The following is a 121,896-nucleotide window of genomic DNA, read 5'->3' on the forward strand; positions in this document are numbered from 1 at the left end:
GCTCCACTGTAATTGAGACCGAGTTCAGGTTTATTTATTTATTTTTTTTGCCCGTCCCCCGTATCCTGTCGAAGAGATTTTCCCGGCCTGGCGCCCACCCCACCCTCCTTTCCCAAGGAGCCCAGCTAGTCTTGCAAACTGATCACAGGCTCTCCAGAGACCGGAGCCGACGCTCTGCGCTCTCTGTGCCTCTCTGTATCGTTGGCAAATCAGCTGGCAGGCCACAGGTAGTGTTTCCAGAAGATCAGGTAAGGATGTGCCGACTCAGCACAGTTGGGAGATACTCATCAGATAAGACACGTCTTGTTCCCATGTGCAGGTTTTTTGTTGTGGTTTTTTTTTTTTTTTTTCACGTGCAGCTTCATAGCCAACGTCCTTGGTTTCTCATTGGAAGTCGGCTACAAACACAAGCCCTATAAGAATATCGGCATTGGCTTCTTCAAGATTCTATTCTGGATCTTTCTGCTGTTATTGAATTACAAACCCGAAGTGTAGCTTACTCACATTTCCAGTGTTAGCCAAAGTCCTAAGAAAAGCAAGTCGGGGCAGCGCCAAATGAAGAATCTAGAAGAAAACGCTTTTCCAGAACTTGCCTAAGGAGATATCTTATGAACGTGACTTTTTGTGTGCCGTTCCAGGTTAATATGTCCCTGGGAAAAAATCCCTCGTTTCGGTTCTTGTTTTAGGTGACTTTCCTTTTGAGATTACATGTGCACCTCTTGAAGAAATTGTTAACAATTTATTTCAGCTTTTACAATCCTTTCTTGGGGCCCCTGGGTGGCTCAGTCGGTTAACTATCTGACTCTTGATTTCGGCTCAAGTCATGATCTCACAGTTTGTGAGTTTGAGCCCCACCCTGGGCTCTGAGCTGACGGTGTGGAGCCTGCTTGGGATTCTCAGTCTCTCTCTCTCTCTCTCTCTCTCTCTGTCTGCCCGTCCCTTGCTTGCTTTCTCTGTCTCCCAAAATAAATGAACATTAAATATATATATCCTTTCTTGATCAATTGAACAAAACTTAAAGTCATATTACCTAATTTTACTTTAAAACGTCAGATTCCTAACTCAGTTCTTCCCAAAGCAGAGACCAGGCAGCCCCCCTGGGAGGCCACAGAGTACTCACCATCACCCCCTCCCCCAGGAGTTCATTCTACAGACTGGGTAGCCTGCTCAAGACTCAACTAGCTACAAAGGAGATTGCAAACTCACTCCCAGATCCCAAGGACAGACTGCTGCGTTGCTTCTCAGAAACAAAGGGAGCCAGGACTCGGCCAGTTAAAGAAGAAAGTCCTGTCCCCTCGGTCTCTCTTTCTCTCCAAGGCTAAGCAGTCTCTGTTTCTCCCTGTTGTGTCTACTTCATCCTCCTCTCTATGCAAAGGCAATGATTTCATAGCTGCTGAAAATATCGTGAAAAAAGATCAAATTCCAGCGGTGCGTGCGTGACTCAGTCGGTTGAGCCTCTGACTCCGTTTCAGCTCAGGTCACGATCTTGCAGTTGGGGAGTTCAACCCCGCAACGGGCTCTCTGCCGAAGGTGCAGAGCCTGGCCTGGGATTCTCTCTCTTTCCCTCTCTCTGCCCCGCCCCACATCATTCTCCCTCTCAAAATAAGTAAATAAACTTAAAAAAAAAATCATTAAAAAAAAAAAGGTCAAATTCCAGACACAGATGCATCATTCTAGGCCAGGACTTGGTGCTGTTCCCTGAAGCAAAGGCCAGTTCCCTGTTCCCTGAAGCAAAGGCCAGAGTGTACGGGGAGGAAGAGCTTTGGGGGCAGAATAAAAGGCACATGTGCAGAAGTATGAAGGTGGGAAAGACAAGGGCAGGTTCAAGGGTTGGTATGCTGGGGTCAGAGTTTGGCAAGATGGGGTGGAGAGCGAGGGTGGGGAAGAGAAGGCAAAAGAAGGCCGGGTCACATCTGGGAACGTCTGTGTGCCACATTAGGCATTGAGAGCTCACTCTGCGAGTGAATGGGGGGAGGTGTCAGTGAAGGGGGCCCCTGAAGAATCTGGAGTGAGAAAATGACATGCCCAGATTGCATCTTAGGAAGATTACTGAAGAAATTCAGCGCTTCCAAGGACTGGAGGCAGCCAAGGGCTATTGGTCTCCCCCACCCCAAGTTCATTTCAGGTTGTATATTGAATGAAAGCAGCTTCACCAGAGTTCTAGAAGAGGCACAAACACTTAAGAGCAAGCAAGTAGGAAAGCAGTCCTATGACGTGCCCCGTGGGGACCCAGACACCCCTCAGGAAGGAAACAATCCACAAGTTCTGCAGGAGGGCAGGAGGGCAGCCATTAGCGAGGCAACAACAGATTTCGAGACTTCTAGAATTTTTGACCTAAGGAGCCTCTCTGAAGGTGTTAGACTATAGAGTCACCCAGTTCTCACACCCACTCATCCAGGCAAAGCCGGTGAACAGCCCCTTTTATTGGCCGCCTGTCTCGTTCACCTTGTTTACCGGTTAAAAATTATCTTTAATATCTCTTATTCTGATCAATAAATCTTCTGGGCACATTAAATGAGATATTTGAAGTGCCTTCTGGGGATGACCTTCTGATTAGGGTCTTTGTTTTTTTTTCACTTTAATAAATTACGGCTGTGGCCCCTGGTCGGCTCAGTCTGTTAAGTGTCTGTCTCTTGATTGCAGCTCAGGTCATGATCTCACAATCGTAAGATCGAGCCCTGCTTTCGGCTCTGCCCCGGGCATGGGGCCTGCTTTTGGTTTTGGTTCTCTCTCTCTCTCTCTCTCTCAAAAAGAAATTAGTGCAGAATATACAAACACTACATATTAACAGTCCCCACATGGAGAAATGCTACCTAGACACACATTTCAACCATTTTAAAACCATTGCAAACCATTAAGAACTTCACAACGTTGTGCAACCAACAGCACTAGCTATTTTCAGAATTTTTTTCACCTTCCCAAACTGAAACTCTGTCCCCATTAAACTCTAACTCCCCATCCCTTCTTCCCCTAGCCTGTGGCAACCACAATTCGACTTCCTGTCTCAATGAATGTGACTATTTGAGGTACCTCATATAAGTCTGTCTTTTTATGTCTGGCTTATTTCACCCAGCATAATGTCTTCAAGTTTCCTGTAGCAGGTATTATGAGTTTCATTCTTTTTCAGGACTGAATAATATTATAATCAGGGTCTCTTTAAGGCCAATGAAACACTCCTAGAAAGTAGATTAAAGTTAACTTGCACAAGCATACGCAGGTCCTACTGTGTATATCTGTGCTGAAGATATCAGGATAATTAACCAAGGAAGAATAAGAAGGACCCAAGGCCACCTGGGTGGCTCAGTCGGTTGAGTGTCCAACTTCAGCTCAGGTCATGATCTCGAGGTCCGTGAATTCGAGCCCCGCATCGGGCCCTGTGCTGACGGCTCAGAGCCTGGAGCCTGCTTCCGATTCTGTGTCTCCCTCTTTCTCTGTCCTTCCTCTGTTTGAGCTCTGTCTTTCTCTCTCAAAACAGAAAGGAAAGAAGGAAGGAAGGGAGGGAGGGAGGAAGGAAGGCAGGAAGGAAGGAAGGAAGGAAGGAAGGAAGGAAGGAAGGAAGGATCTAAATGATAAGGGTCTACAGCAGTGAAAAATGGATGGATGGAAGGGGCAGTGGCCGGAGAAAGAGTTAAAGTTGAGGAGCCTCAGAAGAAGAGATTTTCCGAGGGGCGTGGTCCCCAGTGCCAAAGTGTAGATGGGCACAAAGACAGAGGCCGACATGTGCTCTCTACTGGTGGTGACCAGTATGAGCAGATAGCAACTTGCCAGAGTGGGGGTGACAGATGCCAGATGGTAGCATGTTGAGGGATGATGGAGGGCAAGGTGAAGATCGGCGCGCTGTGGAGACTATTCTCCCGACAAACTTGATTGTGAAAGAAAGGCGTCACCGAGGGCACTGAGCTCCAGTTGTTTATTTCTACTTTTATGTATTTATTTCTTTTCCAGTGAGGCATTTTATTTGCACACATGTATTCCATCCCTAAGAAAGAATCCCAGCATTTTCCCTCCTTGTGTATTTGCGTCTGGCTTCATGGTCCACGATGCCAGCGGAGGTCGCCAGTACAATGACACCAAACTGGCTGGACGGAGGCAGATTATTCTGCTATTCTGGTTATTTCTTATTTTATTTTGTGTTTTTAGTGTTTATTTATTTATTTTTTTAACGTTTTTTATTTATGTTTGAGACAGAGAGAGACAGAGCATGAATGGGGGAGGGGCAGAGAGACAGGGAGACACAGAATCCGAAGCAGGCCCCAGGCTCTGAGCCATCTGCCCAGAGCCCGACGCGGGGCTCGAACTCACGGACCGTGAGATCATGACCTGAGCTGAAGCCGGACGCTTAACCGACTGAGCCACCCAGGTACCCCATAAGAGACTCTTAAATACAGAGAACAAACTGAGGGTTGCTGGAGGGGTGTTGGGTGGGAGGATGGGCTAAATGGGGGATGGGTATTAAGGAGGACACTTCTTGAGAGGAGTACTGGGTGTTATATGTAAGTGATGAATCACTAAATTCTGCTCCTGAAATCATCAGCACACTATATGTTACTTAATTCAGTTTTAAATTAAAAAAAAAAAAAAAAAACATAAGAGATCTCCTATTTCATTTTGTTCTGACAATAAAAAGAGAGCGCCACCTTTTATTAAAGTTCATAGTGCCCAAAATGGTCTTATTCTTGAGTCTTCGTTTGGTTAAATTAGAGCTGAAATATGATTGAAATCTCACATTTAAAAGCCAGATACATCATAAAGCACTTCTTCCAGTGCAAAGATGGGACCCCTGAGGTTCTAAAACTTTGGCTCCTCAAATTATTAGAAGTTTGGAAATTTCCATATGGATATGACAGACCTGCTCATCTCATCTTCAAGCCAACCTATTGTGTCTTTTGCAAATATTGATTTTTGTTACCGCATCTCTCGTGCTGGGCAGTTCCATTCGCACGGAATAGACTTCTGCTGGGGGGCCCCTGGTGACAGCACCCCTCCCACCTTTTACTTTCCTTGGTTGCTGTTCCAAATGGCTCAGGCACCTCCGGGGAAACTCCTCCAGATCCTAAGACACTTCCGCATTAAAATTCAGTATTTCAATTTACATATATTTGCATCTCCACTCTTAGGTCTGAAAATAGGTATTGTTTTAGCTTCCTCTTCTAAATTCCGGAGCCTCTCACACAGCTCCTGAGTGTCAGGAAAAGGCCATTGTACCTACAGCCCCATTTAAATTGGTTTGAATTGAGCACCTCCTGAGTTTTTATTTGCACGTGGAATTATCACAGTTGATCCTGCCTCTTGCCGTCAGGTCCTCTCTGCAGCCACATTTTTGTTGTGAAACCGCCCTGCTGCTCTGCCTGCCACGCAGTGAGCTCATTTCCTCGTCATACATCTGCCTCTGAGAGCTCCATCCAGATCTTGTCAGAAACAAAACAGTGCAGCAGCCTTGCAGAGCACAGCGGTCACTAAACTGACATGACAGATACCAAGGCCTCGACTCAGGTCTAAAGACCCCTGGCTGTAAGAATCTACCACCTTCTTTTATAAATTCCTGAACATTCTTGGGCTTGCAAATTCCAAGGTAGTTTCTTTGTCCTTGAAACACGAACACGGGGCCTTTTTAAATACCTTAAAACAACAGACGTTTATTATTTCACACAATTTCTGAAGATCAGGAATCCGGAAATGGCTCAGCTGAGGGGTTCTGGCTCAGGGTCTCTGGTAAGGTTGCCTTCAAAGCTGTCAGCAGGGTTGGCGTCATCCGTAGACTCATCTGGAGCTCAAGAATCCACTTCTCAGCCTACTCTCAGGGTGGGTGGGAGGCTCCAGTTCCTAGCTGGCTCTTGGCAGATGGCTTCAGTCCCTCAATACACACACCTCTGCACCAGTCGGCTTACAAGATGGCGGCCTGCTTTTCTCCGTGTACATCCAAGATGGAAGCCAAGGTCTTTTATGGCCTAATCTCCAGAGTCTATGAGGTGCCAGAAGAGCAAGGAAGCCCTGGGGGAGTGTCCCCTGCAGAACCTGTCCTCTATGCTGGGATTCCCTGGGCTGGGCATGCAGAAGGCTGGTAATATAAGACAGGGGGAGCCAGAAGTGGGTGGGTGGGGTAGGATGGGAAGGATGGGTGGGGATAAGGGACTTCAAATCGGAGCAGCAGTTTCCACAGCAAATGTTTGAACCAGAGCACTATATATATAAAGAGGCAGTGACAGGAGACAGACTGGAGGTGGGCAGCTTTAGGAAAGAAAAACTCAAACGAAGGCCAAGGCCAACATGTTTTACCGGCTCCAAACACTTTCGTGAATCCCACCTGTGGCTTGGGTGGGAGAGAAGAGATTCCCATTTAATTATCTATGCAGTTTTGAGTTTGGGGATGAAGATGATGGCCCGAAAGGAAGTTGCATTTGCAACTTGTGCTCATAGAAATTGTGTCGGTGAAGAGAAAATTATTCAATAATAAATGCAATCATTCTTCCACTCCATTGCTAGTTTCTTCCCACCAAGCCCGTCTCATGGACATCAGAGAAACCCTGGAGCCAGAGACAAACAGTGTATTGGTGCCCTGAGCCATTTCTTTTCAGGAATGGAGAAAGCTCAGTGTTCTTCACAGACTGGCAAAAAATACCTATTTTAAACAGTTCAGATCTCTAAAAAATCTTCTTACCCCTTTTCTCAGCCACCAAAATTAGGCACACTGTTATTTTGAGGAGAGGCCGAGATGGATTTTTCCCTCTGCATATCTCCAAAGTGTCTAGAAACCGTTTTATCTGAATACAATGAAATGTGGAAAATGAAAAGCTCATCGCATGTGGACATTTTTGAGGTTAAGTCTCGTTCTGCCACCACTGTCTATGTCTTACTCGGCTCAAAAATCAGCTTCTTAATCCTTTCATTTTTTTAAGTTGTTATTTATTTGAGTAATTTCCACACCCACTGTGGGGCTTGAACTCAGGCCCCTGAGATCAAGACTCACATGCTCTTCTGACTGAGCCAGCCAGGTGCCCCCTTGTAAGTCAGCTGGTGGCCAATAGGTGCTAGCTGAGAGGTTTATCATTTTCAAAGCTTTTTTAAAAAATATGATTATAAATGATTATCAATTTGTTAATCTTGGAGAATGCCTTGCTACATTGACTTGGATGTTGCAAATATTTATAGATAAGCAAATATTTGACATTTGTTATTAAAATGGGCCATGGGGCACCTGGGTGGCTTAGCCGGTTAAGGGTCCAACTTCGGCTCAGGTCATGATTTCACAGCCCCACACTGGGCTTCATGCTGACATGAGGAACCTGCTTGGAATGCTCTCTCTCCCTCTCCCTCTCCCTCTCTGCCCCTCCCTCATTGCACTTTCTGTCTCTTAAAATAAATAAACATAAATAAATTTTAAAAAGGCCAAAGAGGACATGAATTTTTTTTTTTAGTCCAGAAAATATAAACCATGCTCAATTTTGTTGAAGTTAAATTTACTCTGCAAAATTAACGGTTTTAAAAAAACATTTAATGTTTATTTATGTTTTGAGAGAGAGACAGAGCGTGAGCAGGGGAGGGGCAGAGAGAGAAGGAGACAGAGAATCCAAAGCAGTCTCCAGCTTTGAGCTGTCTGCACAGAACCTGACATGGGGCTCAAACTCATGAACTTCGAGATCACGACCTGAGCCAAAGTCGCCAAAGTCGGAAGCTTAACCGACTAAGCCACCCAGGTGTCCCCACTCTGGGAAATTAACATTTTAAAACACCTTAGTGTCCCCTCCCATTCTTTATCTGATTTCTTTTATCTTTCTTTTCTGGTATCTGACGTGATTTTGCTAGCTTCCAATTTGTGTTTTGCTAAACATTAGTGATGAGGGAAGCAGAAAAGGCATCGACCTTTGCAGAAACTCTTCTTAAGTGAAAGATGGTTCCTCTTAGCTGATTTCACTGTGACTGCTCCTCTTGCTACATTTCTTGTTTGATCTGGTTCCTCTGAGGCTCTTGAAAAGCAGGGGAACTTGGAAATGATGTTGGCCAAGATGATTACAGGTGGATCCACTCCTTCTTTACTGGCAAAATGAAACCAAGGAGTTAAAAGGGTGTATTGACACGAAGGGCAGAGTCAGGAAATCTATTGTGTCCCTATTTTACCAAGTCTGATTGTTTCAGAGTTAAAAAGCTTAGAAGCAAAACAAAATACCAACCTCTTAACACTGTTGACATCTGATTTGGTTTAGTTTTCATTTTAAAGGTTATTTCAAGCATGCTGGAAAGTTGAGGAGACTGGAAATTGAATAAAACAGGTATCTAGGATCTTAATTTTAGCCCATCTGAAAATACAGATATCTATATCTATATCTATATCTATATCTATATCTATATCTAGATATAGATTTTTTTTTTAATTAAAACTTCCCCACCCCCACCCCCGCAGTTAAATTCCCATGTAGTTGTAAGAAATAATGCAGAGAGATCCCACATGCCCTTCACCCAGTTTCCCTCATGGTAACATCTTGCAAAACTATGGTACATATCACAGTCAGGATATTGACATTGATACACTCAAGGTACAGAGCATTCTCATCCAAGGATCTGTCTTGTTGTCTTAGCCATACACTCTCCCTCCTCCCCAACCCTTCCTTAACCCTTGACTGCCACTAAACTCTCCTCCCTTTCTATAATTTTGTCATTTTAAATATGTTATATAAGTGGAATCATACAGTATGTAACTTTTGGGGATTGGTGGTTTTCTTTCACTATTCTCTGGAGATTCATCCAGGTTATTGTATATATCAGTAGTTTCTTTTCATTGTTGAGTCAAATGTGTTCAAATCTTTTGGACATTTTCTAATTGGATTGCTTGGAGTTTTTTTTGTTTGTTTTTGTTTTTGTTTTTTTACTGCTGAATTTTGAGAATGTCTTATGTACCTAGATACTAGTCTTTATTGGATCTGTGGTTTGCAAATATTTTTCTCCCAGTCTGTAGCTTGTCTTTTCATTCTTATAACTGGGTCTTATGCAGAGCAGAAGTTTTAAATTTTGATGAACTACAATCTATCCATTTTCCTCTTATGCTGTTTGTATCAAGGCTGAGAACTCTTTGCCTAGCTCTGTATCCTAAGATTGTATCTTATTTTTTATTTTTACTTTTATTTTGAGAGAGAGAGAGCACAAGTGGGGTAGAGGGGCAGAGGGAGAGAGAGAATCCCAATTGGACTCCACGCTCAGCACAGAGCCTGATGTAGGGCTCGATCCCACAACCCTGGGATCATGAACTGATTCAAAATAAGAAGTTGGACACTCAACGAACTTAGCTACCCAGGTGCCCCATCTCTTATTTAAAAATACATACATGTATTTATTTTTATGTTTTATGTTTAAGTCCATGATCCGTTTTGAGTTAATTTTTTTTTAAGGTGTGAGACTTAGGTCAAGGTTAACTTTTTTGCCTATGGATGTCCAAATGTTCCAGCACCATTTATTGAAAAGGCTCTATTCCCTCCATTGAATTACTTTTTTAAATTGTGAAAAATCAGGTGTGCATATTAGTATGGGTTTATTGAAATTGTTATACAATTATTTTACATTTATTTTAAAAGCATTTAGCAAGTCAACTTACAGGAATGCAAAAAAAATGTTAGATCAACATATCTGCCTTTCTTCAATTTATTCTTAGTTAAGATATTTATCAGTTCACACTCTGATTATTTCCATGACTAAAGAAGGCATGTAGGTTTTGGCTGACCAAATATTTTCTATAGTGATTAAATTCTATGCTTTGAAGCAAATATTCAGTATTTCATAACCTAATGGTTTTCTGGCTAGGAATGTGATAAGCAGTATATAATTGCATAGAGATATTTTTATATTTATCTGTAACTCTATCCTGGAATAACCATCTTCTTTGGCATGATTTGAAACAGTACAGTCTTACTATAAGGTATTCCCACTATAAGACAAAATTCATTATGCCATGTGGCCCTATGCTGGACCCCTTCCAGGTGGATTGATTTCCTTGGAAGGTCCAGATTGAATACATGTAATTATAATGATTCCAGATCATAGACTTCCCTTCCCCTAATATCATTAAAAAACTGTGCTAAAAGGAAATAGCTTTTCTCCCATATCCTTGCTTAGCTGACTACTAATGCCCATCAGGAAAGGAAGCTAAGCAGCACCAAGAAAGTCAATTCAATCTAAGAGCTAGAGCAGTGGTTCTAGACCTCAGATGCACATTAGCATCACCTAGGGAGCTTTTTACAACACCAATACCCAAGTTGCACCCTAGACCAATTAAATCAGAATCTCTGAGGTTGGGATGCAGGTATCAGTATTTGTTAAAATTCCTGGGTTATTCCAGTATGCAGCTAAGTTTGAGAACTACTGTTCAATGCTAAGCTCTCTTCTCTTGTCTACTTCTTTTTTGTTGTTTCTAAGTTTATTTATTTTTGAGAGAGCCATGCGAGTGGGGGAGGAGCAGATAGAGGGTGAGAGACAGAGAGAGAGAGGGAATCCCAAGCCAGCTCCACACTGCCAAAGCAGAGCCCTATGCAGGGCTCAAACTCAGGAACCATGAAATCATGACCTGAGCAGAGACCAAGAGTCGGACGCTTAGCTGACTGAGCCACCCAAGCACCTCTCTTGTTTACTTCTTTATGAAACCTATGATTAGTATAATTTATCACTCAATACTGTGAATATAGTATACTGGGTTATCATTGAAACTGATTTAAAAATTATTTTAAAAATGAGATACATTTAAACAATATATATATACATGTATATGTATATATATGTATATATATACTTATATACATATATAAATTTTCACCTTTTGTCCTATCAAAGTTGAGATGACGTTATAAATATAATTTTCTAAGTTATTTTAGATATCTGATAAATAAATGCAAAAATTAGTATCAATAACAGAGTGAAGTCAATATTGTTTACAATTGTCATAATTTTTGCCAAATTTTTCAATGGTCAAAATTGCTAAAAATGTCATAATTTTTATAATTTTACACACCTTGATCTGGGTTAGGCATAACAGTAGTTAAGATATACTTTTTTAAAAGTCATTTTACACTGCTGTAAAACAACATATAAGGTATGTGACTATACTTTCCAGAATATTTCCCACCTAAATTGACAAATTACTATGGATACCTCTGCTATCATATATAGATTTAGAATTATGGTAAAAAATGCATCATTCCCAACCAAACTAATAACTATTATGTAAAGATAATTGTCTTTTTAAAAAAAATCTTTCCATATTCAGATTAAAATAATGATATGAAGCAGAAAAAGCACATAAAGTGAATACAGACTTATTAAATACAGAATGGAATTGCCTTCAGCTCTGATTCAAACTCAAATGCCAGTTGGTTTATTATTCTCTGGATTTCAATGGGATATGCATGCATATATCATGCACATATGCGTAAATGTTTTCATTACAGAGAAAAAACTTAATGCATATTCATTATGGAATATTTAGGAAAGCCATATAAGCAAAAAACATTTTTTTAATAAAAATCATCTATAACTATTGTTAAATGCAATATAATTATAGATGCATCTATACAATTATACAATACAATTATAGATGCATCTCAATATAATTATGCTGGGTAAGAAAAACCAGATGAAGAAACGTATATCTATATATAGCTATGTAGTAGATTATTCCATTTCTATGAATTTCTATAAAATTCTAGAAAATGCAAACTAATTTATAGTGACAGAAAGCCAATCAGTGACTGCCTGAGAAGGCAGGGTGGGACTACAGCGGCTAAAAACAGAAGTTACAAGGGCACGGGGAAAGATTTTTGGGTCAATGATTGTGCCCATTATCTTCACTATGATGATGATTCCAAGGATGTATACATTAATCAAAACTCATCTAATTGTATACTTTATTTTTTTATTTTTTACTTAAAAAATTTTTTTTGTAATCTTTATTTATTTTTGAGAGACAGAGTACGAGTGGGAGAGGAGCAGAGAGATAGGCAGACACAGAATCCGAAACTGGCTCTAGGCTCTGAGCCATTGGCACAAAGCCTGACACGGGGCTCGAACCCATGAACAGTGAGATCATGACCTGAGCCAAAGTCAGATGCTTAACTAACTGAGCCACCCAGGCACGCCTAATTGTACACTTTAAATGTGTGCAGTTCTTTCTACACCAGTTATACCTCTAAAAAAAACTGTCCAAAATTTTTTTCTTTTTTTTTTTTTTAATGTTTATTCATTTTTGAGAGACAGAGAGTTAGCAGGGAAGGGGCAGAGAGAGAGGGAGACACAGAATACCAAGCAGGCTCCAGGCTGTCAGCACAGAGCCTGACATGCGGCTTGAACTCACAAACCATGAGATCATGACCTGAGCCGTAGTTGGACGCCCAACCTACTCAGCCACCCAGGAGCCCCTGTCAAAAAATTTTCTAAGTGACTGTTGGCAACTTTCAATCATGGAATCCGTTCTGTATAGTTTTGCTTGAAATACGAATTTGCAATCACTCTGGATATTCTTTTCACTAACTCATTGTTTTTACTTAGGAAAACATCCTGTAATTTTGCACTCTGAAACAATCAGTGTTACAAATTCTCTCATAGAAAGTAAAATTCAAATAGTTTACTCATAATTTCTTCCAAAGAATTCTGAAGAGCACAACATTCAAAACAACATATCCAAATGATTATTTCATTTTTCAAAGTTTTCATTGACTTAATAGCATAAGCAGCTGCATATTTTGGAATCTGTTTCATGTAATTAATTATGCTCCCAATCAAGTTGTAATGAAGTAACACGTTGGCGGGGGGGGGGGGGGGGGGGGGGGGGGAGGGAAGGAAGGGGAAGTGTATTTAGTTTCATTATTGATTTTCTATCCTTTATTCTGATTTATCACAGTTATCCCTCCTATAGATACTGCATTTATAGGAGTGACAAGAAGTCATTAAAAAAAAGAAAGAAAGAAGAAAGAAAGAAGGAAAGAAAGAAAGAAAGAAAGAAAGAAAGAAAGAAAGAAAAAAGCAGCTGACAGAGTTAAGATGAATCCCCAGGAATACAGAATCTTACCAGGACATCAAATGAGATTTAGATGGAAACTCTGTAAGATGGGATAAAATAGTCAACCTCTTCTGTGTACCTGATTTTAATAATTCTTCAGGTCAACCGTTGGTCTTGTCATTGTTAATCACATGCAAACGACAATTGAAGTATTTTTTGATGTCAAACACAGCAAACATATTGTAGACCTGAGATTAAAAATTCAGGAATTGGCGGGGTGGGGGGGGCGCCTGGGTGACTCAGTCAGTTAAGCATCTGATCTCAGCTCAGGTCTTGATCTCAGGATTGCTAATTCAAGCCTCACGTTTGAGTTCTGCACTGGGCATGAATTAAAAAAAAAAAAATCTATATATATCTCTATATATCTATATATCTATATATATATATATCACAAAGGGGCAGTCACCTGGCTGGCTCTGTTGGTTTTGATCTCAAGTCATAAATTCAAGCCCCTGGTTGGGTGTAGAGTATACTTAAAAAAACAATTCACAAAGGGATTCAAGTGAATAGAGGAACATAAAAATCTCTCAGTACTTTACAATGTATATTTCTAATGTCTTTTATCAGTAAGCAATGTTGACTTTTGAAACCCAAGTGTTCAGCTTTGAAAAGCCCCCAGCATTTTGCGTAGTACTTAACTCAATAAAAGTTTGTTGAATTTACTATGTTAAAATATATTTTTAAATATATTGGATACTTACAGGACCTGTGTAGACTTTGTGAAGGGATTTGATGTTATGAGGATTACAGTTACTTGGTCTGCTCTGGGGAGTAGGAACCTTCTGGATACCTTCAGATACCCTCTCCAATGTGTACCCGCGAAATCTTTCTCCATACTGAGCAAACTGTTCGCTATATCATAGTTCCAGTCATGAGTGGGTGGAGAGCAGCACAACTCTGGAAAATTAGGAGTCAAAGCTATCCTGGCTTATTGGTGACTGCATTTCAATTGCATTCATTTGCTTGTCTGGTTATATTTAGACACATTTTGAACAGAGCATGGCAACTATATCAAATTAGTTCTCTGTGAATAATTGCCTCTATTATATAAGCTTCCACGGTGGCTGGAAAATGTAAATGAAATATATATATATATATATATATATACATAAAAGAAAGGATTAACTCCTCTCCATCCCAGTGCCCTTTTTGTTATTTTGGCATAATCTCAGATTTGGGTCAAGAGCCAATCTCAAATCTTGGTAAATGAAACTGATATACACAAATCTGGCTTTATAGTTAACCCAAAGCGATAGATTTCTTTAAATTTAGAAGAATAGGGGCACCTGGGTGGCTCAGTCGGTTGAGCATCTGACTTAGGCTCAGGTCATGATCTCACGGTTCATGAGTTTGAGCTCCATGTCGGGCTCTGTGCTGACAGCTCAGAGCCTGGAGCCTGCTTTGAAGTGTGTATCTCCCTCCCTCTCTGGCTCCCTTGCACTCGCACTCTGTCTTTCTCTGTCTCAAAAAAAGGTAAACACTAAAAATTTTTTAATTTAGAAGAATGGCATTTGCCTGTATGTATAATGTATGTCTACATGTGGTTGGCCTTTGAACATCATCTTTATATTGAACTTTTTCCATAGCTTCTGTATGAATATTGGATTATTTGTCATGAATAAAATGAAATTGTTAATTCTTATAGTTTTCTAGTTTATAATTTGCAAATGCAAGAGAGGAGAGTAGGAGTTGGGTTCTTTGATGATTTAGATACCTTGATGTAAGCAATTAAGTCAGAAAAAAACTAGGCTTCTTATTTAGCGAATACAGTGAAGTGATAAGAGGTAGTTTCAAGAGTGAAGAATTTCCATGTTCTTTTTTTTTTTAATTTTTTTTAAAGTTTATTTATTTATTTTGAGAGAGACAGAGACAGTGTGGGTAGGGGAGGGGCAGAGAGAGAGGGAGAGAGAGCGACAGAGAGAATCCCAAGCAGGCTCCATGGTACCAGCACAGAGCCCAATATGGGGTTCGAACCCACCAACTGTGAGGTCACGACCAGAGCTGAAACCGAGTCAGACGCTTAACCAACTGAGCCACCCAAGTGCCCCAAGAGTTTCTATGTTCTTTAAAAAAAAATTTTTTTTAACGTTTCTTTATTTCTGAGAGACAGAGAGACAGAGAACGAGTGGGGGAGGGGCAGAGAGAGAGGGAGACAGAATCCGAAGCAGGCTCCAGACTCTGAGCTGTCAGCACAGAACCCTGCATGGGGCTCGAACCCATGAACCATGAGATCATGACCTGAGCCGAAGTCGGACGCTTAACCGACTGAGCCACCCAGGCGCCCCAGAGTTTCCATGTTCTAAGCGAAGTTGCCTGAAGGCTTTGTAGCTAGAGAATGAATCTTTGGGGGTAGAGTTAAGTGTTGGTTTTAAATTGTTATAATATTTGTAATTATTATTGCTTTTTCAAGGAGTTGTATTAACTCAGGTATAAAATGTTTCACGTTTGTGAATTCATTTAAAACATACTTGAAAATGTTTTGGTGTGTGCACCAGACACCCAGCTATGGCTTTAAATTTTATGGGTAAATCTCGTGTGACCTGTCTTTCTGGAGAAGTGAGCGTGAAGCCTACGAGTTCAGCCTGCTGTATGGGCCACGTCTCTTTGTTTTGGAGAAATCTTGAGCTGTTTTTATGAGAGTATCAGCTCTCACAGGGAAATGACTCTACCGTCAGCTGCCCCATGGGGGAGGATGTGTGGGACACCTGCGTCCTGCTGTTTGGAGGAGAGAGGGCTGCTGGCGACAAATCGGGGTAACTGACAGCCTTGGCCCGAGAAGTGGAAAACTGAGAACAGCGGCCTTCCTCGCTGTCACTGACACGAATCCAAGCAATTCTAAAGGAGTCTCCGAAACCCTAGAAAAGAAAACCTTGGCGACTTGATTTAGAAGCTCCAGTGGGAAGCACAGTAATGGGAGAGCAGGAACTCTGTGCTTGGCACCTACTAGGCACTCGATAAATATGTTGAAAAATAAATGAGTGGTGTACCTGACTGGCTCCGTGGGTAGAGCATGTGGTTCTTGATCTCGGGGTTGTAAGTTCGAACCCCAGGTTGGGTGTAGAAATTACTTAAAAACATAAAATCTTAAAAAAAAGAAAGAAAGAAAGAAAGAAAGAAAGAAAGAAAGGAATGCGTCAGCTTTGTAATGTTCTGAATGGCATATCTTCTGTTCTGTTGAATGTTCTTTTATTTTTAATTTTTGAATGTTTATTTTTGAGAGAGACAGAGACAGAGTGTGAGCAGGGGAGGGGCAGAGAGCGAGGGACACAGAGTCCAAAGCAGGCTCCAGGCTCTGAGCTGTCAGCACAGAGTCTGAGGTGGGGCTTGAACTCATGAGCCAGGAGATCACGACCCGAGCCGAAGTCCGATGCTTAACTGGCTGAGCCACCTAGGTGCCCCTAATTGTTGTTTTTTTTTGTTGTTTATTTATTTATTTTTAGGAGAGCGCGAGTGGGGCAGGAGTAGAGAGAGGAGGACAGAGGATCTGAAGAGGGTTCTGAGCTGACAGGCTGACATCAGCGAGCCCATGTGGGGCTTGAGCTCACAAACTGTGAGATCATGACCTGAGCTGAAGTTGGATGCTCAACCAACTGAGCCACCCAGGTACCCCTATTCTACTCAACATTCTAAATAACATATTCAGAAAGTTGGGACATGTCATTGCTAGGAATAATAAATAGCATAACTACTCTTCTTAACTAAAGTCAATGGAGAGTAACTCCCCAGTTCACAAGCAGGGATGGAAAAGTTGGGAAACCAAAGGTGCTCGTGTGAATTGACAAAAGAGCCTGTTATTCTTAATACCTCCTTATCAGGGAGCTGTTTCAGGCAGATTAGGGAATACTAGAATGTGCGTATTTCTTAAAATAAGATTTTACTTAAAAAAAAAAAAAATCAGACTATGAGCGTGTTCGTGGCCTGGAAAATAAACATAAAGCAAGCAGTTGCTAAACTGAGCAGACACTGGCCATGTCTTTCTCAGTATGTGGGTTTGTATACTGTTGGCTTGAAATCTTTGGCCTTGCAATCTTTATCTGAAAATTTAAAAGCTGGGAGATGTGAAAAGCTTTGTTAAGAAGTTCCCAAGAACGGAATAAGTATAATCTCACAGAATGGGACATTTTGATAGTGTTTGTACTACTTAGTGATACATTTTTTTACGCGCTGACGTTAGTCCTTCTCAGATAGGCTTTAACAGCATTTTTAGCCCTTAACATCTTAGGTGAGGCCTAAATGCCACTTTTCACAAGTAACCCTGAGAGGAGAGAACACTTTCTACAGAAGGAGAGTGAAGTGTTGTACATAGGTTTGGTGTGGGAAGAGGCCTCGCTCTTGTGTCTGCCTGAAATGCCGAGCACCTGATTTAATTTCTCTGGGGCCACTTTTCCCCCACTCCATTGGTAAGATGAGAAAAATAGCACCTACCTCCTAGAGTCGTTGCAAGCATTAAATATGATTAGATATGCAAAGTGCTTTGAATGGTGCCTGGCACATAGTGAGTACTGCAATGTTTTCTAAGTGGTAAACATTTAAGTTGAAATGGTTGAAATGCTTAAAAATTCTGAAAACCCCACCCTTTTGCAAATATATTGCTTCTTGCGGGATGTATTCCAGAGAAAGTGGCCTTTAGGTACTTCTTCAACTAAAGATGAAAAATTGAGAAAAATTTTATGCCGGATAATCGTATGCCATCATACTGCATTCCACAGTTAATTAGGCCCAAAATATTCTACTGCTGAACTAACCGCTTACATCAATTCTCCACTAACTTGTACAAAATCTGGGTATAGGATACTCATCTGGTATCTCGTGTCGACAACCCGAGTGTCTTCATTCCTCCAACTATTTGTGAAAACTAAGGCACTTAGTTGCCAGGTAAAACTGGCCCCATCACCTTCATGCTTATGTGCCAAATAATCCAGCTAAAGATTCGATTTCGTTCAAATATGGCTTGGCTGCCTGCTACCTTCATATAACAAGCATTAGATCCAAGAGTATGACGGATAAGAATGCAAGCCACTTAGGCTGATCTTATTTAAAGCCTCTACCTATGGAGAGCTACCAACGGCAAAGGAACAGATCTACGTCGTCATGTCTCCGCATGGCGCGAGGGACAAGTGGCCTGTACCTCCAGCATCACGCCCTCAAAGAGAGGACAGGCTCATTTCCCGTCACCGTCTCCCTTTCCCGAATTCCCCAGGGAAGGAGGGCAGCCCGCGTTGCTGATGGCATCGCCTGACATCACTGGTTCCGGATGATAGGCGAGCGTGGGGCCGCCTGGCCCACCTCATCCGTGGCCTGACTGCATTAACCTCTCGGTTCCCAGCTCGGGCCACGTGAGGTGTCCTAATATGGTCAGACTCCGGAGAAGGCGAGGAGCGCTTGCCTTTCTCCTGCTACCGGGGAGGAGGCAGAACTAACGCTGGGAGGATAACGCTGTCTGCAGGAAAGCTACTAGGGACCGGGGTTCGCTTCTGGGCGAATGGAAAGTGGGCTGCAGCAGCAGCAGCAGCAGCAGCTCTGGTTCTCAATCACTTAATAAACCTCAGCAAACCCAATCGCCCCGGGGGGCTTTCTGCCCTCCCCTCCCCTCCTGCAACCGTGGGTCTTCCTCCCGTCCCCACTGAGCAATGGGAAGCGCCCGGGGGTCGGGGTGGGCTGCCCGCCTGGACCTGGGCTCGAGGCTCGGGCTGCGCCTCGGGTCCTACAGCCTGGGGGGAGATGCTGCTGCAAGGCGTGTCTGGGGCTGTGCTCATGTGATGAAGCGAGGGAAAAACAAGGGGGAGGAGGAGGAGGAGGCAAAGAGGTGGCTTTTTTTTTTTTTTTTTTTTTTTTTTTTCTTTTAAGGAGTTTGCCGCGAGCGCGTCTCGTTCATTCGCAGTCTGGGCGCGTTCGGAGGAGGACGGCGGGAGAGGAAGGCGTTCTTGGGACCTCGCGGGCTCACGGCTTCTCGCTCTTCTCCGCGTCGCTGCGATCTGGGGAAGGTGTAACCGGGCAGCCAGGCGCGGGAGAACCGCAGGAGAGCCATGGGTGCCGGGAGCTCCACGGAGCAGCGGAGCCCGGAGCAGCCGGAGGCGGGGAGCGCGACGCCGGCCGAGCCCGAGCCCAGCGCCGGCGGCCTTGCGGCGGAGGAGGCTCCCGGCGCGCAGGGGGATCCGGCCATCGCCGCCGCCGACCCCGCCACCAAGGTACGGGCGCGCCGGACCACCTGCCCGGGGGTGGGGGGTGGGGGGTGGAGGGTGGTCCCTCTGATTTCCGCCTGCGAGAACTTCCCGGCCCGTCCAGCCCATTTGCAAACTCGGGAGCACGCACCCCTCTTTCTAGCTTTCCGGGGTCTCTTGCGCCGGGGGGTGGGACCAGAGCAGCAGCGAGCGCGACGGGCTTGCATCTTTGTCGTGGGTCCCCGGAGGAGGCGACTGCGCCTTCCGCAGTGATAAAATCCGCCCCCCGCCCCTCGCTAACCGAGCCTTTCTCCGCACTCTTCCGGTGGGAGAGACCCAGCCCGAGACGCACGAGCTGCGTGGGGGAGTCCGGGGGGAGGGGGAAGTGACCTATCGACCGAGGGTCCTGGGCCCCCCGCCCCTCTTTCTCCCGGATGCGGAAAGTCAGCTGTTGTCGGGCCGGGACCCGTGTCGCAGCCGGGTGGACCAGCCACCCGTGGGTTCCCCCGCGCCGCGTATGGTCCTTGGCACCAGCTGTGCCTGGAGCGGCCCGGGTTTGGTACCCAGTCTTGTTGCCGCAGCGCTCGCGCAGACACCGCCTTCCTGATGCAGAGAAAGCCTGGGGTGTAGCTCGCTCCGAGCCAAAGAAAACCTGGGTAGACGCTGCACTTCCAGAACGAATGACAGGTTTCGCAGACAAGGCAGCGTCGTCCTTTTCGCCCAGTTCATTGCCCGTGGACTCAATTGGATAAACAAATACTGGGGGAGAAGTGAGAACTTCTCAAAGGATGCGGTCAGAGGCGTAAGCGAGCATTCATTCCTTGCACTCATGTCTGTGAAGGCAGTGCTGAACCTCCTGGAAATTTTGTATTTTATAGCCTTAAGTCACGAAGGCTGAAATATTTACTCTTGGCGGCTACAGCCGCCAGTACGTTGGCTTGTTGGGGTAGCTGTATTTTGTTTTTATTACATAATCTATTTTCCAGCAAATGCGTTCATTAGCAAGGCGGCACCTAACCTGTCCTGTGATATCTTATGGAAAGACGGTGAATAATCGTATTTAATACTAAAAAAAAAAAAAAAAAAAAAAGAAAAAGGACATACCATGTGTTGTATCTGAGGATATAGGATGTGAGGACCTTTAAGAGTTACCAGGAAGTGTAGATGTTTACAGTGTGAAAAACAACCTCCCGCCCTGAAATCTAGGTAAATTTCTCTCAACTGTGATGTCATCGTTCTGACCTCTTTAGCTGTCCTAGTCTAGTTTGGGCTGAGAGAGTGCTCTCAATTAGATTACCTCTAGCGTTTAACTTGTAACTACTTGTAAAACCCGTGGTCCCTAGAGCTGTAGGTGGTACCAAGTACCAATTGCCTGGAATATCGAATTTTCTAAGAGGTGCCTAAGCTTTAGGCTTAAGTAAGGTACTATCCTATTGAGATCTGACTCACATTTTAATACTCACCGTACATCACCTTTTGATGCCAACTACTGCCAAAATGGCCTCATGAGCAGTATTTAAGAGTCGCATAATGAAAGTAGTTTTAAGGTGTAGCAATTGGGGACGTTTTTCCCCTCGGTTTTTACTGCTTCAGGTTATCTTAACAGTTCATGCTGAAATAGGATACCTAATCTGTTAAATAAATCTGGTAAACTCGAATTTGTTCATTTAAGAACTATTCCTTTGGCTCTCTTTTTGTCCTTCCGTAATCCTATCCACCCTCTTTCCTAGTCACCACCATCTTGAAGCAGCCAAGCCACCTCCTTTAAAAAAAATTACTTAAATAACATCTAGGATATCATTGAACTCTTTGGCATCCTGCCCAGTTATCAATTTGGAGACAAATCAATACACTTACATGTCTCCTTGGAAATGGGTCGTTTTTCATTTCAGCTAGCAAAATTTATTACTCAGGTTTTGAAAACCTGTCTTTTCGAAAGGACTCCCTGATTAAGAATGACTCAGCACGTAGCTCTTGCCTCCCCTCTTTGCCCTGTTAAACCCTAGTTGCTGACCTTCGAGTAATCCTATCTGCCATGCCAGGCTTCTTGCACCAGTGCCCACATTTGTAGGTCTAGTGACTTGACTAAGTGTTCTCCTGGTTGTAAATGCTCCACGGGACAGGGACCGTATGTGTGTTTTTGCTCAAGTGTCCCCCCCCCCCCCCCAACCTCCCATGTGTGACATGCTGCCTGGCGTGTAGGATGTACTGGCTCCCTGGTTTTGATTGGATGCTCCTTTTTCTACAATTTAACCTTGGACCATCTCATCGTGATCTGCCTCTTGTATCAGTGACTAAACCACACGTTGTTCATAGACCAAGTGACTGTTTTGGCAAAAACTCTTTGGGGTCTTTGGTTTCTATTTCTCTAGAAATAAAGTGACTTGTTCGCATTGCAATTTCAAATTGTCTTTAATTGCAAATGCACAAAATATTGTGAATGCAAGGGGCTCAAGGGAGACCACTTGAGGTTGAATTAGTTATGAATTACATCTTGAGCTTTCTTGATTGGGTGTGTGGACATTTGGGGGTTTAGACTAATACAACCCCCCCTTCCCTCTTAGGATGCTGATCACAAAAGCTATTTACAGATTTTTTTTTTTTTTCCATCTCAGTGATGTTTATATGACATGCATGCTGCCTATTTAGCAGTCCAGTTTACTTTCTCTTTTTTTGTGGTTAATTTTATTTTTTTAATTTTTTTTAACATTTATTTATTTTTGAGACAGAGAGAGACAGAGCATGAACGGGGGAGGGTCAGCGAGAGGGAGACACAGAATCTGAAACAGGCTCCAGGCTCTGAGCTGTCAGCACAGAGCCCGATGCGGGGCTTGAACTCACGGACCGCGCAATCATGACCTGAGCTGAAGTTAGACGTTTAACCGACTGAGCCACCCAGGCGCCCCCTTTTGTGGTTAATTTTAGTCATCAGCCATTTACTAAGTACTTCTTAGAAGACATTACACTAATTGAATATCACTCCTATCAGGTCAAATGGAGTGTTAAAACTTGATTACTCAACCCTAACATTTAGGTGCACTGAAGCACAAGTCCTGGGTTTATCTGGTATATTTCAATAAAATGGAATCTTTTCAATCTTTTACAATCTTATATATGTAAATTCTGAGGGGAAATGGCTTGATCAATTATTTATCAGTTTTAATTTTGAGACTTGCCCATTTTGGCCACTGCAGGGGCAGGACTTTCAGACTACCCCAATGCAGTTAGTAAATGAAGCCTCATATTCCTCAATCATCTATTTTTTTTTTTTTTTTAAAGATTTTTTTTTTTAATTTTTTTTTTTAACTTTTATTTATTTTTGAGACAGAGAGACAGAGCATGAACGGGGGAGGGTCAGAGAGAGGGGGACACAGAATCTGAAGCAGGCTCCAGGCTCTGAGCTGTCAGCACAGAGCCCGACGCGGGGCTCGAACTCACGGACCACGAGATCGTGACCTGAGCCGAAGTTGGACGCTTAACCAACTGAGCCACGCAGGCGCCCCTTTAAAGATTTTTTTAAAAGTTTGTTTATTTTGAGAGAGAGCAAGCAGGGGAGGAGTAGAGAGAGGGAGAGAGAAATAATTCTAAGCAGTCTCCGCACTGTCAGTGCAGAGCCTGATGCAGGGCTTGAACTCATGAACTGTGAGATCATGATCTGAGCCGGAGAGATCAAGAGTCGCTTAACCGACGGAGCTACCCAGGAGCCCCAATCATCTGTTTTTATTTTTATTATTTTTTTAATAGGGGAGGGCTTTAAGTGTAAGGATCTGTTCACAATTTTTTTTTTTTTAAGTTTATTTTTGAGAGAGAACGCTTGTGCTTGTGTGTGAATGTGGGAGGGGCAGAGAGAGGGAGAGAGAGAATCCCAGGAGGGCTCTGCACTGTCCATGCAAAGCCCAAGTGGGGTTCGGACTCAAAAAAGGTGAGATCATGACCTATGCTGAAGTCGGGCACTTAACTGACTGAGCCACCCAGGTGCCCCAATCATCTGCTTTTTAAAAGTTTGTCTTCGAAAGAGTATTTTTTTATTCAGGTGTTAATGTAGACATGACATTTACTTAAAGTTTCTGGGAAATCTTGAATTTTTTTTTTTTTTTTTTTTGAGCAGCAGGCAAAAATTTATTAGCGTATAAGATCAGAAAGGAAAAATAGTATGAAAGCTCTCTTTACAGAGAGGGGACGTTCGAAAGTGAATGCCTATAAATCTTGATTTCTTGAGCCAAGTGAAGTTTGGACAATCATAATTCTCTGGATTATCCTTCTTGTATTTCCTGCTCAAGCAATGACTTCAGAGCTGGAAACGGAGCAGTGGTCAGTTGCAACGGTCAGTTGCAACGGTGAGGCCAGTGTCCCTGGCAGGTGGGGAGATGAGACTCTTCACTCCTTCTGGTTATGGTTCCATTTGGTTACAAGAGCTGTGAATCACCAGAACATGAAGATGTACTCAAGTAGAAGAATCCATTGTCTGATTGGTAGATTTAAGGATGTCTTTGCCCTCCGAGCATGAGAGCACACAATTGAGTTGGCCAGCTGCATTTCTTAATTCTTCCCAGCCTGAGGTAGGATGCTTTCTCCCACTTGCCTTCTGTTTACAAAATGGGAACTGAGGACGAAAATGACCTTACTGTGATGATGTCACCAGTTTTAAAATAAAAGGGCCAGAATTTAGAATGACTAGGAGAGAATTAGGTGTTAACAGAGTGGTGGTTTGTGAATACAGGCTACCTGTGTGCCTATGGATTTCTCCCAGATTCCAAGAGGTGCTACTTTTGAGTAGAGCACAGGAGATGTGGGTGTAAGGACGATCGCTTAGGATAGGTAGCCTGTGGGGACCGCCATGCCAACCCTTCAATCCCTACCAGCCTTGTAGGCTAGTGGATGTGTGAGATCAGTGGAGATTTCCACTTGAAATAGTTCCTTCCATGATGAACAGGCCTCAGACGGTGCATGCTTTTGAGTCCACTTTGGGTCAGCTAGCCTCTGCCTCAGATCCCTTTAAAGCGAATAAAGATTATTCTCGTTTGGTATTTTATAGGATAATTGATAAAACAAATACAATGTAATGCTTTATTTATTTTTCAATTTTTTTTAATGCTTTATTTATTTTTGAGAGAGAGAGAGTATGAGATGGGCAGGGGCAGAGAGAGAGGGAGACGGAATCCACAAAGCAGACTCCAGGCTCTGAGCTGTCAGCACAGAGCCTGACATGGGGCTCGAACCTGTGAACCACGAGATCATGACCTGAGCCGAAGTCAGATACTCCACGAACTGAGCCACCCAGGCACCCGTAAAATGTTTTGCTTTAAAAAGGTATTATGAAGTGTTCGCTTCGGTAGCACATCTACTAAAAAGGTATTATGAAATTGTTTCTTTTTCTCCATCAGCTTTAACTCACTGTTCTAGAATACCACTGAAAGGAAAACCAAGCTCATTGGCCTCTGTGATTCTGTATGCGACAGTCTATTCAGGAAGTAAGAAATTCAGATTTATAGCACTGAGAAAAATTTATCAGTGCTTTTATCTCATGAAAAAAACAAAGCTAAAATATCCTTGAACCCAACACTCCATTGTCTTACACCTGAAAAAATTATAATTTAGAATGTTTTATTTTAAAATAATAGGAAATATGAAAAAAGCTGAGTTTGGAAGGGAGAAGCACTATATATTATAAATGTGCAAGCTTATTTAAGAGAAATCTTAAAAATCTATAATATTTATTTGACTTGTCTATTTAGATTTTGGGTTATTTTCTTGCTAATTAGCACTTTTTTAGAGACCCTAAGGGTAGGGTTTTGTATGGTCAGTGTTTTGTTTCCAACTCTAAAAAGGATTAGGGGAAGATGTTAATAATCTGTAATAATTTCAATTATCCATACATTCATATTACTTATGAATAATTGAGTTATTTAAAACTGACTATAATCTGACATTCTTAAATCATAACATCTTCATAAGATCAAAAGTCCTTGTTTATTCTTATTGAAATGATTTTTATTTAAAATCGTTGCATAATAGGATTTATGTTTAATTTTTTTAAGATTTTTTTTTTTTTAAGTCATGTCTACACCCAACGTGGGGCCCGCACTCACAATCCCGAGATCAAGAGTCCCGCGTTCTCCCTGAGCTATCTGGGAGTCCCTAATGTTTATTTTTCTAAAAATGTTAGTGGTTAAGAACTTGGATTTGTAGAGTTTGGTGAAAAGTAAGTCTCTTGTCACCTCCCAGCCACCAAGCATTCACTGTGGATAGTTTGAAACCAAAGTTGATGGTTTCTTGCATGTTCTTTCAGAAACTTTATGCATGTAGAGTATATAAATAAGAACAGGTCCATTATTTTTTAAGTAATCTCTACACAATGTGGGGCTTGAGCGCAAGACCCTGAGATCAAGTCGTCCGTTCTTTTTTTTTTTTTTAACTTTTTAATGTCTTATTTTTCATTAAAAATTTTTTAAATGTTTATTTTTGAGAGAGACAGTGTGAGCAGGGAGGGCCAGAGAGAGAGGGGGACACAGGATCCAAAGCAGTCTCCAGGCTCTGAGCTGTCAGCACAGAGCCCGACATGGGGCTCGAAATCATGGAGTGAGATCATGACCTGAGCCGAAGTTGGACACTTAACTGACTGAGCCATCCAGGCACCCCTCATGTTTATTTTTGAGAGAGAGAGAGAGACTGAGCACGAGTAAGGGAGGGATGGGGGGGGGGGGGGGACACACAGAATCCGAAGCACGCTCCAGGCTCTGAGCTGTCGGCACAGACCCCGACACAGGGCCTGAACCCACAAACCATGAGATCATGACCTGAACCAAAATCAAGAGTCGGATGCTGAACTCATTGGACTGAGCCACCCAGGTGCCCCTTAACCCCCCATCCCCATTCTTATTTATGGCTACATACATTTTCCCTTTATGGGTTGAAATGCAGTAAAAGTTTAACCAGTCCCCTGTGTTTACATTGACATTTTCCTAGTCTTTTGCTCTGTTAAATTGACACAGGGAATATCCTAGCTCTGATATCTTTGTATGTGTGCAAATGTGTGTCTAGGATAGATTTCTGGAGGTGGAATTGCTTGCTCAGAGCATTTATATGCATTTAAAATTTAGATAGCCCTTGCTAAATTTACCTTCCAGGGAGACACTCTGTATCCCCACTCTGAAGATCACGAGTTTTTGGATGATTTGCCTCAGTGCAGGGCAGATTTGCTAATATTTGCTACTCTGCACCCAAGTTGGCACTTGAGTTTCCTCGATGTGTTTTTAATCACGTATATCAGCCATATGCTTTTCCTCTCCATGCCACCCGATCACGAACCAGACTGGTTTCCAGAACATTAAAGGCTATGGTTTATTTTACTGTTAATTTTTAAAGACTCCCCCACCCCACCTCAAAGTTATTCAAAATAAGGAAAAGCAAGTTTAAGAGTAAAAAGTGGGGCGCCTGGGTGGCTCGGTCAGATGAGCGTCCGACTTCGGCTCCGGTCATGATCTCGAGGTCCGTGAGTTTGAGCCCCGCGTCGGGCTCTGTGCTGACAGCTCAGAGCCTGGAGCCTGCTTCAGATTCTGTGTCTCCCGCTCTCTCTCTCTGCCCCTCCCCCCTCAAAAAAACGAATAAACGTTATAAAAAAAAAAAAGTAAAAAAGTGGCCGAAGTACTACTTGTGTTTACTCATTTTTTCCCAAATTCGTAAACAGTCTTAATTTTATTTACTTGGACAGTGATCTACTTCTTTAGCAATCATAAGATTTCTCCCCTGGGAACAATCTAAAGTCATCTAGTTGCCAGAAATTTCTTCATACTTCTGATCCATGAAATGTTGGAACCTGGGACTGGGGGGCGGCAGAATTCCACTCCTGGGAAAACAATAGACTGAAGACCCCCGCCCCGGGTTCTGTTCTCATTCCCATCACAAGCTATAGCCTTCCTCTGTTAACTGCAATAAATGTGATTTCCCAGAAAAAAGATAGGTGCTCAAAGCACAGAAACTACAAGGTCTTTCCCAGACCATGTTAGATTTTTCTTAATACACAGATTCATGAGAGTTTAAAGGTTTTTGTCTTCCAGGCAGCTTGTCTGTGATGTTTTCTAAAAAGCAGGGTGGGTGGGGCGCCTGGGTGGCTCAGTCGGTCCGACTTCAGCTCAGGTCGTGATCTCGCCGCTCGTGAGCTCGAGCCCCGCATCAGGCTCCGAGCCTGGAGCCTAGTTAATATTCTGTTTCCCTCTCTCTCCTCCCCTCCACTGCTCATGCTCTGTGTCTCTCTCAAAAATAAATAAACATTAAAAAAAAAATTTTTTTTTTAAAAGTAGGGTGGAGTATGGACAGCCTTGTGGTTTCATTCTGCCTAACTTTAATTCCGGTTTTAGTAAATGCCAACTTACTAAATGTCAAAGTGTTTGATTTGTAAATGAGACAAGCTAGAATTTAAGAAGGGGAGGATTATTGCCACTTATTGGCTGATCTTCTGTTTGTTATGTGCAGACATTGTGAACCGGGTTGCACAATTCAGTAACCTGGTAGCTTTCACATCCTAGACACATTGAATCAGAATCCTGGGCAACTGGAAGGTCAGGTAATCAGCACCTTAATGCTCACCAGGTATTCTGATTTGCCTGCTGTGGCTGGCATTGCCTTAAGGAAGGAGGTACAGGCTATAGGGGCCCATAGAGGGCCAGGGAGAAGTGGTCCAGGCCAAGATGACAGCAGAGACTGACCGAGGTTAGAGCCCGTGTGGGTGGGAGGGAGCGTTTCAGATGATGTTGGAAGAGCCGGTATTCCGCCCCTCACATTTTCAGGAGAAAATAAAGGGAAATATTCCTCCTACATAATTCCGTCCTTGATTCTACTGCGTTGAGAAGAAGTGTGCTGCCAGCAGAGGCTTTTCTAAATGGAATGTGCTATGCAGGATAAATACATGTTGAATTCCATGCCATTATCCTTTCTGAGCAAGGAGGAGCCTCTTGTCAATGTTCATTTTCATTTCCACCCGGAGCCTCTTAAACCTCTTCCCTCATTTGTCAATTTTAAAACCTCTGCCGTGCCGGGTAAGTGGAAAGGAGCTGAGGGCTGAGTTTATGGTATTCAGCTGGTGCAGAAATCCTTGAAGAAATCTTAAAACCTAACCAAGTCGTGGATGATCAGAATAGGGTTCTGGCCTTGCTCATCATGTGACTACTCAGTCTTGATTCCATAAACATGTCTTTACTCTCTGTTCTACTCCAGGCACGGTGCCAGGACTGGGGATGGAAAGAAAGAACCCCAAGAGCTCAGGACTAAGAAAGTCACAAGCTTTCCTTTCCACACACTTGCTAGAAATGAATTGTTTTATGTCTGGAGGGAGAGATCCAAATTTATTTGCCATACCGGTTACCTCTTGTTTCCAGGACTACTGATTAAATAGTCACTTCTGTTTAAAACTCGAGTTTCCCCACATATGCACAAATCTGTTGCTTACTGATTTCTTTTTTCTTAAAAGGAATTTCCTGCTGTGTTTATTCGTATTATAGTAACTTAAAAGCATTAAGGGAGTGGCTAAAAATGTAATCAGTTACAATAGCTAGCCTGTGGTTTACATTTTACATCTCAAGTGTTACCTGTAGAGGCCGCTTTTAGACAACAAACTTGAGCAGTGGAACCGATCGAGGCACAAGGGCCCACAGGGACCACCAGGCTGAATACAGACAGGCCCACCAGGCCACCCACCTCAAAATATCCATGGGCTCTAACTGACCAGTGGGGCTACTTACAAGCAGGCACAGTTACCAAAAAAGGGAAAATTCCACACATCCCCAAACCTCCTCACCTTCCTGCTTCAAATACAGCCATCACCCACTGCCTTGTTGCAGACCATCTCGCCTTTGCTCTCCTGCCCGCCGCTCCCCTGCAGTGTATTTAATAAACGTCTGACTTCGGCTCAGGCCACGGTCTCGAGGTTTGTGAGTTCCAGCCCCACGTCGGGCTCTGTGCTGACAGCTCAGAGCCTAGAGCCTGCTTCGGATTCTGTGTTTTCCCTCTCTCTCTGCCCCTCCCCACTCACACTCCCTCTTTCTCACTCTCTCTCAAAAAGAAATAAACATTAAAAAAAAATTTTTTTTTAAAAACAAACTCCTATCTCCTTTGTTCTGCCTTGGTGAATCCTTTCACCTTCCCGTGCCACTGGCTTCCACCCATTGGTTGCCCCACATTTGGGGGTCCCCATCGACACACCAGGGACACCACATTACCCTGGTCTGCCATGGCAATGGTGATTTTATACGTACGTAAATATAAAAAAGTCAGTGGGAAGCAGACGTTACCTTCTAAGCTTAATTTTTCTTGGTGTGTAATAACTTGCATTAAAAATAGTCAAGTGTAGGGGTGCCTCGGTGGCTCAGTTGGTTGAGCGTCCAACTTTGGCTCAGGTCACGATCTCCCAGTCTGTGAGTTTGAGCCCCATGTCAGGCTCTGTGCTGACAGCTCGGAGCCTGGAGCCTGCTTTGGGTTCTGTGTCTCCCTCTCTGCCCTCCCTCACTCGCACTCTGTCTCTCTTTCACAAAAACAAACATTAAAAAAAGTAGGTGTTCCATAACCATTTACCAGGTGAGAGGAATTGGTCTAGATGCTTTGAGAAACGGAGAGATGAGAACGCTCAGCTTTATCTGAGTACCTCATAGTCTGAGTGAGGGCAGAGGGTCCCTCTAGGAAACACTCCATAAAAACGGTTCAACTAAATTGGATAGAAAATAGAAGAATTGCCATTACTTGGTACATGTCTTCTCAGTGAGTTGTCCAGAGAGCTGCCGTAGAGAGAAGACGTTTTGGAAAGTGTTGCAGGTGCATGAGGCCATGAGTTGGGAGGCCAGAGGGACCAGCAGATAAAGGAGCTGCATGCTTGTAAGGGACAGATGGAAGGAGCAGGCTGCATAGAGCTTGTTGGGAATGCTGCACGGGCAGCGGAGAGCCAGGGAGGGCCGCTCGTGAAGAACGAACCGAAGATGCGGGTGTCACGTGAATGGGTGGATGGGAGGGTGGGGGGCGGGTGGGGAATGAGGCCAGAAAAGGTGTTGCGGGGAGGTGGTGCCAGATAACATTTGCAGGATCTGGTGATGTAGCAGATACTCAGGACCCAGTGGGGATTGGGTGCAGGGCATGGGTTTGCATGCGGGTGGCCCACAGTACCTGAGCGGTCAAAACTTAGCCTGCAGAGTACCTGGGACAGGCAAGAACGTTCCCCTCACGGTGTAGGTTGCAGTTCATTGTCTATCGCTGTAAATGTCCCGTGCCAAACCACGGTTTATGCTGCAGAGAGGATCTTCCAAAGGGAGAACATCACTTGGTAGTAACAACTTGGGACTTGTGAAAAAGAAGTTTGCAGCAGACTTTATAGGGAATGACAGAGGACTCCCATGAGACCAATACCATTTCTGTAACAGCCATCCCTGTCAGAGCAGAGACCATGGCATCACTGGGTGGTGCAGGTGGGAGGCCTAGGGGAAGGCCAAGTATAAGCAACTTAGGGTCGTGGCTGTGGACAAAGTGGAAACAAGAGTGAATATTAATAGGAAACTAGGTAGAACAGATGCCAGTGGATTGAACAGCTATCGGACCCACTGCTGTATACAGCAGGGACTTTTACCCCAGCGCATCGGGTCCGCCTAAAATGACAGCCTCTGATGGTTGACTCACGTTCCTTCCACTTGTAGGCAAGGAATCTAGGTAACGTGGAATGTTTACCTTTACTTTCAAAGAAGACCCTTCTTTGTGATTTTTTCCGTCTCCACTGCCTGCCCTCGGTTTTGTTCAGGGCACGATTTATGGTTCGCCATTTTTCGTGTCTGAGCACATGATTTTATACTGAATTGAGCCATTACACACCGTGGGCTTGGTCTGCAGCAAGGATCAATTTTCTATCATCACTCCCTGATATTGACCGTTTTAATTTAAAACGTGTTTTTTAAAGACATTTTTTAAGACCTTGCACCCCTGATAGATTTCCTGACTCCATAAAATATATATTGTTGTGATGCATAAAATAGGATTATTGATGTCTCTAATGGCTTCTAATCTTTTTTTTTTTTTTTACATTTTCGGTGCTAGGTGATAATTTTTCACTAAGTTAGCAAACTGTAGAATGCGTCTTAAGAAACTTTGGTTTGAGGGGTGCCTGGGTGGCTCAGTCAGTTGAGTGCCCGACTTCAGCTCAGATCATGGTCTTGCGGTTTGGGAGTTCGCACCCTGCGTCGGGCTCTGTGCTGACATCTCAGCCTGGAGCCTGCTTGGATTCTGTGCCTCCCTCTCTCTCTCTCTCTCTGCCCCTCCCCTGCTTGTGCTCTGTCTCTCTGTGTCTCTCAAAAAGAAAGAGAGAGAGAGAGAAAGAAACAAACTTCGGTTTGAAGTTATCCTTCATTTGGATAACAGTTTTACTCCATACCCATAACAAATTGCAGGCTGTGCAAAGTTCAGCCTTAGATGTGGTCTATCTGCTTTGCATTTAAAGTCGATATACACTGTAGTACATTGGAGGGCCGGGGTGGAGATAGGTTTGTTTGTCAACTATAGGAAATTGCTAAGAATCAGCCAGGCTCTCTATGATGAATTTTTCCTCATTATTTTAGAAATGACATGTTTAATATTCAGACATGAGCTTCCCTCTCTGTCTTTCTCTCTCTAGTTCTTAATTGAATCCCAGTTAACATAGTGTCGTTAGTTTCAGGTGTGTAATTCAGTGACTCGGCACTTAGACATGAATTTCGGACTCCTATAGTGTTCATCTAAATATTTAAAGGGAAATTTTTGTTCTTGAGCTCTGTTTTCCATGAAGAAAGTTAGTGAAAACCAGTAGAAAATGTCACCACTAATGTTTACTAAATCAGTCTTGATTATTACCATCTTTTCTCCAATCCTGACAAAAGTGAGTGTGTAAAATTTAGAGAGAAAGTAGTTGACAGGACTGGGGGCAGATCCCCAGTTGATCTGGTTTTGTAGCTGATATTTTTTCTTTGTAAAACTTTCAAGAGTTTCAGTTAACTTTAAATGCAGTACGATGGCAGTTTTAGGTCTCTCAGTTACGATATAGAAAGCTGGTTTGCTTTGATTAAAACGAAGGTCGGTTATTCTTTTCACACTAATTAAAGACATACTAGATCTTTTGAATGCTCAGAAGGTTTTTGTCCTATATGCAGAGTCTGTGGTGACCAAAGAGGACGTACAATGTTATCTAGAGAGGGAGATTTCAAGTCCCTTTTGGAACTGTGCCTGATAAACAGTCCTCCAGGAGAGGAAGGAATGCAAAGAATGCTTAAGTATTCAGGGAACTAGGTCATGGTTTAAAGTATTACATTTGTCAGAGAAAGTTTCTCAAGCCGTCCCTATGATCCTTGGCTCCTTGCTTCGTCGTTACCCAGTGTGCTTTAGTCTTCCGGCAAATTAAGTGGCTGGATTCACTTCTGAGCCTCTAGGAGGGCTGGTCTAGAAGTAGCAGACCACCTTGCAACACCAAAACAAAGGTAAGGCTCTAGGTTAGTGACTGCGAAGCCATAGATGTGATTAAGTGGGTTTTATTTATTTTTTTCCTTAATTGCATGAATCTCAGACTCAAACCTTTTATTTAAAGAGTATGTATGCAAGCGATAATGGGCTATGCATAGGTATATTTACAAAGAAAGGGAAGATCAGAGAGTTCCTTTTAAGTGAACAGGGGTGGGGGGGGGGAGGGTCTTTCTTTGCAGTGGGTGTTAAGCACCTCAGGGGACCGGCCCGGTTTCGCGCAACTACATATGGCCACAGTGCCCACTGTTTATTGTGGACTTAAGCTCATGGAAACCGTACTGTAGCTGAGTGTTGGACAAGGGGCACGGCCGTGACAGGTCCGGAGGCAAGAGGGAGCACGGACTGAGGTACCAGGAAGGGGGGGGACACAGAGGATGCAATGCACGGAGTGTCCCCACAAAATTCATGTGCGGAAACCGTAACGCTCAGTGTGATGGTATTAAGAGACGGGGCCTTGGGGAGGTGATGGGTCATGAAGGTGGAACCATCGTGATGGGGTTAGTTACCTCACAAGAAGAGGCAGGTGGGTGGTTTTCTCGCTCCCTGCCACGTGAGAATAGGTTGAGGAGACAGCCCTCTCAGCGGGACCCAGATTGGCCCCCCACCTTCACCTTGGACTCCCTGCCTCCAGGACTGTGTGAGAAATACACATTTGTTGTCTAAGCCCCGGTCGTTTGTCATAGCAGCCCGAGCCAAGATCGAGGAAATAGAATCTATGGTGAATTGTTGAAGAACGGAGACCCTTCAGAGGGGGCAAGAACGTTGAAAAATAGTACAATAATAATAAAAATTGAAAAGGGATGAAATGGGGCCGCCCGCTCTTCCTTAACTGCAGGACTCGGCCGCATCTTTAGTATGTTGGTAATTATTAATTACGCCTCTCCAAAAGGGGACACATAGTAGGCCTCTTTATGCAAACGCAGTTGAAAAAAGCTGGGCAGGAGAAGAGAGCGTAGCTGGAAGAGGGGTTGAGGAGAGCCCAGGGAGGCGCTTGAGGCCCTGCTGCAGAGAACATTGAATTCTGGGTGTGGCGTCTGCATTTATTGTGATGGGTAGTGTGGAGCCAATAATTAGTTGGGATCTACGTCTGCATCTGTTAGCATGTAGACGGGGATTGCAAATTTAATAGTTATTCCTAATCTGAGACTGAGACAATAATTCTAACGTATTAGGGAAATGTGTTCTTTTTTGGTGGGGGGCACAGGAAGGATGGGTTTTTGTTTCATGTAAAAATGATGGTATTTTTTTATATATTTAAAAAAATTCTTTTTAAACATTTATTTTTGAGAGACAGACAGAGCACGAGTGGGGGAGGGGCAGAGAGAGGAGGCGACACAAAATCCGAAAGAGGCTCCAGCGGCTCTGAGCGGTCAGCGCAGAGCCCGAGGCAGGGCTCGAACCCCTCAACCGTGAGATCATGACTTGAGCCAAAGTCGGATGCGCAACTGACTGAGCCACCCAGATGCCCCCTATATATCTGATTTTTAAATGAGCCACATGTGGAGAAATTCCTCCTCTCTGGTTAAACTGGGAAAATAGGGGCTATGTCCCAGCTTTTAAATGTATGTTATTTGGGAAATGCCTCAGATCATCCTGAGATGAAATATTTCATATTTTCCTATCCTTAGTGAGTGATGTCTGGACTTGCTAATGGTGGGGGGTGGGAGGGCCGAGAAAGAAGTAGAAAATTGAGGTAACAGTAAGGATCATTAAAATTTGGGGGGCTGACAAATGTCCATCGACGGATGAATGGATAAACAAGATGTGGTATGTATACATACATATTATATTATATTATATATCATATAATATATATAATATGTAATATATAATATATATATCATATGATATATAATATATATTATATATTACATATATATCATATGATATATATAAAATATATATTATATATTATATATATCATATGATATATGTATTATATAATATTTATATATATCATATGATATATATATACATATATATATGTATGTGTATAGTGGAGTATTACTCGGCAATCAAAAAATGAAATCTTGCCATTTGCAACTACATGGATGGAACTAGAGGGTATTATGCAAAGCGAAATAAGAGAAAGACAAACATCATATGACTTCACTCGTGAGGAATTTGGGAAACAAAACAGATGAACATGAAGGGAAGCAAAAATAATATAAGAACAGGGAGGGGGACAAAACATAAAAGACTCTTAAATATAGAGAGCAAACAGAGGGTTGCCGGAGGGGTTGTGGGAGGGGGCATGGGCCAAATGGGTAAGAAGCAGTAAGGAATCTACTCCTAAAATCATTGTTGCACTGTATGCTAACTAACTTGGATGTAAATTAAAAAATAAACAAATTTTCAAAAAATTTTTTAAAAATTGGGGCTGAGGACAGTTTGGATGAATTTCATTGTTGAGGTAATCCAGATAATTGCATCAGATTGAGATTATTTTCAGTCTGCAGTGAGTCTAATAATAACTGTTTATAGACTCCATTTCTATGGCACTTAATTGCACGTAGAGCTAAATATCCTAACGCAAGCCACGTTATGCCTTCAAACTTTGCCTTAACCATATTTTCTGGAGCCAAAGACAATTGGACTAGTGTGAAGTTAAATGCTGTAAATTGTGTTCCTCAAACCCTTTCCAGCTCCTGCAGGGAGTACTGGTTGTATTGCAGCTGTATGTGAACCTGAACGGAGATCAGGGGAAGGTCAAAATAGAGCCTTTTTGAATGGGATTGCAAATTCTTCTTCTGGCGAATAAGAGTAAAGAGAAATGTCATCTGCTTGTTGCTTTTTATGGTCATGAAGAAGGAAAAATCCTCGAAGTTTATGATTCCTTTACTATGAGCCAATCAACTGGCTTATATGGGCTTCGGATAAAAAGTTGAGAAAGACACGGATTTATTTTTTCTTGAGTCTGATGAAAGCAAATAAAGCAAATAACTGTATTTGGGATTGTAACTGAGCAAAATTTTTAACATAGCTGCTGCTTTTAAAATCTAAGAGTCAGGGTGCCTGGGTGGTTCAGTCGGTTGGGCATCAGACTCTTGATGGACTCAGACTCAGCTCTGATGGGTCAGACTCAGGTCGTGATCCCCTGGTTCACGAGATCGAGCCCTGCGTGGGGCTCTGTGCTGACAGCACAGAGCCTGCTTGGGATTCTCCTGTGCTCCGTGTGTGTGTCTCTCTCTCTCAGAAATAAACATTAACAAAAATTTAGGGGCACCTGGGTGGCTCAGTCGCTTAAGCGTCTGACTTCCAGCTTGGGTAGTGATGTTGCATTTTGTGGGTTTGAGCCCGTGTCAGGCGCTCTGCTGTCTACGTAGAGCCCACTTCAGATCCCGCACCACCGCCCCCTCCCATTGTCTCTCTCGAAAATAAGCATTAAAAAAAAAATCAAGGGGCGCCTGGGTGGCTTGGTCGGTTAAGCGTCCGACTTCGGCTCAGGCCATGATCTCACGGTCCATGAGTTCGAGCCCCGCGTCGGGCTCTGTGCTGACAGCTCAGAGCCTGGAGCCTGCTTCCGATTCTGTGTCTCCCTCTCTCTCTGACCCTACCCCATTCATGCTCTGTCTCTCTCTGTCTCAAAAATAAATAAACGTTAAAAAAAAAAAAAAAATTAAAAAAAAAAAATCAAAAAGTCACCATAGGGCTGTTCTTGGGAGATTGTTTCAGGCCACAATAAGCTGGAGCAGGTCAGTCTAGGCATAAGGTACTGATTCTTGCTTCTGAGTAAGTATTGGCTATTATTGGGTTTATTTTTTAAATCAGTGTATACAAAATCTATATTAATCGAATATGCCCACTTACCCTTTTCTTGAGTGTAAGTTTTTTTTTTTTTTAATGTTTATTTTTGAGAAACAGAGCTGGATAGGGCATGAGTGAGGGAGGGGCAGAGAGAGAGAGGGGGACACAGAATCCGAAGCAGGCTCCAGGCACCGAGCTGTCAGCACAGAGCCCGTCGCGCGGTTTGAACCCACGAACTGCGAGATGGTGACCTGAGCTGAGGTCCGGCGCTCAACCAGCTGAGCCACCCAGGCGCCCCTCTCTCTCTCTTTCTCTCAAATAAATAAACTTAAAAAAAAAAAAAATGAGCCATCAAAGTGAAAATTGAACTAGGAAGTGGAGCTTCTGTTTCACTAGCTCTTGAGTTTAATACGAGGGTCTCCCTGTGGTTGGCTCAGCTCCCAGTTTTGGGGCTGGTGGGTCCAGGACCACTGCACCGTGAAGGGATCCTGGCTGTGAGGCCAAGAGAACATGTCTTTTCTTCTTCTCTCTTCTCCCTTCTCCTCTCCTTCCTCTTCTCCCCCCTCTCCCTCCTCTTCCTTCTCCTTCGATGTCTTTTATTAACTGAGGGGATACTAGACAGCTCCTAAGGTACCAAATGCACTATTTTTCTAAGTATTTTAGGATACGTTACTCTATCTGTAAGGGGCAAATGATTCATCTTCATTAGCCAACCTCTTATCTCCACTGTCCCGACTCTGCCCACTCCATCATGGCCTGGAAGTAGCTGATGCCGGGCTGTACGAGCAATTTGGGTTCGGAGGTAAGTCGCACAGCCCGAATTAGAAGCAATACTACTTATTTTTCTCTTTAATTTGGCTGTAACTGACAGCCAGGCCCCTGCAATCACCCCCTTTTCCCTTCCTGTTTTGCTCTGCTTGCCTGACATCCCAGTTCCTCATCCTCCCTACTGGGCCCTGATGAATTCCATTCCATTTCAAACACATTTCCTCCCTTAGCACCATCTCCCAGACGATTTGCCTTCCATGATCAAGGCATGGTCCTTAGGAGATTCTGTCCTCTCCCTGGGTTTTAAATTTTTTTTTTTTTTTACGTTTTTTTTTTAATTTTTGAGACAGAGAGAGACAGAGCATGAACGGGGGAGGGGCAGACAGAGAGGGAGACACAGAATCGGAGGCAGGCTCCAGGCTCTGAGCCATCAGCCCAGAGCCTGACGCGGGGCTCGAACTCATGGTCTGTGAGATCATGATCTGAGCTGAAGTCAGACGCTTAACCGACCAAGCCACCCAGGCGCCCCTCTCCCAGGGTTTTAACACTAAATTATGTCCACCAAGTTTCAGTCCCATGTATAGGTCTGTGCATTAGACAAGTTTACCTCAGGAGGAGCCTTCCTTCTGTCCCTTTGGCCCCGCTGTGTTCCCATAAAGGGGAACTCTTGGAGAATGGTATCCTTGTCTCCGTCTTCTCTTCCTGTCATTTATCAACGTCCAAGCCGCCGTGAAGTGTTCGTTGGTTCCAGTTCTAGTCCCTTAGATCTTTTCCTTGTTCCCAAATTTTAAATATTCTATGTCATATGTGCAACATTCATCTAAAAACTAGTCTTGCGACTGGAAGCCCCCACTGCCCAGGCCACTGAATGGGTAGGAGCAACACTGAGTGTCCGTAGGCTGCTTTTCCGGAAAGGCAAACATGAGGAAATGAGGTTTTGGGAAGCAGTTACTAAAAGGTGGGGGTGGGGGGTGGGGAAACAGTCTTCCTGGTTCTACCCATTTTTCTATACATATAATTGCTTTATAGATGTAGATGCTTATAAAGTTAGAAGTACCCTGGACCCCTGTAATTGGAGAGGCCCTCTGCTTGCAGGTGTACATAGCCCTCTAGACTTTCTTTGCTTCCAGTTACACACCTATCATTCCCATATTCTTTATTCCCCAAGTTGCATCTTTTTTTCTTTTTAATGTTTATTTTTGAGAGACAGAGAAAGAGAGAGAGAGAGCACGAATGGGGGAGGGATAGAGAAGGGGACAGAGGATCTGAAGTGAGCTCCACACTAACAGCATCGGGGGTGGTGCAGGGCTCAAACTCATAAACCTTGAGATCCTGCTCTGGGTCAGAGTTGGTTGCTCAACTGACTGAACCACCCAGGCGCCCAGAAACCAGTGGTTTATTAAATGTTTTCCAAGGTAATCATGAATGTAAACATTGCATGTCTAATTGTAAGTACTTTTCCATTGTGGTGCAGTAGTCACATGGCCTCAGAGAAATGGCGACACGACTGAAGTCAGTTTTCCGCCGCCTTGGCCATCATCGATGCGGACTGTGGTATCTTCATCATATTTGTGCGGAAACATCATTGCAGTTTGGGCTATGCATGTATTTCGTGATTGGGTCGGCTTTTATTTTGGGAATTCTATTTGAAGCAGAAACCTAGGCAGTTGACTTAAAGGTTCAAACATTTGATTTATTGTTATTTTCCTTTTCAACAAATAATGTCCGGTACGAATTAACTGACGTTTAGGAAGTCTGTGTTTTCCTTCTCCTCCCTACCTCTGAAAAGAAAATCCCTAAAGCCTTTCTAACTTTTCTTGCAAACAGCTAGGCTTAGTATGGGAGGGAATCTTAGTGAAGCCAGCGTGTATCAGGACTGTTTCACACATGAAGACTGCCTCAGCCCCCGACAGCTGGAGAGACATTCCACAGTGCCCACCAAGTCTAAGGTGTTGACAACGTTTCTGGGCATTACTTTCCTTATACTTCAGAGTTCAAGCACATTTTCTTTGCCTGCAAACCAGACCGTTTACTGCCCTAAAGTTCTGTGCCTTTAGATTGATTTCTTGTATGTATAAAGAGGTGTTGATGTGACCTCCAGAATCCTGTCTTCTTTTAAAGTTCAATGTTCTGTGACTCACATGCTGATGATCCTCTTAGAGTCTGGTAATGTAAAGGCAGAAGTACCACTTGCTGAACTAGAAGCTTCGGGCTTTCTCTAACTCACAACTCAAAGTAAACCGGTCTGGGAGGCCCCCGTTCAAAAACTACTAAATTCCTTCTATTATTTCTTCAGATATTGTTACACCACAGGCTCTCATGAGCTGTATCATCCACTGGCCTGGCTTCCGTTACGTCTGTGCGCTGTTGGATTCTGAAACCGTCCGTCTCCACCTGGGACACCTCTGTCCCGTTGTCTTTTGTCCCTTCAAGCTGAGCCCACCCACCTCGAATCTATACCTACTGTCCTCTTCCCTGTCGATTGCATTTTCCAGCTTGGGGCAGGTGGAGAGGAGACTTCTGTGAGAAAAGCTAGTGGGATACAGAAGGGATGAAATGAAAAAGAGGAAAGTAAACAAGAGAACATCCTCTTGGAGGGTAGCCTGAGACTCCTAAGTTTGCCACAGTGAAAAAGCCAGGAGCAAGGAGAGGTCCTGAAAGGTGTAAATGAACTGACCTGCCTTGAGGGCCGGAGGCAAAGCCTTTTAAGTCAAAAATGTTCTATGTTTTGGGCGCAGGAATGGCTCAGTCGTTTGAGCATCTGACTTCGGCTCAGGTCATGATCTGGAAGTTCATGGGATCAAGCCCTGCAACAGGTTCTGTGCTGACAGCTTGGAGTCTGCTTGGGATTCTCTCTCTCCTTATTCTCTCTCTCCCTCTCTCTCTGTCCTTCTGAGGCTTGCTCATTCTCTCTCTTTTTCAAAATAAATAAACATTAAAAAAAACTGAACAGTACATACATAGGTATATAAAAGGCAATTCTTTTTCCTTACCCCATCCATCCCCTATCAATCTTCCCTCATCATAAAGAACTGCAGTTAACCGTGATTATAATATTCTTCTTGGCCTAGAATGGATTACTCAGTGGATATGTGAAAAAAAAAATTGGTGATCATCAGAAGTCAGGTTGGGTTCACTAAAAATAAACCCAGTAATCAAACCTCTGCTTCTTTTTCTTTTTTGTTGTTTTCAGGTTTCTGTACTATAGCATTTTTGAGATAAGACTGATAGCGTTTCTGGATTCTAGCAGAGATGTGACAAAATTGAATAGTTCAGCAACTCTCCTTAAATGTGGTCAAGCGTACGGTTGGATAAACATAGTTGACACATCATCCTAGTAAGCGTCGCCAGCTACAGAACTCCCTCGGCCTGGCCAGAGTTAATGTTTTACCAGCTTGCGTCAGAAGTGAGGGCAGATGTCTCAAATTGGCAAATGACTGAAAAATTAGAAAGTGAGGCTAGATTGTGTCTTTTTTTTCAAACTTTGGCATGGCGACAGTGTTGGGATAAAGAGGAAGGACTGTGTAGCTCTCCCCGCACCAAAGCAGACGGACGTGAACCACACAGTACAGGACAGAGAAAGATACTGGGGCTGTGTAAGGACAGGTGGAGAGAAGTGCATCGAATCGAACGGAAGAAAAACGCCCTGAAATGCACGAGTTCCTGTGCTTTTTGAAAAACCAAATTCTAAAGCAATTGGGCGACGCGCTGGACCATGTCGAGTGTTCACATTTTTTTGTGCCAGCATGCCTAATTTTGGAAGTTTAGCAAAAAAGGAATACAAGAGCAGGAAAACTATATGCCATGCGATGATTATTACCACTGTTTATCGCTGCCTTGTTTAAGGTATGGAAAGATCGGCAAAGTGAATTACGTGTGGCGCATACACTAGATCCTTGCCATTAAAGGGTTGTGAGAGGAATTTGTGGCATCCTGGCCAAATGTGTGGTTTCAGAATGCGGGGGAGTATGCAGAACTGACTTCACAATAGCAATTCTTTCTCTATAGTATATGTATGCGGCTGAGTGTGAAAAGGTGTGCCTGAAAATGAAGCGTTAGAATGACAAGTGTTTTAGATGATTTCTTTAGTATTTTTCTTTTTTTTAAGATCGTTGAGGGGCGCCTGGGTGGCTCATTCGGTTAAACGGCCGACTTCGGCTCGGGTCATGATCTCTCAGTCCGTGGGTTTGAGCCCCATGTCGGGCTCTGTGCTGACAGCACAGAGCCTGGAGCCTGTTTCAGATTCTGTGTCTCCCTCTTTCTGACCCTCCCCTGTTCGTGCTCTGTCTCTCCCTGTCTCAAAAATAAACAAAACGTTAAAAAAAAAAAAAAAAAAAAGATCATTGGAAAACCAGATCAACATGGGAGGGAATTGTGGATGAAAGAGTATCTAACTTATAAGCTGGAGGGAGGTAAATCACTATTTTTTGTTATCTTTATTCTTTTAAGTTTATCTTGAGAGAGAGGACCAGTGGGGAAGGGGCAGAGAGCGGGGAACAGAAGATCCTACGCAGGCTCTGTGCTGACAGCGGGGCTTGAACCCAGGAACCGTGAGATCATGACCTGAGCCGAGTCACTTAACCGACTGAACCACCCAGAAGTGCCGATAACTGGGGGTTTTAATTGATTTTATGTTGACAATAGTATAAAATGAGGGAGGGTGGCTAATACACAGCATTTCAAGTATACTCTTAATGCTTTTTTAATAAAAATACTATACTGTGGTTTGCACTGGTCTATGTGGAGTAGTGTCCTTAGTAATCAGAGCTACATTTTAAAAACATTTGATTTTAAATTTTTAATGTTTATTTTTGAGAGAGAGAGAGAGAGCGAGAGCGAGCGAGCACGAGTGGGGGAGGGGCAGAGAGAGAGGGAGACACAGAATCTGAAGGAGCTCCAGGCTCTAAGCTGTCAGCACAGAGCCTGACATGGGCTCGAACCCACAAACCGTGAGATCATGACCTGATCTGAAGTTGGACGCTTAACCAGCTGAGCCAGCCAGGCACCCCTCTATGTGTAAGTTTTTGAGTGACTACCAGACTTTTCCAAAGCAGCTGTGCTATTTTACTTTCCCACCAGAAGTGGAAAAGGGTTCCATTTTCTCCACATGCTCCCTGGTACTTGGTTCATCTGCCCTTTCGAATACTATAGTCATCTTAGTCGGTGTGAAGTGCTTGTATCTTATTGTGGTTTTGCTTTGCGTTTCCTTGATGACGTCGATCCAGTTTGTTTTTAGTGAACTAAATTTCCAGTGTCTATCTTCATCCATGTAAAGCTAAAAATTAAAGACGCCTTCCGGAAGACTGTGCAGCAAGCACCCTGATGCATCCGTGTGAACGTTGTGGGCTGTGCGCCCCTGGTAATTAAAGCAGTGCTCTTCTGGCTTCTGAAAAACGGTTCTTAACAGCCATGACTATTAAGCTCTTATCTGTTAAGATAAATTCTGCTTGTGGATGGGGGAGTTGCTCAAATAATAAAATGTTCTGGGGCGCCTGGGTGACTCAGTCGGTGAAGCGTCGGACTTCGGCTCAGGTCGTGATCTCCCAGCTCGTGGGTTTGAGCCCCACGTCGGGCTCTGTGCTGACAGCTCGGAGCCAGGAGCCTGCTTCCGATTCTGTGTCTCCCTCTCTCCCTGCCCCTCCCCTGCTCACACTTTCTCTCTCTCTCTCTCAAAAATAAATAAACATTAAAAAATTAAAAAAAAAAGTGTTTTGTAGTAGGAAGGCGTAATGGTGAGAATTTCTGTTGGTTAAACATAATTGTACAGAAGCAGTTCAAGACTGACCGGTCATGAACATTTTGCCAGACTTGTTTTTGGTCTCTTACGTGTGTCCTTTTGTTTGAACTCTGAGACATCAGAATATTTGGCAAGGGGTTAGCACTGACTCGTAAGAATAAATTCCTCATTCTTCTTCACCACAGTACCATTATCACACGTGAGAGGCGTAACATTAATTTTATCATCTAATAATAGAGTCCATATTCAAACTTACCCTATTCCTTAAATGGGTTTTATACCTGCGTTGAAAAAAAAAAAAATCCAGGATCTCCTCAAGGTTCCCAAATTTCATTCAGCTCTGTTTCTTTTTAGCCTTTTAAACTAGAATATGTCTCCCATCTTCTTGTTTTTCATGGGATTTATTTTTATGGAGAGCCGGCCAGTTTCATGCATAGTGGGTCTATCCAGTTTGTTTTTCTACGATTGGGGAACATTCCTAGCCAGACTACATCTCCCTGATATTTAGTGCTTACTGTTACATCACATCAGGAGTCTAGAACATCGGGTGGCCCCACTCTAGGCGATGCTAAGTTTGATGATTTGGTTAAGGGCTCGTACCAGATCTCCTCATTAGAGAGATGCTTTTCCTGGGGCTCCTGGGTGGCTCATTCGGGTTGGCGTCCAACTTTCAGTTTCAGCTCAGGTCATGATCTCACGGTTCATGAGTTCAAGCCCTGTGTCAAGCCTGCGGTGCAGAGCCTGCTTGGGATTCTCTCCAGCTCCCTCTCTCTCTGGCCCTCCCCTGCTCTTTCTCTCAAAATAAATAAGCTTAAAAAAAAAAAGAAAAGAAAAGAAAAGAAGCTTTTCACTGTGGGGTAACATGGCACGTTGATATAGACCGTACGGTGGCCAAACGATGTCTTAGCATCCGCTGATGATTCTTGCCTGACTCCCGTTGGAGGTTTGCAAAATGGGGACACTCTTATCCACTATTTTTTCTACATTTCTTCACTTGGCATTCTTCGGTATAAAAGACTTCCCCCCCCGCCCCTTTTTTCCCCGGCTTTTCTCCCTTTGTTTTCCCCTTTACATTAAAGATAGTTTTCAACAACGTTACGAGCATGTTTCCAATTTTTATTTCAAACTTGCCTCAAGGAAGGAAATCCCTAGCAGGGCACTTCAAAGACTCCTCTTGGTGGGGACATGTCATAGAACAAGAGAAATGGTGAGATAATTGTTGTTGGATTGGTTAAAAGAATGGGACCAAGGTGGTTATTACCCTTAGTTCTTGAGGATCACCTGGCTGGGAGTGGTGATGGTGGAGGGGGGGTAGGGTAGTAGGGAAGGGGGGTCACTAGAGTAGCACATCTGACTTTAATTAAAACATGTCAGAAAATTTTGGCAGAAATGCTTATTTTTTTCCTGAAGGAAGTTGTGAATTACCTGGTGAGACATAAGGAGTTCTGTATCTGAACAGGTCAGGGTCTTTAAGCATTGTAAATATGGAAACTAGAAATTGTAGAAAGATTAAAAAATAGCAGGAAGAAAAAAGTTCCAACTTAACATAGCCTTTATCTCTTTTGTATGATCTTAGAGAAAGACTCACAGTTTTAATCATTTTTAACTTCAAAGCATTGAAAAACAGACTCAGGTTCATAGCAACAATGGTATGAAAATGGAGGTAATAGTTCTTTTTTTCCTTTCAAAAATTTTTAATGTTTATTTTTGAAGGAGAGAGACAGAGCATGAGTGGGGGAGGAGCAGAGAGAGAGGGAGACACAGAATCCAAAGCAGGCTCCAGGCTCTGAGCTGTCAGCACAGAGCCCAAAGCGGGGCTCGAACCTGCGAATCGTGAGATCGTGACCTGAGCCGAAGTCACTTAACCAACTGAGCCACCCAGGTGCCCCCGTTTTCCTTTTTTAACTGTTTATTTTATTTATTTTGAGAGAGAGAGCGAGGGGAGGGGCAGAGAGAGAGAGACAGAGAAAGAAAATCCCAAGCAGGCTCCATGCTGTCAACAAAGAGCCCCACATGGGTCTCTATCTCAAACACCGTGAGATCATGACCAGAGCGGAAATCAAGAGTTGGCCCTTTTTTACCGACTGAGCCACCCGTGCCCATGGAGGTCATATTTCTAAGTCAGTTCTCCCAGACCTGTTTGAACCCCTTGAAGTCAAGCGATGGTGCTGATTGTGTTACCCCGACTGCCATTTTTATTGCAACAAGCTGTCCTTTTAATAGCTCTTAACCTGCTGTTTCTGGAAGACATTTGGAAAGCCAGAGGTTTGGCAAATGAAAATCTAGAGCTGGACAGTGTCCCTCATGTTAATTTGAGGTTTCCATTGTTAGTTGCATTCAGGGTGTTGAGCCCTCCGAGCGTCCCTTTAAGAGTGCATGTCCATTTTACATTGAGAAAAGGGAATAAAACCATTGAATACATTTTTGAAAAATGAACCCACCCTCCAAGAAAGTGGTGTAAAAAACAGCTTGACTACAATCTTCCCTTAGAAAACACTATCGTAGGAGACATCACATTGCTAAAGTTCACATGTTGCTGTAAAAGACCTTTGAATGAATCATTAACAGGTTTTTTTTTTTTTTTGTCAGAATACTTTACACATTTTATATTGATTTAGTAATTTGAATGTTTAAAAAAATCTCCTACTATCACTGGAAGAAGTAAGATTTTATAGGATTATTTTCCTGCCATCTGTCTCAACAGGACCACCTACATATCATTTTTTTATCCAACAAGTTGTACATTTATATTTTCCACTATAGTGTGGGATTACAGAAAGGCTGTTTTTATTATTTCTGTTGAATGACTTTATGCAGATTAAGCCATTAGAATACCTCACTGACTTGGAAAAATGTTCTAATTATCTAGACATCTAGACTGGTTTTGTTTAATTGGTTAACATTCATCTTTGCAAGAAGAAAATAGCTAGTAAATAATAAAAATTAGATTGAACGTAATTATTAATGGATGACATCACTAGCCATTTGTCTTGGTCCTACAATTGCTCATTAACACATTGATCAGACTGAAATTTTGTGTACAAACAGAACTCTGGTAGTGTTGAGCCTCCACAGACTGTGAAGTACAATTTGCAGAGAGTTAAACGATAAATTTTGTATTTTTTTTCCTTCTGTGTTCCAGGAGACCTTTTAAATCTTGAAACAAATTTACATGTAGCAAAGCTAAAACTGTGCAAGCTAATTTTCCTAGCAAGGTGTTCCGGTGGTTGGAATCACTGTTGCAAAGGCTCCTTAGGAGAAGCCAGCAAGGGGTTGGAAATGTAGATTTCTACCTGCAAGTGTCTGCTTCCCGTGTTTGAAAATGATGAAGACATTTGTATAGGTGCTAATGCGCTCCATTGCATGTTTCCGTTTTTGCTTAGGGCTTTAGTGGAACTGAGAGAGAAAGGCTAATGAAACGGAGTTAGCTTTAGCTTTGTCAGCAGACCCCCCTCCCCCCCCCCCCCCCCCCCCCCCCCGCAGTTGTTGAAGGGATAGGATCAGGCTCACGCCCCAGCTCTGCAGTCACTGCAGCTTGTCTCCCTGGGGACAGAGCCTCACACAAAGGCAAGCCAAGCAGGACTGGGAGTGGCTAGAGGAGCACAAGACACCTGGAGATCCAAGATTTGGAGGAACTTATTATTTATTTACCATTTGTTTTACCTTCCCCACCCCCACCCCCAGGAAGTCGTTGATTGTGTTTTATCACAGTCTTGTGCCTTTATGAAAGATTTAGATAGCCCGTTGATTTCCCTGTTCCTTTTTATTGTTGTATCTCTTTAAAAGAAGAATACAAGGGCACCTATCCTTTAAAAGACTTATCCTTTTGGGATTGATGTGGAAGGATTGACTTTGAGGTGGAGTTCTTTGTGAGCCTGAGCTCAGTTTAAGGGATGTAAGACAAATCTTGCTCACGGTCATTTAGTTATTTAACAAGATAACAAACCTAAAAACAAATACAGCAAGTTATACTATCTTGAAGATTCGGAAGAAAATGAATCCGTCCTTTCCTAGGGGTAATTACTTCTGCAGCTGTTTCAAGGTGGGTTGTGTACTCTGGGGCTCCAGATCTCCATCAGACAGATGGAGATGTCGAGCAAATGTCTGAGCACGGTTATTGATCGATGGGGGTGCAATAAATGTTTGTCAGTTATAAATGTTATGTAGACTGGAATGCTTTACTAAGCTATATATATATATATATATATATATATATATATATATATATATACACACATACACGTATATATACACATATATACGTATATATATACACACACATATACATATATACGTATATATATGTGTGTGTATATGTGTGTGTGTGTGTGTATACACACACACACATATACAAACACGCTTTTACTTAAAAAAAAAAAAAAGAGAGACCTGGATTTTATCTTTTTTTAGGGGTGGAAAGTGCCTATGATAACCACACCCATACAGAGAAGTAACTCATTTTCTGGATCTGCTCCTCTTTAAGAGAGTTTTTAAAATGCAAAATGGATGGAATAAGAGATCCAGGCATATTGTTCCTAAAGGTCTAGACATTTATGAGGGGGAGAGCTTTATAGAACTGAAATAATACAGAACTGTTAAATTCCTTTAACTCAAAATTTGATGCTTAATAGAAGCTCAATAGATATTTATTGAATGAGTCTCACACTTAGATCTTAAAATGAGAAGGCATAAAACCGCAAATAGACCATTGCCTCTTATTTTCCCATTTTCTTTGGTATAGTATATTTTAACAGGGCTATAAATCCTACTTCTTTTTTAGCTTTTCCCTTCTGCTCTTTTTGAACAAATATAAGACATTTTAAATGCTAATAAGTGTATACATAGGAACAGATTTTAGGACTAATGTGTGGATTTTGTAAGAATTTATTCTCCAAGTGTATTGGTTTGCCAGATACTGGTGTATCTTCTAGTAAAAAAAGCATTCATCACTGAACTATATGAGACATGGTGAGCCTTCCCTTTTCAGATCCTTAGGGAGTAGCTCATAGATGCGTGTGTTTCTTGTACTACTGTGGAAAGAGGAATAGTAGATAGAATGTGTTCATCTTCTCATTTGTATTTTATTTAAAATCTACGATAATGAAAATGTATCATGTCTGGTAACTGAAAATTTCATGAATTAACTGCATATTAATTTCTATGTGAATGTTGGGGTCTATAATGTATGAATGTGGATAGACTCACAGTGAGGGAGAATTCGTGTGCTGTTTATCGTTATCAAAGATGCACCATAAGTCCGGTTGGATTTTGATTTGGGAAAGGTCCATTCGTTAAACACAGATATGCTGGAGATCGCTTTCTCTCTGCAGTAGACAGTGGTGCTTCAGTTATGTGAAGAGAAGGCCTAGTTCATGACTGAGCTTCGGACAATGAGTTTAAAAGTGTTCTTCCAGGGGCGCCTGGGTGGCTCAGTCGGTTAAGCGTCCGACTTCAGCTCAGGCCACCATCTCACGGTCCGTGAGTTCGAGCCCCACGTCGGGCTCTGGGCCGATGGCTCGGAGCCTGGAGCCTGCTTCCGATTCTGTGTCTCCCTCTCTCTCTGCCCCTCCCCCGTTCATGTTCTGTCTCTCTCTGTCTCAAAAATAAATAAATGTTAAAAAAAAATTAAAAAAGAAAGTGTTCTTCCAGCAAAACCTCCTGCTTATTTTCTAAAATCCTTCAATAAATCTTTAAATTCATACTGTACTCTTTTAGTGGCCTAGAATGCCCACACCCAGAACCTTATTCCAGAACTCTTGGGAAGACACTTGTTATTCTAGTGTTTCAAAAGATTGTATTGCCAGGGCGCCTGGGTGGCTCGGTCGGTTGAGCGCCCGACTTAGGCTCAAGTCAGGATCTCACAGCTTGTGAGTTCACTCCCCGCACCAGGCTCTGCGCTGATAGCTCAGGGCCTGGAGCCTGCTTCTTCGGATTCTGTGTCTCTCTCTGTCTCTCTCACTCTGCCCCTCCCCTGCTGACGCTCGGGGTCTCTCTCTCTCTCAAAAATAGACATTAAAAAAAACTTTTAAAAAAAGGTTGTATTGCCTAGTATTATCTTCTTAAATATTATCTTAAAAAAAAAAAAAAGTAAAGATACAGGAGACAGGAACAGTGGCCAGGAAGCTGGGATTTTTGTAGGGTGGTTTCTATTCCAAACAAGATCTGTGACTTTGGGGCAAGTTCTGTCCGAGTTTGGTTCTCAGTGGTGTAGTTAGAGGAACTATTCTAAATGATCTTGAAGAGGAATCCTTCAAGCACGACTGTTTCATGATTTTGCTGTATGTAGTTTTTATTTATTTTTGAGAGTGGGGAGGGGCAGAGAGGGAGGGAGAAGGAGAGAGAGAGAGAGAGAGAGAGAGAGAGAGAAAGAGAGAGAGAGAAAGAAAGAGAGAGAGAGAGAGAATCCCAAACAGGCTCCCACACGATGAACATGGAGCCGGATGTGGGGCTGGAACTCATAAACTGAGACCGGGACCTGAGCCGTCATCAAGTGTTGGACGATTAACTGAGCAACCCAGGCGCCCCTATGTCTCTTTTTTAAAAAATGTGATATTGGGGCGCCTGGGTGGCTCAAGTCGGTTAAGCGTCCGACTTCGGCTCAGGTCACGATCTCGTGGTATGTGAGTTCGAGCCCCGCGTCGGGCTCTGTGCTGACTGCTCAGAGCCAGGAGCCTGTTTCGGATTCTGTGTCTCCCTCTCTCTCTGACCCTCCCCCGTTCATGCTCTGTCTCTTCTCTGTCTCAAAAATAAATAAACGTTAAAAAAAAATTTTTTTTTTAAATAAAAAATGTGATATTATTAGGTACTTTACAAAATACTCAGAACACTGCCCCTCCCAATTTTGGCATATGAATACTATCTTTCATTTACAGAATTCCCTATGTTTCCATGTCACTTAACAAATACATTACAGCTGACTGAACCATTCTTTTTATTTGCCAGTAAACACAATGACAGCTTATTTCCATTCCGCAGGGAGTGACTTTGTTTATGGGCCCTCCCCCTGTTATTTCCGCAAGGTAAGTGTCCAAGGCTTCGTGACAGAGTAGAAAGAACACGCGCTTTGTAGTCAAGACATGTGTTTGAATCCCTGTCTGCCACTTACACAAGATAAGTAGCTTAACGTGAAGTTTTCCTCTACAAATTGGGTAGAAGGCTGCAAAGGGCTTGTGTTTACAAGTTATGCTAATTTCGATGCCACTGGGGACAAGTAAGTGCTCTGACTTTGCTGCCGCATCCCTGATATTGGTAGTTTTCCCTTGACAGGCCAGGGATGGTATCTGAAGTTTGCCTTGGTGTTTGCGTTTCTTTTTTAAGAGAAAAATTTTTTAACATTTATTTTTGAGAGACAGAGACAGAGCAGGAGCAGGGGAGGGGCAGAGAGAGAGGGAGACACAGAATCCGAAACAGGCTCCAGGCGCTGAGCTGTCAGTGCAGAGCCCGGTGCGGGGCTCGAACTTGTGAACCATGAGATCATGATCTGAGCCAAAGTCGGACGCTCAACCGACTGAGCCACCCAGGCGCCCCTGGTGTTTGCATTTCTTTAGTTTATTAGAGCAGATGATACATTCCCATGTGTTGATTCATGGATTTAATTTCATGCTATCAATGGTATTTATTGCCCACTTAACCTATTGGGGTCTTATTATATGCTTCAAAACTCATGGTTTATAGTTTCACATTTGCAGGCAGTCTGTCAGCTATATAATTTTTCCAAATTTTGAGTGTGTTTGTGTGTGTGTGTGTGTGTGTGTGTGTGTGTGAGAGAGAGAGAGAGAGAGAGAGTTGTTTACAGTGTCTTCTTTTGGGTTACCAGGCAAAGCTCCCAGTCCTGACTTAACCCATTGTGTCCTGATGATCCCACAGAATTTTCAGTCTTGGGTTTTGGTGTGTAAAGCATTCTACGTGAGGTTGGGACCCAGTTTCTTGGGGCTTCTTGTCTCCACATACGTTTTTGTTTATTTAACAAACACTTAAATAGTGTTTACTCTATATTAACCTGAGCAATCCTATCGATGTTATGAGTTATTAGCCCCATTTTACAGATTAGAAAACTGAGGCACGCTGAGTGGTGAAGTAGCTTGCCTAAGGTAACAGCACTAGTAAGCAGAGCCTGGGTTGAAATCCTGGAGATCAGGCTCCAGAGATGGCTCTCTTTACCTCTTATTATGCTAATGGAGTTATTCTAATGGAGCATACCAAGTTTTTCCCTTTAGTGCGTGGACTGGTCGCATAACTTGGTTTTGGCTCTCACGCAAGCTCACCCCTCACATTTGCAGGGCCCAAGGCAAGAATATAAATGAGGATCCACATACCACATGTCGAAATATTTTAAGTCTCTTAATCAAGCTAATAAACTGTTAAATGTTGTATCCTCGTTCCTGACCATTAAACCTTCATAATGACCAAGAAGGCCAAATCTGAGCATAGAATTCTTTTCATTTTTTTGAAAATTTTATTATTATTTTTAATATTTATTTTTGAGAGAGACAGAGTGCAAGTGGGGTAGGGGCAGAGTGAGAGGGAGACACAGAATCCGAAGCAGCCTCCAGGCTCCGGACTGTCAGCACAAAGTCTGTCCCATGAGCTGTGAGATCATGACCTGAGCCAAAGTTGGACGCTTAACTGACTGAGCCACCCAGGCTCCCCGCCTTTTTTTTTTTTTTTTTTCTCTAGTTTATTTACTGAGAGCAGGAGAGAGGGAGAGACAGAGAACGAGTGGGGGAAGGACTGAGAGAGGTGGGGTGACACGATCCGAAGCGGGCTCAGTGCTGACAGCAGTGAGCCCCAGGCAGGACTTAGACTCACAAGCCACAAGCTCGTGACCTGAGCCCAAGTCGGACGCTCAACCGACTGAGCCACCCAGGCGCCCCTGCGCTTAGAATTCTTAGACCTTCCATGTCAGAATGTGGTGATGCGGGGAGCAGCAGCATCCAGCCCGCCCTCTTCTCACTCCTGGCTCACCCTACACCTTGAGGGGCCTTCAGCTCACGCATGTGATTGTCTAGCTCATGGTCCGAGCTATGTCCCTACGCCCCAACCTTCACCGTAACAAATGCCCTTTGGCTGGCTTCTCGGCCCTGTGAGCACCATGATCTTGGGTCCCCCGGGGCAGGCGGGACATTGATTTCAGGTAGGTTTCTACTCTTGGTGCCTGTAGGGAGGGGAGAGCCAGAGAAGGGCCAGAATGGGAGTCTCTAAAGTGAGGTGCTCTTTGGCCTGAATCTAACAGTGTTATTGCTCATCTGGATGCTTTGAAGCCGTTGCTTCTCTCCTGACGCCTCTCGCGTGTGGACTTGACCGCATCCTTGCTGTCTTCCTCCACTTCTTGTTATTACTCTTGACGTTCAGGTCAGACACACGTGAATTATTTACTTAGAGCATATCGTGTGTAAGGTGCTGGGTGTGTAAGAGACATGCTGTCCCCACCCTCATGAGTCTCTATCTCAGCTTAGCCCTCGCCAGCTTCCCACAGCACAGCCCGCATTCACGTTGTGTCAAAGTACAGAGGTGATGGCGAAGGATATTGATTTTTTCCCGATTGGCCCAAGACTGATCCTTCTGGAAGGAGGGTAGGAGGAGCAGTGGAACAGGAGGCTGTTCTCCAAGGAGGCTCCGCTTGTGCTGTAGGATGGTGAGGAGTTAGGGTTTAGGAAGCAGGCGAGACTCACATAGCAGATGCGGAACTAAGGAAATTAACAGGGAGGCCAGCTGTCGGGACACTGCAGGCAGCAGGAAATCAGACGTGCAGTGTTGATGCCTGAGCTAGGGCAGAAATCAAAAAGTGGATGATGCAGACAGCACTGAAAACTCAAAAAATGATGGGACTTGATGGTGTAATATGATAGGGAAAGGATAGGATAAAACCGGCAGAGAGGTTCAGGGTAGGACCTGAGGTCCCTGCGTGGGGAACGACACTTATTTTGGAACAATACTGGGAGTGTCTGACCACAGCAAACCCCCTCAGGTGGAAGGTTCCTGTTAAGAATGTAACAGATACCGCCTAAGACCTGACTAAGAATAAACAGTAGACCATAAAACCTGTGACCCACAAGGGACAGTATGGCCACAGACCACCCCTCCTACATTGGAAACGAGCCAATCAGGAATGGACAACCCAGCACCTAGAGCTATCAAGCCAATGAGGGTTGGACCTGAGAAGGAACCAGCGGGATGGGAGGGGGAGGGGACGACCAGAACCTTATGTAAAACAAGGACCCGCCTATAGTCCGCGGGCATTTACCTTTGAATGTCCCCTCTGTAAACGGAGCTTTCCTACTTTTCTTACTTTCTAATCTTAAACTCTAATAAACTCATGCCTGCCGTTCATCCTGTGTCCACTCTTCATTCTTCGAATTGGAGACACAGCCAATCCCTGGTATTGCGGTAAAAAATCTTGCAACAGTATCAGTGTGGGGTTGAATGAGAAGCAGAAAAGCCCAAAACGATCCCCAAGTGTCTAGGTTCTTACACCTAGATGTTATTCCTTTCCTGGAAAGGAGTAGTATCGAGAAAAGATGGCCTAGGGGGTGCCTGAGTGGCCCAGTCAGTTAAGCGTGGGACTTCAGCTCAGGTTATAATCTCTCATGATCTCAAGGTTCATGAGTTCAAGCCTCTCTGCTGTCCGTGTGGAGCCCGCTTCTGATCCTCCGTCCCCGCCTTTCTCTGCCCCTCCCCCGCTCGCTCGTACTCTCTCAAAAATATAAATAAAAAAAATAAAAAACTTAAATAAATTTAAAAAGATGGCCGAACCATTGGGGCCAAATGCTAGGAGAGGGCAACAAAAGCAGGGATTTGTTCTTTGTAATGCTAATAGCTGACCTTGATTGCTTACTACCTGTCGGGTGCTTTCTTAAGCACTTAATACACACAAACTTGTAAATCCTCTTTCTACCCAGGGCAGAAACAGGTACCTAGAGAATCTGGGAGTCCTTTTTTCAGTGTCGGGTCCTGTTGGTTTCATCTCCAAAATACATTACGGGTTGAGCGTTCCTGTCCCCAAACTCTCCTCTCTGGTTCCAGTTCTGATACAGTTGCAGTCTCCCTGCCTCCGTTCTGGGCCTCTTTCATTCTGTTGTCTACTTTGCAGCCAGATTGATGGTTTGGGTGGTTTTTAGTGTGTTTATGGTCGACTGACATCCCATAAAGCATGCGTAAGGTGTGTGGCTTTGGTGGATTCTTACAAAATGAACACCTTTGTAAAGAGCTTCTGTGTCAGTTTGTAGAACATTGCCAGCGCCCAGAATCCTCCCTTGTGGCCCCTTGCGGTGCGGATTGTGTCCCCCTTCAAAATTCATATGTTGAAGCCATAACCCCCAATGAAACTGTTTGAGGATAAGATAAGGAGGTAATCAAGGCCAAATGAGGTCATAGAGTGGGTCCTGATTGAAAGGATTTATGTCCTTAGAAGAAGAGACACCAGAGAGTGTCCCCACGCATTATCTCTGTGTGCCTTTATCTCCTTCCTTTGCCCTGGGGGAGCGCACAGTGAGAGGGTGGCCATCTACAAGCTCAGAAGCAGGCTCTCATCAGAAATCAAATTGCCTGGCACCTTGATCTTGGACTTCCCAGTCTCCAGAACTGTGAGAAATAAATTTGTTGTTTAAACCACCCAGTCTGTGGTATTTTCTTACAGCAGCTTAAGCTGACTGATACAGAGGCTTTGGAAAGTGAACTTAGAAGGTCAGTAAAGAAAACAAAATGCAAGAAGTAGGAGTAGGTGGTGGTCTAGGATGCAGAGTCATTCCACGGACTTGTTTTAAGAATAGTGTGAAGAATGTAATACGAGGCAGCAGAGTGGGGAGTGTATTTGGGGTCAAGTAAGACTAATTCCATCATACAGACTTAACTATTAAAGTAGAATGTTTATTCCCCACTCCCCATAGGCAGTGACTGGACAGGTTTATAAGACATTTGCTAATTTATATTTCAGTCTCAAAGCTTTTTCCCCCATCATTATGTGAACGGATAGCAAATAATATTTTTCTGTCTGGGCAGTGATTCACTTTATTGAATTTGCCATTAAACTATTTTTTCTTTGCCTGGAAGGGGATCATACAAATTAGAGAAAACTGCATTTCATTTTCCGTGTGTCTTTTTCAAACTGCAATCTTCAAGGGGAAGTTTATGGAAAGGAGGGAGAGGATGCTTTTTAGCAGAATAAAATGCACATTTGAGAAGAATGATAAAACAAAGTTCTTTTTTTTTTTTTTTTTTTTTTTTTTGTAGTAACGTCTCCAGTAATCTCTTGTTTAGGAAGAAAAAAAAAGTTTTTAAAAAATTTTTTAACGTTTATTCATTTTTGAAAGACAGAAAGAGTGTGAGCAGGGGAGGGGTGGAGAGAGAAGGAGCAGAATCCGAAGCAGGCTCCAGGCTCTGAACTGTCAGCACAGAGCCCAATGTGGGGCTCGAACTCACAAGCTGTGAGACCATGACCTGAGCCGAAGTCTGACGCTTAACCCACGGAACCACCCAGGCGCCCCCATCAGCTGTCTCTATTAGATGCCAGCTGTTTATGAAAGCACTTGTGGACAAGGCAAGCCAGTCTGCTCTGTCTATCCTAGAGTCAGATCATTTGCTGACTGAGATTCCTGAATGTGGTCTGTTGAGAGTGGTAGGGCTCAGAGCTCAGAGTTCTGAGCTTATATTTTCTAGAACAAAACAAATAAGAACCAGAGCTGCCAGTGTTGACCTGACCAAGATGCCACAGTCGTTGGTCTGGCGGAGCCAGCTGAGGCGGGTGCAAATTCATTAAAGAACCATGAGCACACTGTTTAAACTGACTTTTCAAACAGTAGCTGCTAACATTAATTACGTGCTGTTGTAAAGTTGGTAGTTACAACTGAGGATTGAAAATTTTAATTCATGTTTTTGTTGGATTTGGGATACATCTGTCTTGTGTCTCATTGTCCCTACCCCACCCTCCCCTCCCTACCCCGGAATTAAAAACTTCTGGGGGCCCCTGGGTGGCTCAGTCAGTGAAACGTTGGACTCTTGGTTTCGGCTCAGGTCATGATCTCGGGGTTCGTGAGTTCGAGCCCTTCGTCAAGCTCTGTGCTGAGAGTGGGGAGTCTGCTTGGGATTCTTTCTTCTTCCCTTTCTCTCTGCCCCTCCCCTGACCCTGCTTGCTTTCTCTCTCTCGAAATAAATAACGAAGTAAAAACTTCTATATTTGAAGACAGAGTTCCTCCCAAATTAATGCTTCTGTCTCGTAAATCGGGACAAGACTCCTTGAGTATTTATGTGGGGGCCTATTCTCTGTCCCACTGTCATGCTGATAAAGCTAAAAATTAAGGTATTAATAGCATTACTAGATGTTCTCTATTAGCTAGCAGCTCTAAAAGCTATTTTGACAGGTATAACTTATGATTTATAAATTAGGTTAATGGACTCCTTTTTTCCTGGAAAATGCACTTGTGTGAGATCACTTATATTTAAGTAATAATTAAGTACCAGTGGCAAGTGCAAATGCAGATTAAGAGATTCAAGCTAATATCTTCCACCCTGAATGCTTAGAGATGGTTATGCACATTTACGTTTCTCTGTAAATGCACCATGATGCTTAGCCAGACTGAACACTTCGTTTGTGTTTTTTTATGTCCAATACTTTCATTTTATTTTTAATTATTTATTAAAAGATTTACATCCAAATTCGCTAACATATAGTGTAAGAATGATTCCAGGAGTAGAATTTAGTGATATTTAGTGATTCGTTACTTACATATAACACCCAGTGCTCATCCCAGCAAGTGTCCTCCTTAATGCCCCTTGCCCAATCAACCCATCCCCCCACCCACAACCCCTCCAACAACCCTCATTTAAGAGTCTCTTCTATTTTGCCCCCCTCCCTGTTTTTATATTATTTTTGCTTCCCTTCCCTTATGTCCATCTGTTTTGTATCTTAAATTCCACATATGAGTGAAGTCACATGATATTTGTCTTTCTCTGACTAATTTCGCTTCATAGTTCCATCCATGTAGTTGCAAATGGCCAGATTTCCTTCTTCTTGATCACCGACTAATATTCCATTGTGTGTGTGTGTGTGTGTGTGTGTGTGTGTGTGTACCACATCTTTATCCATTCATCAGTCAATGGACATCTGGGCTCTTTCCATACTTTGGCTATTGTCGATAGTGCTACTGTAAACATTGGGGTGCCTGGGCCCCTTTGAAATAGCATTTCTAATTAAGGCTTTTTAGAGTGCTTGCTTACATACTAGGTGAATTTTCTGAGCTCTATGTATCAGAAACAGAAGTCTGAGGGAATAAATTTGGTAGCAAAGCCAAGCAAACAGACCCCCCCAAAAAAAAAAAGAAAAGAAAAAAAGCCCCCAAACAGCTTGTAGTTGATGCCGTTTTTACAAGGCTTCGTCAATGACAAAGGTTTTTCACAATGTCTCCTTTTTAGAAACCCCTTCGGGTGGAGTCAGATCCCGAGAAGAAAGTTGGTCTATGTGTGGTGGAACTTATTAAAGAACTTTGTGAAGGGACGCCTGGGTGGTTCAGTGGCTTAAACATCCGACTTGGGCTCAGGTCTTGACCTCACAGCTTGTGAGTTCGAACCCCCTGGCGGGCTCTGTGCTGAGAGCTCAAAGCCTGGAGCCTGCTCTGGATTCTGTGTCTCCCTTTCTCTCTCTCAAAGTATAAGTAAACATTAAAAAATTTAAAAAAAAAAAAAAAAGAACTTTGAGAATTTTCTCTAAAGTTTATTCAGTCAGAGAGAGAGAGAGAGAGAGAGAGATCACGAGAGCGCGAGCGAGCAGGGGAGGGGCCGAGAGAACTTTTTAAAAACCAGGAAAATAAGAATCCAGAGCTGCCATTTTTTACATCAAGGTGTTGTCTTTCTTAGAATAAGTTTCTTCATGCAGTCCAAACCAGTCTAGATTTATCTAGAGAAAGGAAGCATGATGGCCTTTGAATACAGACACTGTAGGGGGAGGGGCGTCCCAGATGCCACTTCCCTTCTCCACGTTTTATTACTAGGCTGGTGTCCCGATTATTTGGAACAAAAGCCAAGGGATGCTTAACTTTCTGAGACGTGTGTTGGGTAACCTGGGACTGTGATTCTTTATTCTTTGAGTAAGAGGATGACTAGTATGTTTGCAGCTTGTGTCAATTTTGTTTTTATTTTGTTTTGTTTTAATATCCTTTTCCTCGTCCAGAAGGCAGGGCCGGGGAAGAGGCATCTGAGCAATATTGTCTGGAAGCTTACTGTTGACAGAAGAAACGTACTGACCAATATAACTCTGCTCTTTTTTTTTCCATTTATTATTATTTGTTTTATTTTTTTAATTTGTATTTAATTTATTTTTTTTAACATATATCCAAGTTAGTTAGCATATAGTGCAACAAGGATTTCAGGAATAGATTCCTTAATGCCCCTCTCCCATTTAGCCCATCCCCCCTCGCTCAACCCCCTCCAGCAACCCTCTGTTTTTTCTCCATATTTAAGAGTTCTTATGTTTTTGTCCCCCTCCCTGTTTTTATAAATTTGTTTTTACATTTATTTATTTTTGAGAGACACAGCACAAGTGGGGGAGGGGCAGAGAAAGAGGGAGACACAGAATCTGAAACAGGCTCCAGGCTCCGAGCTGTCCGCACAGAGCCCGACTCGGGGCTGGAACTCACAAACCGTGAGATCATGACCTGAGCCGAAGTGAGACGCTTAACCAACTGAGTCACACAGGTGCCCCCCCCCGCCTTTTTATATTATTTTTGCTTTCCTTTCCTTATTATAACTGTTCTTAGAATAGTCACTATTTCTGTATAGAAAAAAAAATATTTTAGTGCCTCTGCATGCTTAGAGGACCTAGTATTATGGTGTTCCTTCTGTTCCTTCTCAGCGAGTTCAGGTTGCTTGATCAGGGCCATTCGGGCGACAGGAACACCGAGGAGGCCAAGGTGCCGTCTTGGCTGAGCGCCCCACGAAGGGGCTGGGTAAGAGATCCTTCCAGCATGACCCTGCTGCACCAGCTGGACGCCATGATGAGCCGAGTTTAGGCCGGCCGGCCGGACATGAAGCAAGGCCTGCTGCCATCTCTTTTCTTCCACCCCGGCCCTCCCCTAACCTCACCTCCCCCCTGCCCCCACTCTTCTCCATACTGGGGGGTGTGCCCGGTGGAAAACCTCCAGCCAAGCCGACTGATCCCTGGCACGAGGGCCTCCAGCGTTTAGTCAGGATGCCTTACTGCCTTTGTATCAAATGCTGCCTTCCGTTCCTCTTGCCTCCAGAGTGACTCCCAACCTCTCCCGCCTCCCACCCCCCCCCCCACAACTTACCTGCACAGAAACTCCCTCCCTGTGCTTGTAAACTAACCTGCTACAAACTCACCTGCATTCTGATTTGTTTTCCTTTTGAGAGCTGTTTCCCCGTTGTGGCAAACGACCCAACCCGGGGTCCCCGTTCACCAGTGGTCAGTCTCCTGTGGTCAGCATCTGCCTCCGGGGACAGCGGCTGCCCGTGCGAACCCCCTGAGGACCTGTAGAAACTCCTCTAACAGCTGGGTACCATTCCCTGGGGTTCTGATTTCATTGGGCCGGGGTGGGGCCACGGCAGCTTTGCAAAGCGTTAGTCCCATTTTCTAGGCTCTGGATGAGAAATGTGCTCAGAGGTCTCACGGCTAAAAAGGAGGCCCAGCTGGGATTCCCTCCCCAACTGTCTCACTGGAAAGCACACCCTTTTGTTTCCCGTGCCCTCCTCTGCCACTGGGTCTGCAGAAGCTTTGTAGCATTTTTACCAGTTAAGGGCATGGTCCTGCCATCACCTGCCTTTTATGAATGTGTGGGCCTCGGCAGTCTTTGTTTGACTCTGACCTGACTTAACATAAACACTGGCTGTGCTCTGGCCGCAGGACCGCTCACGTCACTTTTATTTTGGTCTGCAGCAGGCCATCTGAATTCCGGGGAGCAGAGCTGAGCACACACGTCCGAGAAATCCATGTCAGTTTATCATTTTGATTCTGCTCTTAACCAGCTACAAAACCCTAAATGGATTCTCCAAAATGGCGTCTTCAAGTCCATTATCAGAGCTAAATGTTTAATAACTTTATTAAATAATCCATGCCATGGTGTATAGGAAACTCTCTTTAGTTTTTTGTTTGTTTCGTTTTGTTTTGTTTTTAACATGGAAGGGGGCATTTCTGGAAGTCTGGAGGGCTTAGCATAGCTCTCCCGTCCCCCACTCCTCCTTCCTTGCGGAGTGCCTTTCCTAAAAGCCGCAGACTGGAAAGGTTCTGGCAGTGCCCCTGCGTGGCAGGTTTCAGAAAGAAGCAGATGTGAGGCAGACATTTAATCAGTCGAAAAGCGGTTTAGAATTCAGCCTGGGAGGCTAGAGATTCGCTTTTCAGCAAACACAGCACGGCACTCTGGAAAACTCTGTGTTGCTTTTCTCGTCTGTAGCACGTTTTTCTCCGCGATTAGGCTAGAAATATTTGGAGTAGAACATTGTGGAATAGCAGTTGTTGGTTCTTTGCTAAATCACATTACCTTAGATGGGCCATCTTTACAAGTTAAGTTCATTCTCCTGAAAACAAGACCAGCAGTCCTGCTTGTTCGTTTCCTTTTTTCACATCACAGGGCCCACAGACATAGAACTGAAGTAGCAACACAGCGATCAGTACATTCACTCGGTGATCAATAAATTCACTCTCCCTGGATTTTTTTTTTTTTTTAATCAGCAGTTATTTTAAGCAATGTGGTTCAAAGGCAGTACAACCACTAAATATGCATACTGATTATGTTATTTAACTTTGATCTCAATTATCCTCCTGATTAAATACTTTTGTTGGGCAAAGCTTGTAGTAAACCTACGGTCTCATTTCCCCTTACTGTAGTCATCCACATGGTGTAGGACCTGTAAGAGGTGGTCATTTGTGCTGCCGTGGGCTGCTTAGAACAAGCAATGAAACCAATTCATCAGGATGGGAGAAGAGCTTAGAAGACACCCTCTCCGACTTTTCCATTTCTGCCTTTCTTTCTTCATGTATACAGGTGATAGCCCTCTACCACCGGACTCTCACTCAATCCCAGATGTCTATTTTAGTTTGCATAGTGGAGTTAATTGTGCCAAGTTCGGGCGCTGCACATTTTTCATAACTTACTCCCTCTCTGAAGTTTCTGATGCTCATGGCTTAGGGATACATTTTTGGTTAGAAGAAATAATCCTAGCGCCTAAAGGTTTTTGAACCTTAAAATCTATAAACTTTACTTCAGGTGATGTTGGTTTCCTCCTTTGTCAAAACTGTTTATCTCTCAGGTTAAGAAACTGTCTAGCCTTTCTAAGACATACAGTGGATTTTAGAACTTTTTGTATTATTGAATTCCTAAGCAAGGATGCGATAATGGTATTTTGCTACCTAATGCAGATCCCTTTGAGAGAGTCTTTTTTTTTTTTTTTTATGTTTGTTTTTGAGAGGGGAGGAGCAGAGAGAGAGGAGACACAGAATTTGAAGCAGGCTCCAAGCTCCAAGCTGTCAGTGCAGAGCCCAACGCAGGGCTCGAACCCATGAAGTGTGAGATCCTGACCTGAACCAAAGTTAGACGTTTAACTGAGTCGCCCAGGCGCCCTTCCCCACCTTTGAGAGGGTCTTAACAAGAGAGTCGTTACTCGAGTATGGTGTGTAAGAATTAGGTGGGAATTGGGCTCCTGATTTCTGCAACTACATTGAACTTGATGGTACATGGATCAAAAGGAAAAGGCATTAGAACAGTCAGATGCTTCAGAGCACCAATCTTTTGCTTTTCAGGTACTCATCTTCACTGTTCTCTTCACATTAATATTTTGCTTAATTTGCATTTGGGATCTGTAGACAACAGTGAAGTCAATATGGCAGGCAGTTGATTTCCCCCGTATATCTTGCAGGTGCAACAACTCCGAGGGGGAAAAATAACCTGTCTTAGACATTCATCCTATGTCCTAACACTAGCAAATGTGCTTTAAGGATCCGTATCCTGAGATGTACAATTTGACAAGATCTGGAGAGCCTCACCCCACTCTGAGGTCCACACTCAACCAACCAACAGATGTTAGCTGCCTACTAGGGTTTAAACATGGACCTTCAGCATTGCTTAGAAGCTTAAGATGAAAGTCATTAACCTGAAAGTGCGGCTTGTTTCCTGTCCTTCACACAACAAAGTTTTCAACTGTTGGGTTGTTTAGTCTGGTCTGTTCCCCCCAAGTGGACACACCGGTCCCGCCACTTCGAATTTCTGTATTAGATGGGTTTTATCAGTGACCCAAAGGTATATAAGTAGGACCGTGTTTCCTGGTTTAGGGAAGTTGGGGGGGGGTGGGGAACAGTTTAAGCTCCCCCCTTTTCTGATTCAATGAGGCTGAGTAGTGGTTCTCAGCCAGGAGCGTTAGGATCACTACCCAGAGGGGACACGTGTTCGGTAGAGGCCGCCAGCAATACCTCCTGTCCTGTGATTCCAGCACACAGGAGGATGCTGGGGCTATCAGCGTGCCAGAATCCTTGACCTAGGACTCACATGTTTCTGTGGTTTTATTGAGCATCTCCGTTCTAATTGCGACACAGATCTAAATGCTGTGGGAGCTGCCAAGTAAGCCCTTCACATCCTGGAATCCTGGTGGACCATCTTCACACAGCGAATTGCTGTAATTAATTGGTAGGTGGTACTTTTCATTCCCTCACGTCCAGCAGAGATCTTACAAATTCCCTTTGTCTGAAATCAGCACGGTTGATCTCCTACCTCTACCAGATTTAGAGCCCTGTTTTCTTTCACATACTTTCCCAGAGAACCGAAGATCTTTAGTACGTTTTAAAACAACTGTAACTCCTTTTTAAAGGAGGGGAATATCCGACTGAAATGTGTGTTAAAGCATATGGTATTTACTCTGGTGTCTTTACTTAACGCGGGTTGTTAATAATTGCGGGTCTACGAGGTGGGCAGGTCATTTTAGAAAACATTACAGTGGGGCGCCTGGCTGGCTCAGTTGGTAGGGCGAGCGACTCTTGATCTTGGGGTTGTAAGTTCGAGGCCCATGTTGGGTGCAGAGATTATTTAAAAATAAAATCTTAGAAAAACTTGCAATGATTTCCTCCCTAGTGGTTCAGAATGCACACTACAGAGAGTTTTCCCAAGATCATTTGAGCCCAGCATACTTCTGAGATAATGCCTGGTACAATGACATTTGATAACGCCTGGTGTACTGAGTATTGATATTTCAAAAGCCTGATCAGTTGGACGGACGGTGTGTTTTCTTTCCGTGAGGCTGGCGGGTAGGGAGCCCCACTGACTCTAGCGGATGGTGCCGACATGCCCACCCCCTTTTCTGGATACTTCAGATTAACTCAGTCATGTTCAGTGTCACCAACCAGTAAGGAGATACTTTTGTTTGTTGGTTTTGTTTTGCTGAATACAGGAGTGGGAAGAAATAGCGCGGAATTAAAAGCAAGCAGAGGTTTTATTTCGAGATCGGGTGTTTCAGGGCATCTTACAACTTTAAGGTATTAAAAAATGTTTTTTAATGTTTATTTATTTTTGAGAGAGAGAGAGAGACAGATCCCGACGCGGAGGGGCAGAGAGAGAGGGAGACACAGACTCTGAAGCAGGCTCCAGGCTCTGAGCGGTCAACACAGAGCCTGACGCGGGGCTCGAACTCATGAACCTGAGATCATGACCTGAGCGTAGTCGGTGGCTCACCTGACTGAGCCTCCCAGGTGCCCCCCAGGGCATTAGTCTTTTAAGACGTGGAATTGCCGCCTCACCTACAGCAGGGCATTTTTCAGGAGGAAAATCAAGATCATGCAGAGATCTCCTAAGGTCATTTCTCAGATAAGGACGTCTCGTTTTTATCGGTCACTAGAATCACTCTTGCCCCCGAGTATATACTGTTCTCGATTTCATGTGGTATGAAGAGCTTTTGGTGCCGCGTTTATACGATACTCTTAAACATTAGAAGCACTTCTTTTCTCTCTTTAAAGGCTTGCTAGTTTAAGGGCCTCCTTTTTTTTTGTTTTTGTTTTTTGTATCGTTTTGTGAATCGCCATGCATCTTTTCTAGATTCATGGAATACAGAATAATACAACAAACACCCGTACCCATCCACCAGCGTCAGCTGTGGCCAACATGTTACCAATCTTAGTTTTGTCAGATTGTGATTTTTACGTTATATTTGCTTCTCTTAAAACAAATACAAGATCTGGTGTCTGCAGACCTGTCATTATAAACCTAATAGCTGAAGACTTTGTCAGACTTTACAGAATTGAACTTTTTGGGAATCTTAAAAAGAAAAACCTTTTTACCACTCTCGTTCTCGTACGTTTTATTTCTGCAACTCGGAGGTGGAGTGTCCTTGGTGTGGAGACAGCCTCTTAAGGCTAACTGGTTGGGAGCATGGCTGTAGGGGAAGGCCTAGAGGGATTCAAGAATCCAATCGAATTAGCTTTCAAAAACTAGGGCTGTAGCTCGTGAAAATTTTTTATAAACATGGATTACTGATGGAGTCATCAGTTTCTATATTTAGCCTTCAGCTTATATCTAGAAATTTAAATTTTTGTTTAAAATTTTTTTCTAGTTTATTTAAAACTGAACTGTTGGCACAGAGCCCGACGCGGGGCTTGAACTCACGAACCACGAGATCATGGCCTGAGCCGAAATCAGACACTTAACTGACTGAATCACCCATGCCACCCCTAAGGTTTATTTTTGAGAGAGAGAGAGAGAGAGAGACACACACACACACACACACACACACACACACACACAGGGTGAGCAGGGGAGGGGCAGAGAGAGAAGGGGACACAGAATTGGAAGCAGGCTCCAGGCTCTGAGCTGCCAGCACAGAGCCTGACGCAGGGCTTGAACCTGCCAAAAGTGAGATCATGACCTGAGCCAAATTCAGATGCTTAAGTGAGCCACCCAGCCCCTCCAATTTCTAGAAATTTTAAAATAATTTCTGAAATTCTCTTTGTGCTTGTGTTTCCTAAAAGGGAGGGATGAAATGGTTTCACCATATTCAGGTATGTGCTGTTTGGACAGTTTGGTTCTAGAGTGAATATAATATTTGGAGCTATGGCTGTTGACTTGTGTGAAATAAGTCTTCAGCCATAAAGATGGTCAATTTTTTTTTTTTTTTTTTTTTTACCTTTATGTAAGCTCTGCCTCCAAATTGAGGCTTGAACTCATGACCTTGAGATCAAGGGTTGCATGCTCTAACAACTGAGCCAGCGAAACGCCCCAAGATGGTCAACTTTTTAAGCGGCGTTAACAGATGGGCTCATTAATCCCCATGCAGCCATGTATACACGTGGTGGTGGGGAGGGTCCTGTACGGTCTCCTGCTCACAGCAGGATAATTGTGTTTTGCTACCTGAGGGTCAGACCCACCAGGAACAACCCCGGGCAAAAGAGCTTACATGTCTTGAGTCAGCGTTTCCTCTTGACCAAGTTTATTCCAAAGCTCTGGCCTGCTTACTAGAGGGGTGCCCTGCGTCTTGAGCTGTAACCCTGTTTTGTGTGTAAGATCGGGTATCGTGAGATACATTTTCTGTAGACACATGGCTGTGTCTAATTTTGTTGGATCCCCTCGTTTCAAAAAAAATTTTTTTTTTTTTAACGTTTATTTATTTTTGAGACAGAGAGAGACAGAGCATGAACGGGGGAGGGGCAGAGAGAGAGGGAGACACAGAATCGGAAACAGGCTCCAGGCTCTGAGCCATCTGCCCAGAGCCCGACGCGGGGCTCGAACTCACGGACCGCGAGATCGTGACCTGAGCCGAAGTCGGACGCTTAACCGACTGAGCCACCCAGGCGCCCCAGGATCCCCTTGTTTCAAATCGAATGCTGCTTCCTTCGACACCCTCCTCACTGCAAACATGAGGAAAATTTCTTAAAAGTTGGCTCTAGCGTGATAGAAAAATACTGGAGTAGATCACGGGTGGATTTGGGCAAGTGGACTGAGACACAGCGGCTTCCGACAGCTTTTCAATTGAGGAGAGCTTTCCCAAATATTACTTCATTTGAAACTCAAGACGATCTGAAAACCAAGATGGTCTTAGTCCCATGTATATAATTTGGAGAATGAGCTCAGAGGTCAAGTTCCATAGCTAACAGGAGCCATACTGTGCCGTTTGCTGTTTCCTCCATACTTCCTGTGGTTAAAAAAACAAAACAAAACAAAACAAAAAACAACTCGGGTGTCTCTCCTCTGCTTAGACCTTTATGTCAACTGCCTTGCCCCTCTTTTCCTACCCAGACCATTAGACAACTAGAAGGCTTACAAGCCTTTATGCTAAATGTTGTGTTGAGTGCAGAGTGTGGACCAATCCAGAAAGAACTCTTGAAACTTTCTTTTTTTAAAAAATGTTTTAATGTTTATTCATTTCTGAGAGAGAGAGAGAGAGAGAGAGAGAGGCAGACAGACAGCACAAGGGGCGGGGCTTGGCAGAGATAGAGGGAGACACAGAATTCGAAGCAGGCTCCAGGCTCTGAACTGTCGGCACAGAGCCCAAAGCAGGGATCGAACCCACAAGCCATGAGATGGTGAGATCATGACCTAAGCTGAAGTCCGACGCTTAACTGACTGAGTCACCCGGGTGCCACTTGAAGCGTTCATTTTGTAGGGGGGAAGTGGGCCTGGGACAATAGTTCCCTTTATTTTATATATATATTTTAAGTTAAATTATTTATTTGGAGAGAGAGAGAGAGAGAGAGAGGGCACAAGTGGAGGAGGAGCAGAGAGAGGGCAAGAAGAGCGCGCAGAGCCGGATGTGGGGCTCGAACTCCCGAACCACGAGATCATGACCTGAGCCAAAATCAAGAGTCGGACGCTTGCCCGACTGAGAGACCCAGGAGCCCCATTAGATCACACTTATGACAGCAAATGGCATAATAAAAGCAGCTGCAGCTTAGGTTAGTAGTGGACTTATTAAGAACGTGTCGGGGATGCCCCAGATACTCTGTGAGGTAGATAAAAATGAATTCTTATCCCATTTTTACAGAGAAAGGGAGGTAGGAGAGGCTAAAACATGTGGCCCGAAGCCACAGATCAGACCCCGCTCTCCTAGCCACCTCCCATTTGCTGGCCTGGAAGGAACCCCACCACGTTTCAGCCTGAGACAATGAGGGGACAATTCTAAAATGCCAAAATGAGGTACTTAATCTTGCCCCAGAGAGTACCAGTACCCAGTTCTCCACTCTGCTTCTGAGCCTGCTTCTGAGCCCGCTGTGTTCTCTACACTTGAGGGAATATGGATTAGTTTGCATGACCAAACGCCTGAAATAGGACTTCACTGTTGCATTTCTGTCTTAAAGCAGTTCTGTTTTCTCATGAAATTCATGTGACTGGTAGAAATTAGAATTACAATGCTTCCCTGTAAAGCAAAATTTTCTTAGCGGCCTCTTGCCCATTCTAAAAATAAACCGAAACAGAATATCCAGTGAAGGAAAAGCTCTCCCACCACCCAGTTGTAAAAATCATCATGTTACTTAGATAAAGAACATAACATAGAAACATAGAACACAGAAACATCAGAACATAGAAAAGTAGAAAAATAGGGGTGCCTGGGTGGCTCCGTTGGTTGAGCGTCCAGCTTCGGCTCAGGTCATCTCACGGCTCGTGGGTTCAAGCCCCGCACCGGGCTCTGTGCTGATGGCTCAGAGCCTGGAGCCTGCTTTGGCTTCTGTGTCTCCCTCTCTCTCTGCCCCTCCCCCACTCAGGCTCTGTCTCTCTGTCTCAAAAATAAATAAATATTTAAAAAAAGAAAGAAAAGTAGAAAAATAGAGGGTATCAAATATTCATGGTTCCTTCCTCAGTGATATTTTGATATATTGCAGTATGAACAGTATGGTAATGTTGCTGTTTTACAGTATGTTCTTGTATGTATTTGTAATCATTTTATATGTATAACTGTTATGTTTGCTCTTTAAATTGAATATTACAACATAAAGTACATCCCCATACTATTACATACACTTTGTAGGTAGTATTTTTAATGCCTGCAAGATGCACTATAACCATGCCCTAAATTTTGGATATTTAGAATTATTTCTTAAGTTAATTTTTGTAATCTTTTGCCTTCTGTCCTCATCGTGTTTTTTGCAGTGACCTTAACTGTAGGAATTAGATCCATTTAATTTAATTAAGTAAAGTGTCTCCTCTTCTGTGCCTTACTCTCTGGCCTAACGGTTTATATCATGTTTAGAGTTGGATTTGCATAGCTTTCTACTTAGATTAGTTTGAAATAAAAATGGTTACTTTTTAAAAGAAAAGCAAACCTTTCAAAACCCATAATTCTGTTGGTGTTCTGTAATTGACCTCTAAATTAGAAGGAAACTTTGAGCTTAAACATAACCCAGGCTGGCTGGTATTGTCACGATGCCTTTTTTTTTTTTTTTTTTTTTTTAAATAAATGTTTATTCAGTTTTGAGAGAGAGTGTGTGAGCAGGGGAGGGGCAGAGAGAGAGGGGGGCACAGAAGATCTGAAGCAGGTTCTGCACTGACAGCAGCCAGCCTGATGCAGGCCTGGAACCCACGAACTGTGAGATCGTGACCTGAGCCGAAGTCGGTCGCTCAGCCAACAGAGCCACCCAGGTGCCCCGACAATGATTTGTATTCTTACAGCCTGTGTCACTTTTGTGAAATGGATTGACTGGGGTTTTTTCCTTCAATCAGAAATTCTGCTCTTAAGAAACTCAGTGCCGAAGCAGAACATGCTCGCGTTAGGCCGTGTGTGAAGCTCAGGTCAAGCTCTCTGTCTCAAAAAGTCCCGGGTGAGTCCCGGCTTCCCCACACCTTGGCTCAGCCCCTTGGGTGCAGTACCTCTCCCCTTCTGCTGGCCATAAAGTGGGGGTGATGATAAGAGTTTCCTTAAGGTGGACGGTTAAATTAGCAAATGTATATAAACGACATTGGTGATATGGGTCCATAATACATGTACTAATATATCGGGAGCCTCGGGTAGCCTGGTGTAGAGCTGTGATAGTCTTGGCTGTGTCTTCGTCAATATTTTTGGTTAATGGTGTGGCCGAGGAGGTTATTTAAATGGTAATCACATTTGGAGATCATGTGAACAGACGGGTGAAAGGTCCATGGGATCAGTTTGGTCCATTGCTCAGAGGATCTGAAAAGATTTGTGAACCCTGGAAAGCCAGGTTATTAGCATGTGATAGCCTCAGAATCTGGATTTTAAGTTTCAAAGCATTTTCACCTTTGCAATGATAAAGTAAATAAAAAGGAAGCCATGCCTTCATATAATATATATTAGTTATGCCTCAAACAAAGCAAAACAAAACTGTGTCTCTTCCCCAACACCCTTGCAAAGGGCAGAATAACTAAAATTCCAGAGGCAGCATTTGTTAAAGATTTTGTGTAATGTTATTACAGTTTTTTTTTAATGCTTATACAAACATCCAAGGGAGCCCTCCCGTCCCCTCCCTCCCTATAAGTGGGTTATTTTTGTCTTATTTTTTTTCTATTAAAAAAAATTTTTTTTTTTAAATGTTTATTTGTGTTGGAGAGACAGAGCATGAGCCGAGGAGGGGCAGAGAGAGAGGGAGACACAGAATCCGAAGCAGGCTCCAGGCTCCGAGCTGTCAGCACAGAGCCTGACGCGGGGCTCGAACTCACAAACTGTGAGATCATGACCTGAGCGAAGTCGGACGCTTAACCAACTGAGTCACCTAGGCGCCCCTATTTTTGTCTTATTTTAAACACATAAAGGAATCAAACATGCTCTATGACTTGCTTTTCCCACTTAAACTGGAGACATGTACCTATGTCGGGGTGTCTAGGTTGACGGCGTTCCCTTCGATGCTGTTATGTGGGTTGTGTGTTGTGTATCATTGTCCCTATACCTGCGTAAGGAGGGAAAGCCATGTCTGCTAGGATAATGTGGTGGGTGGGTATGCACATTCCGATTGTTTCTGGCTATTTCCAAATGGCTTCCCAAAGACATTGTTTACGGAATGATAGTCTCATCTCTGTTTTCTTCTATTCGACAATTTTATTTTTATTTATTTATTTATTTATTTATTTAAATGTTTATTTATTTTTGAGGGAGACACAGAGCACGAGCGGGGGAGGGGCAGAGAGAGAGGGAGACACAGAATCCGAAGCAGGCTCCAGGCTCCGAGCTGTCAGCACTGAGCCCGACGCGGGGCTCGAACCCACGAACCGTGAGATCATGACGTGAGCCGAAGCCGGACGCTCAACCGACTGAGCCGCCCAGGCGCCCCATATTTGACAGTTTTAAAGGTTTCCTTCAAAATGCTCTATATTAGAATGGACAAAAAGACATGGAAGAGTTTTCCTTACAAGTTTTGCCAGGGATTTAAAATCCCCCCAGATCATCTTTTTTTTTCCCAGATCGTTTGTGCGTGTGTCCCTGTCATACTGACTCGCTTCTGGTTGCTCCTGCTCACATCCACCTAACATTCCGTTTCTGGGGCTTTGCCAGAATTGCACTGGTTGGAACCTTATTTACTGCAAGCAGGGCAGGACTGTGGGGGGCAGTGTCACCTGTGATGGTCAGCTGATCATCCAATGAGAACATAGACAACGAGGGTCACTTCTGTGGTGAAAGATCTCCTCTACCCCCAACATCCCGAGAGCTGTCGAGAGCCCATCTGTTTGGTTCATTGTTTAACTCATTCATTAAAGAGCTTAATTCTCCTGGGGCCCCTGGCTGGCTCCATCAGCGGAGTGTGTGATCCTTGACCTCAGGGTTGTGGGTTTCAGCCCCATGTTGGGCGTAGAGACTGCTTAAAAATAAAACCTTAAAAAAGAGAGAAAAGAGCTTGAGACTCCCACTGCTTACTCTGCAAAGGGGCTCAGAGCAAGTCGCGGGCAGTCCTGTGGAGGAGGAGGAGGAGGAACGAAGTCTGGTAGTTTCTTTCTGCAGTGGCCCGGCTGCCATTTTGGAGATTCCGCAGTTGTTCTTACAGGAACGAGAGGAAAATACTGCTGCTGGAGGCACTGAGATGTTTTTTAAAGCTTGTTCAGTCGTAATGTGGGAATGCTTCACGGGAATAAACTCTGGCTGACCCACTCAAAGGATATAAGCTTGAAAACATTTAGGGTTTTGATTTGCTCAAAAGAGGCGTTTACACTTTTTGAAGCACAGATCCAGTGGGAATAGAGGTTTTCTGGTGCTCACGATGTTCAAATGCAGAGAGCATGTCTTTTTTTTTTTTTTTTTTTTTTTAATTTTTTTTAACGTTTTTTTTAATTTATTTTTGAGACAGAGAGAGACAGAGCATGAACAGGGGAGGGGCAGAGAGAGAGGGAGACACAGAATCGGAAGCAGGCTCCAGGCTCTGAGCCATCAGCCCAGAGCCCGACGCGGGGCTCGAACTCACGGACCGCGAGATCGTGACCTGAGCTGAAGTCGGCCGCTTAACCGACTGAGCCACCCAAGCGCCCCGAGAGCATGTCTTTTAAGTCTAGTGTCTATCTCTGTGTTTGTACAAGTGTAGAAGTAAGTACAGAAGGGTTGGAGAAAGCTGAGTGAGGAAGCTTCAGAATGAAAGAATGGAGTAGAAATTTCCGCTTTTTCTTTTCTGGAAACTTGAGTCCCGACACTGCTTTCCTCCCTGAAGCAGATGACCCGTGACGCTACATCTGGCTCCGACATTCACCTCCCGTGTCACTAAGTTGTGCGACTGCCTCCTTCAGTGTAACTGATAAATCAATCCTTGTCTTCTGTGGGCATTTGAATTACAGACAAAAGAGAATGGCTGAGGACAACTCAGATAGGTGCTAATTGACAACGAAATGCATCCACTATGTATGAAATAATCAGGCATAAAAAAGCATGTATTCTCCCTTTTTAAAAAATGCTTATGAATACATATACACATAAAAAAGACAGAAAGGACTTAAATGTTAAGGAACAGTGGGTTAGGTTTCTTACAATTTGAGGTGACCTTAATTTATTGGTAACTCTCAGAAGCACCTGAACCTTTAACAATAGTATCAACTATGTAAATGGTTGGGGTTGGGAAAAAAAGGAAAACAAAAACACTTTTTGTCACAGACAAAAGTGAGTTTTTCCTTCTACAAGATTATGTAAACAGCATCTCTAAGCAAAACACAGAATGGTGGAAATATCCGAATATGGCTAGGAATGAGGTCCCATTTTTGTGTGGAGTGTTGGTGTCTCCTGGGCTGTGAATGTTCACTTGGGGGGTATCACCCGTGGGGGTCAAAGCTTGGGTGGTCCACTCGCTTTGAGACTCAAGCTATGCATGTAACAAAATTGGCTCAAAACTCAGTTTCAATAATATCCTTGTCATATATTGTCTGGTACCAACGTTAATCCATCAAGTGCTTTTTGGAAATAGGGACAGGGTCCTGTGGTCACTGGATGTAACTAATCCATAATCATCACACTTTGGGTACAAGGAGGGCTAGCAAGTAATGCCAGATTTTAAGACTCATCTGATATTATTTAATGTACTTCATTATATGTATGTAACATGTACGAGGAGAGGAAAGTTTGTGCCTGTGTCCTGTAGACGTTTTGCATTTAAAAACACTCAGTTTGGCTCTGGGTAAAGATAGCTTGGGTTTGACAATTCGTAAAGAATTATGAGAACTCTTCCAGGAATTATAGAAATTCTGTAGGACTCTAAACGGTAAAACTTCAAACTGTTGGTTCCTAAACAAGGGGCACAGTTGCCCAACGTGTATTGCATTGAAAAATTGAGGCATTAATACTGCTTTCTTGGGGCGCCTGGGTGGCTCAGTCCATTGAGCGGCCGACTCTTGGTTTTGGCTCAGGTCATGCACAGTCTTGTGGTTTCGTGAGCTCAAGCCCTGCCTGGGGCCCTGTGCTGGCAGCACTGAGCCTGCTTGGGATTCTCTCTCTCTATTCCTCTCTCTCTCTCTGCCCCTCCCCTACTCATGCTGTCTCTGTCTCTCAAAATAAATAAATAAACTGAAGACAACACACTGCTTTCTCACGTTCCCCATTTAGTTTGCTCATCACGGTGCACATCAAGCATTTTTTAAATTGAAGATCCACTGGATTTCTGCGGAGCTCGCAATAATATACGTTCCCTGCTTTCCTCCTGCCTCTCCTTCACGTCGCTAATCAAATCTGACTTGGACGTGTTCACATAACCAGTGATATTTAGTCCAAATACTCTTACACGCTGACCTTTTTGCTAATGGGCATTGTGGAGACCTCCCTCCCCACCCCCCACCCCCACTTTTGTCTTTAGGTTTCATTTCAGACTCCTATCTTTCATAGTTTGGTAAGAGCAGACTTTAAGTGGAAATGTGATCTGAGCATTCTCATAAGTAGACTCAGCGTGGGCATTTTGAAGCGACTCTTCCATCTGTGGAGTAAGTATTCAAGTGCAGTGATATTATTTCAGGAGGCAGCCCGTGCCGCCGAAGGGCAGCTTTGCTGGGAGCCGGCAACAGCCAGGTGAAATCAATTTAGCTCAGTTCAAGACTTCCCGATAGACGTGTCTTGAACCTGCTGAACCGGCTGTCCCTTCAAGGCTCCGATCAAAGTCAGTGGTTTGGCCAGTGTGCTCTGCTAGCCTGTAAGCAGCACGGACTGATGCCAAGGGGAGTGCTGGGCCCGGAGATTTCTTTGGGGTGGGTGGGTCTGGAGCCTGCGGAATACTCTTAGTGCCATTTTTTTTTTTTTTTTTTAATTTTTTTCTTAATGTTTTTATTTATTTTTGAGACCGGGAGAGAGAGAGCATGAGCAGAGGAGGGGCAGAGAGAGAGGGAGACACAGAATCCGAAGCAGGCTCCAGGCTCCGAGCCGTCAGCACAGAGCCCGACGCGGGGCTCGAACTCACGAGCCGTGAGATCATGACCTGAGCCGAAGTCGGACGCTCAACCGACTGAGCCACCCAGGTGCCCCTCTTAGTGCCATTTTATCGTTACGCACCGCAACAGGTCCTTCAGCAATCTGTAGTGCTGTGGAAAAAACCCTGGAAGTTCTTGGTGGGGAGTGCTGGCCTTCGGGCTGTGGTGCTTCCGTCTGAGTTGTGGGATCTGTGGCCCACCAACCCCCACCCTCTGTGATCCCACTGGGTTCCAGTGTTCCCTGCTGTGAAATGGAAATAACACCACCTGCCTACATTGGTTTTCATATACTGGGAAATGTGTGCAGATTGTAAAGCATTGTTGACATCCTGAGGTTCCTAAATGGTTATTGAGCTATTTTTGTAATAGCCTTAACACTTTTTACCTATATTCTCAGGTTTAAAAAATAATAATAATAATAATAACATAGGGGCGCCTGGGTAGCTCAGTCGGTTGAGCATCCGACTTCGGCTCAGGTCATGATCTCCCGGTCCGTGACTTCGAGCCCCGTGTCGGGCTCTGTGCTGACAGATCAGTCTGGAGCCTGCTTCGGATTCTTCGTCTCCCTCTCTCCCTCTCTCTCTGCTCATGCTCTGTTCATGCTCTGTCTGTCTCTGTCTCAGAAATAAATAAACATTAAAACAAAATAACGGTATATCATATGTCTACTATTTTTGCAACTGAAAACATCAATTGCATAGGGTATTCTCTGGGTTAGAGGACCGATGTCCATTTTAGTAACATTTTATTTATTTATTTATTTTTTTTATTTTTTTTTTTTCAACGTTTTTTTTTTTTTTTTTTATTTATTTGTGGGACAGAGAGAGACAGAGCATGAACGGGGGAGGGACAGAGAGAGAGGGAGACACAGAATCGGAAACAGGCTCCAGGCTCTGAGCCATCAGCCCAGAGCCTGACGCGGGGCTCGAACTCACGGACCGTGAGATCGTGACCTGGCTGAAGTCGGACGCTTAACCGACTGCGCCACCCAGGCGCCCCAAGTAACATTTTAAAGAAAAAACTGACTCGGAAAAGCATGTGTGACGCATCTCTTCTTTGTTCTCTTGTCTCTGAGTACACTGGTCTTCAAACCATGGGGTTCCTAATTTGCCTCCCTTCTCTGCCTCCCCTGCACCTTTCTTTTCTCATATGCCCATCACGTGGGAACTTCAGTCTCAGCTTTATCCGTACTCCCTTTTCTCCCAACACCCCATAGGTTGGGGCTCCTCTGTTTATTGTGACTTGTGTTTCTCCACCATGACAGTTTCCATAATTGTTTATTTACATGTCTGCCCTTTCTCCTGAGAAGGTCATATTGTCACTTAGGTATATTCTGGTCAAATGTATAACCTGCATCTAAACACAAGGAAAAACGTTGCTTTAAGGAAAACAACATTTTTTTTCTTGAAGTCTGCTTTTGATAGAAGTTTGTAAGCTCAAGGGGGCTGGGACCACACCTGACTTACTTGTTGTATATTCAATAGGACTGGGATGTATGTCAGGGATGGCATTTAGGTGAGTGAATGGATGGAGTGGTGCACACATTTACCCTGATGCAAAGCCGTATCTGCGCCCGGGACCTTTTGTAAGGTAGCGGGATCATGCAGCGTATTAAAAGACTTAAATCTTCATCGTCACTGAAGTTTACATGGTTTTGTTTTCCGTGTAGCTCCTCCAGAAGAATGGTCAGCTGTCTCCTGCCAATGGCTTAGCTGAGGAAGAAGATTTCAGCCCCCAGGAGGGAGCCCTGAATGGCCAGGAAGAAGAAGTCCCTGTCACAGATGGTAAGCTGCCTCTTCGGGCTCTGGGCGGAAGCAGGGACTGGAGGGTGAACGACACCTGCAGCGAATCCGCGGAAAACAAGGAAAACAGGCCTGGGAAGAATATAGAACATCCCGCCTGGGGTTGCCTGATTTCGACAACAAAAGCGATCAATGGGTTCCAAAGGGAAATATTTCTCTATACTTAGGTGTAGGAGTGAAGTCACGTTTCATGTTTCTTAGATATTTTTATCTGGAACTTTTTTTTTTGCCTTCTCTCAACTACTCGTCTGGTGTTCACTGGCTTTCCTGTGAATTCTTGTTGGAAACCCCAGGGTCGTGGTTGCTTTAAGAGTCAGTTTCTCTCACTCTGGAGAGTAGCCTCCTCTTGCACAGATTTTTCTAGTTGTGTATGTTTCAGGATGCACGCTTCTCTTTGCTCAGGCTACGATATGTTGCGTGTTTTCTAGCTCTTGAGACTACCAGGTCCCACGGGGGTGGTTACTAGAAAGCGAATCTTTCACCACATTGTCACCTAGTTCGAGTCAGCCCCCGTGAGGTAGCAAGGACCATGGTTTAGGGTCATTAGGGTCAGAATCAAGTACCTTGACCGAGCACCCTTCTCTGTGGAAGGGCCACAGGTTGAAGAAGAAACTTCCTCTGTCTTCTCCTTCCATTCAATCGTAAACAAAGGGATAATTTCACAACCACTCTAGAAGATATATGAAATGATGATTTGGCATGCAGTGAATTGTGTCTTCTATGCAACATAAATAAGACAAATGTAGGGGAAAGCCCCGTGAGAGGAGACTGGCTATGGCCTTGGTTAAATGAGACTCTCCTAACATGTGGAACCTGTTTCTCTTCTTGCTCAATACCCCCATGTAGCTACTTCAAGCAGCGAGCTGCTTTTGAAGTTGGTGGGAATACTGATCTTTATATAACACCACAGGCAGAATATAACATTAGAAATATATACAGTCTCACAGAAGGGAGGATTTGCATGACCCGGTGTGAAAGTTTCAAATCATCTCTACCAAAATAATTGGAATGGCCCCAACTCAAATTCCAAAGGCCCGGGCTTTGTCCTTCCCATGGCAACTTTTGAATCGAGTCAAGCCACAGCAGGTTGGGAGCCTTCTATGGCCAAGCCAACTGTGCTCGGTGCTTCAGGGAAGATGAACAAACTGAGAAACGACCCACCACTGGTGGCGGGGTTGGGGGGACGACAAGAAAAGCGGGTCTATAGAAGGATCAAAGGAAGGTTAAGACAAAGCAGCGTGGTGGTTATCATGTGAGTTTTGCAAGGAGTGAGAGCTGCCCTCAGTTCTGGTGGTGCAATCATTTGAGATCCAAGGGTGGATAAGATCTGGGGACGGAGGCAGGGTAGGGGTTAGGTTTGTTGACAAGGGATGAGAGCCAAAGTGAGTAGAATAATAACAGCCAACACTTCGCAAGCTTTTCCTCTGGCTCCTGGATCTGTGCCTTTTGTGCAGTGTGGTCTTTAATGAGGCGGGTACTATTGTTCTCAAGGTTCAAACCCAGATCAGCAGATTCTCAAGCGTGAACTCTTAACTGCTGTGCCTTCACTGTGCTGAGCATGTCCAAAGCCTTGTCTGTTAGGACAGTGTCTTCTGAGCAAAGAATAGAATGAAAACCCAGCAAGGAAAGTGTACTAGATAACCGGGCTGTGAAAGCAGAGTGCACTTGAGGAATATTTAGTAGCAATGTGGGATCACTGAAATACACCACCAAGGGAGAGCCTGGGTCAGGCAGGCTTCCTATCTGACGCTGGCCGATGGATGTGATCAGCAGAAGGCAGAGAAGGATCAAGGACATGCCTTAGCAGAAGATCATTCCATTGTCTCCCTGAGCTGACCTAGGCTTCTGATCATGGCCTTGGGGCTCTAGCAAATATCCAATACCTCCCTGCAAGAAAAGCGGCAATTAATATACCTTGCCCTTCAAAAGGCCTGAAAAGGCCTTGTCACCTACGAAAAGACAGGCAGGGGGCCTAGGGCTGCAAAGGCCACCACCTGAGGCCCTGCTTTTACGATGAACTGTCATTCATTGACTTATTAGGGTCTCCAAAGGAGCTTGGTACCCTGGTTTTTTTTCTTCTCCCTTTTACTTGCCTGGCACTGTAAATACGGACAGTCTTTAGGGCAAATTATTAAAAAATATTTTTTCATGCTTTTCTTTTGGGCAGTGATAGCCTAAGGCTATATTTGATGGTTATTTCCAGAAAATCTCTTCCCCAGCGATGCTTACGATAATGTAAACAAAGGCATGATTTGGTGTGTAACACTTATTTGTAGGATTTGAGGGACCTGGGTTTCCACTCCTGTCCACAACAGTAAGAATAGATCTGACCCGTCTTGTTCCCTTGGAGAATTGACCAACAGTGTTGGTTCTGCCATAAATGGATCAATTAACGGGAGAAAACTGTGAACAAGGGCCATTCCTGCTAGAGGTTTCTTAATGTTTGTTTATTTTTGAGACAGGGAGACAGAGAGACAGAGTGTGAGTGGGGGAGGGACAGAGAGAGACACAGTATCAGAAGCAGGCTCCAGGCTCTGACCTGTCCACACAGAGCTTACCGTGGGGCTCGAACTCAGAAACCGGGAGATCATGACCTGAGCCGAAGTTGGGTGCTTAACAGACTGAGCCACCCAGGTGCCCCCTGCTAGAGGGTTTTTAACTTAAAGTGGCCAAGGGGCATCTGGGTGGTTCAGCCTGTCGGGCATCTGATTTCGGCTTACATCATGATGTCGAGGTTGTGGGTTCAAGCCCCGCATTGGGTTCTGTGCTGACAGCTCAGAGCCTGGAGCCTGCTTTAGATTCTGTGTCTCCCCTCTCTCTCTCTCTCTCTCTGCCCCTTCCCTGCTTGCTCTCTCTCTCTTTCTTTCTCTCTCAGAAATAAAAAAAAAAAAAAAATTAAAGTGGCTGACTATATTTAGACAGAGCCAGAATATTTTCTGACCTTAACTTGCTTGTTTTCTTGCTGAAACCAGGAATAGTGGTAATTCAGAACCAATCTTCTTCCTCGAATGAAAACGGAATCCTGTTTCCTTGTAAACTTTCCATAAATGACACAAAAAAGGAACTTCTTCCTAAATGCTAATCTGTGCAGCAGGGTTAAATATGTATGTAGGTATTTTGTAGAGGACTTGAAGATTATGTAATTTCACGGGCCATCTTTTAGAAAGCAGACAATCTGAGTTGAAAACAAATAATTATTAAAAAAAAAAAAAAACAATTCACAACAAACTACTTTAGCCTTGGAGATTTACCCCTTCTGAATTCTTTTTGGATGGTTTACCATTTATCAAAACTGCTTCTGTAGAACCGCAACCTTTTCCCAATTAGAAAATTCTGTTGGGGTGCCTGGGTGGCCCAGTCGGTTAAGCATCTGACTCTTGATTTTGGCTCAGGTCGTGTTCTTGTGGTCATGAGATCGAGCCCTGCGTCAGGCTGTGTGCTGACAGCACGGGGTATGTTTGGGATTCTCTCTTCCTCTCTGTTTGCCCCTCCCTGGTTCACATGCTCGCTCTCTCTCTCTCTCTCTCGCTCTCGCTCTCTCTCTCTCTCAAAATAAACTTAAAAAAAAAAAGAAAAAAAAAATTTTATCATGTCATGCTATCCCCAGCATTCACAGTGGTTGCACGAGTGCCATTAGTTCTATGGAAAATCTGCTTCTGTTGAAAAGATTTTTAAAGAGCCCTCTTGGGACGCCTGGGTGGCTCAGTTGGTTAAGCGTCTGACTTCGGCTCAGGTCATGATCTCGAGGTCAGTGAGTTCAAGCCCCGCGTTGGGCTCTGTGCTGACAGCTCAGAGCCTGGAGCCTGTTTCAGATTCTGTGTCTCCCTGTCTCCGACCCTCCCCCGTTCATGCTCTGTCTCTCTCTGTCTCAAAAATAAATAAACGTTAAAAAAAAAATTAAAATAAAATAAAGAGCCCTCTCTGTCCCAAACTGTCATTTTTTTATAGTCTGTGGCTTATGGATTTTCTATGAATTAAATGCCTCAGCAAGAATGATTTTTAAAACATTACAAATTGGTCCAGGTCCAATTTTAGATTTAAAACTTTTGCAAATTAAAACTTTCCGACTCAAAAAAAAAAAAAAAATTGTAGCCTTGGTATCTGTTGCACAGATTATTTTTTTTTTTCCAGATGGGAAAATTCAATATTACAAAATCAAAAAACTTAAGACCTTCCTTATTTAGATGATATATTTTTATGAAATAAAGTACCTACTCCACTCATTGCCGTGTGCATATTATCGATTGATTGTTTCAGATCTTCATGCATTTGGACTTATCATTTATAAGGCAGTCATTTCTGTTTCCTCTTTGAGATTTGCCTTTCTGCAAAGCAGACACAGCAAACATTATAAAGCACGTGAATGCCATGATTTTTCCGTCTCCACAGGTCACATTTGTTTTTGTGAATAAACAAATCTTTTTTTGCTTTTAAATTTTTGTTCACGTGTGCGTTTATACTGGTCGCGTGCCCTGAATGAGGATGTTTACACCAGCGGCAATGGAGCGGTAGTCGGGGCTCTGCTCCTGACATTTGCCACTCTGGAGCCAGCAGCATTCCGAGCAGCAGCCAGCTTTGTTAAGCTGATCAGAACGGTAAGGAGGGTCATTGCTGTGATCCAGAGGCAATCCTGGGAAATGCCAAGAAAAATGTTAAAACAGGAAAACCCCAAATGTCACTTAAAACAGAAGTCTTTTAGAGAATGTGTTTCTTACATTCTGCAGGATTCCACTTTGCTACAGCATCTGGATATCGTCTCCCCGATACCATAACAAAAATGGGGTATCCATCGCTCAAGTTATCTAGAAGCTTAATTTGCAACCTTACGGACAATTTCGTTTTCCTAATGGTGCTTAATGTCACTGTCTTAGCTTTTATTAAGTTTGCTGTTTGAAACCTGCCAGATTCTGGTGTTTAGTGCCTTTGGGATTCGGAAAAGCCAAAATGTTACTGACTGCCAAGTGATCACAACCTTCCCCGAGGACCTTGTTACCTTACAGAAAGTCCATTCTGGAATTACCGGTAGTTCTTTGCTTTTTGATCACTTAAGAACTTTATCTGGACAGTGAGTACCTAAGATCCTTTCCAAGTCTCTGTTAGAGGATGACCCCCCCCCTCCTACCCCCACCATTCTTAACTGTGAAGAAACAGGATTCCATCCCTTTTCTATTTCAATTTATGACATAATTGGGACCTTGTTAGTATTCTCACGAAGTCATGCCTGTTGCCCAAATTACTACCCTCCATTCCTCTTTATTTTTTCCCACATTGGGTTGTCAACATGTCACGTTGACTATGCCTGTCTCTTGCCTCCACTTCTGCTAAAATACAGGAACCACGGGCAGAGATTGCTTGGGGGGGGGGGGAGGTCTAGTCCATATGGTTCAGTGCTGAATCCCCCAAGTCTGAACTGTCTGGGAGCACCTGGGTGGCTCAGATGGTTGAGCATCCGACTTCGGCTCAGGTCATGATCTCACGGTCCCACATCTGCTGCCAGCCTGTCAGTGCAGAGCCCGCTTCAGATCCTCTGTCCCCCCCCCCCCCCCCCCCCGCCCTTCCCCAGCTTGCGCTCTTCCAAAAATAAATAAATACTTAAACAGTGTCTGATACATAGTAAGTGCTCAACAAATACTTGAACACATGAAGGCATGTTTAAGTTGACATTAACTAATGAGTTAACATTTACTCGAGAGAGAGGAGGATCTATTAGTTTTTCACCTTTGTGCAACTTAATGGATTTACCCCAGACCTCCTTTCCTTTGGTGCATCGGCACTAACAGAGCTGGATCCTTCCCAGCACACCATGCCGTGTTCTTACAGGTGCTTACTCTAGATTATCCAGGGGTTGATCGTGATGAAATGAGGACTCAGGAATGCTATCCCTCGTGAGTGCTCAGTAGACAAAGAGGAGCATCCCTCCCACCCCTGCTTTGGTTCGAATACAGTGTTATTGCCTGACATTTTCTCAAGCTGTATCCTGTTTTGTAATGTTTTGAAAACTAGAGGGAACACTCATAAAATAAGACTTGAACGTCAGCAAGAGAGTACTGTAGTTTGCAGTTTCTGGGAACCGGTTTTTATTCATGTTTTTTACAGGGATGTTTTTAGAGTTCCTCTCTGAAATTATGCCATTGACAGATAACTACTGCTTTCATCTTTAAAGAAACACAGGGTTTTTTTGCTTTATGTTTATTTATTTATTTTGAGAGAGAGACGTGTGAGAGAGCTCACGTGTGCACGCGTGAGCTAGGGAGGGGAAGAGAGAGGGGGCAAGACGGAGAATCCCAAGCAGTCTCCAAGGTGCTGGCGGAGAGCCCATCGTGGGGCTTGATCTCACAAACCATGAGATCATGACCTGAGCCTAAATCAAGAGTCGGAAGCTTAAGTGACTGAGCCCCCAGGCGCCCCAGGTTTGTTGTTTTTTTTTTTCCTAGTAATTAACAGCTAACCCTTATAGGGAAGAATTTCTTCCTATATTCAAGTCTGACAGTGCAATGAACCTTTATAATTCCTTCTAACGTGAAAAATGGTGGTCAGGGTATGGAGTATGAGGAAAGGAGTAGGAAAGGACTTCTGGTCCTTTTTATGCTCGGTTTATTCTAGGCAACAGAAACATGGGGACACTGTTTTTTAGTCACTGTTTTTTTGTGTGTGTCACCTTGAGTTGAATGTATCCCCTTATCTCACTGATCATCAGTTTTCCTATGTAAAATCATCATCCTCAGCCAACTCTGAAATTCTAGGACTGAGTAACATCAGAATTAACCAGTAATATAAACACCGAAAACCAAATGATGGGTTAGCCGCTGAAGACATCCAAGTGACCTTGGGCAGGTGGGAATCTACCTGGTAATTCCATTATGCCCTTTTGTGAAAACACTTTCTTTTTCCTCTAATCTTCTTTTAAAATTTTTTATAGTGTTTGTTTACTTTTGAGACAGAGTGAGAGAGAGTGGGTGCATGTGTGCGTGTAAGCAGGGGAGGGGCAGAGGGAAAGGGAGACACAGAATCCAAAGCAGGCACCAGGCTCTGAGCTGTCAGCACAGAGCCCGACGCGGGGCTCAAACCCAAGGACCCAGAGCTCATGACCAGAGCCGAAGTCCGGCGCTTAACTGACTCAGCCACCCTGGCGCCCCCTTTTTGTCCAAACTTAAAAGGCATCTTCTAGATTTGGGGCACATGGCTGGGTCAGTCGGTGGAGTATATCCCTCTTGATCTCGGGGTTTTAGGTTTGAGCCCCACATCGCCTGTAGGGATTACTTAAAAGTAAAAAAAAGTCTACTTCTATATTTGAAATTTTAATTTAATGAACAAGTTCAAGAGGGGAAAATCAAGATGTCTCAACAGATAATCATTTAGGTACAAAACAAAGATACGTAGCTTCACAAATGTGGCCACACGGTGATGTCTTTCCCCCTGTATGGAAGATTGAAATTATATAATAGGATTGGTTATGGCCCCACTGGGTGACAGTGATAAATTCCATATCTACTTGTCCTGAAGACGGGCATTCAACCTTAAGTTGCAGTAACCTTAAGACTTACCTATAAATAGCTGTAGGTTTGAGGCTGGTTGAGTCCACTAAGCAGGGTCAACGTTGTGGTTCACTTGAGGAAACACACAGGGGAGACGGTCTATAGGCTGGTCTGCGTTAGTTGCCAAGATTCAGATCCTTTCCCTTGGAGGGACTGAAGTGGCCGAAGGTTAATGGTTCTTTAATTGTGACTAAGCCCATTTGGAAACAATACATTATTTTAGCCATTTCATTTATTGAACGACAATCTTTTAGATGCTTTCTCAAAGACTGACTCATTTTTAAAACGGTTCCAATTTAGGGAGGAGCGTGGAGGAAGAAGGACTCTTGATTTGGGGGCCGTGAGTTCAAGCTGCATGTTGGATAGAGAGATGATAAATAAACTTCAAAAAACTAAAACGATCCCATTTTCACCTAACATAGCAACCCCCAGATGGATGGTTCCAGCAATGGTATATTCTCGAGCACAAGGTCCCTATGTTATATAAAGAAGGATGCTTTGGTAACTTCCAGAAGATACAGTCTCTGGGTTTAAATTCTGTCCAGTGGGTCTTATTCCTGAATATCATACTTTGTATTTTTACCAACTGCTTCTGCCCTTCAAGTGTCAGTATAGTGTGGTAGTAACAATGTATGCAGTTCTTTTTGGTGAAGAGCAACATATAGGAGGTTTAGTTAATCGAATGAACTGCTTTCACCTGTCTTAACATGGACACCAGAGTTTAGAGACAGACAAACCCAAGGCGGTTATCCTTGTATCAGGCTGTATCAGTTTCCAAGGGCTGCCCCAACAAAATAGTACAGAACAGGTGGCTTAAACAGAAATTTATTACAACTCTCGAGGCTGTGAAGTCCCAAGTTCAAGGTGTCAGCAGGTTCAGTTTCCCCGAGGCCTCTCCTTGGCTCTCCTTGTGGCTGTGTTCAGTCTTTCCCCTATGTATGCACAGCCCTGGCTTCGGTGTGTCTCATGCTTTTTATAAGGATGCCGTCAGGTTGGATTTGGCCCATGACAGGGATCTCTCTCTAAATTAATCACCTCCCTAAATACAGGCGCATTCTGCTATGCTGGGGGTTTCAGGCTTTAACTGTGCAGAGGGCACAGTTCAGCCCCGAACACCTGCCTGCATGATCTGCAAAATCTGGTTTAGTGGCCTTGGTGAAAGGGAACTTGGAGGTGGTCTAGACCAGGCTTCTGCCCCCCCATACAGGCGGCTCTTCTGCTTAAACCTGCTCTTCTCTGTTCCCAGGACTGCCTTCTGGAACTACATAGAACGGACTCACCTCCTTTTTCCACATGGTAGCCCTCTAAGTATTTGAAAACATTTATCCTGTCTTTCCTTTAATCTTTTCTTCTCTAGGCAAAACATTTCCAGAGAAAATAAGCCGTCTCACGTTTAAAGAAAAATGCCAGTGCTTATATATTTCGAGTATGCATGTGCTTGATGGAAACTTGCCAAGCACAACTGGGTTTCAATTTAAATATTCCTGCTTTTTGGGGCGCCTGGGTGGCTCAGTTAAGCATCCGACTTCGACTTAGGTCACGATCTCGCGGTCCGTGAGTTCGAGCCCCGCGTCGGGCTCTGGGCTGACGGCTCGGAGCCTGGAGCCTGCTTCGGATTCTGTGTCTCCCTGTCTCTCTGCCCCTCCCCCGTTCATGCTCGGTCTCTCCTTGTCTCAAAAATAAATAAACGTTAAAAAATTAAAAAAAAATAAATAAAAATAAATATTCCTGCTTTTGAAGAAGAGTTTATTTCTCAGCTTCTTTCTTTCTTTATTTTTTTAATGTTTTTATTTATTTTTGAGACAGAGAGACAGAGCATGAGCAGGGGAGGGGCAGAGAGAGAGGGAGACACAGAATCCGAAGCAGGCTCCAGGCTCCGGGCAGCACAGAGCCCGACGCGGGGCTCGAACTCACAGACCGTGAGATCATGACGTGAGCCGAAGTCGGACACTCCACCGACTGAGCCACCCAGGTGCCCCTCAGCCTCTTGAAAACGTGAGAACTTGGTTTGCTTTATACCAAGAATGATGTACTGAAAGAATTGCTTGGAGTGGAGACAAGTACATTGATGGAGAAGCAAATGAAGGAGGCTCCTTACCAAGGATGTTGCTAAATGAACTAAAGCCAAATAGAGGGAAGAAAATGTCAGTATACTTTGATGTATTTCTAATGTTGGAATTAAAGTCACTCTTTGGCCTTCACTCATCGTGATCATAAGCACACAGCCTTGCATGACTTGATGCAGTAGCTGAAGATGACAGTAAGATGACCTCCACTTAGTTCCAAATCATTGCCTGTCACAAATGAATGAAAGATGCTTTAAGTTTGTACATTGGTGGCTTCCTGCAGAGCCACCAGCTAGTGGCCTCATTGTCTAAGCTCAGGGAATGAACTTTTTACAGAAGAGAAGCATTTTTCTCATGTGTGTCCAGTGTGAGCCTTAAACATCCACCCAGTCGTGTTAATTTCCATTCATGCACTCGAACATGCTAGGATTCTGTCAGTGTTGTCTTGATACGTGTATCACTGTTGGAATCTGCTTGTTAATCCCTCGGATGGCTCATGGTTTCTTAAAGTCTTCTGGAAATCTTGCAACAGTGGATCTCCATGTGAATCCATTTATCCAACAAGCTGGGTTCTTAGGAGTTCTTTCAGTCGAGAAACCCATGCCCTTCGCTTCTGGGAAATTATTTCATCCATTCCTCTCTTTTTCTTTGTTGTCTTTTTGGAATTACTCTTATTCAGATTTTAGACCTTCGAGAATGGTCCTAATCAAAACCTTTTTTTCCTATTATTTATCTCTTTGTATTTGGCTCTGTTTTCTGGGAAAATGTCTTAAGACTAGATTTAACTTTGTTATTTTTGTTTTTAATTTCTAAGAACTGATTTTTTTCCTAAACAATTCATTTTTGAAGTATCCTGTTTTTTCTTGGCTGCAATATCTCTCTGAGGATTTCTTTGAAAGTTTATTTCTCTGCATAGCCTCAGTCTCTTCCAAATTGCTTTTTTTTTTTTTTTTGGTCTTTTTATAATAGGTGTTTTTGTTACATGTCTGATTCAGGGGCTGTTTTGTCATATTTAAAAATTGTTTAGGACTTGTGTTACTGGGACAACGTGGCCATCCCCGAAAGGTGATCTGGTTGATCTTAACATCTCTTTTCTTGGGCTGGTCAAATTGCCCCAAGAAGACTCTTGTTTTCTGGAGTGTTCAGTCTCCTCTTTGGAGCCTAGTAGGGGAGAGTCTGGGAGCGGTGTGCATAAACTCCACTTGCTTTTCAGGACAGTGGGCTTTGGTGTGCCTTTGAGTGTCTGTTCCCCCACCTCCCAGACTCAGGTGCACTCCAGTCACCTCTGGGGTAGATAAGTGAAGAGCGTCTGGCTATGCAGAATGTGGGAGGGGAGACCTAGGGTCTTTCTGTTTTAAATAAAAAATGACACGCATAACAAAATTTGCCAACCTCACCACTTTTAAGCACCCAGATCGGTGGCATTCAGTACATTCCCGTGTACGGCCATCACCACTATCCATCTCCAAAACCGTTTTCATCTTGCAAAACTGAACTTCTGTACATTAAAAACTACTTCCGGGGTGCCTGAGTGGCTCAGTCGGTTGATCCACAGACTTCGGCTGAGGTCAGGATCGGGCTCTCAGCACAGAGCCTGCTTTGAATTCTCCGTCTCCCTCGCTCTCTGCCCCTCCTACCCTCTCAAAACTAAATAAATGTTAAAAAAAAATTTTTTTTTAACCCCCTACAACTTCCTATTTCCCTCGCCCCCTGGCTCCTGAGCCGAAGCCGGACGCTCAACCAACTGAGCCACCCAGGCGCCCCAGTCTGAGGCTTTTAAAGGCGATTTCTATAGCATAAGTTGAATTACTTTTTCCACTGATAGTTTAGGACGCAGGTATATTGAGGGGGTCAAACCAGTTACCACGTCAAATTTCTTACGTTTTCTGTCTTTTCCTGACCTTGAAGTTTATGCATTAAATCTTGGTGATCCAGGAGTATGTTTCTTGGAGGGAGTAGAAGTTAAACCTGCTGTCATCCAGAATTTACTCTTTATCTGAGCGGTAAATTTTACTTGACTTAAAAAAAAAAAGCACATGCTTTTAACTATCACACTCTAGATTTGTAAAAAAAGTCATCTTTGCAACTAAATTGTAATTCATGTGACTACATGATTAAATATATTTCTCCTGCAAATGTCAATTTTTGCTTTGTATTTATTTTTGAAGCCGGTCTAAATATACTAGTAAGTTGACCTTTTAGATGCAAACAAATCCTTGAAAGCACTTTTTCATAATGTGCTTTATAAAGCACAACTTTCATAATGAAAGTTGGTGGGAAAAGTAATAGATTGAAACATTAACTCAAATATATTAACAAATTAAGAGACGATGGAAAAGACAGGTGTACCAACTAAATCCATCAATGGGAATTTAATTCTTTGCCACATTGAGGCCACCAGGAACTCATCTGTAGTCCAACCAAGTTAGATTTAAGTGCTAAACCAAGGGAGGATTCCTGCATGGAAGTCTTTGTAATGGGGAAGTGGAAGGGCCTTGTTATAGGATCAGGGCTAATGCTAGATAATTCTGGGAGAGTGGAAAGGGTCAACTCTATACTGGACCCTGAAGTAGTGAGGGCAGTTCTGTGATTGGGTGTCTTGTAATTTCTGTCCAGAAGGCTAGGAGATTAAAGCAGGATAGGATTGTCATTGGAAAAGTCGCAGAAAGAGGGGAACATTCAGTATTTTGTAGTTTCAGAGCTGTGCTGCAGCCACATAGCACTTGAACATTTTGCTAATCCTATTTGAGTTGTGCTTTGTGAGTGAAATACATATTGGGTTTCAAAGACTTAGTACAAAAAAAAAAAGGAATGTAAACTATCTCATTAGTAATTTGAGTACAGGTTGCCGTAATATTATGTTGATGCTAGGTTAACCTCATTTTTTCAGATTCATTTTGATGCGGCTATTAGAAAATCGGAAGTTGTATATGTTGCTTGCTTGGGGATTCACACCGTGGTTCAGGAGGACAGATGCGGAATGCCAGCGGGTTCTTGGGGTGGGGGGGTAAATAACCATTATTGTTCCGAGTCTACCTTCAGCTTGTCCCCCCTGGCCACCCTGCCCCCCCCAACCCCTTGATTCCTTTTGGTTAAGACTCCAGGCAAATTAAGATCCTCTCTGGAAAAGCGAGAGGAAAAGGTGCTCAGAATGATTACTTCTAGCACAAGATGATACTTCTCTTATTACCATGCATTTCTGAAAAACTGATGAAAAAGTAGCACTCTTGCCTTTCCAGAAATATTTTTCAAAGAATTCTTTAAAATGCGGCTTATCTGTATTAAAGACTATTTCTCAACCTTCTTTTCATTATCACCCCAGAAAGGAATGTTTTTAGATATTTTCCTAGTGCACCCCCTAAAATTTGAATAGCATAGATGAATTGTATATCGGTTTAGGTTATCTATCTATCTATCTATCTATCTATCTATCTATCTATCTATGCCTCATATACACGTAGCCTCCTCCTCATGAACCAGTTTTCTTTCCATTGAAAGCAATATCACCCCTGTTGAGATGCATGGTTTAAAGTGATAAATATTAATAAATGTTAATAGCTAACATTTATTCTGCTTCTAAAATATACTCGATAGTGCTGGTGTTAACCTCAGAATAACATTACTTTGGGTGACATATTTATTCCCCCAATCAGTTGAAGCCCAGAGACTTAAATACTTTGCCGAAGACAGAGATATTCAGGCTTCAGATGAATCGAAGATTTGAACACAAGGCATTCAGGAAATAATTGATTCCTGTTCATGTATCCGACCAGATCTGGTAGTAAGGCACGTTTTTCTTACTTCATAATTTTTAAAAGAGCACACGGAAAATTTAATGTGCTTTTAGCTCGCTAATTTATATGTTCCAGTGGTTGGAGAGTTGAAGATCAGGATCATTTGGACCACTGTGCTTTTTTTAATAGAATATCAGAAGTACTCCTAGATTCAAGGTCTGGGAGTGCTGGACCACCCTACCCTGTCCAACCCAGAGCCAGGCATCTAATATGCTCGCATTCTGACCATAAAAGCAACAAAGCTGTGGAAGATTTATAAAATGTAGGAAAATACTGAGATAGAGATTGCCCATAATTCCACTGTGGTTGGCTTTTGTTGTTTTTCTTTCTGGGTTTTCTTCCTCAGCCTCAGGTACATATGCATTTTATTTTATCTTATTTCTTCTCTTTCTTTTCTTTTAATTCTTTTTGGTACATACGAATTTTAAAAAGCAAAATTGCGGGGCATCTGGATGGCTCTCTCTGTTAAGCATCTGACTCTCAATGTCTGCTCAGGTCATGATCTCAGGGTCAGGAGATTGAGCCCCAAGTGGGCTTAGGAGTCTCTCTCCCCCTCCCCCTCTGCCTTGCTCCCGCTCACGTCCGTGCTCTTTCTCTCAAAAATACATACGTAATAAAAAGCAACATTGAGATTATATTCAATATATAGTTTATACCCTGCTTTTATCCTGAATAAAGGTGTGAACTTATATATTGATGTAGCCATTTTCCTTGTCATCAACTACTTCAAATATGTTGTTTTTGCCAAATATTCCACCGAAGGGATGAGATACACCATTTTCCTACTGGTAGGACACATCGGCTCTTTAAATATTGTACATCCCAAGCAGTCAACATTCTCAAACATAAATCTGTATCTCTCATTTGGTGTCTACAACATTCCCCTTGAGGAACTCTTTCAGATTATTTGTTGAGGACTTTGAGTCAGAATAGCCATGTCTATATAAACATGTCCAATTCAGCTGGACCATAAGACTCAATTAGCTGGTATTTGTCTGGGTATATAGCATGGGGACAGAGCCCAGGAGAACCTACCCATCCTGCATGTGACTTGCTAATGTCATTGAGACCGTGTCTGTGTTCCTCTCTTTCTGCAATTTTGAGCTCATCCTTAGATGACCTTGAAGCCTTTTTGAGTCACAGTGGTGAACAACGCTCCCTTTGATTTCACCTGCTCTCTTCCAGCCATAGGAAAAAAGAAGCGACTTATGGGTTGTTGGTTGATTCTCCTCCAAGTTACGGCCATCTTGGAAAGGCAGTAAAAGGGGTTGGGGAGACCTGGGTTTGGTGTCTATCTCCCCATTTCCCCGCGTTTCATATTTGGGTTTAATACTCAAGCCCTCTTGGAGGCAGTGAAGGAACGTGGTATCGGTGCTTGTTCTGGTGTATGCGCCCCTGTCCCCTCCCTCTCAGGAAAGAGAGGTGTCCTTATGGTGTCCTTCTACTGGCTGTTTGTCTGCTGGGCCTGCCCTCCCTCCCCCACTGCCCCCCAGACCGAGGCCTCTCGAGTTCCTGACCTGTGTCCCCTGGCTCTGTGTGATGTGCTCCTGTGCCGACCACTATTTCCACCTTTAATCCTCTCCGCCTTTGGCTTCTGATGCCGCTGTCTCCTTGATTGCCCCTAATCTCTGTCCCTACTCCATCCTTTTTCAGATTCCTCTTCCTCAGAGTTCCAGACCTTTCTTATTTTTCATTCCATGGTTTCATCCAGACGATCTCATGGTTTTCCTCGTCATCAGTTGCCTTCCCATCGCCTCATGGGCGTCTTTCAGTTAGTACATGATGTGACTAATGATGCCTTGCTCCTTATGGGCACCACTGTTTCCAGACTGTCTTCCTCCTTGGCATTGCTGCCCTGTTACCTATTTAAAATCACAGTTCAGATTGTGTCACCAGCTCTGCTCCAAAGCCTCCTCCTTGGAGCCTTCCAAACTAATAAAAAATTCTTAAAAAAAAAAAAAACCAAAAACTTCAATCAGATATAATTCATATACCATGCAATTGGCCCATTTAGATTTCAGTGGGTTTTAGTAATATCCACAGATTGTACCACCAGCACCGCCATGAATTTCAGAACATTTCCATCTTCTCCTAAAGAACCCCCAAACCTGTTAGCAGTCAGTCCCTCTCTCCCCACCTCCCTGGTTCTAGGCACCCATTAGTCCACTTTCTGTCAATTTGCCTATTCTGGATATTTCACATAAATGGAATTAGAGGCACCAGGTTGGCTCAGTCGGTTGTTGAGCGTCTGACTCTTGATCTTGCCTCAGGTCGTGATCCCAGGATTGTGGGATCGAGCCCCACGTCGGGCTCTGCACCGAGCACGGAGCCTGCTTGGGATTCTCCCTCTGCCTCTCTCCCCAGCTTGCATGCAACCCCCCCCCTCCCCCCCGCCAAGTAAAATAAATTAAGTAAATAAAAGTGAATTTATGTCAGTATGTGCTCTTTGGTGACTAGTTTCTTTCACTTAGCAATTTTTTCATTCTTTATCCGTGTAATAGCATGTATACTTAATTCCTTTTTTGCTGCTGAATAACATGCTATTGTATGATATACCTAATTTAGTTTTCCATGCATCAGTTGATAGATATTTAGGTTGCTTCTCGTTTGGGCTACTGTGAATAATGCTGTCATCAGTGTTCCTGTGCAAGTTTTTGTGTGGATGTAGTTTCCCTTGGGTATGTACCTAGGAGTAGAGTTGCTGGGTCACAATGGTAAATCTATGTTTAACATTGTGAACAATTGCTAGACTGTTTTCCAAAGCAGCTACACCATGTTACAATTCCGCTAGCAATGTAGGAAGGTTCTGATTTCTCCACACCTTGTTATTGTCCGTCTTTTTGATCACAGCCCACCTAGTGGGTGCAGATTGGATCTCGTGGTTTTGTTTGGCATTTTCCTAATGGCTGACGATGTTGAGTGTCTTTTCAGGCGCTCCCTGTGTATACATTTGTGTATGTACTTTAGAGAAATGTCTACGTAGATCCTTTTGCCCGTTTTTTTTTTTTTTTTTAAGTTGGGTTATTTGTTACAAAGCTATTAAGTTGTCATTCAAATTCAAAAGCCTCAGATATGTACTTCTCGTTCTCATTTCAGTTACCATCTCTGTCCCTTCCCTTGCATCGTTCTCACCATGTACTCTGAACTTGAAGCTATAAGGAACTCATCATTTACCAACTGTTATGTCCTTCTTGCCTTTGCTCACGGCACTCCCTCTGTGTGGACTGTCTTCCTTTGCGCCCCCCTGGGAGGACTGGGAGGGCTGACCCCTTCACACATCCTGTGCTGGCAGAGGCTAGCTCAGATAGTTTCCCAAGTGAGCTACATTAGAGTGTGCCCACTTTGGCCTCCGGATGTGTCTGCCACCAGATGACCTCCCCAGGGCCAAGGATAATCTCTAATTGTATCCCTGGGTGCACAGCATAATTAACACAGAGCCAGAATGTGGCAAAGATTTGCTGAACAAACCATGCAGATTTGGGAAAACAGCTTTTCTGTCCTCTACCTATTTGTGATATGGTAAGTATCTTCCAGAACATAATTTGTGCTTTGGGTGATGGTCTCTTCCCCTATAATTTTGCTTTAATAAAAACAGGGAATGGAAGTGATAACAAAAGAAAAAGTTTGCTGCATTGTATACTGACCCTAGTTCTGATCTTTACTTCTGCTTTCATCCTGATTGATGACTTTTCTTTGTAAATGCAGACGCAGAGAGGCTTAGCCAGCAGCTGTCACACACGCCTTGTCCTTGGTTCCTCTTAGAGGTGGAGATCAAAGGAGAACTATCTGCTGAGAGTCAACAACTTGCCACCTTTCTTGCTCTGCTCTCTGCCTTGTGGTTTTTTTTTTTTTTAACGTTTATTTATTTTTGAGACAGAGAGAAACAGAGCATGAACGGGGGAGGGGCAGAGAGAGAGGGAGACACAGAATCCGAAGCAGGCTCCAGGCTCCGAGCCATCAGCCCAGACCCTGACGCGGGGCTCGAACTCACGGACCGCGAGATTGTGACCTGAGTCGAAGTCCGACGCTTAACCGACTGAGCCACCCAGGCGCCCCTGCCTTGTGGTTTTAACTACTTCTATAAGAATAGCAGATTAGATGTGTTAGTATCTTTACCAGTGTCTTAAAAAGAAAAAGCTTAACAAAATTACACAGCAGTACATTTATCTTTTTTTTTTAATTTTTATTTATTTTTGAGAGGGGGAAGGGCAGAGCTGGGGGTGGGTGGTAAACAGAGGATCTGAAGCGGGCTTTGCACTGACAGCAGCAAGCCTGATGTGGGGCTTGAACTCATGAACTGTGAGATACTTCTTGAACTGAAGTCAGACACACTCAACGGACTGAGCCCTGCCCGCCCCCCCCCCCCCCCCAGTCGCCCCTCCATTTATCTTTGCAAGTGTTGTTTGGGGCCTTAAATTTGTAACTAGTGAAGTTTCCTCCAGTCCAGCTCCTGGAGCTTCTGGTGCCGGTCCTTCTGTTAGAAGTTAGACTTCCAGGAAGGAAAGGAGCTGGTAGCACAGTTAAGCAAGGTCAGAATCAACACGACATACCCATAAGTGGGACATGTGTATTTCAGAGGTGGCAGATGATGGCCATGTGCTGTCCCCAACAGTTAGTGCTGAGTAGTGAGGTATTACTGAGACCATAGGTCCCCGAGGTAGTTGGGGCTCCTGGGACAGTTGAAGAAGTGGTGTGGGCTCCATGGGGGCGGGAGGGTCGGGGGACACACTGTTGGGACTGATACACATGCTTAGGAAGGCTGTAGACCAGTCATTTAATGTAACAGACCACCAGTGCAGCCTCCAGAGTCTCTCTTGTCCGTGATCTGTTACAGCCAGGACTCCCCAGGGCTGGGGCTGCAGGTGTAGGTGGGGAGACGGGAGAAATACAGAGCTGCTGTGACCCGACCCCTTAACTGTGCACTCCAGAGGGACCGGACCGTTCTACCGGCAGTATTTCACGCACACCAGACTCTCAATATAATTGAAGCTATTTGTGAAGCCGAGTTGAGTCCTCTAGAGAAGATGAAAGGTTAGAAAGTGGCTTGCTTTGGGAATCAGATCCCAGCCGTTAGGACAAGGAGCTCATCACTCCCTGTTCCCACGGGCCCTTAACGGCCAGGCTGGGTGTTTGCTGGGATAGAAGAGAGAAGCCCGGTCAGTGGAGAGGCTGAAACTGATTTTGGTTAACAGGGCTTGATTGCTGGGAACGTTGCCGCCTTAACGCTGCTCAGTTTAGGCCTGACCCTGGTGTGTTGCGCCTCCTGGTGGCCAGAAGAAGCAACTAAGTTCCAGCCAGCGTCTCTGTGCTCAGCTTTTTCTCGACCCTTCTCCCCCACCCTTCTCTTTACTCTGCCCACTCTGGTCCACCCCAGGCCTCTCTCTGCCCCCCCACCCAGTAATGAACAAGATCTGAGCTGCTCCGTCTGAAGAGAAGAGCAATAGTAAACTGTTCTTATGTTTGCCCAGGGGAAGAGCCTGTGGTAAAGGGGGCCAGGCAGGCAAGGCATGTGGTGATAAATAGTACAAGGGGGAAAAGGAGGCGGCACAGCCAGGGAGCCTACACGGACCTACCCTAAACAGAAAATTGGCATAGAAAAGAGGGTCAGAATTGTAAGACTTGTTTATCACTTATCTTGTGTTTTTATGTAGCACATTCTAAAGTTTCAGGGGAAAAAAATGTTAAGAATTCAGGGCTGCCTGAAATTTTCAGAATTTTTAATGTAGGTTCTGACCGATTTCCATGCAGCGTTGCTTGTATATTAGAGATAGGACAGTATCTATATTTTGGAAGATGGCATAGTTTGATCTAAAAATTTAGTTAACTTATATCATAAAAATAAAATACAGACCTATTGCTCAAGTATTTGGGCTTTTTAAAAGTTTCCTCGAGGGGCATGCCTGGGCGGCTCAGTTGGTTGAGCGTCCAACTTCAGCTCAGGTCACCATCTCACAGTTGGTGGGTTCAAGTCCCCCGCCCCCACTCCCACCCCGTCGGGCTCTGTGCTGTCAGCTCGGAGCCTGGAGCCTGCTTCCGATTCTGTGTCTCCCTCTTTCTCTGCCCCTCCCCTGCTCACACTCTGTCTCTGTCTCTCAAAAGTAAATAAAAATGTTTTCTTAAAAAAAAAGTTTCCTCGATCCAGTGTTGGGGACACAGAGTTTGCCTTGTAACCGCCCATCTCAAAGACCAAGAAATGGAACAACCGAGATCAGTGGCCATCCCCAGATCAGCGCACCTTGTGTGTGTCAAACATGGTGAAAATATGAAATATTCTAGGTGCTAAAAAGCAAACAGTGCTTTGCACCTCATCAGCCTTCACACAAACGAGGATACAGGACGTGCTGTAAAAACTGGCCGTAGGACGTAGTATCTGTGCGGTTATTTGCTCTAAGTAAGGCTAAAAGCTGAGACACAGAAGTCGTAAATCAGCGCCAGGAATGAAATAACGGTTCTGATAAAATGTTGCTGACTCTGGGTTATGCATCCCAGCAACTTTTAAACCCTCCCCGGGTTGCTTTGCAGAGCCTCGCTGACCATTAACGGAGACCAGCGCGGGGAAGGGCTCCTCGCCTTTAAAGTGAAGCACGTGACGCTCGCGCTGTGCCAAGTCCCAGCGCGCGGGGGGGCGGGGCCGGGTCCCAGCCCCCCGCTGGGTGGGCGGCCGGGGGTGGGGCCTCCTATAATTAGCGGGCGCAATGCGCCCTCGGCCCCTTTCTGCCGCAGCTCCGAAGGCACCTTTCGCTGTCCCGGATCCTCTGAGGGTGGCTTGGCGGTTACTCCTTTCTGATCGCAGCGAGGCCGCACGGGGTTGGCAAGACCGCGTGGCGCGTCAGCGCACCGCCAGAGGCCGGCCAGGACCCGCTGTTCTCACCTGCGGGTGTGCTAGTAACTATGCTGGGCATCATCACCATGACAGGTAAGGCGGGAGCCGGGCCGTTGCGTTCTGCCCCCGTAGCAGGTGGAATAAGTGCGCCCTTCGCCTCTCACCTGCGTTTGGGTGGAGAGTTTCGAGGTCCGTGGCTGAACACACCGATGGGAAGGTCGGCAGACAGACACGAATGCCAATCAGAAGAGCATTCGCTCTCTGGCTCAGCAAGAACCCGACACACCCGGCGTTTTCCTTTCGCCTCGGCGGGAGTCTTCCTGTAGGTACTTAGGGGAGACTCTCAGTGTAGTTTTTCAGGGGCGGGAGAACAGCACCAGCTGAAGAGAGAGACGTGGTAGATGGGGGCGAATTGGAAAAATCGGTGTGAAAGCCTCTTGTAGCCATAAAAAAGTAAATTCCTGGTTTTGAGATAATCACGATGTTTGGCCTTTTGACCTGATTATTACAAACTTTCAGTGAAGGTGCACTTGGCGATTGATGGGGTGGGGGCGGGTCTAAGATGTTAGCTGTGGTTTAAATGATGGTTTTAACGAACACATAGTACAAGATTGATGGGCTAGCAGGTAGCAGCATTTAGGCACTAATAGTAAGAATGTATGTTTTTAAAGCGTCCTTTCTAGAAATCTAGTTGTGGGCATGAATTCTAATATTTAATTCCTACCCCTAGCAAATGAGTTTTATATAGTTATATATATATATATATATATATATATATATATATATATATATATATGTGTGTGTGTGTGTGTGTGTGTGTGTATCAGACTTGGAGAAGGTACTGACAACTTTTCTAAATTGTATTTATTTGATCATTAATCCAATTGTACTGTAGCCTGACTTCTTTGGAACCTGCCTGTTTTCTCCTTCTCTCTCCCTTTACCACTCATCAGGAAGAAAAAAACTCCCATTTGCTAATTTAGATTTCTAAGATCAGCTCATTGCTATTTGAGACCACTCACCAAATCTACGTATTTTCTTAAAAGGGCAGTATAGAATTTCTAGACTTACATTTTTCTCAATATAATTGCTTCTGCAAAGCCTGGTTCTTCTGTGGAATTTTAAATGAATGTGAAAGTGTAGCAAAACTAAAAATAGCTCTCACTTCCTAGAGATTAGCTTGTTTACTTGGAGATTTCCTCAGAATTCCTTCCTCAAGTTAATACTGTAAGCCTTTCTACCATTTCTATAGCATGAAGGTTTACGAGATACCTAAGATCTATCATTGAATAGACTATACAAAATAAAATATATTGAAAACAAAATTTTTAATTTTTTCTAGCTCGTGACTTTACTGTGAATGAAACCTAGAAATCCCAAACCCTGAGAGAGGCTTCCTGGGAGGGTGGTTTGTAGGGTGTCACAGCTGGGGGGGTGGGGTTCTGTGATTAGAACTTTCTTTTGGGTGCTTTTTGCGTGTAGCACAATCTTTAGTATATTCCCTATCTGGTTTATCACATGGCGAGTTTCTTACGGGAAAGGAAGGTGTTTCTTTTTCGAAGTAATTCATAGGTAACAAACTTGGGGTACATGTAGGGCTTCTAAAAACTGGTTCAGATAATCCCCATAGATAGACAAATGAACAGAAATAGTTGGAAGCACCGTCACCTTTTTAAAGGCAGCTTCAAGCAATTGGATCGATTACTTTCTGAGCTTAAATTCTGTTATCATGTTGGTATGAAGGATGTGGCAAAATTTCATGCCGGGAGGTGTACAGAAATTCTTACCTCCAAAAATCAAACAGCAAATAAACATTTTGTGGTGGATGAAGTAGAAATAACAGGGAGTTTGAGCTGTCATTTTTTTTTCCTTTAAATGTTAACCTGATAAGGAAGATTTATAGTGACTAGTCTTTAGTTGGTCCGAATCTTGAAAAGCAATGAAGGCTTTTAAAACTGGCCTTAAGTGTTAATTAAATATCAGATTACTCATCTAAATAATGTGAAAGAGAGTTCTAGTCCTCTGCAGTACTATGTTATGCACGGAGCATTTAAATTTCACAATGACCAGGAAGGGATTGGACTGATAATATTTTTGTGCTTAGGAATGAGTTTCCTTTTCTGGAAGCAGGGAAAAGCTGTCCCTTAAGGGCTGTTATTCTCCCCCACTGCCCATACACAGACGAGTGAGATGAAGGCAGCAGAACTTGAATTGTAAAATGATTGCATATTCACATTACATACTTTGTCTTTCTTGATATCTTACCCTCATCACCACATGAGCAACCCCTCGCTTAAAAACTAGAAAATAGGGGGTGTCTAGCCAGCTCAGAGGGGCGCTCAACTCTTGATCTCAGGGTTGTGAGTTCGAGCCCCATGTTGTGTGTAGAGATTACTTAAATAATTTTTTTTAACTTAAAAAAAAAATTAGCAAACATGTGATCAGATACAATGATGATGGCAGTGTCTTCTCCCCACCAACCTATTAATGGTGTGCCAGGAAAAGAAGCGTTTTTTGAAGTTCAAAAGGTACTTGGATAATATCTTCCCTATTTGTTCTAACTCATGCACATTACTGAGACTAACCGTAGATTATCATGAGGAATTAGGACAGCATTGCTCTTTATCTCTAAAGTAAACTGGGAAAGGAAGAATCCCAACATTCATGCAAGTTCTAAATGATTTAAAATGCCTTTCTCGGGGCGCCTGGATGGCTCGGTCGGTTAAGCATCCGGCTTCGGTTCAGGTCATGATCTCACGGTCTGTGAGTTCGAGCCCCGCGTCGGGCTCTGTGCTGACCGCTCAGAGCCTGGAGCCTGTTTCAGATTCTGTGTCTCCCTCTCTCACTGCTCCTCCCCTGTTCATGCTCTGTCTCTCTCTGTCTCAAAAATAAATAAACGTTAAAAAAAAAAAAAGTAAAATAAAATAAAATAAAATGCCTTTCTCTATGCAAATCATACTACAAGAATAACAAGAGAAGCCTCCACGTGGCTGCTTGTGTCTCCCATGGAGGCTTTTTGGTATACACCAGAAGCACCTGCGACTTGCCAACTGCCCGATCTGTGTGGCAGTTATCCTTATGCCCCGTGAGAATCCTGCACAAAGTGGTTGTTTAACCCTCTTTTTAAGATGAAAACTAAGCTTTTCTTGGTGTTCCGTAGCTACGAAAAAGCACAGCTGTAGAGTACCTTGTAAAGAGCCTCTTTCTCACTGTGTAAGGGATGTTAATACTGGTTCAGTGTTACCCCTATTTTCACCTGCCCAGACGTATAAGGAACCATTGAACATCACTACTGGGGCCAAGGCCAATGGTGACTCACCTGTACGCCTCCGATATGGGGTTTTGCCTCTCTGAGTTTTAATCCCAGTTAAACATCTCCCCTTTGAGGGTTTGTGGTTAATGAACATTAGAACAAGGGGAGTGGGTGTGTAGGATATAAGGGAAGGATTTAGAATGTAGAGAATTTCTGGAAAAACTCCAGGACAATGTTGCAGATCGTAGGAGAGAGTTAACCAGATCCAGATGTCAGCAGCCAGCAGGCCCGATGTGCCTGGGGAACAGAGCCCACTGGTTCAGTTAATGTTGTAGCTTTTGCAATATTGCACTTTTTCTCTGAGCAAAAAATCACAATAGTTGTGCCATGGAAATTTGAGAGCTACGTTTGGATAAAAGCATTGAAAATTTGCAGTAGGTGAGACTTTTTTTTCCTTTAAAATTCTAAACTAAAAGGAACAAGTTATACTTTTATGTCCTAATCTCTTAAGTCCTAATCTTCTCATTAAGAAGAGTGAGAAAAGACTCTGCAGGTTTTGGGTCCTGGAACTGTTGATTGCATATGTGGACATTGGAGTGGGGTGTCTGTGAGGAACACAGCATCCACGATAGCACTGCGACTTTTTGGGGATCATGTCCCTTTTGAAACTCGGGAAGTTGGGGGATTATTACTTTCACAAGGAAAATGTATATTGGCCCATGCACAATATAGATCTCTTGTGACTGATTTCGTAAAATTGGGATCGACTAACTGGACATTTATCTGGAGATTAAACATTGTTTAGTAGAAAGTGACACCTAAAAAGCTATAATCATTGTCTACCAAAGTGGGTTTCTATATGCGAAATGCTTTCAAGTTTTCGCTTCTTTCTTTCTTTCTTTCTTTCTTTCTTTCTTTCTTTCTTTCTTTTCTTTTCTTTTCTTTTCTTTCTCTTTCTTTCTTTCTTTCTTTCTTTCTTTCTTTCTTTCTTTCTTTCTTTCTTTCCTTTTTAAAGTTTATTTTGAGAGAGAGCAAGTGCGAGTGGAGGAGGTTCAGAGAGAGAGTGAGGGAGAGAGAGAATCAGAATCAGGCTCCATGCACTGTCAGTGTGGAGCCTGGTGTGGGGCCTGATCTCACGACCTGCGAATCATGACTTGAGCGTAAATCCAGAGTCCATCACATAACTGACTGTGCCTCCCAGGCACCCCCAAGTTTTCGTTCCTTGAGACATCATTAAAGATACTTTTCATATATTCTCAATTTGTTTGACTTCATTAATATTCCCCGGTCCATAGACTTTTTGTTTTTGTTTAACTTTGAGAGGGCTTACTATGACAAAGTTTTACAAAATATTAAGAAATACATAGGAGATTATTATTGAAGCTCTGTTACAAGTTTTCCTATGTTGTAGTAAAGAGAATAATGGCTTGTGCTTTTAAAAATGAAACTATAGTTATGGGTGTTCACTCCAGAAAATAAGTACTACTGGGTGTCACATTTCTTCTCCATTTCACTGTCTGCGCTTTTTAAGGATATCATTTCATTTATCTTAGAGAAACATAAGACAAACAAGCTTGCCCAAAGTCTCTGCTGGTAGGACAGCTTCCAGAAACTGTACTGGCAGTTTCTTTTGTGTCCAGCATTTACATACTGTGTCGGTTCACCCTAAGGGTTTTCCTTCCAGGGCATATTCAGAAAATTAAGTGCATGAAAACACCTTGTACATCCTTTTTTTTTTTTTTTAAGTTTATTTATTTTGAGAAAGAGGGGAGGGGCAGAGAGAGAGAGAGAGAGAGAGAGAGAGAGAGAGAGAATCCCAAGCAGTCTCCACACCATCAGTGCAGAGCCTGACTTGTGTCTCAGACCCATGAAACTGAGTTTGTGACCTGAGCCGAAATCAAGAGTCAGACGCGTGACCACCTGAACCACCCAGGCGCCCGATGTACATCATTTTTATTTTTTAAATTTTTTTAGAATTGATTTATTTTGAGAGAGAAAGAGCACACAGGGGAGAGGCAGAGAGAGAGGGATGGAGAGAGAGAATCCCAAGCAGCTTCCACGCTGTCAGCACAGAGCCCGGGGCAGGGCTGGATCTCACAAATCGTGAGGTCGTGATCTGAGCCAAAATTAGTATCAAGAGTCAGACATTTATTTAACTGATTGAGCCACCCAGGTGCGCCCCCATCATTTTTCAACATCATCTTCTCTGGGGTACCTGGGCTGGCTCTGTCAGAGGATCGTGTAGTCTTGATTCTGTGTTCCTAAGTTCGAGCCCCACGTTGGTTGTAGGGATCACTAAAATAAATTTAAAAAACAAGTCATCTTGGGGCGCCTGAGCGGCTCAGTCAGGTGAGTGATCTCACGGCTTGTGAGTTCGAGCCCCGCACCAGGCTCTGTGCTAACAGCTCGGAGCCTGGAGCCTGCTTTGGATTCTGTCTCCCTCCCTCTCTGCCCCTTCCCCGCTCACTCTGTGCCTCTCCCCTTCAAAAATAAACATTGAAAAAAGTTTTTAAAAGCATCCTTTGCATTTCCAATGTAATGTTTTCAACAGATGCACCCTCTCACACAGGCACATGATTAGGGCCTCCTTCCAGACAAAGGGAATAGAAATGCATGGTTTCTGCGGTAATGTCTGTTTGAGAAACAAGACTTCTGTGACGCTGTTCCCACTGATGGTCGACGTGGGAAAACACGTCAACACAAGCCGTGTACCCGGCAGAGTGGTGTGAAACGTGGTTCTCATGAGCGTGTGGACCATGGCGAGCCCTGTAGTCGGTCCTCGTCCTTGTGAGTGGCTGTGGGGCGAGGGGGGAACCCGCATGTGCCAGCTCTCCCTCCTGGAGGCTTTTCCAGTGGACACATTAACCGGCCTCCTGTCCAAGCCTGTGTGCGGTCTTTGATGCCAGGTAAGAATGCGGGGGTTCTAGCCCAGTCCCCGCGGCAGTGGATAAGCGAACACGGTGTTTGGGCTTTTTGGGGGCATTTGAGAAACTAGCTGGATTAACAGCAGTGTGTTCAAAGTGGGTAATTGGGGCAGTTCAAAATCCCCCATGAGTGATACGATACCGACATGTGACATCAGAAAGGCCTACTCTAAAACTAGTTTCTGGGGAAGGACTTTTTTGGGCACCAGGAACGTGTATCCCCCCAATCAGTGATGCTTCGATGAGCGGGGCTTTTTGATTTTCCTCTTCCTATCCAATCCGACAAATCTAGAGCAGATGATCCTATACGGAGCTGATGTGTTGAAAGTTATAGTAGAGGAGGTTTTGAGGTCATTTAAAAGTACATTTATTAATGGAACGTTTCTGAGTGTGGTTTTGAATGGATTCTACTGTGCCGAGCCTGGGTTTGGTGCACACACTGGCCTGCCTTTCCTAGGTTATTATCCCTGGCCTTCTGTCTCTCACCAGCTGCCTTCACTCCCAGCAGCCAAACCTGCTGGTCTGTGGTCCTCTCCTCCAGGCCAGCAGCCTTGCTCCTCAAGCTGTGATCTTTAACTCTTTCAGAACCGGCATGCAGACAGCACCTAAAAATAACCTGTGAAAAGGTTTCTGCTAACCCCAGGCTAGAACAAGGATGGGAATGAGGATGGTCGTGTGTGGAGAGCTCCCCCTTCAGGCGGCACCTGGGAAACGCGCGGTGATTTCATTTTACTGCGTACAGCCTGGCTGGGAAAGCGGGGGAAGAAGTTCACCACAGAAAGAAAGGCTGTGGCCGCGTTCGACTTGCCCTAGGTCCAAAATGGGGTTAAAGGATCTGGATCCTCACGTGGTGCAAATAAAGAAAAGGAGAGGGAGGGAGCCAACCCAAGGTGTTTGTGCCCCGTCTTCCCCCTCGGTATCTGTGATGGGAGTCAAAGAGGTAATGTAGGTATAACATGGCATTCAACTATACAGAATTTGAAAAGGCACCTAAGCCTTATGTATGGTAGGTTTTTGAATCTTCTGGTCTAGGAAATTTGCAAGCTTTCCAATTTGGGAGAGCCGAAAGCTGTTCAATACTGCCCTCTTCTGTTCAAACCTGGTCAGGGGTTTGGACAGTGATTTATACAGGTGAATATTTGTTGCAGAGTGTGGTGGTGAAAAATTGGGACCGACGAATTGTCTAGCATTAGGGGGAGGCAAAAAGAAATTATGCAGCCATTATATCATAGTTTTGAAGACTATTAAATAACTTACCCAGAAAAAGCTATCACAGTTACTTAATAGTGATCATCTCTGGACATTGTCTTTATGAAGGTCATTTTCCAATTTTTCAAATTTCAAAATCTCCTGAAATTTATAGATCATTTTTGGAATTGGTAAAAAAAAAAAAAAAAAAAAAAAAAAAAAGATTATGCTTAAGTAGTTCTGTTTGACGACAATGAGGGAAAAAACCCATTAGAATTTTTGTTTTATTATATTATAGATAGCTGACTGATACTTCCTCCTAAGAAGCCTTAGCAGGAAGTCCTGAAGGTGACCTATGTTTCAGGTGAGGACATTCAGAACAAAAACTTCAGGAAATTTGCCCAAGGGCCCAGGACTAGATGTGGTGCACCTGATATTTAAACACAGTCTGTCTCCAGAACTTCTGTTCTTTTCTCTTCCCCTCTCCCTGAATTGTGTCTCTTTTAGGGGGGTTTGGGAGAGAGTAGTTTTCCTATTAATAATCTCCTTGATTCTTTTATAACTGTAAATTTTGTACCTTTTACTCACCTTTTTCTATTTAGCCCATCCTTGAGTGATTTTTTTTTTTTTGAACAATGACTTCAAACTTAACAGAAAGTTGCAAAAATAAAAAAAACAAGTACAGGAAACACCTAATTACCCTTAATCTAGATTCATATATTGTTAGCATTTTACCTCATTTGCCTCTTTATTTAGTTTTTTGCTCTCTGTGTTAAGAAAACAAAACCAAAAACCAGCATGCAAGTTCCTGTTATGTCTTACATAGGCAGGAGATGAAAAATTTTCTGAGCCTCTTGCAGATAAGTTATAGTCATCATTTCCTCTTAAATACTTATGTTATTTCCTAAGGATAGAGATATTTCCTTTTTTTAAAAAATATTCTTTACATTTATTTATTTATTTTTGAGAGACAGAGACAGAGCATAAGCACGGGATGGGCAGAGAGAGAGGGAGACACAGAATCCAAAGCAGGCTCCAGGCTTTGAGCTGTCAGCACAGAGCCCGACGCGGGGCTTGAACTCACGAACCGCGAGATCATGACCTGCGCTGAAGTTGGACGCTCAACCGACTGAGCCACCCAGGGGCCCTGAGATACTCCCTTTTATATCCAGAGAATGGTTATTAGTATCATATATTTACATTATTACAGTAGTATATAATGTACCATACTTATTCAAATTCTGTCAGTTAATTTAACAGTGTCCTTTTTAGCGTTTCTCACCTTGCATTGTAAGATCATCTTCGGTCTTAAGCATCATATTCTTTAGCTTCTTTTAATCTGGAACATTTCTACAGCTTTTCTCCTTTAAGACATTGACGTGTTTGAATGTATAGCTCTCCTCTCCCCATTTCCACCACCCTCCTTAGCGTGTTTTTTTCCTCCTATTTTACCTGTAGGTTACTTATTTATTTTTAATTTTTTCAAGCTTATTTATTTGAGAGAGAAGGAGCTAGCAGGGGGCGGATAGAGAATCCCAAGCAGACTCCACACTGTCAGCACAGGGCCCCATGTGAGGCTCGAACCACGAACGGTAAGATCGTGACCTGAGCAGAAACCAAGAGTTGGACACTCAACCGACTGAGCCACCCAGGCGCCCCTTGAAAGAGAGAGGGAGAGTGTGTACCTGTGAGAGTGGGGGAGGAGCAGAGAGGGAGAGAATCCCAAACCAGCTCCTCACTGTTGGTGCAAAGCCAGATGCGGGGCTCGAACTCAGGCACCATGAGATCATGACCTGAGCTGAAATCAGGGGAGTCCGATGCTTAACTAAGTCACCTAGGTGCCCCGGTTAATGTTAAGTTCTTGCCCAGTTTCTCCACTGTGTAGGGCTTCCCCACCCTTTTAATTATTAAACATGTAAATATCCTGCATACTCTGACACCCATTGATTCTTGCCTTATCCAGTTTTTATCATAATGGTTGCAAAATAAGGGTCAAGTGATCTTTAGAATCACTATCCGTGAGTGGGTGGGTAGGATATATGTGTTTTTTTTTTTTAATTTTAATTTTTAATTAATTTTTTGTGCAATAATGATTTCAGTGGTAGAATCCAGTGATGCATCACATGCATGTAACACGCAGTGCTCATCCCAACAAGTGTCCCCCTTAATGCTTCTTGCCCAGTCAGTCCATCCGCCGACCCAAAACCCCTCCAGCAACCCTCAGTTTGTTCTCTGTATTTATGAGTCTCTTACGGTTTATCCCCCTCTCTATTTTTGCTCCCCTTCCCTTACGTTCATCTGTTTTGTATCTTAAATTCCACATACGAGTGAAGTCATAGGGTATTTGTCTTTCTCTGACTTCTTTCGCTTAGCATCATACCCTCTAGTTCCATCCACGTAGTTGCAAATGGCAAGATTTCATTCTCTTTGATTGCTGAGTAATGTTCCATTGTACATATATATCATATCTTATCAGTTGATGGACATTTGGGCTCTTTCCATACTTTGGCTGTTGTTGATAGCACTGCTGTTTGTTTCTTTTTTTAAATTTTTTTATTTTTTAAAAATGTTTATTTTTGAGAGAGTGACAGAGTGTGAGTGGGGGAGGAGCAGAGAGAGAGGGAGACACAGACTCTGAAGCAGGCTCCAGGCTCTGAGCTGTCAGCACAGAGCCCGACGTGGGGCTCAAACTCACGAGCCATGAGATCATGACCTGAGTCCAAGTCAGACGCTTAACCGACTGAGCCACTCAAGCGCCCCTCTTTCTTTTTTTTAATAGCATGACTATAACCATGAAAAACTGCTTTTTACACTGCAATAAATAGAATTTAAATTGCTGTCTACATCAGACATAATAGCAGTTTTCCCATCCAAGTGTGGGAGTTGAGATGTCTAAATACTTTTTCTTGTCGTAAGTTACATTGACAAATTATAAAATCTTATCATGATTTATGGGAAGTAAGAATTTTAGCACTTTGAAAGTGTATGAAATTAATTTTTCCTTTAAAAAGACAAACTTTTTTTTGTTCCTTTTTAAAAAAATTTTTTTTTAATGTTTATTTATTTTTGAGACAGAGAGAGAGAGACAGAGTATGAACGGGGAGGGTCAGAGAGAGGGAGACAGAATCTGAAACAGGCTCCAGGCTCTGAGCTGTCAGCACAGAGCCTGACACGGGGCTCGAACTCACAGACCACGAGACCATGACCTGAGCCGAAGTCGAATGTTTAACCGACTGAGCCACCCAGGCGCCCCTTGTTCCTTTTTAATGCATTGACTCTCTAAGTGTTTCTCTCCAGCCTTTGGTCCCCCAGAGATGCCACACCCCCATTATATGACACTGGCCAAGTCCTATGACCATTAAAAAAAAAGACTGTGTTTTTTTAGAGCAGTTTTAGGTTCATAGCAAAAACGAGTAGAAAGTAGAGAGTTCCTATATGCTCCCTGCCCCCCTCACATGTGCTATCCAATCCCTCTTCCACTAACAAATCCCGCACCAGAGTGGTGCATTTGTTACAGTTGATGAAACTACATTGACATGTCATTATCCCCCAAAGTCTCTAGTTTATATTAGGGCTCACTCTGGGGTTTTGAACAGATGATGTGATGATCCTATGTATCCACCCGTATTGCCTCATGGTATATGGTTGACCCGTGAACAACACGGGGGTTAGGGCTCCCCAGTTGAAAACCCATATACAAGTTTTCACTCCCCCTCAAAACCTAACTACTATGAGCCTGCTGTTCACTGGAAGTGTTACTGATAATGTAAACAGTCGATTAACATATATTTTGCATGTTACATGTATGATATACTCTATTCTTATAATACAGTAAGCTAGAAAAAGAAAGTGCTATTAAGAAAATCATAAGCAAGGACGGTGCCTGGGTGACTCTTGATTTCGGCTCAGGTCATGATCTCGGTGTGTGGGTTCCAGCCCTGCCTCGGGCTCTGCGCTGACAGCATGGAGCCTGCTTGAGATTCTTTCTCTCCCTCTCTCTCTGCCCCTCCCCCCCCCCCAAATAAATATGTTTAAAAAAAAAGAACGATAAGAGAAAATACATTTGCAGTATTGTGCTGTACGTATTGAAAAAATCCACGTATAAGTGGGACTGCACGATTCAAACCATGTTGTCGAGGGATAGCTCGTTTCACTGCTGTAAAAATCTTCTGTGCCCTGTCGATTCATCCTTACTTCGCTTCCAACCTTTGGCAACACTGACCTCTTTATTGTCCCTGTAGTTTTGCCTTTCCCAGAGTGTCATATGGTTGGAATCATACAATACATACCCTTTAAAGATTGGCTTCTTTCATTCAGTGATACACATTTAAGGTTCCTCCATATTTTTCCGTGGCTCTGCTGGCTCATTTCTTTTTAGCACTGAATAATATTACATTGTCTGGATGCACCATAGTTTATTCATCCATTCACATAATGAACATCTTGGTTGCTTCCAAGTGTATGCAATTACGAATAAAGCTATAAACATAACTATAAACATCCATATGCAGGTTTTTGTGTGGACGTGTTTTCAGCTCATTTGGGTGAAGTACCAGGGGACACGGGACATAGTAAGAATATGTGCAGTTTTGTGGGAAACTGCCAAACTGCCCTCCAGAGTGTTTGTACCATTTTGCATTTCCCACATAACCATTTTTGAAGTCCATTTACTCCCCAGTTGGAGGGACAAGGTGAACTCTTCCTTCAAACCCTAAGCCTTTGTGACTCTAAATTGAGAGCTTTGCGATGGGAACCTGCGTGACGTCCCCGGTTCTTGTTCTAACACTCAAGACATTGAAAGTTTTTGAAACTGAACAAACCCATGCACAAGATCCCGCTATCCTTTGAGCCATCGCCCTGTATTGCGATTTTGGAGGCCACCTGCCTTCTGGCTCAGATAAGGAGGCGGGTCAGGGATCCAGCAGTATTTAGGTTTAGCGGTTTGGCAGTCATTTAGCCACGAGAGTTTTGGTACTCGAATGTGTGTGAGTTTGAAGAGATCACATCGAGGTGAAGCACAGGGCCCCCAGGGACCCTTCTTTGAAGGCCCGTGAAACCAAAGCCCTCGGCCACTGGGCCACGAGGAGACTGTGCCCTCTGTGACGCACGCGGTGGCCCCCCTGGGGGGGGCGCCCTCGGCACCGGCACCGGTGTCCGTCCCGCGATGGGGCAGCCGGGGGAAGAAGCCTGGGCCTTCTCGGGCCCTGTGGCGCTGCCCCTGCCGTCCGGTGCACACGATGCCCTGGTGGAGTAACCTTTGCTGTGAGTAGCGCGCCCCCTGGTGGCTGTCGGCCCGGGGACGCGGCGGGTGGGTCGGCTTTGAGAGCCACCCGCTGGACCTTTCGTGAGTGCCGGCCACCCCCCGGCGTGGGGGCTTCCAGCCTGCCTCCTTTCCCTTGCTCTGACCAAGCCCTCGGCATGGAGGCACGCGGGGAGGTGTTAGGAAGGGACCCGGCGGCCCCGGTACAGCCGACGCCCCGGGGTTCGGATGACCCAGAGGCCCGGCTCGAATACGAAGCCCGCCCTGCCGCTCCTGGGTCGTGTCGCGTTTGCTGCGGGCCGGAGCGGCGGTGGAGCATGTGCCCAAAGCCCGTGCTCCCAGAGCAGTGATCCCACCCGGACCCAGGCCGCACGCCGCTTCCTGCCAGGAAAGGACACAGCCCGAGGACTCAGGCTTGAGAGGGGCGTCGGGCTTGGCCCGAGGTGGTGGCCGGCCGGGGTCACCTGGGAAGGTCTTTGCACAGGAGGATAAAGAGAACATGATACAGGTCTCAAAAAATCACTAGCATTTACCAACGGCCAGAAACAGCTTGGAGGAGAGCGAATGGGGGATGTGGCACAGGACAGACGGGCCTTGCTTGTTCGGCCGCACCGTGGGGAATGTGTAGCCGACTGCGTAACAGGAAAGGAGGCTGAAAGATGGAACCCAGGTTCCAGTGCGTTTCCCAGCCATCGCCCGTGGTTTGGGGCAGAACAGGCACCTGTAACGTGGAAGGTGTGGTCGGAGTTGGCTTTTTTGTTGGTCGTGGCTGCAACTAATTGACCCTTGGTTGCCAGGCTGGGTGGCGTAGAAGATTGTGTCGGAAGTCCTGCAGCCATTAGGGGTGGGTTGCAGCGTCACTTTGTGATCAAAGAGGTATTTTAGGAAGCAGAGCCTCCCTGGAAGGTCTGCCCCGGTTCGGGAGGGCGCGGAAGGGAAGTAGAAGCTGGAATGGGGGCTGAGTTCTGCCGTGTGGCTCTTAACCCAGAGCACAAAGGCCCCTCCTGGGCCAGCAGTGGCCCAGTCTGGAAGGCTGTTGCGACAGCCATTAGCTCCTGGGATTCCTTAGGTCAAAAGACAAGGCAGACCAGTTAGGATTTAAACATCTCTTGTGATCCTTAAAAAAATGTGTTCAGCCCCGTCTATCACTCTGTCTAAAGAGAACAACTCCGTATTGCCAGGCTGCGCCGGGACGGTCAATAGCTGTTTTGTTCTGTCGGTTGACAGCTGTTGATCTTTGTCTCTCTGGCTTTGACCGTACACATTCCAGTCATCCCAGAATTTAAGAAAAAGTGTTTCAAATCGAAACAGATTTGGGAGCATGGAGGGGAATTAGGAAGATGGTAGAGACACCACCTGTTTTCTCCCACCACATTAGCAACACGTCTCCGCGTTTTCTAATAAATTTTGGAAAGGTTGGGTGAGGAGTGTTCTGTTTCTCTCCTACGTTGCGGGCAGGAAACTTTTAATGTGTATTCGTGGACATTATTAGTAAAATTGTACGAGAACGGACTTTATTGTTGGGGTTTAACTTTTTTTCTCTAGCGTATTTTCAGCGGTAGTAGACACCTTTTTTTTTTTTTTTTTTTTTTCTTCAACGTTTTTTTTTTTTTTTTTTTTTTTTTTTTATTTATTTTTGGGACAGAGAGAGACAGAGCATGAACGGGGGAGGGGCAGAGAGAGAGGGAGACACAGAATCGGAAACAGGCTCCAGGCTCCGAGCCATCAGCCCAGAGCCTGACGCGGGGCTCGAACTCACGGACCGCGAGATCGTGACCTGGCTGAAGTCGGACGCTTAACCGACTGCGCCACCCAGGCGCCCCTTTTTTTTTTTTTTTAAAAAAAAAAAAGGTCCCATCTCTTGTGTGGCGTTAAAAGGGTGTGTGGAAGGTTTTTCTCGTGCGTGTCCTTGCATCATTGGGGAAATTTGTAGAAAGTAGCTCGTGTCATGGAAGTGGACTTAATTCAAAGAAACCTTTAACCTTTACCGCGAGCAGGTTTATCATAGGAACACGTGGAAATTTACAGCATTTTTGTGTTTGAACAGATTATATACGTGGTGCCAAAAAATAATGGGAAGAGCATTCCCGGAGGACTTCTAGAGGAGGTCTGTCTCCTGACTCGAAACAAGTGTCCGGGGATACTCTAGGAAGTCCAATGACATACATCTAGTCAGTCTCAATTTTTCTTCCTGTTGGAATGTTTGCCACAGTGTGGGTGCTGATTATTTCTTTATTCTTTATAAAGCTTCAAGTTGCTCAGAAATGTGTATTTCGTAGTGATTTTTTTTTTTTTTAAGGGAAATCAGGAAGTGTACTTCAGATGAAAATAATGAGACCCTTGGTTTTTCTTCAGACCTCCTTCTCTGTCTAAAATATTGAGTTCTCTGTTGTTGTTTTTTTTGAATTTGTTATTTATTTAATGCTACCTCAGACGCTGATGTCAGGTAGAATCAATGCGAATTGGCTTTTGCTTACAGAAAAAGGTAGAGACGACGATGTCACGGTCAAAGGCCCTGTCCACACGGTGCCATGTGCTTAGTATGAGAATGCTTCCTTAGTTTCTCTTCCTTATGGTCTGCAGAATAAAATAAAACCCACCCAGTACTGCGATAGAGACTTGTAGACACAGATTGTAATAGTTCACATCAAGGACAAAACTATTCTCGTGGGAAAGAAAGATCCTATAAGCTGGGTGAAGTTACGGATTTGGGGAAGCATGTTGTTTTTGTCTTTCCAAATATATCTGTATTTCACATATTTATGGATATGTTCTATGTGTTGGTATGCATACTGTTTATAATTACTGAGCTTCATCTTCTGCTGTGGGCATTAAGTGTATTATTACAATTAAGACCTTTTCTGTGTTCACTTTAATTGACTTCTTTGTTAGAGAAAGCAGTACATATTCTAGAGGGAAAATTGATACAGGCAAAACTAAAATATATCACATTTCCATCCCCCAGAGATCATATGTGAGGTAGGTGTGTATGTGTGGGGGGTGGGGGTTAAATGTGATCATATTGTATATGCTATGTGGTGACCTTCAACTCTTTCGTTTTGGTGAAAATCCCATCTCCTCTAATCCCAAATCATACTCACATTTTCCCAAGAAAAGCCAAAATGTCCTTTTGTTAGTTTGCCCTAACTAATATCCAATCTAGGACCATGCCCAGCTTGACTTACTGTTATGCTTTTTAAATTTATTAATTTAGCTCAGTACCCCTCCCTTTTATTACATCACACTGACTTGTTTTTTAAACATGAGTTTTTAAATTTAAAAACTGCAGACAAATACACACACCCATATACTCTTGACCTAATCCACCAGTTACTGATATTTTAGCACCTTCTCTCCCCTGCCCCCCACCCCAGCCCTCAGTGTCTCTCCTTAAACTGTTTGAAAGTTACTTGCGGACAATCTACGTGCGTTTTTGTTTCATTTTTGTCCCTTGTGACATTGATGTATCAGACCAAGCTAGTTGTCTTATAGAATATCCTTCATTGATTTATCTGATTGTTGCCTTACAGATTCCATTCAACATTTTTAGTAGGAATACTGTAATGTAGGTGATTTATTGGCCTTCTCAGTGCCTCACATCAGAAAGCATGCTGACAGTTTTGTTCTGTTATTAGGGATGTTAAGTTTAAGGCAGTACCTGCCAGATCCCTCCACCGTAAAGGAAGTTTTTCCCTTTTGATCTGTGTGTTAATACTCTAAAACTGTAGGTTTCCTGACAGCCTTTCGCCCAAAGGTTTCTAGCGTTTCTGGATCTTTGAATGAGTTATTATAAAGGTATGGGTAAAGAGCGGTTTCCTTCATCTAATGACAAACAGCCAACTAGGCTTTTCCAGATAAAATAACCACTTCAGCTATAGTGAATCTGACAGTTTCCTTGCTTTGTTTTCTTTTCTATGAAAACTTTTCCCCTGCCCCTGTCTTTTTGTTTGTTTCTTTTTGAATGGCCGATTTTCATGGTGATATGACAAGCTCCAAATTTATCAGTCACACCCACCTTCAAAAGAGGAAAATTTCCCGTAACCACACTTGCCATGAAACGGGGCTGCATTTTACTTTCTATTTCACATAACGAGAAATGATTTTTACTTTTCGAAGCAACTGGAAACGTCCAGTGCAACTGGCCCTACAGGTGAACCGAACTACAACATGGCTTTCTTCTCCCCAAATAACTACAGAAGAAAATCCACTTACGTGTATCGTACTTGATGAATGACAGAAGTCCATCTTTAAATACCACATCGCTCCACATCTTGAAGGCTGAAGAGCTGTTTGTCCTGGTCTAGGAAGAGCCTATGTAACTGGCTATAAAAAAACATCTTTGTTAACTCTTGTCCTTAATAAATAATATGTGAATCCCGATGCAGTAGAATTTTGAATTCTAAAGAGAATGACTATAGATCAAAGTGGAAGGTATATCTAGATTTAGTGATTGGTCTTTCTCATAAGGAAATACTGCCTGTTCCCTAGTTACTTTTTTAGTATCACTCTTGATTCGTGGACTCTTGTTTTGTGACCCATCATTGTCATTGTTGTTTGTCATGCTTCAGCTTTTGGGTACCGCCTTTTAAAAAAAACTTTTTTGAGTATAGTTGATACACAGTGTTACATTAGTTTCAAGTGTAGACATAACGATTCTACACGCTTCTGGGTGGTGCTATGGAGCACCTCCTTTCTGTTCCTCACTTTGCCCTACCCGGCCTGGAATTTCCCTGTGGAGCCCTGGTCTGTTTTTTGGGACTTGTTACAGAGACCAGCTAGTTATCACATAGAATGTCCCTCCTTAGATTTGTCTGGATTCTTACTTTTTGTTATTCTTTAGCTTATTTCTCCTAAACGGGGTGGATTCTAGATCACGGGCGTGATGATTGATTCTGTTTTGCATTGCAACAGAGCCTGTGCCGTCTGCCTGACCCACTCTTAGTGATGCTGCAGCTACTTCTGCTTAATATGCTGGTACTTGAGTGTGTTCACTTTTCCTTCATGGGGACCAGAAGGAGCAGAGTAGTATCTTTAAACCTGAATTCTTTTTTTTTTTTTTTTTTAATTTTTTTTAACGTCTATTTTTTGTTGAGAGACAGCATGAGCACAGGAGGGACCGAGAGAAGGGGAGACACAGAATCTGAAGCAGGCTCCGGGCTCTAAGCTGTCAGCACAGAGCCCGATGCGGGGCTCGAACCCACGAACTGTGAGATCATGACCTGAGCGGAAGTCGGACGCTTCACCGACTGAGCCACCCAGGCGCCCCTCTTTAAACCTGAATTCTTAAAGGTCCTTTGAAAGAAGTAGCGTTTGCCTAATGTACTGAGATTCGCAAATACTGAGAAGACTTTAACTCTGTCCTGGAACTGCCTGACATTAAAGAACGTATTAATGGGTTAGGTTTTTTAAAATATGTAGGGTTTTGTTGAGCTGTAATAATTTTCTCCCTTCTCCCCCACTGCTCTCCTTTTTCTGTTAATAGTTGGACAGAGAGAGTCGGAAGATGTGAGCGAAAGAGACTCAGATAAAGAGATGGCTGCTGGTTCAACGGTTGTGGGCGACATCACAAAGGATGGGCAGGAGGAAGTGCCTGAAATAATCGAACAGATTCCTTCTTCAGAAAGCAATTTGGAAGAGCTAATACAACCTACTGAGTCCCAGTCAAATGACGTTGGATTTAAGAAGGTGTTTAAGTTTGTCGGCTTTAAATTCACTGTAAAAAAGGATAAGACCGAGAAGGCTGACACGGTCCAACTGCTCACTGTCAAAAAAGACGAAGGGGAAGGAGCAGGGGCGCCGGACGGGGCCGGCGACCACCAGGAGCCCAGCCAGGAGACCGGGGAAGCAACAGCCAAAGAAAGGGAGCTAAAACAATCCACAGAGAAACCCGAAGAAGCCCTCAAACACGAGCAGAGCACCACGGAAATTTCGCTTCAAGCTGAGTCTGGCCAAGCAGCAGAGGAAGGCAGAGATGGAGAAGAAAAACAAAAGGAGCCCACCAAATCTCTAGACTCCCCGACGAGTCCCCTGGCCAGCGAGACAGCGTCACCCTTCAAAAAATTCTTCACTCAAGGTTGGGCCGGCTGGAGAAAGAAGACCAGTTTCAGGAAGCCTAAGGAGGATGAGCTGGAAGCTTCAGAGAAGAAAAAGGACCAAGAGCCAGAAAAAGGAGACACACAAGAACAGGCAGAGACCTCTGAGAAAGCGGCTCCTCCTGAACAGCCACAGCCACAGGAGGCCACCGAGAGCGCCGGCGAGGCCCGACTGTCGGCGGAATATGAAAAAGTGGAGCTGCCCTCCGACGACCAAGGGCAGGAGGCTCCTGGAGAGAAACCCGCCCCTCTAGCGACGGAAATATTCGACGACAAGGTGGAGATCGTCGCAGAAGTCCACGTCAGCACGGCCGAGAAGAAAACCGAGGCGCAGGAAGCCGAGGCGGAGGAAGCCGAGGCGGAGGAAGCGGAAGCCGCGGAGCCCCCGCCCCCTGAGACAGCTGTGGAAACCCCGGCTGAACTTGAGAAAGCCAGGCCCGCGGCGGAGCCGGCGAAGGCCACGGAAGCGTGTGCCCCTGGCGGTGACCACAGCCGCCCCGCCGACCTGAGCCCCGAGGAGAAAGCGCCCCCCGCCCACCCCGAGGGCCTCGCGAGCGAGGCGGATGTGCTGTCCTCGCAGGACAGAACGAGGGCGCAGGGAAGCCCTTTAAAGAAACTCTTCACCAGCACCGGCTTGAAAAAGCTTTCCGGGAAGAAGCAGAAAGGGAAGCGAGGGGGAGGAGACGAGGAGTCCGGGGAGCATCAGGCCGCCCCGGAGTCCCCGGACAGTACCGACGAACAGAAGGGCGAGAGCTCCGCTTCATCGCCCGAGGAACCGGAGGAGATCACGTGTCTGGAGAGAGGCGTCGCGGACGCACAGCAAGAGGGGGACGCCGAGGAAGGCGCTGTCTCGGACGGGGAGAAGAAGCGAGAAGGGGTCACTCCCTGGGCGTCTTTCAAAAAGATGGTGACGCCCAAGAAGCGTGTCCGAAGGCTTTCGGAGAGCGATAAGGAGGACGAATTGGAGAAAGTAAAGAGCGCCACCCTGTCTTCCACGGAGAGCGCAGCCTCCGAGACGCAAGAGGAAGCAAAAGGCAACGGAGAGGAGCCAAAGCCCGAAGAACCAAAGCGCAGAGTGGATACTTCAGTCTCCTGGGAAGCTTTAATTTGTGTGGGATCGTCCAAGAAAAGGGCAAGGAAGGCATCATCTTCTGATGACGAAGCGGGACCAAAACCAGCGGGAGGAGAGGGCCAGAAGCCAGATGATGCAGGAAAAGACAAAGAAACGGGACCAGATGCTGCCCTCGCTAGTTCCCAGGAACACGATCAAGGGCCAGGAAGCTCCTCACCGGAGCAAGCTGGGAGCCCCTCTGAGGGGGAGGGAGTTTCCACCTGGGAGTCATTTAAAAGATTAGTTACTCCAAGGAAAAAATCCAAGTCAAAACCGGAAGAGAAGAGCGAAGACTCCGTAACTGGGTCTGGCTTAGAACATTCAGCTTCAGATGTCGAACCCGGGAAAGAAGAGTCTTGGGTTTCGATTAAGAAGTTTATTCCCGGGCGGAGGAAGAAAAGGTCAGATGGGAAACCGGAACAAGCCACCGTTGAAGACACAGGGCCAACAGAGGTCAACGAAGATGATTCTGATGTCCCAGCTGTGGTACCTCTGTCCGAGTACGATGCAGTAGAAAGGGAGAAAACCGAAGCACAGCAAGCCCAGAAGGGCGAGGAGAAGCCTGAGCCAAAGGTAGCTGTTTCTGTGTCAGAGGAGCTCGGTACGACTCTGGTTCATGCTGTGGCTGTGACTGTTGTTGACGGGGCAAGGGCTCTTAGCAGTGTTGAAGAAAGGTCACCCTCTTGGATATCTGCCTCAGTGACAGAACCTCTTGAACAAACAGAAGATGAAGCCAGACCCCTAACGGAGGAGGCATTTGAAGGGGAGGTCCTTGCAGACGAAACCCCCGTCGTTGCCAAAACTCTGCCAGAGGGTCAAGACGCCATTGACGACACAGTCGTCAGCGAGGTGGAGTTGACTTCCCAAGCCGTGACCGCTGCAGAAACTACAGAGGCATTTTGTGCTGAAGAAGCAGCAGAAGCATCTGGTGCTGAAGAGACCACCGACATGGTCTCGGCTGTTTCTCAGTTAACTGACTCTCCAGTCACCACAGAGGAAGCGACGCCAGTTCAGGAGGTGGAAGGCGGTGTGGCAGACATAGAAGACCAAGAGAGGCGAACTCAAGAGGTCCTGCAGGCAGTCGCAGAAAAAGTTAGGGAGGAATCACAGTTGCCCGACACCAGAGGGCCAGAAGACACGATGCAGACAGTGCAGGAAGTAGGGGCCGAAATTCCAGAGAAGGTAGACGCGGAAGAGGAAGGTTCTCAAGAGCCGGATCTGAAGAAAGAGACGGACGTCGTGACGGAAGTACACGTAGAAGAAACTGAGACTGAGACCTTGACACAGGAGGAGGTGATTGTACAGGCCGCCCCCGAAAGCTTGGAACAAGTTCCTCAAGTCGCAGACAGTGTAGAGCCTAGTGAGCTTAGAACCACTTGTCCAGCTGAAACCTTGGTTGGGGTAAAATCAGAATTTATTCTAGAACAGGCTGTTGCTCCCGACTCAGCTGAAACCCTTACCGACAGCGAGACCAACGGAAGCACCCCAGTAGCAGATGCTGAGGCTCTAAATGTAACACAGCAAGAGAAGGTGACAGACAGCCACGAAGATCCCGAGGTCGCCTCTGGGGCACAGTCACAGATCACGGAAGCAGAGGCCGTTCCTGCACCAGAACAGATGCCTCCAGCACCTTCTGGTTTTCAACCCCAGGAAGAAGATACAGGACATTCAAAAATGGAAGAGGTTCTGGAACATACGGATGAAGAGGTATCAGTGGAAACTGTACCCGTGCTTTCAAAGACTGAAGTGATGGAAGAGGAAGGCCAGTCTACTGACCGGGAAACCAAAGACACACCGCTTGTTGAAGGCCCCGAGGTGTCTACAGACACTGAAACAACAGTCCGTGAGAAAGAGACCATGGAAGTTGCCCTTGAAGATGAAGTCGCCGAAGAACCCGAATTTCAGAAGAATGATGATACTGAACTCCAGAGCCACACGCCATCTCCTCCAACCCACGCGGAGGAAGAGACGGTAGTTGAAGTAGAAAGGGAGAAAACGGAAGCAAAGCCAACCCGAGCGAGTGAAGAGGAACTTGAGCAAAAACCAGCCGTGACAGTATCTGAAGAGCTTAGTAAGCAGCTGGTGCAGACGATTAGTGTGGCCGTCATCGACGGGGAAAAGGAGGTTACCAGTTTGGAAGAAAGTTCTCCTGGGCTGGCTCAAGAGGACGCGGTATACACAGAAACTCCAGCTCAAAGCTCTGAGCCGTCATTACCTCTAACGGCTGTAGCAGTGGAGGAGAAGGTCTTGGGAGAAACCGTCAAGATTTTAGAAACACCTGAAACCCTGGAAACTGCAGATGCATATTTAATACCAGAAGAAAAATCCTCTGCAAGAGATGAGGACTTCACTGCTCAGCCAGGGGAAGACGAGGTGCCCACAGGGACGGAGTCTCAGCCGGAATCAGAGCCGGAGGCCGTATCGGCCACGCCTGAAGGAGGCATCAGTGGTGACCTGGAAGCAGACAAGACCACACCGCAGAAACGGGCCTCAGATGAAGAGGACGAGCCGGCTGGTTGCCAGGAAGCCCAAGTAAGTGAAACTAGCAAGGAAGATTTAAAGGCTGAAAACGAGATTTTGAAACTTGAGACCGAGAGCAGTAAACTGGTACAAAATGTGATCCAGACCGTTGTTGACCGGTTAGTAAGTACTGAAGAAACAGCCACTGATTTGCAGACACAGGCTCAACCTATACAAGCTGACACCCAGGAAGCTAGACCGCAAATTGAGGAGAAAGAAAGGGAACTTCAGGCCTCTGCACAGGATGAAACACACACCGTTGCAGCCAAAGAAGGATCCACGCTAACCACCGTGGAACAAACCCACTCTGACGTTTCCAAAGCTGTGAGCGAAGCTTCCGAAGAGATTCCAGCTGTGGAGGTCGAAAGTTCCGGTGTAACCGACCAGCAGCTCGAAGAGGCAGTTCTCCCGTCGGAGGAAAAGAAAGAAACAACTGGAACAAAGTCTGTTCCAGAAGATGGCGATCGTGCCGAGTTAGGCGAAAGGATAGAGAAGTCACTGTCTAAATCCCAGGAAGATGAAAAGGCTGATGCTGTTGATGACCCTGAGAGCCACCACTCAGCCCTGGAAGATTCTGAGGCCTCGAGAGGCTTAACCAAAGAGTCCCTGGACACAGATGGACCAGCGCTGAAAGAGGAGGAAGGTGGCCAGGAGGTAGAATTTCAGGAAGGAAAAGCCCACGGTGAGTCAGAAGAAGAGATCGAAACCCAGACACCGGGAGAGACGCAGAAACAAGAGGAAGGACCAGCAAAATCAGAACCCACGGGATCCTAAAACATCATGTAAGCGAGCTTCCTTTCCTTCCAAAACACTTTTTCCTCTTTCATGCCACTCGATGGCAAATCTGCTATAAAGGAAGCAGGAGTTTAAATAATTACGACTTTATGCAGAACCTTCAGTTGGGGAAAAAGCAGTCAAGTAGATCAGGAGACCTAGCTTCCCTTCCTTTTCCCCCCCTCACTGACAACCCGTTCAGTCTTACTGGTGTCATGAAAACAGTGACTTCGTTTTACCCCCATGTGACTGCTTTCCGAGAAAATAAACGGGGCACGTGTGCGCGCACAAGTGTGCGTTTGCGTGTTTGGCTCAAAGGCCTAAGAAATACGTTGCGCTCACAGCACCATAACTCACCAGTTCATTGAATTTTTCTTCAAAACGAGAAGCCCAAAGTAAGTTTTTATCCTACGGCTTGAAACTGTAGTTTGTAGCTCTCTGGAAGAAAACAAAACAAAACATTTTTGGCCACCGGTAGTAGTAACCAAGCATTTAAATGATGCGCCTAAATGCTGGAGCCACAGCCGCCAGTTCTTTGGTGACCCAGCCCGCCCTGCCGTGGGCCCCCAACCCACTCGCTCTCTCAGGGGCTGGACTCCGGCGAGTGGGGCTTCCGCGGCTCGGGGAATGAACGGGGGAGGAGAGGAGACTTGACTCACTTTTGATTCTTCCTTCCTCCCACAGTTCTGCCCCGTGTGTTTGCAAGACCAGAATGTGAAGACAGGCAGTAGGAGGAGATGAACGCTGCTGACAAAGACTCACGACCGGTATTTCAGACTCCGAACCGAAGAACAGGCCCATCGACTGACCTCCTCTCTGGAGCGCCCTGACAACCCTGAGGCAGCAATCGGGGGCTACAGCCATTTACCGTGTCCTCTGCAGGGCCACCCCTCTCCCCCGCCGCCGATACCATGTAATGTTTCTGATTTAAGGTCCCAAACTCTCCACCCGGAACTGGAGTTGGCCGCACCTAGTTCTGCTTCTCAAACTGGAGTATCATCCCTTATGTATTTATATGTATGTTTTAAGTAACCCTCCTGTATCTATTGTATATTTTTTTCCTTAACGATTAAGGAAATGTACAATACGGTGCATTCCTTTTGTATCACGCAGGATGTGGTGGAAGCTCTAAGCCTCAGCTGTAACCTGTGACAACAGCTTCCTAGAAACAACATTCCTGATCGGAAGCTACGGTTCGTACTTCAAAACCCACTGAGGGTCGGGTCCGTGTTTCAGGCCGCTCTGAAATCGCTCACTTTCCTGTTCTGCACAGTGTGCTAAAAATAAAAAGCTTTTTTGGGGGGAAACACAGAAGGTTCCATTGTTACTGTGAAATTTTTCTTTCTAGCCCAGTGGGGGTTGGAAGGGAGTTTTTTTCAGTAGCGGGTTAACTTTAAGCCTTTTCTCTGAATTGCTGTGGCCGTTTGGACAGATGAGTGCGCTTGAATCCCGAGGCAAAGTAGTGAAATGTTTTTCATCTTATCAAAAAATAATCGACTATTTTAAGTTTTTTATTCTACTCTTATACGCTGGACCACATGCACACACAGCATGAAGTAAGTCAGGTTCTTTACAGATGGTATTTTGCTAGGTACTGGATTGTGTCTGTGCCATATCTGTGCCCACTCTTTTAAGGACAACGTTGCATTAAGTTCCTTTGGATAAACTGTGATTTGACAACTGATTTAAATAAAATATCTGCTTCACTTAGATTTGCTGGTTTTATTAGCTACCAGGGAGCCTGGGGCATGTTTGCAGAGTTCTAAAAGCAGATGAGGTAGAAGTTTCCAGTGTGGTTACTACGTCTTCCTGGTTTGTCACCACATTATACTGGTTTGAGGTAACGTTCAGAGGAACTCATAGCAAAGAGGCATCTGCTAAAACACACCGGGAGTTTCTTCTGATGGACAGTATTGATCCAATGCTACCATCTGGTGGTGTCTTTCTGAAAAGGTCAATTTTCCGTTGCTATTTTTGGTTTTAAACGAGAAATGTCTAGAAAGAAACTTCTCTTTTAAGATTTTTTACAATGTTAAAAAAAAAAAAAAAAGATTTTTTACAATGTTTATATTTCGGAGACCGAGCGCAAGGAGGGGAGGGGCAGAGAGAGACAGAGACAGAGAATCTGAAGCAGGTTCCAGAGCCCGACGTGGGGCTCAAGCCTGTGAGCGCGAGATCATGACCTGGGCCAGAGTGGGATGCCTGACTGAGCCACCCAGGTGCTCCTAGAGAGAAATTTTAACAAGGCTTCATAGTAAAAATGCCTTGCCCGACAGGTGATAGTGGACTTTTTTTTAATGTCAATGATTTAGGATTCGTGCTAATACGTAAGAGACTGTCAGACAATTACCACACCACAGTCACCCGTGTCCCATAAAGTCCCACTTTCTCACGTGTGGAACTGGCCTGGCATACATGCTTCTTAAATTTCACTCAAACCCAGAACCCGCGTTTGCAAACTTAAATCGTGACTGCCAGTTAATGATTTTAAAGCATTCTAGACATTCTAGAGAGACCCCTTTTAGCAGAAGGAAAATAGGCTGTTAAAATGAGAAAGTAGTTGATCTTATCAACGGACCTGATTCCCAACAAAACAAAACAAAACAAAACACATTAGACATCGATAACACGATACGGCATTCTGATAACAATGTATGGCGTTGTAGTTGGGAAATGTTTCATATCCTTTTAGGAGTTATTCTCACATCCAATAGTCAACCTTGCTTAATTATTAAACTTTAAAATGCCCAAATTAAAAAAAAAAAAAACCTCTGATCTAAGTATCTTTTGCTGACTCGAGACTTAAACAATCCAAGTGCTGCTGTCAGTGTTTGAAGGTCAACCAAGAGGTGCTGGTGATGAGAGTGCTTGGTAAATAGCTCCTGATAGGTCCAAACATGAGCTTCCTCTCTGTGGCATGCGGTGGTTTTGTGCTGCTTTGAACAGATAAAAGATTCCTGTAGTAAAGTCGTAAACAATTTTTTTCCGGGGGGGGGGGTTGTAAA

The 121,896-nt window shown here is 44.2% G+C and overlaps 1 protein-coding gene across 5 annotated transcripts; it reads left to right on the forward strand.

Annotated features, from left to right (window-relative positions):
• Positions 1-18,897: 18,897 nt before the first annotated feature.
• Positions 18,898-120,601, forward strand: AKAP12 (A-kinase anchoring protein 12). Of its 5 annotated transcripts, XR_009605348.3 has the most exons (5): positions 18,898-19,221; positions 75,419-75,533; positions 113,877-118,899; positions 119,576-119,908; positions 120,005-120,601. XR_009605348.3 is itself a non-coding variant. In XM_060616898.3 (4 exons), exons 1-3 carry the CDS (start codon positions 19,060-19,062, stop codon positions 118,889-118,891), a joined length of 5,292 nt encoding a protein of 1,763 aa, XP_060472881.3. In that variant the 5' UTR covers positions 18,898-19,059; the 3' UTR covers positions 118,892-118,899; positions 119,576-120,601. The 5 variants fall into 5 exon arrangements, 4 of the variants coding, with proteins under 4 accessions (XP_060472881.3, XP_060472882.3, XP_060472884.3 ...); XM_060616898.3 differs by having other exon boundaries at positions 119,576-120,601; XM_060616899.3 differs by lacking the exons at positions 18,898-19,221; positions 75,419-75,533 and adding an exon at positions 95,595-95,862 and having other exon boundaries at positions 119,576-120,601.
• The last annotated feature ends 1,295 nt before the right edge of the window (positions 120,602-121,896 follow it).

The sequence above is a fragment of the Panthera onca genome, chromosome B2, assembly GCF_046562875.1.
Source record: "Panthera onca isolate mPanOnc1 chromosome B2, mPanOnc1 haplotype 2, whole genome shotgun sequence".
Classification (NCBI taxonomy): Eukaryota; Metazoa; Chordata; class Mammalia; order Carnivora; family Felidae; genus Panthera; species Panthera onca.

Excerpts from the sequence above, each read along its gene's own strand:
- AKAP12 (XM_060616898.3), top strand. The coding sequence starts at position 19,060 with ATGGGTGCCGGGAGCTCCACGGAGCAGCGGAGCCCGGAGCAGCCGGAG. Across the intron at positions 19,222-75,418 it reads CCGCCGACCCCGCCACCAAG|CTCCTCCAGAAGAATGGTCA; the intron begins GTACGGGCGCGC and ends TTTTCCGTGTAG. Across the intron at positions 75,534-113,876 it reads AGAAGTCCCTGTCACAGATG|TTGGACAGAGAGAGTCGGAA; the intron begins GTAAGCTGCCTC and ends TTCTGTTAATAG.